This window comes from Durio zibethinus, chromosome 4 (genome assembly GCF_047325235.1).
Source record: "Durio zibethinus cultivar Kanyao isolate XHJ-2024 chromosome 4, ASM4732523v1, whole genome shotgun sequence".
Lineage (NCBI taxonomy): Eukaryota > Viridiplantae > Streptophyta > Magnoliopsida > Malvales > Malvaceae > Durio > Durio zibethinus.
The window spans coordinates 2,030,544-2,144,473 of NC_143165.1; the positions used below are offsets into that span (position 1 = coordinate 2,030,544).

A 113,930-nucleotide genomic window follows, 5' to 3' on the forward strand; every position below is an offset into this window, starting at 1 on the left:
ACTAGCATTTACTTTTTTCAACAAAGAGCTGGTTTGCCTTAAGAACTTTAAATACTTGTTTCAAATGAACTAAATAAGTCTCCAGTCAAAAGAATACACCAATATGTCATAAAAAAAAAAAAACAAAAACAAACTTTCTCGACTAACACTTAAAAAGTGAGTTCATTAATCCATAAAAAGTAAAAAGAGCATTGGTGAGTGCAAAAAGCATTACCAAAAATTCATAATGCCCTTAATGTGTTCTGAAAGCTGTTTTGTGAACATTTCTTTCAAACATCCAAATCCAATGGTATCTAAATCGTAGGTCTAGCTTGGAAAAACAATTAACATGCACCAACTCATCCAACAATTCTTCCACCAAATGAATAAGGAACTTGTCCTTGATGGTGAGCTAATTTAACTACCTATAATCCACACATAACCTCCAAAAACCATCTTTTTTTCACCATTACAATGGGAGATGCAAAAGAGCTGTTACTATTTCTAATAATACCACTATCTAGCATTTCTTTCACCATTCTTTCAATTTTATCCTTTCGAATGGCAGGGTATCTATATAGCCTCATCTTCACAACTTGAGTTTCATACTTCAAGGTAATTCTATGATCATGAAGCCTTTTGGGAGGTAACCCTTAAGGTAGTTCAAAAAGTTTTATATATTCCAATAATAGCTTCTTTAATGCCAATTTGATGGAAGAATTCTCAGTTTCCTCTAAAACTAAAATAGATAACTGAGTTTATAAGCTATTTGTCATCATATAAGCACAAGGATGGTGTCTAGCTTCATTCATCAAAGATGGTAGTATTTTCAAAGAATGTTTCTCCTTCATGATCTAAATTAACCTAGGTTGCAAGCCTAGTATTACATGTCTCTTAGAATTATACAAGAACTGCATAGTTAATTCATGAAAATCCCATATTACTAGCCCCAAGGTTATAAGCCATTGCACCCCCAACACAATGTCATATCTTTTTAGATGTAATACCATGAAATCAATCAAAAAATTGGCTCTCTGCACCAATCATCGGACCCTTTTACAAAGTCTAGTTGTGTATAAGCTACCTCCATTTGCTATAGCAACAGGCAATTTACAACCTTGCTAAACTGATAGGTCTAGCAACTTGACAATAGATGAATCAATAAAATTATGAGTACTACCCAAGTCAATCAATGCAACAAATGGGCATTTATGAATCAAAGCACTCACCCTTATAGTCTGGTAACCATTTATGCCTAACATGGCATGTAAAGAAATCACTATGAAGGGTTCTCAGTTTCATATGATAATAAAAGTTTAATAATGGCAGTATTTTCATTATTCTATGTTAAACTCTAACTCCTCTTCTTCACAACCTTCCAACAACATTTAGTAGAGTTGTGACTTCACACATTTGTGCTCAAGTGAGTACTTATCTCCACACCAAATGCTATATCCCTTTTTCCTCCTACCCTTGATTTCTGCTGGTGAAAGCTTCCTAGTGTTGGGTTTTAAAGGTTTTGGTTGGGTGAAAGTAGTGTGGTGGGGTTTTGGGGCATGGTAAAGAGCTTTAGTGTTCTATGTAGGTATGTTATGATTGGGTGGTATTATAATTGGTAGTAGAGGGGGTATGCTATTGCATTTAAACATAGAGCTGGGTATATTAGTAGATGTGATGTGTTTGAAAGCAATAAAGGGTTTCTTTAGGGTAGGATGTATAATGGATTCAATTTGTTAAGCTAGGTAAAGGGCTTGATTCAACATCTTTGGTTTAAACAGCTTAAAGGTCTGGCCAATTTCAAGTTTCAAGTTACTAATGACAATACTCAAAGCATAGATATCAGATAGTTGCAGTAAATTTAGAACCCCAATAAAATCATCATGAAACTATTCAACACTACCACTTTGTCTTAATTCTACCAACTCTGCCATAGGATCCTCAAATTTACCAGCAATGAACCTATCTTGCATTTCAAAAATGTAAGCATCCCGGTTTAATTTATCAAGACCCCCCTACACCTTAGCATATTGCTGGTGCCATTGTCAGGCTTTCTCCTCAAGGCTCAACATAGCAACTCTTACTTTAGAACCTTTAGGAACCCCCTCACCTTCAAAATACGGCTCGACTTTCATGAGCCAACCTTTAAAATCATCTCCATTGAACTTTGGACACTCAAGTTTAAAGGATCTATAAAAGTTAGGGTAGTGAGTTGTTACCATCGTTGAAGATCCAGCTGGGGAAGATTCCTGACCCCTCAGAGATTGGCTACCCTGCTTGTCAATGGTTGGACTTCCTTCATGAGCAGATATACGATCCAAAAGTTTCCGAAACTCAGCTCTCATTTCATCAAACCTCATGTCCATAGTTTTGTTTACCCGCTCCACCTCTGCCTGTAACTGATTGACCTCCTTTTGGAGTCTAGTGTTGATGCCTTCTGTCATTGAGCCAGAAACGAAGGCTTTGATACCAAATGATGCTGCACAAATCAAGAAAAGAGCAATTCCAAAGAGAAGTGCAAAACAATATTAGAGAAGAAAGAAGAAAAAGAAGAAGACGCAAGAGAGGAAGAGTCACGTCTGTCTTAACCGTTTCATTCATTACCTCTCAACATATATTTCCTCCCCTTAGAATCTCGAAAATTCCCCACCACCTTCTAGAAGGCAAACTGTAAAAGTAAATAACAGAAATTAACAGATTGAAAAATGATAACATTTAATGGGCTGACTCTGATGGCTGACTCTAGCAGACTTGTTCGGCTTCGTGAATCCAAATTAAGCCTGCATCATCTTACAATCTGCAGCATCAATTTCACGCCTCCCTATATTTTCTTGACAAGAAAACAAATCCAACCAGAAAGAAAATACCAAACATTATTACCAATAGATACATAAATAACCTTCTTAAAGCTAAGGTTTTGTTTGGTTGTTATTTTTACTTCCATTTTTAATTCTTCAAAAATGTAGATAACCTTCTTGAATATACATTCATGTGATTTTTGCTTTTTATGAAAACACCGTCTCAGTAAAAATGCAGAAACATAAAGATTCATAATTCAATCGATTACGATTCCAATTTCCTCACAATTTCTCAGTAACAAAACATTAAATCAAAGAGAAAAAAAAAAAAGAAAAGAAATTGGATTATCCAAATGAATAACTTACAGGGGGACTTGTATAAGCTTTGACAGCAAAACCAACAAGAATAACTGCAAGATTAATATCAAAAGGAGGTAGTTCTTCTTCTTTTACTTCCAATGAAACCCTTTCAATCGAAGCATTCGTTTTAGAAAAACAAGAAATTGATAACACTCTGTCTCTTCCTCTAATATTCACATTTCCTCTCGAAGTAGTCAAAACCCTAATTTTTTTCCTCGTCGATAGAGAGTGATTGCTGCAAATTTGAGTATGACTTATTCTTGTTAGCAGAGGAATCGCTGCCTTACACAACTAGAGGAATCAAAGTTTCAGCGAAGATCGAAGAAATTTCTTATTTGCAGCAGAGGAAATCGAAACAGAGGAAAAGTGATTTGATAGTGTTGATGGAAAGTGGTGAGAGTGAGGGAGATTAAGTGTCAATTTGAATTTCCCCGCACATTTGGTAAGGTATGATTAAATTCGTTGTATTATTAATTAAATTTAAATATTAATTTTAATAAAATTTATTTAACATAAATTTTTTATTAAATTTTTTTAATTGTAATTATAATAAATTTTTAATTATAATTATAATAATTTTTTTTTTAATTTTATTGTAATTAATTTTATTATTTATTTAAAAATTTTAAAAATAAAAAATATAAAGTTATCTTAAAACGTTAAGCTATCGTGGCAGTTTCATTAATTTAATAAAATAAAAATAAAAAATTACTTGCACTTTTATGAATTCTCAAAATTTTAGTGTCATTAAAATTAAAAATTTTTGTAATATTTTATTAATTTCATTCTAAAATTTATTTTTATATTCTCAAATTTCATTTATTTAATATAAATGCAAATTATACATTTCAAAACTTTGCAATTTATAAAAGACACTTAAAACACCTTGAAAAAACATATATTTTGATAACATATACAACACTTTTACTCTCAAATAAAGATAATTCTTTAAACAAGATGCTTTACAACGCATGAGGACCATAATGTCGGTGATAATTGAAAACTTATTGTGAACATTCCCTGTAACGGATTGCGAAAATGGTATCTTAAAAAAACAACATGCACGTCCCCTACTTACCATTGGTCAAAGTGAAATTAATAATTAACCCGAAAACTTTTCCATTTCGTAAAGAAAGGTCATATGAACAAATAGAAATCGCAGCCAGTGCAACCCCACTTTGTTTTTACTTTGTAGCACTAAACGACAAGAAGTTGCTATCTTTCATGATTTTCTAGCTTTTTCCAGTACTTTACTGCCTGTTCTGCCAGAGAAACCGCACGCATAAATCAAACAAAGATCAATTGGAAAATAGGTTGATCTGGAAGAATAAAAACTTTTAATGCCTCGTTGAATTTCTTTTTTTAGGTGGAGTTTTGGTAATGAGTCGTACCCAAAATTTTAAATAACACTCAACTTTAAGCTAGTTAAATGCTTTTCATTGGGTCTTAAGTTCAAGTAGTAAAAAGTGTTAAATTGAAAGGCTAAATGTGTAAATTAATTTTAAATTTATGTAACTTTTTATTATTTTTTATGTTTATAAAAAGAAATTCACTACTTAATATCTTAATTTTACTTTGATAAGTATTTTACATAATTTATTAATGATGTTAAATAAAATATTAATTAATAAAAATATATCATGAATTAATTTCTTGTTATGTTAATATATTATTAATGAAATTGATTTCAAAGCCAATGATATGAGAAAATAAAAATCTATGATATAAGTTAAAGATCAAGTTACTTGATAACCCAAATTAAAATCTCTCTTCCTCTTTCAAACAAAAAAGAAAAGTAAATTGCTAATAATAACGCATGTGACTCCGTACGTAAGGCATGGTCCAAACAACTTTAAGGTACAACAAAAATCATTCCCCTGGTAAAAATAAACTGCTACGTCACATCACATGTTTCAAAACCAAAATGTACCAAAAGAAAAATGAAGCATCATCATTATGCCATCCCTTAGGAAATTTTATTTCATAGTCTTGATGACTTAATTAAGTAGTACACTTGATATGTTAACAAACCCTAGGCATTGAAGTGATTAAAATTAAGAACAAGGAGGCATATACGAGGGTGGTGGACGCATGCTTGTTTCGTTGGTGCCTCCATCCTTCACTATGACAACAGTGCTCATTCCCCAAGTCGTGTGTCGCTCGAAATGGCAGTGCATAAACCAAACCCCTGATTCAAAAGTAAAACAAATATGAACATTGGGTAATTTGTGCATAAATAAAATATGTTATGTATGTAATTACGATGTATATGTACCAGGATTATCAGCTTTGAATCTAATAGCAGTCCATCCTTTTCTGGGGACTGCAACGGTGTTGACCTCCGGTGGATCAACCAAATTAAACCTGCCAGGATCAGTGCCATTGTCAAAATCCGCGGAACCTGTTCCGACCAAATAAAAACTGTATCCATGAAGATGCATGGGATGATTCTGTGTGGCTCCGATATTTGTCCCTTGGAATACAATTTCCACTTCGTCACCATAATTAAGTGTTATCACCTGCGTTCCTTCGCTTGTATATGCAGACATGTTGGCCACTGTTGTGTAGTTAAAAGGAGTAGGCGGCTTGTTCGGGAACTCATCAGTAATATGGCTCACATTATAGTTATTGTCATAATATTCTTGTAGCAGAGAGGTTGATGGCATCACAAAGCTGTTGTTGTTTAAGCTTGCTGCCAGCTTGTTGTTGCCATCAACTGTGCAACCTGTAGAATTGGGGCAAGCGAATAGATTGACTGATACTGTCATGAAGATTTGTTTAGTGATGTTTTTGGGGACATTGATTGGGTGAGCTGCATCTGCTAAACTCTTCAACCGAACAACGAAGAGTTGTGCAGATATTGAGTCACTAATATTAGGAAATGTTGGAACAGGAATTGAGGTTGGAGTTGTATAATTTCCACTATATTTGATAAGTGCCCTAGAGGTGGTGTTGTCATAAGAAGAATCGGTATCAAGAAAAGGAGTAAGAACCATGTAGTAGTAACTTGCTGCTTGGTTTGCAGTAACCAAAACGTCCATGGTTTGGCCAGGGGTGATGAACAAATAATCTGTAGAAAAGGGTTTGACATATGCTCCATCCGACCCAACAACGGTCATGTTGTGGTTCGCAATCGCGAAGAACATTTCTTCATTCAGGATTGAGTTGACGATGCGGAGGAGATAAGTCTTGCCAGTCTCAACCAGCAAACTGTACATTGTTTCTGCAACCACATGTGAATCATATTGGCATCAAGTTGAACGTTAGGTAGAGGCTTTATAAACTTGAATTAACTTCTACAAGTCAAAATCTTGATGGGACAAAGCACGTAGTTACAATTATGAATATAGCTTTGACCAAAATTGCTACCCACGACAAAAGTCTTAGAATTAGGTAATTGGAGTCCACATCTCCAGAATTGTGGATTTAAAAAGTATCTTAACCACAACACATAAACCTGTTTACAGTAAGTTGATTTTTCTTTAGTCAAATGCATTAGAGTGTCATTGCCTACGACCCATTGGCTTGGCAATAACCTGCCAGTTGTGGAAGGTACAGTCTACAGAGTTCTAGGATCAAGTATTTTCTTTTTATAAGAGAGACAGAAATAAAAATATATATTACTAGAATCTAAATTTCAGACATATTAGATGTCGCATCTTATTTCAATAAGACTAAACTGAGTTTAAATCTCTGGATTCTACCAAATATCTCTTTGTTTCTCCCGTAATTCACCAGAATAGTTTCATGTTTAAAGTTATACTAATATTGATCGGTGAGGACTCAAAAACATAGATAACCCTGAAAAGAATTTAATCAAATTATGGATATAAGAAAGAAAAATGTATGATTAATTCTCCATCTTTCGATTCTTTTGATTTATATACCATTAGAGCAGTCGTACAAGTCTCCAGGTTCACCGTTGATGGTGTAAGCATCTGAAACGTTTGGATCACCGCCACTTGCGACAGCTTCGTCTAACACATCCATCACATCTGATTTGTACCATGAGGCTGCCACCAAGAAAAAGTTGTTGATTTAACAGTTTTTAAAACACACCAAAGCTGTCAAAAACAGAATTAATAGGGAGAAAACTTTTCATTTGAACTTATCAGCATGCTTTGAATCATTTCACGCTGATAATCAGAGTTCACCTACAGAATACAATTGTTTGGTCTCCATCAGGCTTATCGAAAGGATAACTGGTTCCGTTAGCCGGAAAAACTTTGATGGCACCATGAACCGTAGCACGCGACCAGTCACTATGGGCATGCCACCAGAGTGTTCCTTCCTCCGTAGACAAATTGATCTCCTGTGTGAAATTTCCTCCGGACTTAATTGGGCATTGTGTAATGTACTCCGGACCATCTGACCATGGATTCCTCGGCTGTCTAACTCCATGCCTGCAAGTATCAAAATTTTCTTAATCTGGTATGATTCTTTTTTCTGTTTTTTAATTTTAAAACCATCAGTTTTCCTGGAAAACTAATCTTCAAGAGATTGTTTGAGAGAAAAAATCAATATACCAATGAATAGAGATACCATATGGCCCGTCATTCTGGACAGTGACAAAAACGGTATCACCTTTCTTAGCATGAATCTCCGGCCCTGGAAAACTGCCGTTTACAGTAAGAACAGTGGATGTGGTACACAGCTTCGTAAAATTAGTCTCCTTCACCTGCAAATATTATTCCCCAAAAGATCATTAAACCCAACTTTTTTATTAGTTTCAATGACTTTGCCTCGATCCGAACTTGACAAAAAAATACTTACAATCCAGTAATAGTTATGAACAGCACCGTGAGCGTTGCTGAAAAGCAGAGTACTAAGTAAAATAAACCCTAAAATCCCAGAGATTAAACCCATATTTGTTTTCATTTTTCAAGCACTTCTCTCACTAATACAAATGAAAACTCTCCACCGTAATCACCTACGGTTGTGTTGGTCTCTCTAGCCAACTTGTATGGGCTATTTATAGAATAAGCTTGGGCTGCTTAATGCTTATTATGTTTGTTTAAAGTTTAAATCTTCAAAAAAAAAAAAAAAGAAAACTCGAGGAAAACATGGATATTGTGCGACGTCAAATTCCAATTGTTAATAAAAGCAAAGGTTTTGGTTGTCGGCAAATTTCATTGGGTGTTTCTGCAGTAAATTTAACGTTGGTCATCAATGGTAGGCCATAAGCTCGGCCTGTGGGGGCCTTGGCCCCACCCAAACATTTGAGCAGTCTATATTATATATTACAATTATTTCATTTAAATCAATTAAATTAAATTAAGTTAACTCACGTTGAAATTGTTGAAATTGTTATTTGTAAATTTTATTTTTAATTTTTAACTTAATTTTATGCATTATAATTTTAAAAAAGTTAAATTATATTATAATTTATGTATTTATTATACTTATTATTCACAAACCCTTAAAAATAATAAACTTGTCACAAAAATTAATTCACATTTACTCATATATATTTTAAAAAATAAATTAACCGTTTAATTTTCTGTATAAGCTTTTAAATATTCAACCAAGTACCAAAAGAATATTATTTTTCTTTTTAGCTAAATACTCATTTTCTCATGTCTTTGTAATTGTTTTAATTTTTTTATTTGATAAAATCTGAAATGAACTATTTTAAATTTTTAAAATTTGTATTTTTCTTAAAATATCTGTATTCAACTCGACAAACGTAAATATAAAGGTTGAACGATTCAAATATATTAGAAAACTTAGAAAGAAAAAGTATATTTATATTAAATACATACTCAAATCTAACACTTGTTCCCGAATTCAAGTACATAATAAATAAAAATATATATAATTAACCTCTTCAAAATTAGCCATTAAGATCCGCTACTATTGGTCATTATGAATAGAACCACTAAAGGTCTTACACGGGTTAAATTAGGAATATAATCAATTAAATTTGAATAGATATAATATTAAGTTTAAATTCAAGTTCAATTCTAAATTTAAAATTCAAAATTTGATTCGAATTTAATAAAATTTTATTTTTTTAATTCGAGTTTGACTCAATATATAAATCAAATTATTTGAGTTTGTTCAGTTAGGTTTGATTAACATGTAAAAATAAATTTAATTCTTATATTTAATAAAAAATCAATTATTTATATTCGAACTCAAGCTCAAATTCAAGATATTTTATTAATTAAAATAATTAAAAATTATTAAAATATAAAAACTTAATTAGATTCATGAACTATTCAAACCGAATATAAAAATATTTGAACTTCATTCGATTAATAAATCAAATTACTCGAACTCGAATTAAATTCGATAATAACCAAATCAAATTTAAATTTTATTCGAGTTAAACTTAAATAATTTTTGAGTACTAATATATCATTTATACATTTAAATCCAACAAATATTTATGTATCTTTACTTTATTTATTTTTTACTTAAAAAATTTTGGAATAAATAAATTGTTCACACCGAAACAAAATGTGTGGCATTTACATGAATTTTACTTTATTATAAAATATGAAAACAAAGAAAAAAGTTACATATATTAAATATTAAATATTAAATATATTTTAAAAAATGATTATATAAAATAATTGTATTAAATTCAAATCTTACGAGAATGAAAGTATTTTTCCTTTTTACACTTGAAAAGGCCATGCGAAGTAATCATTGTTTGTTCGATAAACCCTTAATTAACGTGAAGTTAAAGATTTTAAATTCTAAACCATGTTAAAGCATATAATTTTCAGGTGCGAACTTATGCTGGAAACTAGGTAGCTTCGCCTACGACTTGTGCCTGCTACAGATTTTTTCTTTCTATTTTTCGGTGATGCTTTTATGATGTCAACTGCTACAGAACACTTGCTCTTAATACAAGTCAACTTAAACAATTAAATGATTTAAATTCAAGCGCGCTGTTTGTTTGGTTAAAAATAACTTCTAAAAAATAATTTTTAAAAAATATTTATATTTTTTAAATTTAAAAAAATTTTGTTATTTGTATGAGTTAATAAAAAATATTTTATGTTATTTGATTGTTTTCTAAAAAATTTATTTTTTTCAAATAATATTAATATAATTATTAAAATATATTGAAATTATTTATTATTAAAATTGTTAATATTAAAAAATAATTATATTTTAACAATAATTTTTAATTTTAAAATATTATGTTAATATAAAAATACTTAAAATAAAACTATTTTTATTCTTTATATTATTTATTAATAAATTATATTAATAGTATATTATTTAATAATAATACATTATTTATTCATATATTATTATAATATTTATTAATTAAATTAATAATATTTATTAATATAATATTGTTTTAAATATATTCTAATATTATTTCTTACTATTATTCATTAATATATTATATTAATAATATATTATTTATTAATATATTATAACAATATTTATTAATATAAGATTTATTAATATAATATTATTTATTAATATTAACATATTAGTATATATTTATTTTATAATAATATTTATTATTATAATATTTATTAATTAAATTAATAATATTTATTACTTTATTATTTATTAATATAATATTATTTTTAATATATTATAATATTATTTCTTATTATTATTTATTAATAATTATATTAATCGTATGTTATTTATTAATAATTTATTATTTATTAATAGTATATTATTTATTAATATATTATAATAATATTTATTAATATATGATTTATTAATATATTATTATTTATTAATATTAACATATTAGTATTTTTTTTATAATAATATTTATTAATATATTATTTATTTATATATAATAGCATATTTATTAATATAATATTATTTTATGAATATATTATAATATTATTTATTAATATTTTTATTAATCTATTATATTAATAGTATATTATTTATTCATATAATATTATTTATTAATATGTTATAATATAATATAATTTATTTATTAATATAATATTATTTATAAGTAAAATTATGCTCCGAAGTATTAATAAATAGTTATACTTATAAACAACTTTTTTCCAAAATATATCTTCCTCTTTTTAAATCCATATGACAATTTTTAAAACATGACCTCATTTTCCATTGACCAATAAATTATTTTTTGCTTATCAACCAATTTTCTACCAAGCAAATACCTAAATATATGAAAATTATTTTCAGAAAATCATTTTTTGCCAAACAAACAGAGCTTTAGGCTTCGTTTATTTTGCAAAAAATGACTTTCAAAAAATAATTTTTGAAAAATATTTACATTTTTAGAATTGAAAGATATTTTTTCTATTATTTGGATGAGTTACTGAAAAATAGTATTCATTGTTTGGCTATTTTCTAGAAAATCCATTTTTTTCAAATAATATTAATATAACATTTAAAATATAATGAAATTATTTATTATTAAAATTATTAATTTTAAAGAATAATTATATTTTAATAATAATATTTAATATTAAAATATTATGTTAACATAAAAATACTTAAAATAGAACTATTTATTATTCTTTATATTCTTATTATTATATTATAATATTATTTATTAATAATATTTATTAGTATATTATATTAATAGTATGTTATTTATTAATAATATATTATTATAATACTTATTAATTAAATTAATAATATTTATTATTGTGTTATTTGTTAATATAATCTATTATAATATTATTTCTTAATATATACATATATATATTAATAGTATATTATTTATTAATAATATATTATAATATTATTTATTAATATAAATATATTATTATAATATTTTATAATAATATGTATTATAGTATTATTTATTAATATATTATAATATAATTTTATTTATTTATTAATATAATATTATTTGTAAGTAAAATTATTCTCAAAAGTATTGATAAATATTTCTACTCATAGACAACTTTTTTTCAAAAAATATATTTCTTTTTTTAAATCCGTAAGACAATTTTCAAAAATATGATATCATTTTTCATTGATCAGTAAATCATTTTTTGTTGACCAGTCAATTTTTTGCCAAACAAACACCTGAAAATGCGAAAATAATTTTTTGAAAGTTATTTTTCATGAAACAAATGGAGCCTTAGATTCAAATTATATCCTAGTACCATAAAATTGGATATAATTTTTGGCCTAATCCTTTTCAATTATTCGTTTGGAATACAATAGCGAGGCACGATGGAGTCATTCCTGTTATGTCATGTTTCGTTTATTCATTAGAGGAGTGATAGAGTTGGTAATTTAAAGCATAATATGGTGATGTAATGCAAACATGATATAAAAATAAGTTATGAAAGTGACACAGTTTAAAATTTTAGTAATTATTATATATAAGTTTAACAAAACTAAAAATATATATTTTAAATTGTTATGTCGACGTGAATTGTAACACATAATTTTTGTATAAAATATAGTATGAATATAAAATTTTTAATATTTTATATAATATAAATACACGAATCGTCAAATTTAGGGGTGAGTATCTAGTGGAGCATGGATTTTTTTTCTCTTATTTTATTCATAAAACATTCAATTATATGCAATCCACTATGATACATATAATTAAAAATAAATTTAAAAAATTCAAATATTTTTTTACTAAGCACCTATTACCTTTTTAAAAAGTGTAGTACGAAGTTTAAATTTGATCGGACACTCGATTCTTTTACTTAGAAGTATAAATATATTATTTTAATAGAAAATATTGTATCAATATTTATTAAATAAATTTTTATCTAAATAATATATTTTATTTAATTTAAATTTTTAATGATCATTTTATTTTTTATTATACTTTATCTCACCTCTATCATTATGTTTACATTTAATTACATATACTATTATTAATGTTGATATAATTGATACAGCACTTATTCTCACTAATATTATCGTTATAACTCTTTGTAAATAATCTAGAAGCAAAAATATGTTACACATCACTATAGACACCTATTTTATCCAAAAATAATTGTAAATCATCTTTGAATAATTTAATATAGTTAAGTCCAATTTTAGGTTGAATTATTGATTTTAATTTAATTACGTATTTTAATTTGATATTTTGGTTGAGTGTTATGTCAGTTTCCATTGGCCAATCTTCTGAGCATATTTTTCTCTTTTTTTTTTTCATGGATCAAATGTTGACTTGATTCATGATTATAAGCCAGATGACTGGAAGGCCAGAAATAAAATTGAGACCCATGAATAATTTTTGTCATATTTCTCAAATGTTGGAAAAGGTAAAAGTTTTTTATGTAGGAAGTCTAACAATGGAAAGGGAAAAGTCTGAAGCTTAAGCTACCATGGTAGTAGAGTTTTGTCAACCCCAAAAACACCTCTTTCCAAATTGTCTCCTCATTCCCAGCTCTCTGATTTTACCTTCTAATTTTTCCTATTCACTCTATCATCATTTGATCAAAACTCATTAACACAAAGAGTTTCATTATCCTAGGTGTAACAACTTTACCATTTTTCTCCTCCACCTAAAAATTTTTTCAGATTCATTGATACATCTCTGCAAAAACACTCCAAAATTGCAAATACCAAAAGTGAATTTGAAAGTTAAAAAAAAAAAAAGGGATGATTTTCAAAGGCTTGCAAGGACCATAAAAACCAAAGGGTTAATATGTTAAAAAAAAAAAAAAGGCTAATTAAACCCAACCCTTCCCAATTACCAAAGAACTCCCTAACAATCTCCAACAACTCACCAAACTATTTCATTGTCATCAACCACAACTTCATTCGCTTGCACTATAGTTTAGCCACCACGCCCTTAATCACCATAAAGCCAACACCATCATAAAATTCCACACCATTTCCCATACACTCTCACCGCTGATAGCCATATACTATCATGATAAACCTAAAAAAATAACAATAAAAAAATCACCTGGGACCCACAACACCTAAAAAAACAACAAACAATGGCAAAATCAAACTCATTCCTCATAAAAGAAATTGCAACAACAAACCATACACAAATATATTTTATTAGAATAAAAAAGAAAAAGGGTTTTTGGTTTTGGTTTTGGAGAATCCAAAGAGTTTTAGGTTAGATTTCTAGCAAGGAGAAAGGTTTCGACTTGGAGAATAGCATAGTTTGAAAATGGTAGCCATAGGAGCAATAAAGGGAATAGATTTTTTTGTCCAAACTCATGGTTTTCTAATTTAGATTTAGGAGTTTTGAGTGGATTTTTGACAAACCTAGCTAGATAACAAAGAAAAGGGAATCAAAATGAGTTTCTAGGTAAATTTTTGGCTTAAACCAGCACTAATGAGCAATAATTGACAATAAAGACAATGACGGTAAGTGGCAACCAATTGTCAAAATTTGAAAAATGGAAGGTCAATTTTCTAAAATCTAATATAAAGTTTTTTTGTTTATAAAGAATGGGTTAAAATGTTTTGAAAAAAAAATTTAGCTTTTATAAAAAAAAATGTCAAAAACTATGCATTTTAAAGGTTGAAAACTCATCTGCCCGACTTAAAAACCGCATCAGACCAAAGCCAAAATCAATCTAGATCAAACCGCCATTGAATTGATTCAACTCGACTTGAACCAAAAAAGAACTGTTCCAGACTATGAAAAATTGCTTTGGATCACATTGAACCGATTGAATTGCCCCTTAAACCATTAACCAGCATTGATCAGCCTATTTTTGGTAATTTTTACATTTTAGCTTTCAAATTATTTATTTATTTATCTACACATATTTATGTTTTAAAATCCCTGTAATAAATATTTTTTAAGGAAATAAAAAAATTGGTGTTTAAAAAAATTAATAAATTAAAAAAATATATTTAATAAAAATATAAAGAAAAATAATACAAATAAAAATATTTTTGATGATAAAATATTCAGAAAGTTTGAGTAGTGATTCTTTAAAATATCAATGTGAGGATATTTTTCTAAAACATTACCAAAGTAATGAAATATTTAGAAAAATATTCAATACAAAGGATTTTCGTTTACTTATATCCCTAAAAAAAATAAAATAATATAATAAAATAAATAAATAAATAATGATGAAAGAAAAAAATGAGTCCTTTTTAGTAATAAAATTATAATGCATAAATATTATTGGCAGTAATTAAATTTTTTTTATTTTAAAAAAATATAAGAAACGAAAATGAAAATTTTTGAGGATGGGATTATAACAAAATCTGAGTAATGATTCTTAAAAAATTTTTAGGTGAGAGAATTCTTCTAAAACACAACCAAAATATTAGGGTGTTTAGAAAAATTTTCAATAATAAAGATTTTCTTTAGTTTTTTTTTTTTAAAGAAAAAAAATAAAAATAAATAACGAACAAAAAAATTAAGCCAGATGCCATATAAAGTTAAAAAAATAAGTAAGATTATTAAGATAAAAAATATTTGCATGCATGCCACATTTTGTTATCTGCATTTCATACACACTCAGTAACCTTGAAAATAACGTGAATTTTTTAACATGAGATTCTTAAGAAGTTTGAGTAGTGATTCTCAATAAATCTTGAGGTAAAAAAGTTTTTCTAAAATACGACCTAATTATTGGAGTATTTATAATAATTTTTAATATAAAAAATTATCGATTACTTTTCTTTACTAAAAAAATGAAGTTTTATACATTACAATAATATTAATATTACAAATTGATTCATAAGCATCATATTTTACGCATACATGTTTCTAAAATATTGCCAAATAATTGGAATAGTGAAAATAATTTTCAATATAATAATTTCTTGTTTACTTTTCTTTACTAAAAAATGAATTGTTATACAATATAATAATATTATTATTGGAGTATTTAAAATAATTTTCAATATAAAAAATTCTCATTTAGTTTTTTTATTAAAAAATAAATTTGTATACAATACAATAAGATTACAAATCGATTAATGAGCATCATATTTTACGCATACATGTTAATTTCAAAAAATAAAAAAAATTTTATTATAAAATTTTGAAGAAGTCCGAGTAATAATTCTTTAGGAGTCTCTAGGTAATAAGATTTTTCTAAAACATTATCAAAATATTGGGATATTTAGAATAATTCTTAATAAAGTTTTCTCGTTTACTTTTATTTAATAAAAAGATAAGAAATGAATTTTTATAAAAAAAAAAATTATTTGGGTTAAATTTTGAATATCATTTTATTATATATAACATAAATATTGATTTTGAAAATAGATATGAACTGTTGATGATGAAATTCTTGAGAAGTTTAAGTAATGATGTTTATGAGATCTCTAAATGAGAAAGCTCATTTTAAATATTATCAAAGTATTAAAATATTTTTTAAAATTTTATTACACAAAATTCTTATTTATTTTTCAAGTGAAAAATTAGAAGGGATTTTTTTCTGTTATAATAAGAAACATTAAGAAAATTATTTTTTAAATATCAAAAGTAAAACCATTTTTATCAAAGTTAAGAAATAACATAGGATTAGTTGGTATTATTTTTAAAATAGACGTTATAGGATACCAATCCTTCCCCATATATAATAATAATCCCAAACTCCATTTTATTTTTGTAGACCAAAAGTTGTTCTTTTAATAAATTTTAATAAATTTTAAATTTTTATTAAAATGATATTTTTTTAGATAGCCAATTACTTTTAACAAAAAATATTTGTGATGACTATATGTTTTTATTTATTTTAAAATTCGTCTAACAATCTCCAAAATTATTATGACAAACACAAATAGTTAATTCCAATAGGCACTACAAATTAAAGGTTGAACTCATTTTGAAAATATACGATTGTTTTTCTTTTTCCTTAAATTAAGATACACGAATTTATAGTCATAAATGTCGGAACGTATAACCTAGGTTATGGATGGCAACTAGATTCGACCAGTTATCTTTGCTAGGCCTTGAGGGAGAAGACCAATGTTGTAAATTTTAGTATTAGAACATGTTTTAATTTTTTTAAAAAAAATAAATAACCAATATCAATTATTTTGATATATTATTTTAAAATTTTTGGTTTAATTCATAAATATTTATAAATGTACATATATATAATAATAATATTATTAATAACAAGAAAAATAAATATAAAAATTTAATAATGATAATATAAATTTTAAAAAATTACTTTTATACAAAGAAACAATTATTGTTAAAATTGATAATAATATTTATTTACTTAACTATTTATTTAATTTATTATTTATGTGTTTATTTGTTTGTTTATATAGTAAAATACTAAACCATATAATAAAGCCAAAAGAAATTTTTAGTTACTTTTGTATAAATTTATACAATATAAAGGTATTCATATTTATATACGTTTTATTTTAATTTAAACCATTATTTATTTTTTTAATTTAATTTTTCTTCTATTCATTTTTGTATTTTCTTTTAAATAAATTTTATCCTTCAAATAATTAATTATAAAAAAATTGCTAACAGAATCCTATCCCTACGTGCACTAATCTTTTTTCCCACCTATTCACCTTTCATGATTTCATCTAATCCCACCACCACCACCACCACCATCCCATCTTATGTTATCTTTTTTTATTTACGCTAAAACTTTCTTTCCAATAATTAATTGTAAAAAAATTTAGAGCATACCAGTTGAAACCACCGATACTAAAACGAAATTTATGAAGACACAAATTAATTAACATGATTCAATCGTGTGTTTAGGGCCATGAGCAAATAATTATTTTATTATTAAGATATTAAAATAAAATAAAATCTTTTGAATGATTTTTCAAACTATCTTTTTTTTTTATATACCCTTTCTCAATATTCTAATAAGAATAATTAGTCACACTCATTCAGACTAGTTAAAACTCTAAAAAAATATTAGGTAAGTTTTGGAAAAAATCTTCTTTACTATTTAAAAAATAATTAATATTTTTATTATTTTATCAAAAAATGAGTAACAAAAAAAATTAAGAAAGACAACTTATGTCCATCTTCTAAACCCAATTTTTAATCTCAAATTTTAACTACTTTAGTTGAGTATATAAATGACTAAAAATAAATAAGTAGTATTACATTAAGTCTATTATTTTAAATAAAAAAATTTTGGGTTTGAATTTTATTGATGATCATTTATTAGAATTATTTTCAATACACGACTTATAATCATTTGTCTTGAATTATTAGATATAATATATATCTTAAATTAAATTAAAAAATTAAACAATTTATCTATCTCAAAATTTTTTTTTATCAAAAAAAATTATCCCGAATCTCTCAAGTTTGCCTGTCACATCCACTGAATGTAATAATGCAAGAAACAAGAAGGATCGGATAAAGAAAATCATATACCAACAAGTCCTCCAGTCTTGGGTCCATACACAGGCACATGAGAACTGGTAAAATACTGCAAAGCAAACAGAGAGGAACATATAATTGTACCATCCTCCAATATTCATATAAGATAACAGGTTCATTCAATAATATCCAGAGATAATTTTAGTAATTGTCCTTCCGGTTGGCAATTTGGAATGCACCCATATGTGAAAAAGACAATCTAGCTTTACAACTCATAAAATATATATTATTAAAGAAATGTAAAGGAGAATGGCTTGATTAGGGAGCTATCTTACTTAATTAGCATTAATAATTCAAGAGACAAATTAAACTAATCCTTATTTTATTTCAAAGCTAAAAATTAAAAAAATTCATCAATTTAACTCAATTAATTTATATTATTATTTTTAAAATATGATATCAACATATTTGAAATTCAAATTTTAATACATATAAAATTTTTTCATCTCAAAATTGCACTCAAAAAAAAAAAAAAACAATTGTATTCACAAAAGACATCCCAATAACTAAAGTTCAAATTTTAATTTGAAGACTAATTTTATGTTAATTTGAACGTTTAAAAATAAAATAAAATAAAAATATATAAATAAAAAAGTTAGATTCCAGAAATTACTAACAGAGTAGAGAACGAGATGAGAGAATTTCTTCAATCATTGGTAAGAAGACCAAAAAAGAGAAACAAGAAACTAAAAAAGGCAAATTTAATTGGTAGCTCTGAAAGACAAAGCTCATTTGAGACTTCACATGTTTAATTTTTTTTTTTTAATTTTTCTAGGCAAGCTGCTTAATTTCATGAATTTATAGTTAACATTTGCTCTTGCAGTACATAAACTGTCGTACAAACTTTTGTACTGCAAGCACGCTCCTAAACTGTGATTAACGTTTTAGACAGAGCTGATCAGCTTTCAAAAATAATATTCAAATAAACATTATGTTTATGTATATAATCTTCTTGCTTTTTAAATTGAATGTTCACTTTGTTTTTTTTTTTTCTAAATCAAATAAAATTACAATCATATTTGACGATAATTTTTATGATATCATTTGTAATTAAAATTTCAAAAAATAAGATTCAAAAGTTTTGAGTTAATTTAAGATTTTTCAAAAATTTATTTTTTGAAATTTTAATTACAAATAAAATTATAATAAATAATTATCAATGTTGCTTTTGTTTAATAAAGAAAAAAAAGGTGAAAATGGACATTCAATTTGAATAAAAAAAGTTATTATTTTTAGAAATTCTCCTTTGTTATTTTTCTGAGTAAATTGCACTATTAGCTTACGATTTTTCAAAATATTTTATATTAACTTGTAATTTAAAATATTATTTTTTTCTACACTTCATTGTTTATATTTGTCAATATACATTATAGAATATAGATTATAATGAATATGCCTACATTGAAAGAATTTTAAAAAATCACAAATGAAACGTGTCGTTTTAGATTATCATGATAGTAATTACAGACACAAATGAAAAATGATAACATTGTAATTGGAAGGAATCAAATCCCTTAACCATATAGCTGATATTCAAGAAACTGAAAAAAAAAATTATCTCTCTAATTTAAGACCAACTTTAGTAAAGATTCAAGGAAATATCCTACAATTATTGCTTGTAGTTCACTAGGAGCATTACACTTACAATTATTTATGCTACAATCTTATAATTAATTAATCAAAGTAAAAAATTATATAAGGGATTAAAATATGAATTTTAAAATTTTTTAAATGCTGTATAACATTAAATTTTGATTATTTAATTATATTATAATAATTATAAGTGATATAATTCCGTGATTCACCAAGGTATGGGCCAATACGAAAGTATATATAATTAGCAGTGATTTATTCTTATTTTTTCCCAACAATCTGTTTCATCTTGGCAGCCCATGTTACTTTTAATGATCCATTGGGTGATTAAAAAACCTAGAAGTGGTTGGACAGAAACCTTGCATGATTAAAAAGTGAAAATCACGTGGCACCATAGACGTCCAAGTGGATATTTAGTATGTTTTGCTCGGCGTTTGATGTAGACAGCATCTCTACTGAAGATTTGGTTGCCAAATCAGCTCTAAATAAATTAAAAATACTCTGTTTTAATAGATTAGTTTATGTGACATTGATCTGCATTTTTTATCACCTACCTAATCCTGGACTACTATGGATCTAAATCCAAGTTGAAGCACTACATGTAAAATGTGGTGATCCACAATTTTTTTAATAAGTATAATTTTATAAATTTTTTGTGGTGCTTGCTTTTTGAACCAACGACTATTGGACGAGTCGTCAGCAATTCCGTTTCCTTGCCGATTGATATCCTTACCTACTCTACCGTCGGTGTTTATAATATGTAAATATTCGTGCAGTTGGCCCATTTACTGCAAAATATCTAGCCAAATCATCTTCCATTGTACAAACTAAGCTCGTTCGAAAAAGGTTTTTTGACATTCAATGAGTTTTAAATTTTATTTTAATAATAGGTTGCGATATTATTCAATCAGATTTTAATTTATAAAATTGAATTTTTAAAATTTAAAGGTCCAAAAATGTTTTATAATTTATTTATATTATTTTCTTTTTTATTTTTATTTATATTTTGTTATTTGGTAAAAAAAATTAATTTTGATGATTTAAAGATTGTGATTTTTATTTAGTTTTGAAATTAAAAAGTTAAATTTGATTTTAGTAATTTTTAGGATTCAAGTTTTTACAAAAAAAAAAAATTGACAGGATTTGGATAGATTCAATTGACATTAAAATTTTTTAAATTAAAAAGGGATTTAATCCCTTTATAAAGAACTTAATTCCAAGCTGAGAAATATATGAAGAAGTAATACAATTAACAATTATTAAATAACACAAAGTTTTGAGTTATGAACGAGAATTCTCGAGTAGAGGGAGAAGGAAAATCAATAGGTAATTGGAGGCAAAAATCACAAAAACAATCAACTATTTAGTAAGGTAACAACCAAATTGAACAATAAAAAACAATCAAGAAGAATCACAAAGAAAAAAAAAAGAACGATACACGTAATATTAAAGCAAATAGAGGCAAGCGAAATTTTTCTTAGCAAGTAGGATTTATTTCAGGTTGATCCCAACATAATGGTTAGGTATAATTTTTTTTATTTTTATTATGATATTATATTTATGTTTTGTCTAACATGGCTTTGGATAATATTTATTATAATAATTCTTTTATGAAATTAATAAAAGAGAAAAAAAATCTTCTCCCAAGAATTTTTTTTAATAAAGGTATTTATATTTAATATGATAAATAGCCATATTTCATATTCTCTTCACAAAAAGAAAATATTTATTTGTTACCTTTTTTGAGCCTATTAAATTCTTTTTGAAAAAATCCTAATTAATGATTACCTTCCACAGTGGGGGGCAAGTACGAGTGATGATCTATTTGAAAAAATATTGGATCCAATATTAAGGATAAGGAAAGAATGCCTATAATCAAAAGGCAATCTTATAGTAAACAAAGTTCCAAAATTTTGAGCTTAATTTGCCAAAAGTGAAAGCATGCAAGAAAAAAATGAAAAATGAATGAAAATGAACAAAATATTGAAAAAAGAAAAAAATGAAAATGTATGTTATGAGAAATGAAAATGACAAATGTCCTTAAAAAAAGAAAAGATATTTAGTTTAATTACTTTTAAACACATTTTAGGTCAATTTATCTTTTTTTTTTAGAAACTCGAACCCTGGCCTTTAAAAAGTCATTTGATCAAATTTAGATATCTAAATTGAAGAAATTTTCTTTAGGAGAGATCCCTCATTTTTTAATTTTGGATGAATTTTGAATTTTCAAATGTATAATTGAAAAGTCAAAAGAAAAATGAAAAAAAAATGAATCTCGAGGGTGAAAACTTGCAAAGGCAATTTAGAATAAGATTGAAAATTTGAAAACAACTCATGCAATTACATGCAAAGCAAAAAGCAGTAAATGAAAGCATTTTGAAATAACGAATGAACATTAGAAACCTTTAAAAAACCCAAAAAGATCAACCTAGTTTAAAGATTTATTCTAAAATTTTAGCATTTCTTTATTTTCTTGAAATTTTAAATCTATCATAACTAATCTTAATATTTGTTAAAATGTCACATATTAAGAATTTAAGGGAGTCTCAAAATGGATTGTGCTTTAAAACAAATCTAGTTCGAGTTTGATAATAATGACAAATATATTTTAAATAATTTAAGGTAAATTTGAAAATGTTGATCATCCAAATTCGAGTTTAATAATTATGACTAAAATATTTTAAATAATTTATGGTATTTGTCCCCAAATGTTGATCACTAAGGTATTGTTCAATGAGAACAAAATGTACATGATCAAGTTAATAGCCTAATTTAATACATTTTAACCATTATGTGAAATAATTAATTTTGAATGGATACATTTCCTCCTTTTTCTTATTCTATATTAAATAGAATTTATTTTTTTATTTGATGGAATACAATTTACTTTTTATTTTAGTTGCTAATATAATTTACTTTTAGCTAAAGATGAACATAACTTATATCAACTTAATTACTTCTATCCATCAAAAGGAAAAAAAAAAGTTCTTATGACTCATTTGGTTTGCAAAATTTAATATTTCAAAAGGAAAAGTGATTTTCGCTTAAATTACTTTACTTTATAAATTTCATAAAAAATTAGATTTTTTTTTAATAATTAAGATTATCAGAATTTAAACTCTAGTAACTGCAATTAAGAGTTTAGCATTCTATTATTAAATCATGTGGCTGTTGGTGGGGAATGTTAAATTAATGTGTTTAGAATTGTTATATTTAATTAGAGAAATATTATATTAATTAATAATATCTTTTACTATCTTTTATTATATTACCCATAATTATATTTTTATAATAAATTACATTTTTTATCTAAAAAATGTAGAATAAAAATGTAGAATAAAATTTTCTGTTGAAGTATTTTAGTTTTTGTTTCATAATATATTTTTTACAAAAATTATATTTTTAATCTTAAAAATATAATATTTGTTAAATTATAAAATTTTAAAAAATAAGTTCTTTTCATAATATATCAACAAATCTACGTTTTTATTGTTTAATATGAAATAGAACAAGATTTAAGACATGAACAGCAAAAAAACAAAGAAGTGGGGTCGGGTCGGGTCGGGAATATGTCACATTTATGACATGCATGGAAATTGGTATCCTAGGAGCTGATTTGGTCAATTAGATACCTGTACGTGTACGGCATTTGCGCCTATTTCAATGGTTATCTGGCAAGCTACTGTTAGTAAACACAGTCAAGGCGGAAAAAAATTGGCCAGAAGAAATGTAGAAGAGGATTTGTCCTTACCTTTTGAATTTTATCATATGATTGGAGTCTAATTGTCGTTTCTTTAAAGACATTCATCAGTGTAAAAGCTTAGCTAGGGTAGCTATAATAATTTTGTCGAATGCCCCGTTAAGGTCCCTCAGATAAATTGGCACGTTAAACATGGTGATGACTTTGTTAGCGCTGAGTTGTAACCAACTGTGTTTTGTTATCGTACGAACAGGTTGATTGGATCGTTAGCATCCAATTTCTGTTGAATTGCTTAAGTTAAGAGCTGTTTTACATGAGAAACTCATTAATAAGAAGGTGACAAGCTTTTGCCTACTGGGAAAAAAGTCTCGATTGGTGCCGACACATGCAGCAATATTCAACCATGTGCAATGCTGGCTAAACATTAAAATAGTTTTTTTTTTCAAAAGAAAAAAAAAATAAAGCCAACTTAACATGTTAACGTGCATACACATTCACCTGCACATGCTACTCAGACAATAGAAAAATAAACTAACATCAACGTTCATTTTTTTTTTTTTTTAAATTGAAAGTAGATAAATTGTATAATTTTTTAAATTAAAATAAAATATATTATATTTGATAATTTAAAATAAATGATTATAAATTATATATTTAATATGATCTTAATAAATGTTTATCAATAAAATTTAAATTCAAAATTTTTTTATTAAAAAAATAAATTTTAATCAATTAAATTAATCATTTATTGACAATATCAATGTTCATTGATGATTAGTTGAGGGATCTAAGCAACCCATGTGAGGAAATCTAATTAAATAAGTTATACCTAAATGAAAATATATCAGCAAATTATCAACCTGCAGAGAATCTTTTTCCTTTTTTTTTTTTTCTTTAATTTTACCCACCTTGTTCACGTGACTAAGATTGATCTTTACCAATTCGTATTAACAAACAATATTTTTTCTTTTGTTTGTTTCGTGGAAAAATATAAACAACGATAAACAAACAAATAAACAACTACCAAAGCTAACAATGCCAAAACCAGCACTGACACAGCAATTGCTGGAGCCCCAAAATTAAGTGAAAAGAAAATTCGTGTGTTGATCTTTAACCCAGCCAACGAATCAACAAAGAAGAAAGAAAAGAAGCTCTCAGCTACGACGTTCATCACTCTAAACCACCTACCGGCTTGCAAGGAGGAGAAATTGGCCGAGCTGCTTCATGGAAATGGGGAATTTATTGTTGCATAAATTTTGGTTTTATTGGTAGTATATTTTTGTGTGTGTGTGTGTGTGTGTGTGAGCAGTACATTAATTAAAACTACAAACACGTAGTACTGCATGTTTTAGATATATAATATTTTGTCCTTATATTTTAATAAATATTCAAATTGATCCCTATAATTAATCCACAAGAGCGCAACAATCCTCGTTGTTCAATACCTTAAATTGTTAAAATCAAAATTATTCTTTGTATTATGTCAATCTTAAGGATTTAATCTCTCTATCAACATTTAAAAAAAATTAATTATTTTAAAAATGTCGAATTGAAAACTGTTGTTAATAATGTCAATATTAAACTGTAAATTAGATTACTTGATAATATAATTTTGGTCCAGAGGATCTGTTTTACCACCTAACCTCTCCATCTAACTCACATAATTAGTTTAGCATTTATTATAGTAATTATAATAATTTATAATTTAAACAATCATAAAACTACTATGCAGTTATCTAGAAAAAGTTTGAAAAGTGTTCTTCTCTAAAACTTTTAGATGCCCGAATTATGTGGCCAACTGGCCAAAAAAAAGTTCATATTTAGAATTATAATATTTAGAATTAAAAATTCAATTGCAATATAAATTCAGTACTTATAATATTTAGAATTAAAAATTCAATAGTTAGATTTTTTAGTTTATCAAAAAAAAAAAAACAAAATTATATTTTTTGAAATCGTGATAGGAGCTTAAATCTTTAAAATTGGGGTAACACAATAATCAATTTGATTTTTATATAATTGAGTTAAATTGTTAACACGTCAACCATTGATCATCAATTAATGATAGTTTCCGCATGAATACAAGGAGAATATTTTTTTAATTAATTAAATATAAGCATAGAAAAGAAGTACAAAACACATGGTAAACATTACTTGGCCACGTGATAGTTTCAATAAAAAAAAAGAAAAAAAATCAAAACTTGATGTAAACATTTAATTTTATCTTAAATAATTTAACCCCAAAGATCTGGATTATTATTTTTAGACCCATTATATGACCCGTTTTAGAGGTTCATTACATACACCACCAGGTGACCCATTTAGAAATCTAAATAGGGCGTATAAATAGACCCAAATTTAGGCCTAATTACAAGTCAAGAAGCCTAAGTTTGGCCCCAACAATGGTCCATTTAATAACCCACTTAAGAGCTCTTGCAAGGCTCGACATGGGACATAAAGTGGCCTAAACTTTTGGCCCAAGTGAAGTTGGCCCGAAATGAAGAAAGAGAGTCTAAAAAGCCTAATGAGAAGAGGAAAGGAAAAGCCTAAGTGAGTTTTTATTTTTATTTTTTATTTTTAAAAAAAAATTTTTATTTTCTTTGTTTTTTAAAAATGTATTTGGCAAATAAAAATAAAAATTATTTTCCAAAAATATAAAAATAATAAAATAAGTAAAATATTCAATGATACTATTATTAATGGCATCTAATTATAAATATAATATAATTATTAATTAATTAATAACATTAAAAAGTGTTCAAATATGACAACTTACAAAAAATAAAAAAAAAAGTAATGTATATCCCTTTGTTTTCACAATTGAAAATATCTTCTTCTTTTTTTCATATTGCAATCCATTTTCATTTTTGTTTACTAAAAATTTGTTTTCATTTTTAATTATCAAATACGTTTTCACTCATACTTTTCACTTTCCAAGAATATGAAAACAGAAAATAACTTTATTTTTTGGAACCAAACACTATCTTAAAATTTGAAATTTTTCCTAAACTCCTCGATGTTTGAACAAAATTTCAAAAAATATTACTTAACTGAAGAATTCCCATAATAATCCTTAAAATTGAAGGTCATAACCCTTTATAAATAATAATTGTTAAGAATCTTTTTAATATTTAGACAGAGTCTCATGAATTATTTAGATAGGAATATTATCCTATTTGTTTATTTTAAAGGAAAACTTCTTCTTTGAATTATCATTTCATGACTTTTATTTTTTATGAATACATGAAATCAATATGATGCAATATGAAATAAATGAATGATGCCAATAAGAATTAAATGATGCAAATAATCAATTTTATTTCACCATTTTCTTTTATTTTCTTAAAAAGACTTTATCATATTCATTTTTAATAAAGATATTATTTTGAAATAAATGAAAAATAATTGGTGTAAATTTTTTTTTCATATTTCCAACATTTAGGTGGAATTTGGAAAATCTATTCTCACACTTGAAAATTTCTCAAAATAATTTTTTAAAAACGAACATATATTTTTTGGATAAAGAATAATTATTTAAATTCCCTCAAATATTTAGATAAGGTATCTAAAATTATTCTTTATATAAAATTATGATCCTATATTTTTGTCTTTAGAATACCATTTTATTAAAATTACCATTTTAATATTTTTCATTTACTATTAGTAAAATAAAATGCATATATTGCAAAATGAAATACTAAGCAAATAAATAAATGATGAAAAAAAGAAAAAAATCAAATAATGTAAATAATCAATTTTATTTTGCCTTTTTTTGAATATTTTATCATCATTTTTATTATTTTGATCATTTTCTCTTTTTTAAAGGTTTTTTTTTAGTATAAAATGAAAATTTTTGGCGCTAAAGAATATATTTTTCCTTTAATTTTTCAATATTTAGGTAGAATTTAGGGGAAATATTTATTCCTATGAAAAAATCCCAAGCTAATTATTTAAAACAAAGATAATATTTCATAGTAAAACATAATTACTTAACATTTCTCCAATATCTAGGCAATATCTTTAAAATTATATTATATTTAAAAATATTACATTCTTTAGACACTTATTTTTGTTTAGGTTAATTTGAATTTGTTCGATTTTTATGCTTGATTTGGATATTATGTTTCGAACTTATTTAAATATTTTAATTGAATTTAATTAATTGGGTTCGTTTAAATTTTGTTTTGAATTATTTGTTTTTAAACCTTTTAGCATAAAGGCTCAAAGTGTAATTGTGAGCTCAAATTCATTTTTAAAGTTCAATTTCATTTTTATTAACAGATAAGAATTAATTAAAAAAAAAAAGAAAGGAGAGGGTTAGTTGCCGTAGCAGCCTTCCCTTTCTAAAAGCCAAGTCCCTTCCCCCAATGCAAGCCTACTTTCAGTATTTTTTTTCTCATGTTTATCTCTCTCAAACTTTAAGACAATTTATCAAAGACACCAAAGCAAAGACAACTTTCACTCAGATCAAAATATGTTCAACAATCATTGTTGCACTATAGCAACCACCCAAAAACTAAGTCCCCTATAGAGGATTAGAGGCTTTCTTCTATTAAGGGCCTAAAAAAGTCCAAAGGGTTGGAGTTAAGACTTCCCACAACTAGGGGGTTCACAAAGAAAAAACTAGAAAAAATCCTAAGCTCTTACTCCATCACTACCCACATAAAGAGCTAAAAAAATCGGCCCTTCACTGGTCATTAGCTTAGATTCCCACCAACAATAGCCCCTCAAGACAATTACCTTTTTCAAAACTGCACATCATTCTTGCCGACCACCAACGCCTGAAACTCTAAAACATTCCACCCACCAATAACTGAAAGTAAAACTACCCAATCCATTGCCATTTATATTTAGAAAGTAGACCTTCACTAGTAACCAAGAATTAGACCCACTGCCTTCACTAACTCTAAATCACCATAACAGCCCACATTATCACTTCCTTGTTTCCACCGTAACTGACCCAAACGAAGGAAATTATGTATCAACATACAAAATAATAGCAACAGAATTTTTAAAATTTTTAATTTTTTAAAGTCAAGATAAATTCATACAAACAACAACATGTTTATTATATGTGATTTTTTATGAATTTTTGTATTTATGTTTATAGGCAATTGTTGGAGTTTTTTGGAAAAAAAATTATGTTTATATATATTTTTTAGATATGAGTGTTTGAAAATTTTAGTAAAATTTCAGTAAGATTAGGTTTTAAGAATTTTATTATTTTTTACTTTTCCATTTTTATTAAAAGTCACTGAAGGCATTGCGCAAGAATTTGCTTTAAAATTATCCAGAGATCTTTTTAGTAAAAATCAAATATTTTTCATGCGATAGACTAAAGTCATGCCTGATATCATATGGGTTTAATTAATTTATATAGATGCAATCATTTTCAAGAAGAATTAAATTCAAGAATTTAATAAAGTCAGATGAAAGTATCGTTGCACCAGACACAGGAGAAATTGCCTGAAAGAATTTAATAGTGTCAAATATGTTGAATTTAATTTCCTCAAATAGAAAGTAGAAAGTCACATTTAGAATTTTCTGATTAAGACTTTTATTAAAGTCTATCTTCAAGTCTTTCTTTGGCCAAAAAAAAAAAAAGTTTATCTTCAAGTTATATTTATTCCCAACTGCATATACTACGCGGTTTTCAACTGAATGTGTCAAAAATATATATAATCTTATAATTTTTTTTCAAAAAAAGTAATAAATTTTTATTTTTTTTTAATTTTACTAATATTTTACTTTTTGTTCTTATAAAACAACAAATATATTTCAATATTAACAAGTACTAGTAGTTAATTTTTGTTCCTGGAATTATACCCAACCTAGGCCGCCAGTAATTGTTGAATTTTATTTTGCCAAAATATATAGTAAAACAAAAAAGAAATCTACATGAAAGTCGGAGGTTTTATGTTGTAGGCTCATACTTTTACCCTAAAAACAAGAAATCTAGAAATGGTTGAAGATAATAGGAAGCATATCGTCCAAGCAATGGTACTTTCATGGGAACAACCAACCTCCACATGAAAATATTAATATGGGGGACTTTGACTTTGTCTCTGTCTTATGACAAATTTCTCTTTTGGCTTGTCCATGATAAGATAAAATTACTCCCATCACTTTTCTTGCCTAAACTTTTTCAACTTAATTTGATTATTTATATTTTAAATATTAAACTACTTTTTTTTTTTTTATAAAGGTATGTTTGAAAACCTTTTCATTTAAAGTGGTTAGATTTTTTTTTTTTATGTTTTAATTAATAATATATTTAAAATAAAATAAAATCATAATATTTATGAGATAGAGAGACATAAATTAAATGGGATTTTTTTTGAAATTTCTAATACATCCTTAAACTCTCGTATCGTTATATTGACCTAGTTGAAAAGGATATTAAGCGTATAAACTCTTTCATGCTCATACTTTTTAAACATCAGATCTAATATCAAATCAACAAATCCAAAGAGTCGAAAACATTAAATGGGAAATAAATGGACATGTAACAAACATTTTAATCTCACTTATATAACAATAATGCTAAAACCAAATGAGTCCGTAGGTTTTGCCTCATCGATTGTTTTACTATCAATTGAGATTAGTGATTATATGACCTTCATTATTAATTTTAAAAATTTTAAATTAATTTCGATTTGTAATTAAGATCGTACAAAAAGTAAAAGAAACTTCATTTTATTGTGGAAGAATGCTTAAGGGAGTGTTCCCATGGAGCTTTTACCCTTTCTGTATGCCATTTGGAATCCTCTGGAATGTAGATTTTTCAATGACAATTTAGGCCAAATTGTCATCTAATTGGCATAATAAATTGGTTTTTCACGATGGCAGACGTAAATAGCATAAAACTATTTATTTATTTATTTATGACGGTTGAAAAAGTTAAAGAGTCACTAAATTCGATTTCTATTCACATTCTTTTTCTGCGAAAAAGCCAATGGGAAATTTTTTTTTTTTCATTTACCAATTTGATCAGATTATAAAAGTCAGGCAATTTTAGTTTGAGTGCGTCAAATCCCCCAATGCCATCATTGCTTATGATGAAGGTTTTCATGAGGAAGTGATGACATATAGATCAACATGTTATATTGAATGCCATCCCTTTTCCAAACTCATTCCGCGTTTGAAGAAACTTCAATTCCAAATGCATTGTTGCGGCTCAAAGCACCGTTCTGGTTATGTAAATCTATAAATAGGGGAGCTCTTCATAAACTCTGCACAAAACCATCAGTTTCGAAAATCATCACTTTCAAAGATATGAAATCTCTTCACTTTTCAATGTCTTCAACATTTCTTTTTGTTGCTCTCTTCTCATTGTTATGGGCAACTTCAGCTCATGCTTATGAGACTTTTCTTGATTGCCTTTCTCTTCATTCCAACGACTCCTCTTCCATTTCTAAAGTTATCTTCACACAAAATAATTCTTCCTATTCTTCTGTTTTGAACGCCACCGTTCGAAATTTCAGATTCACTACACCATCTACCCCTAAACCTTTGGTCATTGTAACACCGCTCCATGCTTCCCATATTCAAGCAACAATTTATTGTTCAAGAAAACATGGGCTCCAAATTAGAACTCGAAGCGGTGGCCATGATTTTGAAGGTCTTTCTTATGTATCTGAAGTCCCGTTTGTCATCGTTGATATGGTTAATCTACGATCAGTTGACATTGATGTAGAAAACAAAGTTGCATGGGTTCAATCAGGTGCGGTTCTAGGAGAACTGTATTACAACATTGCTAATAAAAGCAACACTCTTGCCTTTCCAGCTGGTCTTTGCCCCACTGTTGGAATTGGAGGGTACTTGAGCGGAGGAGGTTATGGCTTATTATTCCGCAAATACGGTCTTGCAATAGATAATGTAATTGACGCACAACTTATTGATGTTGACGGGAGAGTTCTTGACAGGAAATCCATGGGAGAAGATCTGTTTTGGGCCATTCGAGGTGGTGGTGGGGGTAGCTTTGGAATTGTGGTTGCATGGAAAGTACAGTTGGTTTCGGTTCCATCAATTGTGACTGTATTCACAATCAACAAGACCTTGGAACAAAATGCGACCAAGCTTGTTCATCGTTGGCAATCCGTTGCACCCAAGCTTCCAGATGAATTTTACTCCGGAATTACACTAACAAGGGTGAATTCTAGTGAAGATGGGAAGAGAACAATTCTAGCTTCCTTTCATGCTTCGTTTCTTGGTGGGATTGATGAGCTGGTTCCATTGATGCAAGAGAGATTTCCTGAACTGGGACTAGTGAGGGAAGACTGCATTGAAATGAGTTGGATTGAATCTATTCTCTACATGGGCAACCTTCCAAATGAAACCTTGAATATTTTACTTGATAGGACATACCAAAGTCCTCTTCTTAGCCCTTCCTTCAAATCAAAATCTGATTATGTGAGGAAACCCATTCCTGAAATTGGATTTCAGGGGATGTGGTCAAGACTTTTTGAAGAAGAAGGAGCATCGGCTAGTATAAGTTTTATTGCTTACGGAGGTATAATGGATGAAATTCCATCGGCTGCTACTCCATTCCCACATAGAGCTGGCAACTTGTACAAAATCGTGTACAACGCAGGATGGCAAGAAGAAGAGAATATAATATCTGAAAGGTATATAAGCTGGATTAAGAGACTTTATAGTTATATGGGCTCCTTTGTTTCAAAATCTCCAAGGCAAGCCTATATCAATTATAGGGATCTTGACATCGGAATGAATAATGAAGGAAACACAAGTTTCGCTCAAGCAAGTGTATGGGGTCGTAAGTATTTCTTGAACAACTTTGACAGGTTGGTTCGTGTGAAGACCAATGTTGATCCACAGAATTTTTTCAGGCATGAGCAAAGTATTCCTCCTCTTTTTCATTAATTAAAAAAAATATTAGAATAACCTTTGAGAGTTAAACCTTTTATAAAAATATTTAATTGGAAATTGTGTAAAAAAAATAAAGAATTTATTAGGTTTTTTTTAGGCATTTGGGCATGATTCGTTGTATTACTACTTAAATAAATGTACGGCTAATTACCTTTGTTTTGTAATTAGTTCTAGATCATATATATTTATTGAATTTGTCTTCTCAAATTTGTATGCAAATTAATAATATAAAGTGTAATATAGAAACAAATTTTCTCCTTTTGGTACGTAAGAAGAATTTCATTGGATTTTTTTTTTTATGATAAAAAAAGATCATTGAATTTTAGACTATACAATAAGAGTACGACTTCATTTGAATTTAAATGTTGCCTCGGTACAGTGTGGTTTACACTTTTTTGGTGGAATGGTAACATTTGAAACCGTTTGGACAAATTTGGTGCAGTGCCCAACGGTTCCGAATCAATAGTTTTAGATTAAAGGAACAAAGTTTTATGAGTCACTACACTAGATTAATTTCTACAAAAACACTCCATTGACGCTTCAAAAAGCAGAGGTTGTGCTTGTAATGCTTACAAATCCATTTATCCAGAAAAACAAAAATTCACAAACCCAATACCCTCTTTAATCTCGGATTAAGCTGCCTGCACTAGCTCACTTGCCTATTTTATTGAGAAGTTATGGCTGCCTAAGTGTTAAATCATTTGCAGAGAGATACGTACTGTTCAGCTGAAGGTTCTTATACGATGAAATATTTTGCAGATAAAAGATTATGAGGAATATGAATTTCTAGACCCATTTTCGGTCACTTGAACAAAAGGTTTATGTGCAACTGATACTTATGTTCTAGATTATCAATTCTTTGCGCAGAACAATTCTGGTAAGAGTGTTGTCCCTCCCTGTTAATTAATATATGTAGTTTACTAATAATGACTGCAAGAACATGAAGAAAATGAGGCAAAAGAGAAGATGGATTGGGTTATGGGTTGAAAAGATGAACAACATTTCAGGCAAAGACGAGACTTTGAGTGAACACAGGTGCACAAGCCTGTCTCACCGGCACACGCAAACAAGGTTGTTTGACCAATGACATGCAAAGAGCATGAGACATTTGGTTCCCTTGTGGACAGAATTATAACTATACAACGAGTGATAATTCTCAACAATGTAAAAATTTGGAGGCTTTTAGCAGTAATTCGCCTGCTAGACGACTTCCAATTCCGTTTATCACAAAAATATATGTTATTTTTATAGGGCTAAAAATGGCCAGGAGATGGGTGCAAAAGAATTTAGTAGAATCTGATTCTTTGTTGACAGTGAAAAAAATTTCACAATCACTGCCTCTATCAGATATTAATGGTTGTAAACAACTTCAATTAGCTTACGAGGATACTTCTTCTACTTCCTTATATAAAGGAATCTGTAGCTGATATTTTATTATAAATAGTTATCCTCTCTTTATGAAAAAAAAAAAAAATTGAAGCTAAAATACCTTAACTATTAAGATGAATCGAGAAGTCATTCCCACTCAATAATGTCTCTAAATTCAGTCCTGCGGCATTTATAATCCTAATTTACAGATAAGCAGCATACAAACTGTACCCAGAGTGGTCTACCCTTCACCTTCCTTTTCTGTCTCTTAATATCAGCTGGATACCTTGCAGGAGAATTCCATTCTTTCCCTGCTTCCATATTGGTTGGCTCAGATACAGGTGTGTCAGGGCCCACAATTGAGCTAACTTTGGTAACCAAGGCTCCATTATCTTTGGCTACTTTCTCCTCTCTCGGAATTACAACAGCTGGGTTTTCTTTTGAGTTTGGGGACTTCTGTTTTGTTTCACTATTGGCTTCACCCAGTAGGTTCTTCAGAGTGTGCTGCTTCCCATTCCGGTTAGTTAACTTTGCTATGATCTCTTCATTCTTCTTTCTTCCTGGAGACTCGTATGCCACATGAGTAAGAGAAGGAAACCAACCAGCTTGCAGAGGTGTGGCTATGGGGTCTTGTGCATTCTGTACTTTCTGAATTTCAGAAGCAGCAGCTTTTTCATCACGGCCTCCAGGTTCAACCAATGTCAAGAAAGATGGTGGCTCAAATTCACCTGATTTATCAAAATGTTGTTCTTCAGATGCAACTTTTGAATTCTTTATGTTGGCTTTCTCTGCTTCTGAAACTTCATGTGAACCAGTTGATGGTAAAGTTTCAGTGTCGACCATAGCTGGGTTACTTGATTGGGTTGAAAGAACTGTTACATGCACAAAAACAAGAAATGGACTTAATTCTTGGACCAGAACGCCCCCACTTTTATGCTAAGCAATAAACTAAGGTTTAGGGGGGAAAATGCAATGATACAGTAATTAATCAAAGCAAAACAAGAAACAGAATCTAAGCCATCTAAATCAAGACTATTCCGAGAAATACTAAATACATGATTGTGTATCCTACAATCTAGAGTAGCCTATTTCAGATTGAACTGGTTCTAAACTTTATATAAGTTTGTAAATAGTTAGGAAAGTCAAATTAGAAATTCCTCATCATGCTAAGACAAGTTTATATCACAAAAGGTTCTCACCACAAATTTAATGAGCAAGAAGATGCTAATGTACCTGAAACAGATCTCCAGTGGCCTTCCAAACTATCAGTTTGACTACTTGATTCAATTGAAACATCAACTACAGTTGTATCAAGTGGAGGTTTAACAGAGCCATTATCTGCCTGCCCCAGCAAAATTATAGTGCTAATCCGAGAAGCACCCATTCTGGACTCCCTGGTATGGCTATCGTCAACAGCACCAGAATTTTGAATGGTAGGCTCAGCATATGAAGGTGAATGCATCAATTCTTTCTTCAATTGGTCCACTGAAGTTCTCTCAAACTCATTTCCTCCAGTATTGCCTAACGCAGAAGCCATAAGATCTTCACCAGCAGATTCTCCTTGTACATTGTTATCCCCTTTTTTTTCAGATTCCTTTATGTCATCTTGACTGTTTGGAACTGTATTCAATTGTGGGCCTTCTGTCTCAGGTAAGGTTCTCACATAGTCATTATTCACTTCCTCTAAGACAGCTGGGGGTTGATGATGAGTGCTAATGGATTCAAATATAGAGTTGGTGTTCATTGAAGCACATGCCTCCTCCAGTCCATCTCCACTTTCAACCACATTGATATCATATTTTTCAGTTTTTCTTGTCGCAATATCATCAGAGTTGTCAACTTCATGCAAGTTAAATGCTGGATTAATTTGGGACAAAGAAGAATTATTTGTAGATTCACATGATGCTACAGCATTTTTCACATAATTTTCATCATCAATTCTTCTGGTGTTGTCAACTCCAGCTATATCAATTGCCCCAGATCTAGACCTTTCAGGAAATCCCATACCATCACCGCCAACTTCATTATCTAACCCTCTAGCCTCAATGTCAGCATGAGCAACAGCATGAGCAGTCACAGGATTCACGGCAGGTAAAAGATTTATCATGCTTCCTGAGAAACCTATTGGCTGTAAATCATCAGAAACATAAACAGGCTGCTGTTCATTAAGAGGGCACACTTTCTCATTCTCAGTTGTATCGGCATTAACAGGAGACCCTAATGCATCAGACCCTTTATTGATCTGAAGCACATCAGCTTCCCCCTCAACAACCACTTCTTTAACCATAGCCTCAATAGGCTGCTGTTCTTTAAGAGGACAGACCTTCTCATCCTCAGTTGTATCAGCATTAACAGCAGACCCTTTATTGATCTGAAGCACATCAGCTTCCCCCTCAATAACCACTTCTTTAACCATAGACTCATTATTTCCACCTAGTCTATAGCTATCTTCAGCAGCATGCATATATGAAGAACCTACCTTTATGTCTTCATCCAGCTGATTTGACTGGAAAGCATCAGATTTCTCCTGAGAAACATGGTCACTGACTCCATCTTCCTTATCAATGATTATTTCTTCAGAAGCAAAGGCCTCCAATTGGGGTAATTTCACTCTCTTATGGTCTTTAAAACCATCAAGCTTGATTACAGCATTGTCTGCAACAGGAATATCATCAGGAACTGAGAGCACATAAACACTTTCATTTTCCTTTTCCATTTTGTCATAGACCTCATTTGAATTGACAGAAGTGGCAGTGTCTGTTCCTTGTACTGCATCAGTAGGTATTTGAAAGATATCTGTAGAAGCATCCATATTTTTTGCAGATTCAGCTTTCGGGGACAGATCATCAATGACCATATTGCGGGTGAATTTGTTACTATTCTCCTCTAATTCAACAATTTTGTCAGCCAACCCAGACTCTGAAGTTATATCCTCTGTCTTTTCAGATGGTACACTTGGATGCTTATTGTTTGATGCCACAACATCCAGTAAGTTTCTTTCTAAATTAATTCCTGGGTTTCCCTCTCCGTCAGTCTCTTGCTCACCATTTTCACTCGTGGATATCTTAGAAGCCAACCTGTCACTAAACTCTTCCTTCAGTTGAACCGTATTGTCAGTCAAAACCATATCTAAAGTTATGTTCAGTCCCTTTTTGGACATAGACACTGTTTCAGATATTTCGTCAGCATGTTCGCTAGGCAGAATCAAGCCACCCGATAGGTTTTTGTTTAACTTTCCTTCATTTTTATTGGTATTATTCTCTTGCCTAACAGAGCATTCTGCCACCTTATCACCAGCACTGACTTTCCTACTATCTTCTGAGACATTCACTAGTGCTTCTGTTTTGATGGGGAACACATCACTAGCTGAACCATTTCTACTCTCAGAATCTTTTCTATAGCTCAAGCCAAGATCTTGGTGCGCCGGTGTGCCCATCAACAGCATAGGCATACTTTTCGGAACAGGATTTTCCTTTTGGCTTCTGTCAGCTGAATTCTGAGGCGGTTGAAGGATATCTGCATAGGTAAATGAAACCAAATTGTTAAAATTAGATCAACATTTACACTATAAAATATACCAACTAGCACCTCCATCAATGTTATCCGCCTGAAAAGCACAGTGAATTTAGTGAGAGTTTCATTTCTTTTATTCTAAATTTAAATGACAGAATTGGTAATATACATGTATTTTTAGCTGTGATGTGGTTGAGTAAGTTTAACCTACTATATACACTAGATTTCAGATCGTTGAAGCGCTCAAAGCAGTAAATTCCAACACAAAACTTCATGGGAAGTCGGGTTTAAACTGGTTCAGACAAAACAAAATAAGCTTCTACTTGGTTTGATATGGTTATTTTTATTGTCCAAAACGAAGTTTGTTATTATAGTTGACTTGAATCCTGAAAATCAAACACAAGTCATGACATGACATGTGATGTAAAAGAGAATTATTGCTTTCGTCCTTTGAAACATTTGGATCTTCTGGTTATGCTTTACACTTTGTTTGATAGATCATGAAGAGTTTTAACAAAAACAATGGCTTTCTCATGCAAAAATTCAATCAAATTTTGTATTTATGTCACATCCCATTCAACATGCATGAGTTCCAGGTTTATATTTCACAAATGTAAACTTTGGCTTTTCTTAAATAATATTTTAACTACTCTTAAACAGTGCCTACAAACACCAGTTAACCGGACCCTTTAGATAATAGCTATAAACTAAAGAAATGGAGACAGACTACAGCTAAGGCTTGTATACATGCAAATTAGATACACGGTTAAATTCAAAAACAAATTCTTCTACACGTAATTAAATTTTCTCAGACAAACTATTAATTAGAACATCTAACAGGCATACATGTCCAAACTCAAAATAATCGACATCAATTTATTGTCTGTCTCATAAAAAAAACTTACCGGTGTCTTCAAAATCTTTAACAGAAATAGTGGCAGTTTGATCCTTCTCAGCAATCTTGTCTCCTTTGCTAACATTATCCAAACTGTCCTGCCTTCCCAGACTACTTTCCATAACTTTTGGAACTTGAGCAACTAGATTCACCAAAATTAACACAATTGATAATTAGCTCAACAAAAACTCTTATGCATCCAGACAAGCTCTTTAAAATCCAACAATTAGCCCCGAACTAGTCCATTTATATAGATCAGAACTAGTATAGAAAGAGACCATAATTATGAAAAAAGTGGAGCTCAATACAATTAGGAAATAAGACATGTGTACTCACTTGGGGTTTTGCGACCCTCTTCAGAAAGTGGTTCATCATCAGAAGCAGTTGTATGGGTGATATCCCCAGAGTCAACTGGCTTGTAACCTTCAATGGTTCCACAGATCTTCTTGTGAGCACGCCTGTGTTTTGCACTTGGATGTGGGTTTGGGAAAGGCCAACCACATTTGTGACACAGATGAACTACATGGCTCTCATGCCCTGCAAAATCAAGGAAAACCCATTAACCAGTTTTAAAAATATAAAATGAAGAAATCATTGCAAGCCAGGACAATTTTTTGTTTTTTACATAATGTGAAGAAATGTGAAAATTTAGAAAGTGTAAAACCAGAAGAAAATGAAAAATTGGTTAGTTTAAACAAGAAAAAAAATCCATAAAGGAGGGAAGAAAATAAAATTAAAGACAGAAGAAAGAAAAAAGATAGAGTCTTCAAGAAACAAGAAAACCAAGAAATAGTTTTTTCCTAGTAAAATAAGTAACCAACAAAAAGAAGGAAAATCAAACAACTTCAACCACCCCAAAAAATGATGACAAAACCAAGAACATAAAACCAAATCATACACAAAAAGGGGTGAGAAAAAAAAAGAAAAAGAAAAACCTGAAGAATGACTTTTTCCCTGAACTGGATTATCCATAATTAAAAGGATTAAGGAGAAGCAAAGGTTTAGAGCTCCAGAGAGTGTATAGAGAAAGAAGAAGATAAGACACTTATTAAACCAAAGGCAGCATTTTTCTACAAAAGAAAATTAAAATCAACAAAGGAAGACTGCCTTATATGAATTTAGTATACATAGTAAGTAAAAATGAAAGTGGAAAGGGCCCAAGGATTACAAAGAAAAGAAAAAGAAATGGGTTTTTCTTTATAATATGCATGTGTCACTGTGTCAGCTACAATGGTGGGTCTTAACTCTCAACTCTTGTGACTTAAGAGGAGTGTACGGAAACGTGATGGACTCTAACTCTATGATGATAACGGCATATCCTCGACTCCATGTGCGCTATTATCAACATCCTCTGCTCTTTTTTTTTTTTGGCCACCCTCTGTCCTTTCTTTTAGTAATTACTATTTAATTGTTGTTATCTACTGCCACTTACTGCTCCATGAATGAGAATTATAAGGAGGATGCTTGCAAAGGGTTGTATCCAAGTAGTTCAGGTTGAAAGTCTTTCTCGTATTTTCAAATTACAATTTTTTATATAAAAAATTTCGAAATGTTGCTATCTTTAAGGAAAGTATCGATGGTCACCAATGATTTGGTTTATAGAACAAGTTATGAGTCATTGAGTTCCATGCATAGGCATGCAATTGGGGAATAAATGAATGAGAAAGAGTTAGTATTGCTCATTGTAGGAACTAAACAATAAGCTAACAAAATTAGGGTTTTCAAATTTTATTAACCTACTAAATGAAATGAGTTTATTAATAACTTAGAGGTTAAATCTTTAATATGTTCAAAAACAATTTTTAAAAGAAAGAAATATGTGTACTTGTAGTTGGATTGTAATCTAATTAAGCTGGATTCATTTTTCTTTAATTCAATAATACTTTTGATTCATTTTAATTCAACTGATATGTACTGTCATGCACAAGAATTTTTTATTTAATTTTTTAATAATAATTATATATTTAACATAAGTGGTATATTGTACAAAAATTTGTAGCTATATAAAAATAATAATTGAGTTAATAAAAAGCATATTATCTGAGATTTACTTTATTAATAAATAAAGTTTATCTCATATGCAAAATATATCAAATTAAAATAAAATTTTTTATTTTTAACATTAATATAAAATTAAAACTCTAAAGATAAAATAGAAGATAAAGTATAAATTTATCACTTACTTAGGTCTAAATTTATCATTAATTGTTTTTCTAAAAAGTATAGTGATAAATTTGTACTTTATCACATAAAATTTTTAATAAAATTAAATTTTTTACTTATGAATTTAATAAATCTAATCAATAGTTATAATAAAAATTATTTAAAATATTAATTCAATAAATACAAAAAATTTTCCAACATCCATAATTTCAAAATGGAGTTAGTCTCTATGATGAACAAATTGTACACAGATTCTACCATAGATAAACTACAACTACATGCAGATGATTGTAACTTACATTGCACAAGGAGGACCCACCCATGACTAACATACACCACTGCCAAAAGACAGCATCTTTCAATTTCAAGGAAAGACTATAAATTCACACAACTACCATTAAATCTGACAATTTGATACTAAAAATTATCGTATCATACGTATTGATACATTAAATAAGATTTTATTTTTTATTTTTTACTTTTTACTTTTTAAATTTATATATAATTTTATATTTTTTATCATTTTTTATTTTAAATTATATTCACACTCCGAATTTATCGTCGTCCATCAATTTCCAACGGCGAATGAATACGAAACTCTGACTAAACAGCAAATGTAATAAAACCCCAACAACCTGACAAAAAAGTCATTTGCAACAAGAATGGTTAAAATCGAATCACCTGTCGCTTATTGTTAGATTGATACGTTTCCCAAATACGAGGCAATCCCAATCTTTGCTCCTCTTTACGCTTCTGTTCTTTCCCCTTTTGTGTTTTTCTTTACAAAGTTCCCCTTTCTTTTACAACCTTCAACTGCTTTGACGACCCAATCTAACCAATACGACAGAGATGTGCTTAATATTGTGCTATGTTTTGTCTTTGTAAATTTTGGAAAATCAGAATTATTAATGTTTTCATGCTTGTAATAATAATTTATACATATAGAGTGTTTCCATGCTTATATTGTTAGAGATCAAATGTGTTTAATTGTTTTATGATAGGTTAGAATGCGGATACGTCCATAAAATCTAATTGCAAGTTGTTTCAATTATTAAAATTATTGAAATTATTAAGTTGTGTGAATTTTAATCATTATTTGATACGGGATAATCATTCAAAAAATTATAATGATTTATGCATGATAATTAAGTCATTGTATCTGGTAACTATTTAATGATCTTACATTACCGTGATATTATATCACCAAAAAGTGATTAGATCATCACTTTGTAATGTGATTTAATTCTTATCTAAAAAAATGAAAAATCAAAGAGTGATTAAATTTTTGTTATCTTGAAAGGTAATTTAATTCAAATCTAAAAGGGTAAGAAATTTTTATTATCAAAATGAAATGAAATATAAAATTAATAATAGTCAATATTACCCATTTAATATATGAATTAAAAACTTACTCTTTAAAATTAATTGTTATTATTTTATATTATAATTTTTATATTTTTAAATTAATATTTATTGTAATAAGTTCAAAAATATTTTGTGTGATTTTTTTAATTTTTAAAATTTATTTATAATATAATCTTTTGATTTTAATATATTATTTTTATTTTTTAATTCAAAATATTTACATAATTTATACTATTAAACCTAGCTTACTATGCATAAATATATTTTTAATTTAATAATTTAATTATATTTATTATAAAGTAAATAAACTATTAGTAATATTTTATATACATATTATTATATTTAAATAAGATTAAAATTATTAATTTATATAGCTATTATAATATACATAGTTATTTTGGTACTTTCAAACAAAATAATGTTTTATTTCTAATAATACAAAATACAGTTATCTTTAATTATCAAGAATTAATTATTTTTAACCAAACAACATGATTCTAGATCACGATTCATAAGATCACTTTAGTAATAAGATCACTTTAGTGATTAAATCAACATGATGATTTTAAAAATGATACCAAACGCTACCTAATATTAATTGTCAGTTCAGGAAAGTAAATATGTGTATTGATTTTTTATAACTACAAAGTGAATTTACTTTTTACGTTGAGAGTAAATCGTTAAATCTTATTTGTTCATTTTTTTATCATTTAAAAAAAACTTTAATCTTTATGAAATTTGACTTTTTCACAAAAGTAAAGATAAAATGTAAGAACAAGCTTATAATTTAAGAGATTAAACAATTCTTGATAGAAATAGCATGAGACAAAATAGAGTCAGAGAAAAAAAAGAGAGATAAGCATAAAATTTCTTACCTCTTTTTCCATTTCAAGGCAATGTTAAATATCATAGTGCTAGATAGTATTTGGGCTGTGTTTGTTGAGGGTGGTAATAAGCTATGGAGAGTGGTTCATAGTGGTGTAAGGTGGCTTTTTCAACTAGTTTTTCCTATGTTTTATTTTTTTATGGTTTTTTGTAAAATTTTGGTTAATATATTTAAAATAGGTTTCTAATAAAATAAAATATAAATATAGATATTTTGTAATTTGTAGACACACATATGTGTTCAGGATCAATCAGTGTATTATTATTATGATTATTATTATTATTATTATTATTATGTTTCTTTCCTTTTCTTAATCTGCGTTGAATCAAGCCATGAATTTGCATAATCAAAGATCTTTAATTCATAACCAAATCAGATCAATTAGCCCTGCATAACCTTGCCTAAATCACGTCTGACATAATTCAATCCCAGGATTCAAGCTTAAATTGATTTTATTTGGACAGAATCCAATCCCAAGATTCAAACCTGAATTGGTTCTATTTCAACCCTAAAATTTCTACTAAGGATTGGCTATAAATTAAACACAATATTGCAAGGAAATGGACGAGTTAATTTCTGGGTAAATGAGGAGTGAATTTTTAAAGAAAAGACGAGTTAATTTTTGGGAGGAAATATTTTTTGATTTAGAGTTTCTGATAGTAGATTTTCTGGAGGAATTTCTCAAGGTTTGAATTTCTAGATTTCATTTTCAAGTTTTGGATTTGAAATTTGAAAATCTAGATTTAGGTATAAGTTTATGGGAAATTTATGGAAAAATCTAGGTTTAAATATAAATTTCTGAAAATTTTTTGAAAAATCTAGGTTTAGGTTGAATGTTTGAATTTTTTGGCAAACTTTGAATTTTTCAGTAGGATTCTGGCAATTTTTTTCAAAAACCAGCGAGTTGCCCAATTTTCGATGACTTTTTTTAAGATTTTTTAAAAAGAAGGCAGAGAAAAATTAGATTAGAGAGAGAAAGAGGACCAGAAGCTTCTGAAGAAAAGCTAAGGAACTTGGCTTTTATATGGCCCCATTACGATGTCGTTTCTAAAGACCCAAGACTCATGTGAACCCGAACAGCATTCGCATGTTGCTCGTGGTTCAACCCAACTCAATCATTAGGTTTCTTTTTTCTATTTTACTTTTATTTTCTTATTTTTATTTTTTAAGTTTTTTATTATTTTATTTTCAATTATTTTATTTTATTTTACTGTTTTTTTAAATTGAGCAATTTATTATTTATTAAATATTCATTTTTATTATTTATTTTTTGGAAAACAGTTTAAAAAAATATATAAAAAAATAAAATTTTCTCTTTTCAAATAAATTCATAAATCTTATCAAATTATTGGAGGATTTTTCATATATTTAAATATAGATTCTACCAAACTATTGAGAATTTCATAAATCAATTTTCACAAAAAAAATAATTGTTAACAAAGTATTTTATATTTTATCCTACCAAACTATCATCTTAAGTTAAATCTTATCAAAATATTGAAAGATTTAATGAATTTTCTCAAAATAAAATTTTATAAATATTTTTACAATAAAATCTCATCAAACTATTGGGGGATATACATTAAAGTAAATCCTATCAAACTATTGAAGGATTTTACTAACTATTTTCTTAAGTAAAATATATTAATAAATCTAATGACGGAACCTCTTCAATGTGAGACATTAGTCTCCATGAATACTCTTGAGGTAAGAGAATTATATTAAATTGCTACCAAACAATTGGAGTAATTTTAAAATTAATTTTTAATATTAAATATTTTGATAAATTATAAATATTTTTAAGGTTTGGATAATTTGAAATCAAACTGATACTATCTTTTGATGGTCATTATAAGGGTACTATAACTTTTTTTACACGTAACTGTACTTCTGAACCTAAAATCTAGTTTCATGGATCAGAATCTACTATTTAAAGATATTTAAGTCAATCTTGAGATTCTTCTTTGAATATGACAAATTTAATTAGATGACCAATCACACTTAAATAAAAAATATTGATAGTGACTTTTTTAATCCAATTCTAGCGATAAGTATACGAGTTTATATGTTATGACCCGAGTAGCAAAATTTTAGAAGTTAATTAAGCTAAAAAGCATTCAAACTTACTCAAAATATGAGTCTCTCCAAAACTGGGTTTTTGTGAGAGGAGTTTTAGGAGTCTACGTCTGTTTACTAAGGTTTTGACTCAGTTTGCAAAGAGTTTTCACGAATGGCCATCAGCAAGTTTAGTCTTAATATCAGATAGAAATAGTATCGGGAATAAATAGTATTGGTGATGGGTTCTTAAATGGCTGGTGGTGGGTGTTTAAGTGGCTGTGGAGAGATTTCAAAGTAAATTTATATGACAGAAGATTTGGAAGGCATCTAGAAACATCTTAAACTCACGGAGGAGTAAAAGGACAATATTGATTATGAAGAAGGGAAATGATCGATAGAAGAAGGGGAAGGAAAAATGGGTGATTAGTAAATTATTGATTAAAAGGCCTTTCAACAGCGATGCCATGGTGGGGACATTCAGAGTAATATGGAGATTGGCATGATGAGTATGTTTTCTAAGTAGCATACTTAGAAAACAACCTTTTCTTATTCAAATTTGCTATAAAAAATAAAAAAATTAAAACAAAGAAAAGATTGTTGATGGCAGTCCGTGGTTTTTTGAAAAGCACCTGCTTGTCATGGAAAACTAAAACAGAAATCTTAAAGCAAGTGAGTATGTTTTCAACCACACCATTTTCCAGGTTAGAATCTACGATAAACCTCTGGGCATGATGAACAACATCATGGCAAAAAACTTAGGAAATAAGATTGGTGTGTTTAAAAAAGTGGACGATAAGCAAAATGGTTGGCCAAGGTAGCTACAGGTTAGGGTGGAGGTAAATATCCATAAACCCTTAAGGCACCTGGTTACACTGTCGAGAGGAGGACGCGAAGCAATAAGAAAAAGGATAGGGTATGAAAGATTACCAACATTTTGCTATATCTATGGACGATTAGGGCATGGGAAAACTGAATGTGAATCAAAGGAATTAAAAATAGAGGATCTTGATGGAATAAAACAGTATGGGGACTGGCTGAGGGCATCGCTAATGAAAAAAGGCTTCTAGAATTATAGGTGAAATAAGGACAATATGAATAAACAATTTGGCATGGATGCTGCAGGCATGAAGGAACAGGTTAAGCAATCAGCGGCAATGAGAACTAATGAGGATGCATAAAGGACGGAGCCGGAAGATACCATATTGATTGGAGATAGCAAAAAATCAACAATTAGGATGCTAACTATGGGAAGTTTCCAAGATGTGGAAACATAAAAAGCAAAGGCAATTGCCAAAATGAAGGAGCAAAATCAGGACTAAGTGCCACTGACATGTCAACTAGATTAGACATGATTGAAAGAAAATGTAGGGATTACATCCATAATGATGGGAAGATGAAGGATGAGGTAGATCTACAGATAAAGATCATTATGTACTCTAATGAAAGTAAAGTGCCAAAGAGTGTATGTGCGGCTATGGGAAATAATGTGGCATGTAGAAAACGTCAGAATACAAAAATTATCCAACAACATAATAACTGTAAGACAACCCGAAAAAGAAAGGCAGGGAGTGTTCTTGCTTAAAGCAAGAATTAGAAGACAACAAAGCTATAAAGAGGAAGAACAGGGAAGATGAGGTACAGATTAGTGACATGGAAATTGATGGACCAGGGAAGAGATCAAATGGTGAGGAAGAAAGAAGCTAAGGAATTACAGAATCATTGGCAGAGATTGGGTCCCAGTCCCGCCGACACAATGAGGTGCATTGCTTTGAACTACCATGAGCTTGGGAACCCGCCAGCACTTCGTGTTCTGCGTGAGCTAATAAAAAGATAAGGTCCCCATGTATTGTTTTTTTCAGAAACAAAACTGTATGTGAATAAGGCTTACCAGATTAGGAGGAAGTGTGGAACAGATGCATGTTTCGAAGTTAGCTTAGAGGGGAAAAGTAGAGGGTTGATGATGCTGTGGAAGAAAGATTTGTACTTAAAATGCTGAGCTATTCAAAAAACCATATAGATAGGGAGGTCGTAAAGGGAAGAGAAAAAGATCAAAGGAAAATAACCAGATTTTATGGAGTTCCACAGACCAGCAAAATAAAGGAATCAGGGGAATTGACTAAAAGACTATCGCAACATTCGGCAAAACCATGGATATATTTGGGAGACTTCAATGAAACAATGTAGGGTTATGAAAAAAGTGAGGATCGGCTAAGAGCAACATAACAAATAGAGATGTTCAGGTAGACAACGGATGAATGTTGTCTAATGGATCTAGGGTTTATTGGTAGAGGTACACATGGGAGAGAGGTAAAGAAACTGAAACACTTATTAGGCCAAGGTTGAACAAAGCTTTAGCACGTGAAAGGTGGTGCATGAAATTTCCTTTGTATATGGTGAAACATTTGGCAGGGTCGGTCTCAAATCATTGTCTGGTGTTGGAAGACACAGAGGGAAATAGACCCAAAAGTCGAAGGAGACATAGCAAAAAAAAAAAGAAAAGCAATCATTTAAAGTTTGGTGGACCAAAGAGGAAGATTGTGAACGAGTTATAAAAGACAGTTAAAAAAATGGCTTCCAGGAGGACCTAACGGATAAGATTGCAAAGGTTGGAGTTCTTAGTGAATGGCAAAAAGGAAGACTCCAAAGTAGAAAACAAGAGATAGCTAGTCTATACAAAAAAATGGACACATGCCAAGATGGTGGTCCAACAAATGACAAACTAGAAAATGAAAGGCGGACCAAATAAAGGATTAACAAGTTGCTCGAGGAGGAAGAAACATTCTGGATGCAGAGGTCGAAAGTTAATTGGCTAAGGGAAGAAGACAAAAATACAAGGTATTTCCATGCACAAGCCTCAATATGGAAGAGGTCAAATACTGTAAAGGGGCTGATGGACTCAAATGGGGTTTGGAGGGAAGATGAAGAAGAGATATAAAATATTAAGGTGGAATGTTTTAAACAACTATTCACTTCACAAAGAACTCGCCACTTTGAAGATATTCTTGAAACTGTTGAAACCCAAGTAATAGACGAGATGAACAATCTACTCTCAACAGAATTCAATGCAGAAGAGATTCTAAGAGCTTTAAAGCAAATGTACCTTAGCAAAGCACCAGGACCAGATAGCATGCCTGCTTTTTTCTACCAAAACTACTGGCACATAATAGGACATGATATAATTTCGTTTTGTTTGGCAGTATTGAATGGTATGGAAAATTTAGATAGTATCAATAGCAAAAACGTAGTCTTGCTCCCAAAGGTTAAATCCCCAAAGTTTATATCCCAGTTTCAACCCATAAGTCTTTGTAATGTTGTGTACAAAATCATTGTAAAAACCATTGCAAATAGACTTAAGATAATTTTATCCTTTTGTATTAGTGAGTCACAAAGTGCTTTTGTACTTGGGAGGCTGATCACTGATAATATTCTAGTAGCCTGTAAGTTGCTTTACACTCTCAAATCTAAGAGAAGAGGGAAAAAGGGTTCTTTTGCACAAAAATGGGATATAAGCAAGGTTTAGATAGGGTAGAGTGAAATTTCCTAAAAGCCATGATGACTAAGTTATGGTTTAAGAATAATTAGGTAGGTCTTATTATGAAATGTATCAACTCTATTTCCTACTCAATTGTGGTTAATGGTCATATTATTCATAGATTCTATCTAGAGTGAGGATTGAGACATAAAGACCTATTATCGCCTTATCTTTTCCTTATTTGCTTAAAAGGTTTATCGGCCATGCTAACAAATTGCCAAAGGAACAGGTTGATGATAGGTGACAACGGTGCATGCTAGCCAATATGGACCAAGGATCACTCACTTGTTTTTCGCTGATAATAGTATGCTGTTTGTAAAAGCAAATAGGGACTAAAGTGAAAAGGTGAGGCTCATGCTGTAGAGATACCAAAATGGATTCGGCCAAATGATAAACTTTGAAAAGTCTAATCTATTTTTCAGTAGTAACACAAATCAAGGACAAAGAGAAGTGGTGATAGAGGTGTTTGGCATTCAATTATTATCAAATCCAGATAAGTACTTGGGATTACCAACTATGATAGGTAAAGGGTGGAAAAAAGCCTTTAAGGAAATGAAAAATAGAATCATGAAAAAGATACAAGGAGGAACATCAAAAATGTTGTCTCAGGGTGGCAAAGAAATTTTCGTAAAAGTTATTCTACAAGCCATGCCCACTTACACGATGAATTGCTTCGAGTTGCAAAAAACATTGTGCACAGAAATAGATGGTTTGCTAAGCAAGTATTGGTGGAGCCATAACAAGAACAAACAAGGCATACATTGGTTAAGTTGGGGGAAACTGTGTCTCCAAAGAAGATAGTGGAATGGGCTTCAAAGATATGGGAAAATTTAACCAAGCTTTGTTGGGTAAATAGGGGTGGAGATTGTTGAAGACTTTTTCATTTCTAGCCAAGAGTGTGTTATAGGAAAATACTTAATAGCAATCTTTTAGAGGTGGACCTAGGAAACAACCCATCCTCAACTTGGCATAGTATATGAGGTGTTCTAAAAGTATTGAGACGAGGGATTCGATGAAGAATTGGGATAATGAAACAATACAACTTTGAAGGATGCATGGGTCAACATCAATGGATGTGCAAACCACTACCAAGAAAGGGTGATTTGGGGGACGATAGTTATGTTAATGCCTTTCTAAACTATGAGACAAAAGAATGGGAGGTGGACCTACACAAAGACTATTCAACCCAAAGGAATTGCTACTCTACACGCAACTCTATTTAGTAATAGTAGAAGCCCAGATACAATAATACGGAAGCACACTACTAAGGGAACCTATATGGTTAAAAGTGGATATCATGCACTGTGTAAACAAGGAACTAGTGGGGAGACTAGTGAAACAAGGGAGAACAAAGGAAATATACATAGAGGATATGGAATGCCAATGTGCTCAATAAGATTAAGGCCTTCGCTTGGAGGATGAATGCTAACTAAACAAAACCTAGTATGAAGGAAAATCATTATAGCTGGGGACTATCCAAGATGTGGCACAGAGAAGGAGTCGATCTTACATGTCATACGAGATTGTAATGGGTCAAAAGAAGTGTGGAATAAGTTAGGATTCAACTGGGACGAGGTAGTTACTTCATCGATGTCTATAACAGAATGGGTTGACGAAACAACCGACAAACTCAAGTAAGGAAAATTTGAGATATTTCTAATAGGAGCGTAGGTTCTATGGTCAGGAAGGAATGATGACGTTTATAGGGAAAAAAAGGAAATGCTACCCAAATAGCCAACTTTGTAGGAGCCTATAAGGAGGAGTTCATGCAAGTGCAAGAGAAACAGAAAGGTGGAATACAGAGGGACCAGTGGGATAGAGACCGTCACCAAGGACATTGGTCAAAGTAAACTTTGTTGGAGCCTACAATAAGGAAACCAGAAAAAGAGGTTTGAGGGTTGTTATTAGTGATGTTAAGGGGATGATACTTGGAGCACTTACTGCAAAAATAACAGAAGCAATAGAACCTTGGATGATTGAGGGAAAGATAGCATTGAAAGCATTAAATTGCCAAGGATTTTGGGTTCACAAAAGTTCTGTTGGAAGGTAATGCCTTAAGGGTGGTACAATAGTTAAGAAGCGTAAAGCAAGACTTGTCCTTGATTGAGGTTATAGTAGAAGAGGCTCAAGCACATATGGATCTTTTTCAGATATGTCAAGTTATCCACACTAGAAATGGGGGAACCAAACAACTTACACACTAGCTAAGTATGGTGTAAGCCGAGAGCAAAATATTTATTGGGTAGAAGATTGTCTTGAATTTCTTTTGCCAATTATTTAGACGGATTTTAAACAGATTCTTGATTAATGCAATTCCATTTTACACTAAAAAAAATTCAAACGTTAGTACTTTAGTTAAAGCTCATAATAAAACTCTTAATATTTTTTTCCAAGCTAGTAAAACTCTTGATTGACAAAAATATTCTTTTAATATAAAGAAAAAATTTGATAAATTGTAATACAAAGACCAAATACTTTAAATACAAAGAGTTTGGGGACCAACTACAACTATAACTACTAAAAATGCATTTGAAATCAATAAGATAGACATAACTAGTAAAAAAATATTTGAATTAATTAATATAGTCCATATGTGTGAGTCTTAATCTCAGTTGTATTGTCTTATTTTGTTTCCCATATATATTAAATCCTTGACATTTCTTGATTAATAACATAATAACTAGATTTAAATTCGTGCGATGCACGATAATAATTTTATCTTACAATAATTTTTTGAATATTTTAATTTACAATAATTTTAAATTTGATGAAACTTTTGTAAATTAAAATTTGTAAATTAATATATTAAAATTTTTATTATAAATTAAAATTATCATCCGTAAATCATAGGATCGTCGAGCATATAAACAAAATAAAACAATATAATTAAGATGAAAAACCACACACATAGATTATCTTAATTTTTTGAATATTCTTTTACTGGCCAAACTTATCTTAATAACTTTGAACAACCTTTTAGTAGTCAAAGGCAAAGATTGGTGCTTAAACTCTTTTTAAAAATTTAAAATTTATACTACAATTTATCAAATTTAATCCTTATATTAAGATAATATTTACCAATTAAGATCTATGGAAAAAATATTTAAAATTGTACATACTATAGGTTTTAATTGTAATGCTAAAGTTTGAATACTTTTTAATGTCATCAACATCTAAATTCTTGTTACTTGCCAAATATCTACATTATATTTTTATTTTATTAACAACTTATTTTAAATATATTGACCAAAAATTTTACCAAAATATTCTATATATTTTACATGTTTGAAATTTTACTTCATTAGGTTGAAAGTATGTTGAATTCATTGAAAACCTACCTCTATTAACTACGCGTTAAGGTGCTTATACAATTTATAATTTAGTTTACATTGGTGTCATTTAAAATTACAGATTAATTAGAGACACTAAAGAAGAGATACAATTCTATAAAGTTTGAGCTTTGCAATGAACAAACATGTTTTTATACAACATCGATAGCAGAATGCCATTATAGTCCGTGCCACAATTTTAGTGAGTGAACAAAAAATCTTTTTATCTTGAACCACTAGGAAAAGACTTTGTAATTCAAAATATAAAATGACGATACGATATAAAAACAATGCAAAAAAACAAATACGAATGTGACAGTTTATAATTTTAATAAAAATCATATATGAGGTTGACAAAATCAAAAAATGCATTATATGTTTTTGTGTTGACACAAATTATAACAAATAATTTTTATATAAAACTTGATAAAATAATCAATATTTTATACAACACAAATATATAAATTACTAGGTCAAAGCAAAACTTGAAACTCCGAAGTCGCAGAAACTTCAAGGTATATGATTATGAAGGAATTCCTATTATCAAATTAAAATTTATTTAAAAATGGTGAGAGTTCAAAAGAATTAACTGATTTGACTTCAAAAGCAACTTCAATCCCTACTATCAAACTAAGATATTAGAGATGATTAAGATCAGAGCATCTTGTATAAGTAGTTTTATTTCATGCAAACTTATTTTGTATGGTTTAAATCAGGCAAAGAACCTAATATAATAACCTAAAATTTTTTAGAATGCACCAAATAATATTCAATATTGCTTAACATGGTTTATAAAGAAAAAAAAAAGTTTAACTATTCTCAAGTTAACCACCCTAAATTTTGAACTTAATTATGTTGGTCAAAAAGTCCCTGATCCAATTAAAACAATCAAACCAGTGGAAGTATAAACAAATCATCAATCAACCACACAAAAAAAATAATAATTTAACATGATTCAGCTCAACTGACCCATATCACGAATAAAAAAAAATTATTAGCTATAAAAAATTATAAATAAATATCAAATCAAACACTCAAAATCAATATCTACAGATTCTCTCATCCTTTCTTTTAACTTTTTTTTTCTAATACCTTACATATTTTTTTTATATCTAACTTTATAAAGACTTTACATATTTATAAGAATACTAACTTACTTACGAAAATTTTATTTTCTCTTAAAATTTTTCTTTTGTAAATTTTTTTATCCATTAAACAATATCTAGTTAATTCCATCTCAAATAAATGTTTATCTAAATCTCTTATAAGATTTAAGTCAATCTCAATAAATTTCACTAGAAAATTGTCAAACGTACCCAATTAATACAAACTATTTTGCTTTTTCCGTATAGTTATGAACTTCCATGGAACCACGTTTTTCTACAAAGGGTAAGTTGACTCAATCAATATGTTCCATGTAGTGCAAGATCCATATTATTTTTTTTCAACCCTATTCTTACATAACAATTTTCCAAAACTAAAGCTTGATTCAAAGAGTTTGCATTGTGGAAATATTTGGGGTCAGGTGAAACTAAAAATTCGATGGAGCCACCAAAGAAAAGATGCAATTCTAAAAGTTTGAGTTTTGCAATGAACAAATATATTTTTTTGTGCAACTAGTAGGTTGATCGTGCCTTCACTGTTGGTTTAATATTTTTCTTGTAACTAATAGTGAAAATGGAATTGAAATTGTACAAAGAATAAATATGTAAAAGTTTGTAAATGAAAACATATAAACCCAAATATTCATAGTCCACCAAGTCCCAAAAAGAAAACCAAAACAGGTGTCAAAAAGAAAATGGTGATATTTTTAATATAATAATATAAATATAGATTATTATTATTATTATTATTATTATTATTATTAATTATACATAAAATAGTATTCAATTATTAGATTTAAGTTTAATCGTATAATAAGAAAGAAAATGAAGTGTTGTTGGCAATCTATTAAAAGTAGGGAGTTTTGATATGGGTTTGGACGTGCAAACTTAGCTAAATTAAACATTTTTTCTTTGCCAGTTTTTGACCTTTTCAACCCACCAACCAAAGAACCATTTGATACGATTGTGGTCAAACATAAAACATACCAAAAACCCTCTTGCAATTGTAAAGACTATCCTATACAAGGAAATATTAAAATTTTCATTGTTTGCCTTTAGTATGGGAGTGGTTGACAAAATATTAAATGAGTAATTACTACTAATTTTAATATTTTTGATGTAATTAATTTTAATTTTGTTAATGGTCAACCTTTATTTGTTTTAACTAATTTGAATAAAAAAATATTTTTTAGTATTTATCTTAAATTACTCTCAGTTAAAATTCATATAAAAGATAATAAAACTTTAATTAACATCATTAATAGCAAATTCTTTTGTTACAAATGTAGATTTGTATATTATGAAAAAAATGTTAAAAATAATTTATATCATGAATATTTGATTTTGGTTTTTGATATCTTTTTCGATTACTTCTTAATAATGCCAATTTAGATAATAAAAAGACTTTATCACATAATGTTTTTAAATATAGTGATAAATACAATAATTAACAAAAAAGATATATATAAAATCTTCCATTTCTCTTTTTCTTTTTGATTGCATAAAAATAGGTAGAAAATATTTATACATAAACAACGTATACTTAAAAACGACTAATATGAAGAAAAAAAAAAAAAGAAAGATTAGACATAGATTTGTGCAAATTTTTTAATAAAGAAATTTATGAATTAAAATGTAGCCTTATTGAATTAAACGATGTTATATAAAAGTATTTTACATTGAAATAGCATGTCATTTATAATAATGCTCTTTAACTTAAATAAAAAAAATTACAAAAAATTAAATATTAAATATAAAATTAAATATGCATGTGTATATTTTCAATTTGAAAAAAAAAAAAAACTACCCACTTTAAAAGAAATGCACACTTTTTTAAAGTATCATTCTCTTCAAAAATATAATTTTCTTATATATGAAAAATAATAGATATTATTTATAAACATTTATTCATAAAAAATGTTAAGAAAAGAAGATAATAAAGTTTAAAAATAAAATCATTTACAATAGTACTAATATAAAGATATTAATAATAAAACAAACTTACTAAGTACTAAAATAAGTTAATAAAAAAGTAAGATATGCCAATAGACCTGAAAAAAAATTGTATAATATCCAAAATAATATAAATAATTTAATAACATGATAAATCAAAATAATGTAAAAACTAATAATAAAAAGAATCAATAAAACATAAAATATATAAAACCAAGGAAATATACTATTTAATATATTACAAACCGATAAATTAAGGTAGCACAAAGATTAAATTGTGTTAAAAGAGAACATGAAGGAAAAGTGTTTTAACACCTATTGATTATTTCACAAAAATAAAAAATAAAAGATTAGTCGGTAAAGTTAAAAATCAATGTTTACATTCACTTTCATAGGGGTATTTATAAGCAACATAAACTATTTATGGCAAAGGAAAATCCCTATGATTTTGGGTGAAAAATCAAAATTTTAAATTTTGATTAATTTAATTGTTTCCATAGAGAGAAAAGGAAATAAATGCTAGCCTTCATTGTCAGATTTCTTTTTTAAAAAATTACATATTACCATATACATATTAATATGTATTGTATACTTTAAATTGTCTTAATTTGTAACCAATTGAAAACTTATATAGTATAAAATAAAATTTGTTCTTGTCTATTTAATTTAATTTAATTTAATTAACAATGATTTAATGTATTTAATAGTAATGTATTTATTGAAAGCAAGAATATTAGTTATTAATAAGTGAATAATTGTAATTAATTTTTTCACAAAATTATTTGTTAAATAAAGAATGTATATGTATTAAATACAAGACACATGAAGATTGTCTAAGACTATCCATATGTCAAAAGAATAAACATTACACATTAGACTTTTTTTTTGTTAACCAAAGACTTTAGCTTTTATATATTTATGTAAGATTTAGGATATTTTATTGAAAATAAAAGGTAAGTCAATTGAACATTTAAAAGAAACTAAATATAATTAATGCATTGAAATATTTTAAAATTTTTATGAAATTAAATCAATTCATATCAATTTGAAGATAAATAAATATGAATAAATATATTTAATACAGGACACATGACGATAGATAAAAGTTATTCATATGTCAATATTATAATCCATCCACATTGAATATTTTCTTTTTTTGCCAAAAGTTTTGGCTTTTATATATTTATATAAGATTATATAAGCTGTAATTTAAGAGTTGAATATTATAATTAAAAAAATATATAAAATTATTTTATGATGATGGCAATTAAAGTTTTATTACTTTTAATATAAATTTAATTGAAAGTAATTTAGGATAAATAGTAACAAAAAATAAATATAATTAATTTAATTTTTAAAAATAAATAAAATAAAATATAAGACACATGACGATTTCTAAATCATCCACATGTTAATAATATAGGTCATCCACATTGAAAATTTTTCTTTTTTACCAAAGGCTTTTAACTTTTATATATTTACTAGTTTTAAGCCTTGCGATACATGGATATGCAATTTTATATAATATATATATATATATATATATATATAACTCAATTATATATAACATAACTAATAAATTTTATATGAAAAATAAAAACTCTCAATATAAAATAATGGAAAAATAAAAATATTGTAAATTAAATATATACCTATATAATATAAATAAAAATATATGTACCTATATAATATAAATAAGAATGCTTTGTATCATATATTATTTTAATAGTGATATTTATATAAAATTAAATAATATTTAATTCCAAACAATAAAAATTTATTCCATTTAAAATTAATTTTTTGTAGAAACTTTTGATTGCTGCTGCCCCTTGCTTTGGTGCAAGACATCTAGAACTCATAATAACAACAGCAAACCCTTGGATAGGTAGTATCCATTCTTGCATTGTATTCACTAAGGTCAAAGTAGAAAAGTGAATTTATATTCTTTGGCGAATGGGATTGAAACCATATATTACATATTAAATATGGATAAAAATTGTAAAATAAAAGGTAAATAAGAGAGCAAAAACTTGTGCTAAATTCTAACTCCAAATTTAACTAAAAAATCTTATCTTGTTCATATCTATTATTAATCATGAAAAAAAATCTGACAAATTTCTTAATGACTAAGAACTAAAAAGAGATAAAACTTATAAAATTATTCCATTCAAAAATTAAAAAAAAAACAGCTAATATTGAAAATGAATCGATAAATAGAATATGAACATGCATAAAAAAATGAATAAAAGATAAATAAAATCAATCGACAAGCATTACAAAGAAAAAAGTTTATCAACGTAAAAAGATATGTAACTTAGTGATCAAAATTTTCTTGATCATAATAAAATCAATACATTTGGAGGCTTTTGAAGACTAACCTCCTAGCACCCTTAGGTCATGTTTAATATATAGGATAATGGATATGATAGTATAATAATCATTCTGTATTATATTTAGTTTGTATCTAATTAAAAGAGATAAAATTATAAAAAAGATTATCATCCTTTTGGCATAAAATAATTCAATCCTCCCAAAGTGAAAAATATTATTTTTAGTTTATGGTATTAAACTTAAATTTCATATTATACTCTTAAAAATTATATTAATAATTTAAATTGTATAAACTTTGAAAAAAGATAATTTTGACTAATAAATAAATTATCCTATCTTAAACTTTGTACACATTAAACATAAGATATAATAACATTATTTAATCTAACCTTATTCATAATATCATATTATTATATCTTATCATAATTTGTGTGCCAAACATGACCTTAGCATACAAGATTCTATATTTATAATAAGAATTTGAAAGACTTTTATAAATTGAGAGTAATTTATGAAAAAAATTATAATAGATTATTTATTATTTATATAATATATATTTTATTTTGAAAAGTCTACACAATATTTTAAAAAATTCTTATAAGATAACAATTTATACCAATTGTAATTAATACTTATATAGAAAAAAATATGAAAAAAATGTTTCCAGCTAATTAAGCTTTTTATTTTAGGTTTGAATTTTTAGCATTATATGCCTTATATTCATTTAGGTTAATAAATATATAAATTATTCCTTAATTAATTATTAATATTATGGTTATTAAATAGTCAATGCTTTCAAAACATATTTCTTATTTATAGTATATATTTAAAATTAAGAATTGAATTTGATTGAAAATTATTTAAAATAATTCAATTGTAATACATTTATAAAAGGTAAGAATATTGGATGTTTATAAGAAAGTAAATAATTTAATTTAGTCAAATAAATGTCTTTTAAATTAATAAAATGTATATAAAATCAAATCAAAATAATTAAATGTAAAACACGTGATAATTGTTTAAAACAACCTACATGTCAAAAAAAATAAATTATCCTCATTGAATTTTTTCTCTTTTATCAGAAGTTTTAATTTTTATATATTTATAAGATTTTCTTTTTTTTTTTCTTAAAAAAAGTGCAATTTCCTTTGAGTGAATAGAAAGTGTTTGGAGCAATTTATGGAATAACTTATTTAAATGTAAAAGTAAAATTCAAATGTATAGTTCTCAAAATTTTACAAATTTTAATTTATGCAAGAAGTAGATTTTAATTTAGTTGAAAATCAAAATTTCTTCAAAAAATATTAATTTTAATAACAAATTTTTAATGAAAATTTTTATATTCTCAATTTACTCTACAATAATTCACAAAATTATGAGAATTATATTATTTCATATATTTTTTATTTTTTCAATTTTTTCAATTAAATTCATTTTATTTTTTTATTATTTTTAACCTAAAAATGTGTGATTTAATTTAATAAAGATAACTATTTATTTACTTATTAAAAATAAAAAAAAATAAAAACTAAAATAATTTTTTTAACGTTTTGCAGCATTTCCATATCCAGTTTGTCAAATCCTAATTTACAGCACATTTAAAATAACTCTACCCACTGTTTATAGAAGCTCAGGCGCAAACAGGACTTAACTAGTTCAAGTGCTAACAAACCCCAAAACCTCACTCTTTTACTCCAGTCCTTGCGTAAAATTTTCCCGAGAAAATGAACTCTACTAGCAACTCGAAAAACCCTAAAGTTTTCTCTCTGTCCAAACAACCCCCTTCTCTCCTAAACCTCCAGCAAGCCTTCTCTAATCTCCAAACCCACTGCTTTTCTCTCTTCCAACAAACTCACCATCAGTTGAAGGACGCTTTTAACTCCACTTTTTCTCACTTTAATCCGCCTTCTTTTTCTCCAAAAGGCCCAGTTTTTGCTCGAGTTGCTGATTCTAGCAAGACCCAGATTGATTTCAGTAAAAAATCAGGGGCCGCCTTGTCGGCTGAGGCAATAGAAGAGAGATTGGCTGGGGTTCCAGTTTATGCTTTGAGTAATTCGGAGGAGGAATTCATGTTGGTGTCGGGTGTTTCGACTAAAAAATCGCTTGGATTGTTGTGTTTCAAGAAGGAGGACGCTGAGGCTCTTTTGGAACAGATGAAGAGTATGTATCCTCGCATGAGAAAAGGAGGTTCTAAAGTAGTTGCTGTTGCTCTCTGCAAGGTCATTTCTTTCTTTCTTTTTTTCCCTGTTTCTTTTCTTTTTCAAATGCTTTTGTTAGTTTGAATTTTTGTACAAAATGTACAAAAATGTCTGTTTCATTGTTGTGTTTGATACTTGCTTTTTCCTTCCTTCCAGAAGCAAAAAGAAAAGTGCCTTTATATACAAAAGCAAAAGTAACATCTTTGAGTAATTAAAAGTTAAAATTTCGTGAATAACATGCATAATTTTACTTTTTTATGGAAGAATTTGAAAGTTTGTTGAATCTCAGCTGTTTTTCATTTTTAGAGAGAGATGATTATTTTTTACTTTTTACTATTTCTTTTTAGCAACATTTTGAGGAAGCAAAAAGTAAGAAAAAAAAAGCCCGTTATTAGACTGTTAACTTTCTGTGTTTTTTTAATTTGAATTAGTTAGTTTATTGTGTAATGAATTGTTTGTTTGCATTATATGAGTGAGATAAACATTGTAGGAATCAAACTTGGACATGGGTTTTGCAGGTTTTCCAGCTTAAGGTTGATAGTGTGACGTTTAGACTGATACCAGATTCAACTCAGATCAAGAATGCACTTAGAGTGAGTAGTTACTTATAGAATGAGCAGATTTTTCAGTGATTCTCTTTTCGTGGTATGTGGATAAAATGAGTTTAATGCTCTCTATTTTGGGTTCTTATAAGTTTCAAGATCGATGGGACTACATGGTGGAGACTATATGTCTTGTTTTAACTTTTAAAGCTTGGCATCATTTTCAAGCTTAAATAGATGAATCCTATATTCCCTCTTCTTTCTTTCATGTAATAGATGTGATATGTTTTAAAAAACCTTCACAAAGGCAAATGCCTGACATGAGGACTTGAGCCACTGATGATCGTAAACCTTTGCCCACTAGCCCAGAGGTTTGGCTGGTATAACGAAAAGGGATTATCTTATGAATTCTTTTAGTATGAAACTAGTCTACATGTTCTATTGTCCTGGGTGGAGAAACATCATATGTGGAGCCTGATTTGCTTCGGTGTTTGAGTGCAAAGTTCGCTTTCAAGATACTTGTTCTCCTGTGAACCTTTGTAATCGTTGGCTGTGATATCTCTGTTAAATCTTAATTGGTCTTTAATTAATTTTTTTTATGAAAAATTACTTACCTCTTTAGCTTTCGATTTCAAACTGAATGAAGCCCTTATAAGTAGCCAAAGTGTCAGATGTTGACTGCATCAGTAGTTTCTTTTTTTTTTTTTTTTAAATTAAGAAGTGTGCTAGAAAAAGGCTGGTGCATTGCTTAAAAGTAAAATTCTTTACCTATGTGATTCTTAGAAAACCTATTAAGTTTCTACGGATTGAGAGTATTTATATCAAATTATCAACTAAGAAATATAGAGTGAACTTGAAATTTTGGAGGACCCATATTTTGGTTCAAATGTATGTTGAAAGAAATCAAAATAATGCCTTTTTTTTTTTAGATTTTGAACAGTACCAGCTATGGTCATAACATTTATGAGGTCACTTTTTCTTCTCTCTGCATCGAAGGCTGATTATTTTTATTGTTCTTCATTCAATATAGTTTTCTTCCTCTTTTTTTTTTTTCTTGCATGTTTGTGCACATACAGGCAGCAATGCACGTTCCGTGCATGTACTTGTAGAGATTTTTTATCGTTTATGTTTACCTATTTAATTATTGTTTGTAAATTACATATAAAGTGCGTCCGCAAGAAAATTATTGTTTTTTTTTCCTTTGAATAGGAAAGGGAAAGGGCTGGTTTCTCTGATGATGGCTTCGCCGGTGTTCCAGTTTTCCAGGTCCTTTCTAATCATGTGCAGCATGTGTGTGTGTGTGCAATAAGGAATAATCAAATAGCTTACTAAATTATGTGGAAGCTAAAAGTAGTTATGATACATTGTCTAGTAAGAAAACAAATTCTGAAGCAATCTCAGTGTACATGAATTCATGTGCATGTTATGTTTTATTAGTGAGATCTGGCATGCTCTTAATTCTGCATTGTTTCTACTTGCATGTGTATTTTTGTTTATGTCTTTTATTTTATGGGTACATTTCAAAATACATAATCATTACTAGTTGCTGATCACTGTGATTTGAGGATAAAGTGGGAAAAATCAATCTTAATGGATTGTCTCTGATCCTAAACTGAAGTAAAAGTTCTAGAATGACATCCAAAGATGCAGGAGTAAAAATCATTTTTCTTTTTATATAAAAGAGGATAATAGCTATGTTGTAACAAGTGTTGTAGCATGTATTGTTCATGCAACTGTTTGGAAAGTTTTATTTCAAGGGATTTCTATTTTCTTTTAAGTTAATTTTTGTGGTTGAGGTTAAACCTTTTTTATTTTTTATTTTTTTGAGAACGAAGTTAGACTTATTTAACGACTAGGACTTAATCTTAATAGGGTTTTTTGCTATAAGATGTACTTTTATTGATGTAAATGGAACAGTTGAGTTATAATATGCAATAACATTCAAGAATGAGCTGTTTCTTTATTCCCTGGCCTTAGAACCCTCTGCCCCCCACACTCCCCCTCGTTTTCCATTCCTTCCAAGGAGGTCTCATTTGCAGGGTGTCCTAACATGAGGGAATCTCATCCAGGCTGCTAAGTTGATATGTTGTCCGAAAGTGTGATGGCTTAAATTGCTTTGGTCACCTTTTGCCATGTTCTCTAGGTTGAGAGTTGACATTCATTGTCTCCTTATATTTTAGAAATTTACTCTGCAATAACTAGTAATGCCATTGGAATGGAATATGTGATTTATAAAATTCATTAAGCATTTGTGCTGGCTATATATCTTGCTCTACAATTTTCTTCTGTGTCCTGCTCTTTCTTCGCTCTTTCTTAGAATTTGAACCCTTTGCATCGCTGGGCCGTGGAACCTGGTATGTTACTGTTTAGCTGCATTTGCTTTAAACATCATTGCTTGGGAGAACATGGCTGTCCTGCAGTTTTATTTTTTACATTTGTGCGCAAGCACCACTTTGACTTGTTAATTTTAACATTTGGAATTGTTGAAATATTTGGCTTTCAGTCAAAGAGCTTGGTATTAAGAAGTCAAAATAAGAGCTATCGACCATTTTTCTTTAGAAAGGTTGGTAAGTAGATAGCCTTCTTATATATGCAGTATTCATGGATGGTCTTCATCTTATTACTTCCTTCTTATGTTTTGAAATTATTTTTTAGGAGGATTTAGAGAAATCACTTCTGAGAGCTTCCCACCAACAGAATCAACTGAATCCTGCTTTTAGACCAGGAGATATTCAGGTATGTTGCTATTTTCTTGAAAAGAATGCTTAGAACTGTACTTTTTCCCGTTCGCTTAATAAAATTGAATTTGTTCACACACACAAATAATATATTTAGTTGAATCTGGAGTTTAGCTCAGTTGATTCATGCAACCACTTATAAGAGATGGCATTTAACAGGTTTGAGGTTCAAATCTTGGCTTCTATAACACCTTCCCCTTTTCCCAGGCTGTGGCCTCTTTTGCACCAAAAAAGAAAAATAAATATAGTTAGTATAGTATGCTTATTTTTTGAAGATTTAACATTCCATACACTTAACAAATTTATATTAAAACATTTACAGGTTGCTGTTTTTGAGGAAATAATCAAGGGGATGAAAGTAAGTTGCTGCTTTAATAATTTCCATTCAACAGCTTGCTTCTAGTATAGAAAATGGAGCTTTAGGGAGAAGAAACATTTGTTGTTTGATCTGTAAATCTATAACGATAATCAAAATTTGCAGGATAGTTCTACGTCAACATGGGATGATGTTGTTTTCATTCCTCCTGGTTTCGATGTTTCAACTGATCCCACCCAACAACAATAGCCAACTGCATGAGTAGGTGATGACATCTTTGGCTAGACTAACTTTCTATGCTTGCTTCCTGTTTTTATTGATATTCTAGGATGAACTCGTGTCATGCAATATTCGTTCATGTTAAAACTATGCAGATGGTATGGCCGGATTACCGATTATGCTGGTCTTCTTCGCAAGCTTGGGGTGCTTGATGCTCTTCCCTTGATTAGTTCTGATCTGGTCATGTTTGCCAGATAAGGAAGATATAATATTTGTGTATCTTCCATATCATTTGGTTTGTGGATTGTAGTTTGGATCTGATACTTGAAAGAAAAAGGGAAAGAAGAAAAATTAGGCCCATTAATCATAGTTTTGAGTAGAGAGAAATGATTAAAGGTGTTGCAATTTGACTTTCAGAGACCTGGTAATCCCAACTCCTAAGGTGAGGACACGATCAATTGAGCTAATGCTTAAGGTCCATTACTGGTGTTTTTAAGCTCTAAAAGGAGATTTAAATGCTTTTTTTTTTGGGGGGGGTGGGGGGGGGGGGGGGGATTAAGGTGAGGACATGATCAATTAAGCCATGCTGGTTCAAGGTCCATTAGTGTTTTTTTTTAAATCTAGAAAGAGATTTAAAAGCTTGTAAATTATTTTTTTACAAATGAAATGGTAACTTAGAAATAAGGGAAGAGATAATTTTGGGAAAAGGGATAAATTTGTAGATATTAAGACCATGAATGTGATATTGTTGAGTGAAGGATTAGCGAAGGAGAAAAAAATATTAAAATACTAAAAATGTTTCGAAATTAGTCCACTTTATTAAATATATTTAATAAATGTGAATAAATTTTATTATATTGGAATCTGATCATTAAATAAAAAAAAAAAAAAAACCACCTAACTTGTTCAAAGGAAAATATATTCCCCTCCAAACAGCTATCCTATCAATGGAGCTGGACAACTTATAATGATGATCATTTGTTAACCAGTACAACATTGTAGGGGAAGGGTGCTGTCACTTTTGAGACAATTATTTATTGTAATTTGGCTGCTCTATTGCTAAAGTATGTCCACTTTATGTCATGGGAGGGACCTTTGCCTCTGCCCATCATCTGCTTAATTGATTAACAATGTCGTTTTCTGATATTCTTGTTGCTGAAGATTAGGCATTACATTTTTATTATACTACTATTTGACATAGTAAAATCATGGAGCAGTTCTTCTGTTTGATTTTGATATATCAGTTTTTTTTTTTTATTATCAGTATTTAACAGCCATTACTGTTAAATGAGGTCTGATCAAAGTTAGCGGTAGTCTTCAACATGAGACCTTCAATTTTTAAGTCGATTCTTATATCATTAAACTAATAATTCATTGGTTTAATAATATAATTTTACATATAAACTCTTCAACGAAAACATTCATACTTGTTGAGAAGAAAATTTAAGATTTTTTCTACATTTTCTCTTTGATGAGTTCATTTCAATGCTGAGAATAAGATGAAATTTGATTATGAAAAAGTAATAATTTATTAATCTCAAACTATATTACATAGCTTTTTCCACAAAGGATGAGAGCGAACAAAATTGTACTAGCTATTTGTTGAATATTATATAGTTTAATTGAAAATTTGTTTTGATAAAAAAATTCAGAATAAATAAATAGATTGTTTAATTTTTTAAATCAGAATAAAATATATTATATTTAATAGTTTAAGATAAATAATTATAAATTATACATTTAAAATGATCTTAATAAATTTAAAATATTTTTATCAAAAAAAAAACGAATATTAATCTTTACTAATTAAAATCTTATTTCATAGAACTGATAAAAGGGTTAATATAAAAAATATATATAGTTTCTTTTCATATCGAGAAAAAAAAGATTTGTCAAATACAATCATTCATCTCAAATCTCACATCTTTCTTGAACTGGCATTTTGACCCAATGATTCATGTCCACAACCAAAAGCTGTTGCCCTTAGTCCGAGGTTCCACACCTAAATAATCCACTAGCAAATACTAAAAAAATAGCAGATTAAGAATATAGTTTGAGTTTCAGATAAATATTATCTTTTAAAAATAATTTTATAAATTAATTAAATTAAAATTTAAATTTTAAACATTTTTATTTTAATTATCTTTTAATATATCTTAATTATCTCCTTTAATATTTCCTATTCAAAAATTCAAACTCAAATATTTTAAACTAAAATTTTAAACTTTAAGGTCTCATTGGTTGATGTAATCCAATGTAATGGGAATTCATTCTCATCCTACCTCAATTTCATTCGTGGTTAAAACAACATTTGATAACTATTAATAATATTTTGACAGATCAAAACAAAATTCCATATAATAAAAATGAATTCTCCTCGCATTAGATTATGTGGCTTAGAGAATCCTAATTGTCTGATGTTCCATTGAAGATATATCGGCAAACTAACAGTTGAAGTAATTTTCATTTAGCAAGGATAAAAACAGTTTTTGTGAGTGTTGATGAAGGAAACTCAAATTCCAAGAAAATGTTGGTCATTCCCGTTTAACAGGGGCATTCACATACAATGATGATGATAATGATGATGTTTTTGTTGCCATTGCTATTTCATATTCAAAAGCAAAGGAATCAATCCCGCGTCCAATGTGACAGTCCAATTACAATTGGATTCTTTGAAAATTGCAATCATAAAGGGCCCCCACTGTCAATCTCACCGCCGCGCTTGCTTCTTAGGTTGGTGAATTACATATATTCAGCTATCACCTATTATCAACCAACATTCATAAAATCATGTGCATGCACACACACTTCTCTCACGCATTTTTTCAACCACTTAATATACACACCATCCTCCCTTACATACCCCATGAGATTTTCCATCTTCATATATATATATATATATATATATATATGTATGTATGTATGTATGTATGTATGTATGTATATATATTCAAAACTTGGATAGGATTTCTTACATAAATTATTAAAAATTGAAATGAATTTCATAAATTTTGTAAACGAAATTTATTTCGAACATAGAATCACAAAATTAATATTTGAAATATAAAATCATTTACCTGGTCATGTTTTACTTTAATTAAACTAAAGAACAAATTTGAACATGCGAAAAAAAAAGAACATGGTGTCAAATGTCAGCTACTTAAATATACGAAGCTACATAGTTGTTTGACATTGTTCTCATTTTTTTTTTCTTTTAAATGTAGATTAAAGCTTGAATCTTAAATTTTTCTTAAATCTCCTTAGAACAAATCAAATGTACTTGTATTAGAAATTCGAAATCAATAATTAAGTTATTGTAGGTTTTTTTAAAGGAAGCCGCATTTTTAAGAAAAAAAAAAGATTATAGGTGTTTAAATTTAAATTTAAGAGCTGATGGATACCACCTCTTAAAACCTAATTTAGCATTATAGTTGAAAGTAGCTTTTGCATTCAAAAGTTATTTTTGATTCAAAAACTCAATGTTTAACAACAAAAAAAGAAAATGGCTTTTCAATTTAAATATCAACTTTGCCAACCCAAATAAAAAAAAAAAAAAAAACTCCTTAATTGGTGTTTTTACAATGAAAAAATGTGCTTGAGATAGGAAATTATTATATTATCTCTAAATTTCTAATATTTTATTATTTTATGTGTATTTTTTAAGGCATTTTAATTACTCATAATATTTTTTCACAACAATTACAAGCACTTTTCTAATGACATTTTTTAAATGCATTTTTTAATCTAATTTTTTTAACCACAATGTTAATGCTAAACTAACACTAAAAATAATTATATGAATCAACTGAATTAAGCTTCGAGTTCAATTTTTATACTTTTTGATCCCTTTAATTTTAATTAATTAATTAATTATTAGTGTTTCTTAATCCCAATGCAGAGAATAAAGTGTGAATTACAGCTGATGTTCCCCATCATTTATTGAAAGGAAGATATTACAGATTCAAAATATCAAAAAAAAAAAAAAGATAAGTTTTATACTATTACAATTAATTAATGTCATTAAACTCTTTTTCATCTGTAGCTGCATACAAGTAGAGAAGCATTGAACATTTCCTTCATTTTTCTTGGATGTGCATGGCTGGACTCTTTACCCATTACCCACCTACTTATTACTTTCTGTCACCATGAATATTTCATAATTATAAGTTCTTCAGTTTTTTTTTTTTTAAATCTAGTTAAGGATCATGCCTATTCCATTTTTTTTAAATCTTTTAAAATTTTGTTTATCAATTCGATTCCTATATATAGCTAGCTCATGGTTTTATTGTGTTTACCAATAATTTGGTGCAAAACAATGGCTTTGGAGAAAGGGGATCTCAATCTTTAATGTAAATGTCTATATGCATTAATGTTGGTGATGGTCGTTGCTCTTGTTAAATATTCCACCACACCCATTTGTTTAATTGTTTTTATTTTTTATATTATGGTGAATGGGCCATCTAGGGGAAAGAAACCAACAAAGTGAGAAAGAGACAGAGTGATCATGGAGTTTGGGGAATAATCATGTACCTTTGTTATATTTTCTAACAATTTTAATTTATTAATTATTTGTGAAGAAGAATAATTACAAGGGTATAATAATATATCTTTCATATCTAATGTGAATATAATTATGCAACACTAATTGCATTCCAGCAGTAAAGCATATTCGATCCTACCTATATAATTTTAGATCTCATCATTTATTGTAAACCATTGCTATATAAATATAAATATAAATATTATAATATATAAAATTTATCCATTTATTTTAAAATTTGAATTCGAAACTTTTAAAATGAAACTTTAAACTCTGGTTGTTCAGATATGTTAATGTTTTCATTGTTCAGAAAGAAAAAATTTTTTGAAACTAAAACGGGAAATTAATGTTAGTATACCATATTATTCACAAATGGAATGGAGATAATAAATAATAATTTACTAAATATTTATTTCTTGTGAATAGTAAAATTGTCAAAAGATAGTCGGATTTGTTCAACACTTGGAATTTTTCTAGTAGAATATGATGTTTTAACTACTAGCTAGGTGATCACATTGAAAATCAAGAGAATAATTTTTATGACAGAAGATATATATATATATATATATATATATATATGTTAGAATTTTTTTTTCATGGGAAAGGAATCCAAGATTTAAAGGTATTATTTAGATATGATAATTTTATATTTTTATTATGTTTGTTTAATATTAAAAATATGTAAAATATAAAAATTATCGTATTATAATTCGTGTTAACTCGTAAAATATGAAATATATTTTTAAATTTTTGTTAAATTTTAATAGTTTTATTAAAATTTTAAATCGTATTATTTTCGTACTATATTATCGTATCACGTCTAAAATTATTAGGTATAATATTACCTAATCAGGTTTATATTTTCCAGTAAATTGTCTCAAACAAATACATTTTACAAATGCTGATTTTTCCTTTTCTCAGCCGAGTAAACTGATGAGCACCATTGCTTTGCTATGAAAGCAATGTGACGATAAAGCAATGTGATGATAGAATTAAACATGGGTTTCCTCCTATTGCTTTCTAATGATAGTAACCATTTTCTCACTTTTCGAAGATAAGTCACCAAAGAACTGTTTCTCTCTTTTTTATAACAATCAACATTTTCCCAAAGTAAAAAAGCAGATAGGTGCATTGCCTCTTAAAGATTGTTTTACAACTGTTAGTTCACCTCATCTGCGTTGAGAATCGAACCCATGAGTGATTTCACACCTCACCTAAATTGGTTCCATTATTAAGAGCTTGTAAAAAAGTTGATGATAAAGAAGAGGTCTTCAAATTTTAAAAGTTTTAGATTTCAAGTTTTAAGCTTTTTTACATCTGTATTTAATCTAATTTTATGTTAGTTTATTAATTTATTTTTGTGATTTATTTATTTTCATATCATATATGTTAAAAATTATTTGATCATGACTATAATTTTTAAACGGACATATGATTTCATAATTTAAAAAAAAAAATTTTATTTAGCTTTGTAGAGTTGGCCATTTGATTTTATCCACAATGCTAACATTCGTTCACATCACATGATCATCACACTTTCAAAAAAATTCTATAAAATTTGAGAAAAAAAAAAGTTGCCAAATTCAAATTCTATGTGCTTTTTGTGCATACAAGTACAAGTCATGCAAAGCCTGCCATGCACCTAAAAATTGAAGATTTTCCATGCCTAGAAATTATGACGTTGGAAACATGGAAGAACAATCTCCATAATTCTAGCAAAATTGTGTAGCCTAAGATATTTTATTTTGAAGTTGTGTTAATATCAAAAGTGGTTTTAATTGCTTTGAGCGATAAAAAATAATAAATTATTTATCTAAGAGTTTGAAATGTGACACATTTCAAAACAAAAACCATAGGCAACGGTCAAAAACAACGGTACATTTCATATTAAAAACAAAACTTTAGGTTTCTCGTGACTCTCATAATTATTCAAAGATTATTCCCAATTTGAAAGAAAACCCATTAAAACCAATGACATGTCTAAATCAAAATGAAATTAGAGAAGAATTACCAAGTTAGATTATAACTCAAGATATTATTTTTGTAATAAAACAGTTATAATTTGAGAACAAAAAATTTTCTAATATTAAGATTTAAATACCTAATTTATTAAAAAAAATTTATAATTATATAAATCAATTAAATTATATCTTTAACTAAGATATGGATTTAGACACACGCCAAATGTTGAACGGCTAAAATCACATAATCGGTGGTCCCTTTTACTAAAACACTTATGCTTCCATACAAGATCGAGTTGTAATCCACCACCTGTTTTTTAGCAATCATAGTGAAGGACACTTAACTCATTTCCTTGGGGACAAAATCATTGTACATGGTTTATCTCACAAAAAACCAAACCAAAACCCATGTTTTAATTTTAGTTTTGTTTATTTATGTGAAGTTTTAATTTCCCTTTGCTAAAAACCAAGAAAAGTTTCAAAATCACCCACCTAGAGGCTCAAACGAAAGCTTCCGAGGTTCCAGCTTTGATCGTATGCTAAGTTGGCACCAGCTTTCGACCAGGCTCTCCTCCAGTTATTCCCTCACGCGTTACCCCACCACCACACCCTTCCCTTTCCCTCTTTCTTTCCAAATCTCTTCTGCTAATTAGCACTTCTTTTCCTATATAAATAGCCCTCTTTGAAAACTCAAACCCCACTCAAGATATTCACAAAACAACTCTCCCCTTCTCTCTTTTTCTCCATCTGTCTTTAGTTTTGAGATTTTCCATAGGTAAGAAGAAATGGGTTCTTCTTGGAATGGTGTTTCCATGTTTGTGCTGGTTGGTTTGGTGGTAAACTCTTTGGTAGTTGTTGCCTTTGCTGGTGACTTGTACCAGGATTTCGACTTAACCTGGGGTGGCAACAGGGGTAAGATTTTCAATGGTGGGAAGCTTCTGTCTTTGTCTTTGGACAGGGATTCAGGTTCAGGTTTTCAGTCCAAAAATGAGTATTTGTTTGGGAGAATTGATATGCAGCTCAAGCTTGTTGCTGGCAACTCTGCTGGCACAGTAACTGCTTATTATGTATGTTAAAAAACAGTACTAATTTCTTCGTTCTTTTACCTTTATTTTAGCCTTTCAACTTCATAATAAAATGCCTTTAGGTTTGATTGGCTTGTAGAATGATTAGTCCTGGCCTACTCGAAAACACCTTTAAGAATTATTAGTGGGTAAACAGAAGTGAAAGTTGAAGGGCACCTATCAACTTTCAAGACCATGGATTTTATATGAAAAAAGAAATTATTCATTCACAAGAATGAACTTATTATTGTCTGCCACATTAAAAAAGTCACAAAAATATGGTATGGTCATACTATTTTTCTTTGAACCATCCTATCTTGTGACCTTTTCTAACAAGGCAAGAAACATTAGATTAGATACCCTACTCCACTTTTAATTTTTACATGTTTTTCCAGTGTTTTTAATTATTTTCCTTTTTATAATATATAAAATATAAAAATTATCATATTAAAATTTATGTAGACACATTAAATATTAAGCATTTTTTATTTTGACTAAACTTACATAATTTTTATCAAAATTTTAACCTATCACTTTTATTTCATTCTTGTCTTGTCTAAAATTGCAAGTTTACCTTTTCAACTCTATTTATCATTTTCATGTTCAAACATCAAATTTTCTTTTCTCCTAAAATGACAAGTACCATGCGGGGTCAAAAAAGTTTGTCCTGCCTATTGAAGTTCCAAGCCATTTTTTTCTCGTAAAATATAGTAGCATGTCATCAAACATGTATTACATACATGTTAAAAGTGATTCTTCATGAAGACTTGACAAGTTTTTCTCTTACGTTTGCAAGTAATTTAACTATTTTTTTCTTCTTTTTGCAGCTGTCTTCTCAAGGGCCAACTCATGATGAGATCGACTTCGAGTTCTTGGGGAATCTTAGTGGTGACCCCTACGTTTTGCACACCAATGTCTACACTCAAGGCAAAGGGAACAGAGAGCAGCAATTTTATCTCTGGTTCGACCCCACAAGAAACTTCCACACCTATTCTATTATTTGGAAGCCCCAACACATAATGTGAGAGCAACCCACCAATGTCTTTTTAATGTCTGTTGTCATAAAATAGTTCTAACATTCTATATTTTTTGGTTTTGTCTTGTCAGTTTCTTGGTGGATAACATTCCCATTAGAGTATTCAAGAATGCTGAATCAATTGGTGTGCCCTTCCCCAAGAACCAGCCCATGAGGATTTACTCTAGCCTGTGGAATGCTGATGACTGGGCAACAAGGGGTGGATTGGTGAAAACCGATTGGACAAAGGCACCCTTTACAGCATATTACAGGAACTTCAAAGCCAATGCTTGTACTTGGTCTGGAACCGCTTCATCTTGTGCTTCCACAAGCTCAAACTTGGATGGAGCATGGGAAACCAATGAGCTCGAAGCCCCTGGCAGAAGAAGATTGAGATGGGTTCAAAAATACTTCATGATCTACAATTATTGCACTGATTTAAAACGTTTCCCTCAAGGTGTCCCTCCTGAGTGTAAGCGTCCAAGGTTCTGAAAGATGGAAAGAAATGATCTGTTGGCTTAAATCTGAGGGTTTCTGTAATATAGTTAATGGTTGTGTATTCTTTCAGTACGTCCTCCATGCATTCAAGTTTCACTCAACCGGATGCTTAGGGGTCGAATAAGTTATATTTTTTGTTTCTGCCTTTTTTTTTGTTGGTTTTGAATTTTAATAATCTTTTGAGGTTTGAAGATGGCTGTAAATTCGGTTGCAGATAATAAAATTTCCCGTTTCGATAATCAACATAGCTCTGCAAAGATTCATTGTTTTGTTTTTGTTGGATGTTAGGGGACAGAATAATCCTCTTGACTGGAAATTCTATACAAAAGCAGAGATATCTATAGAATTTATTTCTAGGTTCTTGAAATTTAAACGATTTGTAGCTTTTCTTATGCTGCCTATGATTTCAATCTTAAGAACATGACCAACAATTGTCATAAGTAATTCCCCTCAGCACAGTTACTTAATCTCCCGTGACCATCAAAATAGAATTTTAAACTCTAATAGCAGGAATGTAGACGATGTCTCATTGCATAAATTAAAATTTACCAAGTTTTGGCTCATTAAAAAGAAATTTTGTATATTGAAATATATTTATTTTGTGTAAAACACAAATTATTGTCATATTTATCAAAACAAAACACATTTTTTAATTTTTATCAAATTTATATATAACTTTTACTAAAATTTTAAACCATAATTTTTTTTTTATCGTTTTCGAACTTTGTCACTGTCTTTAACATGTAACATTAACAGATGTATTGAGAATAAAAGGCAAAAAAAAAAAAAGGAACTCAAAGCCAAGTGTCCTAGGTAGGCCGAACACATTATGGGCAAACTTATGGAACTGAAGAACTGTCAGAATAAATTATAGTCCTATAGAAGAAAGGATAAGGCTCTCCTGAGAGGATGTATCAACTTTCAGCAGCTTTACATGGCCGAAATGAGCAAGCTGCCTCTATAATCTAAACATTATCTTGAAATAACCATCAGACACGTGAAAAGGGTGTGGTTTGAGTATGACCGATCATGTCAACTTAAATTTGATCCAAAAATGCTTTCATAAGTGTGCTTCTGGTTTCTATAAAATCAAACCAATTGTCTATAATTTGTTAATTTTTGTTTGTTATATCCAATCCCAAAAGAGAAATAGAATTATACAAAAACTTTAAGCATTTATATTTTTGAAGGTCAATCATTGTCCATAAGACAATTGGATATGCAATACAAGACAAACATTCGTTTACTCAGTATTTTCCTCTTACTTTGAAACTATTTGTTTGATGAGTTGGCTATTGGAATGACTTGTTCTTCAACATAATTAGCAAATCTCACAGTTGGCCGCCGTCCACATTACATGAACAAAAAGAAACAAGATCGTTGCACAAGCATTAATTAAAATGCTTGAAATATAATTGAGAATCTGTAGCAATTCAGCAGGAGGGGTTTTTCGGAATAGGGCAAGGGGGGGGGGGGGGGATGGTTTCGGAGATGCCCTTGTACGGAGTGCAAAGTGCAAGCTATACTTACTGGGGTTCTGCAGTGAATGTCTAGATCATAGTTCATTTGGCTGAGATGGGTTTTGGCGAGTTCTTCAGCATCAGAGGCTTTCTTGCAAGCTTCTTTAGCCTGAATTGACCATATCACGGATTTAGCACGAATTTCTATAGTAATGTTAATCTATGGAGGATATGGATAGTACTGAAATGAAATCAAAATAGTAAGAATATTAAAGATGCTGGAAAGCAGGATTCAACATATGCACTATTACCGGATAAGCTAATATGGTAAAGAAGTCAACAAGATTATTAATGCAATAGCAGCAAGTGCAACATAGCTAAATATCTCAAACATACAGCCATTTTGGTTATTTATAGTAGTTGCACGTGGTTTTGATTGATTTCTAGAAACCAGGCATTATAAACTAGTTCAAATGTAAGTATGCGACATTCATGATTATCAACAAAGCTCTGCTGCTTTTCCTCTGGATAGCTATAGGATGACCATTCCAAAATGAGCGGATGGACCTTCCCCCATTAGCTTCAAATGTCAAGTCTAGCACTTATGTCGACGTGCAGCATGATAAGTAGGCCTCTGAGTTATAGTAATTTTAATCTAGTGGAACCACAAATACAGGAAGCATTCCATTATTATCAGGCAAGAGTTATCACCACTTGATGCAATGATTTTATTTTAAAATTTTCTTAAGTGGTTCCAAACCATTGAAACTTTCTTTGTCATACTAAGTATGCTTTAGAGCCTATTAATGAAGTGAAGTATCCAAAACTTTTAAGCTAGTAATAAGCTGTCACTGGAAGAACCAAGTTATTATAATTTTCCACAAGATTTTGTATAATTCTAGCCAAGTCATGTGGGACAAACAGGAGAACAAAAAGGTGTTGAAATTGGAAACATGTTTGATCCTTATAGATTACATTTTCCCTGCCCTCCTTTTCACCATGCTTACAAAACGTTGGCTAAACCTACGAAATGGGTAGCCTGAATCAAGATAGCATGCAGTATGGTCAAGCAAATGTATAAATTACCAACCATTAAGCATTTCTTAAAGGGAGATCAAAATTACCATGTTAGCTCACTATATTTGAACAAAGTATGAAGGATAAGAGTTCATGTCATATTCATCTGATTGATGCAAATACTAGGCTGATCTTTAGCACCAAAAGCAGATTTTTCCAACATATTCCGTAGGCATGACAATTCTTTAATCAAATCTAAAGCCACTTCTTCAGCATCTTGCATCTGATTTCTTGAGAATTCAAATGACCTCTCTGCATGAAGCCGAAAAGAACAGTTCAGACAAGTACAAATACCTCTGCATCCATGTGGATTTCTTTTAAGGATTCCCTTTTTGAGACCAGCAGCAGGAATTCCAGGAGGAATAGAGGCTTCAACAAAGCTATCAGCTTCAATTTGCTTTTCACTGTTCGCACATTCCTCAGCAGACTTTATGCAGTGCTCTTCAGTTTCGAGAAGTAACTGACAAGACCCTGATTTAGCATGTTCTTCTCCTGGCAATAGTCTAGAATTGGTAAGAGAGGCCGATGACATGGCTGGTGGCTCAACTACATTTTCCAGGCTAGTTTCTAACTTCTGATTTGTATCCATAGCAGCAGGTTTAACAAGGTAGCCCTTTTCCTGTTGTGCATCCATTATCATTGGGGAATCAGCTACTTGTTTAGGAGGAGATCGTGTCAGTTTATGGTTGGATGAACATCTCCTAGCAGTTTCTGCAGACACAGGCAGCATAATATCATCACCAGTATAATGCTCCACAGAACAACTTTGACCATTGAAAGTTTCCATGCATGTGTCTCTTCCAGAAGTAAAGAAGGGTGAAAGCAACTTTTCTTAGGAACTCTTCTCAACTTTCAGTGACCGATCATTTCCAGAAGCACCTAGTAAAGCATCCAGGAAAAATATTACAAATACTTAAGCTCCAAACTAATTCTAAAACAATAGAATTATGTGAAGGGGAGATGCGGGTGAAGAGTGGAAGAGATAACCTAGGAAATAAAGCAGGACTCACAGGAGTAATCATTTGTTATGTCTTTCCAAAACGGAAGCAATCTTCTATAACTGAATGAGCCAGGAATGTTAGATAACTTCAGATGCAACCGTGGGTTTGGAACCTATTTAACATCACAATCCCAATTACATTAGCATGTATGTTTTTGAAGTTTCATCATTAATTAGTGCAAATGCTAATGTACCTATAGATTTGGCAAAGTACACACTGTGCAAATGAGCTAACATAACTGAAAATACTGGAAGGTTGATAGCATTTTACCAACTTGTTCTTAGGACTTGAGTCTAGGCTTTTATCACTATCTTTACCATTGTTTCTGTGAAAGGTTTCATTTGTTAACTTTTCAATAGTGTGACCAATGCCTTGTGAAAGACAATCCCCTCTGTTTCCTCTGTTATCATCAGTCTCAGATCTAATACACATGTCAGAATCTGTTGGTGTCATCGACATACGTTCTCCATTCAAGTCTTCAACTTGTTCCACGACTTCAGCATCATTGTCAACTCTTTGCTGTAAACTGCATTTTCTATTTCCTTCCACTTCAGACAAAGCAGGATTCACAGACTTCAGTTGTTGAGCTTCAAAACAATGACAAATAGTGGCTTTTGGCATCCCTTCAACCTCCAACTTCTTTGGATCATTGTTAGAATTTAGTGTAACTTCGTCATAATCACAAGACTCACACTTATCGCTAACTGTGGACAAAATCTGATCCAAAACTACTATATTTTGAGCATTGCAAGGAGATGCAACATTACTTTTTGCAACCTCACCATCATCCATCAACATTTTATCACTAGAAACCACACCAGCTAAATTTTCCTTGTCGAAATGAGAATCCTCTATACTTGAACATGAATCATGTTTCAAACAATTCAAATTCTGGTCTTCACAAGTAACTTTTAACTCAAGTTTCTGAATCTCTTCATCAACATGTGGCATTGAGGAAGACTCATTGACCCGTGAGGTGAGGGAATCAACTGACACCATGTTCAACTCCTTACCAGAATCACTGTTATGACCGTCCAAGGAGCAGCCAGTTGTGTTAGATTTATCTGGCAAAGTTTCTTGACTATTTGAAGCCAACAATTGCTTCTGTTCCAAACCCTTCTCAGTTATTTGACAATGACCCATTATTGGGAACCTGTAAAGATCATATACAAGAATGTTTTAGTGTCATAGTTTTAAATATCGTTTCCATTTTGTCACCATGTGCAACCAAAGTTTGAAAAGAGAACAGAAGCAAAGAGAAAATGAGCAAAGGAATTACGAGAATAATCCTTTTCTATACCCATCAAATAAGGAAGCAATCTTCTGTAACTGAATGAGCCTGGCCTTTTGAAAAGCTTCACTCGAGAACATTGTTTAAGAACCTACTCCAAAACAGATAGGCAACCAGCATTACTAAAAATCACTAATAAGTGTATAGGCATTACATAAAATTATAACACATTATGCTTGAATAGAAAATTCATTTATTCAAATTATGCAACAATTTGAACATAATTTTAACATATAGAGTCGCATAAAGGAAAATATATGCTGAAAATTTAAAGATTGGCTATCTTCTTTTTTTTTTTTTTCTACTTTTTTTCATTAATAACGAACAAATGACTAAAATGCAACATCAGTTCTAACATAAATGTTTTATATAAATTAAAATGATCCATTGTTTCTCTCAAGAAAATATTACTAATTTATTTCGCATTTAAGCTCGATTTTTTTCCCCAAATGTCAGTATCAAAAACATACAATTTGAATAAGAAATTTGTTCATTTGATCCATGTAGTGGAGATGGTATCGAACAGGTCACGGATTGAAATCCTAGTACTTTCCTTATTCTTATACTACGGTCCCTTTGTAAAAAAAATATACATTTTGAGAAGCCAAGTCCAGAAAGAAAATAAAAGCCAATAGCAAAAGTAACAATCAAATGTTAAATGATAGTCATTTAAATAAAAATTCGATAGTGAAAATCTTACTGTTTTGATTGAATAATTCATGCCATTTCTCTCCTCGTGAGAGCCCTTTTCCGTGCATCCCTCAAGTTTCTGTAAGTTTTCACTTGGCTTCTTTTCTAAAAATTCATCTGAAAAGTCATTTCCATTTCTTCCCATTACTTGTTTGGCTCCAAATATCTCAGCATCCGGTGGCGTTGACTGCACAAAATCCTCATTCGACATATCCAACTTTTTAAAATCCCCATTTTCACACGCTTCTTGATTTCCATCAAAACAATTCCGAGCAACCTCACTCTTTCCCAGATCCTTAGTGTCATCCGAACAGTTGGGAATTACCCCATTAGTGGAAGAGGGAGAGAAGACCCGTCTTAACTGGAGATCTTTGACGGAAACGGAAGATAAATCATAGCCCACCGATGAATCTTCAGATGGAGAGCTATTTTTTCGTTTTTTGATACAGAGTTTCGGATCTCGGTGGTGTCCGCCGCGGCTGAAGTTGGGTCCGGATTTGCCTGACCGGTTGCGATGAAGATGGATCTGGAACTTGCTACGAGTGAAGATTCCTGTTAAGGAATGGGTCGTCGGAAGGGATAGTTGCTTCCGCTTCTTGGATATTTCCTTTAACTCTGCCATTGGTAAACCCTCAGCGAGAAATAGTGAGACCGAGAGTGGAACGGAGATGAAAGGGGCTTGGCGGGAAATGTGAGACGATGAGCATATGTAGGGCGGGGAAGCATATCTGAGCTTGGCGGGAAATAATATGGGTTTGGGCCGTATGTTTTATGAGCTGGCTTCAAGCACAAGCAGGGTTTTAGTAAGAAAACACAATAATTTTTATATAAATTTTATATTTTAAATGTATTTTGTATTTTCATTATCAATTAGTTTAGCTGCCAAACATAATTCATATTATATAATTTAATATATATAGAGAATGATCAATTTATATTAATATAAAACTAAAAAATTTTATATTTTTTTAATAGTGATATCAACGGATCCGACGATGAAATTAAATAATTTTTTCCCTTTTTTTATTTATTTCTCTAATCTTTTGGACATATTAAAATTAATGACAAAAAATATGTAAATATTTTTAATTTTATATTAGTTTAAGTTAATTTCAAATTTTATATATAAAAAAGAGACCACTTATATTAAGAATTACATTTTTTTTATTGTTGGATAAAATGACTAATAATTAATTCGAATGGACGGTAAGATTAATTTTGATAAGATTAAAAATAACAGTGATAATGAGATTAGTTATTGATTAAAATCAATAGTGAAATATGTATTTAGATATAAATGAAGTGATAGTATTGAGATGGAATATGATAAGAAAAGAAAATATATTTGTTTATTATTTATTTATATTAAATTTAAAGTTTTTAAAGGTCCTTTTAAAAAACATTAATTATTTAAGATATATTTAAAAATAATAATAATAATATGATGAAATGGAATGTTATTTTCTAAATTCACTAAAAGATTTTAGTCTTAAATTTCCAAGTATATGGGTAAAATTGTAATAAAAGAATACGAGTAAGAATTAAAAAAGTTTGAACTTGGTGTGGTGAGTCACCACATTTCTTCCCACCAAGGGAACAATGGTCTCCCACCGATGCCACATAGACAAAATCGTGTCGTGACTTTGTTATTCAAATAGCAACTCACGGTGGAATTGCACTAAAAGGATGCTTAAATACGTCAAAATGTAGCAACGTTTCATTCCATATTAGATAAGTGTTAAATGTAAGTGTTATAAATTTAATTTTGATTTAAAAATTAAAAAATATGTAATTCTTAAATTAATATAAGTAAATCCTTTATATATATATATATATATATATATATATATCTCTTAAAAAGCATTACTTATTTTCTTTTATATTTTTTTGTTGAAAGTATTAATGAGGATTTTTTTGAAATTTCTAATTTAACCTTACATTTATTATCTTATTATTTGTTTGATTGAAAATGATATTACATAAATAAACCTTTTTTAATTTGCAACTTTCAAATGTCATGATCTTATAATTAAGTCACAATCCTATATCGACTGTGTACTAAAATTGATAATGGGATAAAAAAGTTCACATCATCACCTTCTTGTGAGGTACTTTTTTTAGGATAAAATCGTGAGACCAATATGATCGAAGTAGATAATATATCACGATGATATAAAACTATAACAGTTAGGTTGATTTGGAACGTCAAACGAGTTTATACCCAAGTTTTGGAGCCACATAAGCTTAATAGTTAAGTCTCGACCTATGATAAGTGATATTAGAACTAGCTTTAAAAGTACTAAAGATGTGCCGTTGAGAACAGTGGGCTCTCATTAAAGTGAGAGAGGATGTCATAGTCTTAGAAAAGAGCCATGAATCCTCACATCAGCTATGTATTAGAGTTAGTAATGAGATAAAAAGGTTCACACCATTATTTTTTTGTAATGCGCCATTTGTGGGATAAACCATGAAATAAATGAGGTCGAAGCGGATAATATCTCACAATGATATAAACCCTAACAATTAGGTTAATATAAAATACCGAATAAAGAAATTATGTTTAAGTAAATAAATATGTCATGGTTACAGGAGTCTATACATCGCATATAGGCTTAGGCTTTAAGTTAAGGGCATTAAGGTATAACTATCGAGGTAAGGTAAAGCAAAACCTAAGGAAATTGAATGTATATAGACAAGCAAATCCCTAATGACACTCCTTTAATTTAAGAGGATTCATCATTCGATGTGAAGTAGACTACTCAAGTATTTCACATTTCATTTATGTTCTAATTTCAAATTGAATAAAGAATTAAGAAATTTACACCACTACCCTATTGTGAGGCACATTTTATAGAATAAAATTAAAAGGCAAAGGGGGTCGATATCTCACAAAAGTGTAAATTATAATAATTAGACTAATCTGAGATGTGGAATGAGTCCATGCTTAGATTCTAGAACAGTACGAGTTTAAAGATTGAGTCTCAACTCATGATACAAGCGTTAGCTTATTCAATAATCAATTGAATATTAACGAGCACTTTAATTCTCTTAATTTTATAAACTAATTATATATATGATTTTTTTTAGAAATTATAATTGTAATCAAGTATTAAATTTATACATAAAAAATTATTGAATAATTAACTAATAAATTATAATATAACTAAATAATTTCAAGATAAAATTAAATCAAACCTATACACAATAAAACTTGAATTTCAAACCTCATAATTTTAGGACCTCCTATTTACCAATAAACTAAGACCTCATATATATATATATATATATATGATTTTTTTTATGGAATTATTTTGAAAAAAGAATGTTGGTTTTTTACTTTCTAAAGAAAAATGTAAAAAATATTTTGATTAACAGAGTTGGGTAGTCCCAAGGTAGCCCATAAAGGCCATAAATGGGCTTAATTCCATTGTCCCAGTGTACTTTGTGTTGGCATTTGCTCCAGCCTCCATGCCTGTCATGTTTTTCAACCTATTTTTTAATTTTTTTAGTCAATCAAATAACAAAAATATTTTTATAATTTTTAGAAAAAAAATGCTTTTCTCATAAAATCTTAAAGTTAAAAAAAATCATTTGAACAAAATAAACGAGTTTTTTGTCAAGAAAGTAATAAATAATAAATATCAGTATTTAAAAAAAAATCAAAGTAAAGCTTCAATTATCATCTAATATATGTACCAATTTAATTTAGTTGGAGAAAATGACTACGACAAAAAATTATATATTAGAATTAAGTCAATCAATTCGTACAATCTATTATTTTTATATATTATAACTAAAAATTTAACATTATATATAATTATATTTAAAAAATAATATCTAATAATTTTAAATTTAATTTTCAAAACTTATAATTTTTTAATTTACAGACTATGAAATCTTTTATATATAAAAATTTTATATAAAAAAATCAAGTACAACAAATCTTATTAGCATCGAAAACAACGATAGGCTTTGTGGACCGATAAATATAATGAATCGACCGAGACTTTCTTTTTCTCAGCTTGAAATGCTCATCTTCTTCGATATTAATCATGGCAGAAGCTGCACCAAATTCACCATCTTGAACCCTTCTTCGCTTCCCCGTGAAACCAACACTGCCATCAATGTTATCGTCGTGCCCACATAGTTTAATCAGTTGCCGAGCCACATCTATCTCTGATTCTGAAAAACCCAACGTTCCTTCATATTCACATGCAAATGAAAGCTTCGCCATGACCGATATATAATTTACAAGACGAGAGAAACAAACAAGGGTTTTTTATACATAGACGAGGCGTGTAATAAGAGCGAAATTTCGTGGTTATGGGAAGGAAAAAGCTGATCAAAGACGCGTAGGGTTGCATCATCTGGTATTTAATAAAATATATATATAAATAACAAAATATTTTCATGCTTACACACGACGAAGCTTTGATTTATTCTTTGTTCCTTGTTTGGGATGTCTGTGATTCTTTGCTCGTTGATCAGCTTGTTCATATTATGTTCTCATTCTCAATGGCTTTTAGATTGGACAGGCTTTAAAAAAAGTCATACACGTTTTGGATATGGCCTGAATTGTACTTTTTAATTTGATTCGTCGAGACAAATACTACAATTCCCCTCGTTTTTGCATAAAAACACTTTTAAAAATTAATATATGTATTTTTATGAACAAGGCCATTTATTCGGTTCATGAGTACAATTTTACTTAAGTTCAACCTTAAGCAAGATTTTTTAAATTGGTGCCTAATTTGATTAAACCCAAAAATTATTTTATTTAATAAAAAAATATTTTATTTATTTTTAATTAAAAATTTTTTAAAATATTAATACTAAAAATCTTTTAATATTTTAATTTTAAATATTTTTATAATTCTTCTTAAGTCAAATTTAGACATAATTTTAAAATATTTTAATATTCAATAATAAGTAGAATTTTAATAATAAACAATAAATATTAATATAAAGTGTTCTTTTAACAATATGAATATTTTAAATAAATTATTAATATTTTTAAATATAAAAATATTTTATCTTATTTTTTATTGACAAAAATATTTATTACTATTTTAATAGTATAAATATTTTTAGTATTTCAATAATAAATATTGCTGTTTTTAATATTAATAGAAAAAATATTTTAACAGCAATAAAACACTTTTGTTTTAAGTGTTTAATATTAATAAAATTTTTATTGAAATATAATTATTTTTGAATATTAATAATATATTAAAATATCTTTAATATTTTAACAATTATGTCAATATTATTTAAAAAAAATAGATTTTTCAAAAATTAACTAAATAATATAAAATATTTTCACTAATTTATCCAAATAATAAAATTTTTTTATTTTTTCAAAAAATATAAAAAATTTTCAAAAAAAAAATTTCTAAATTTCAATTTTCACAAACAAATAAGGCCTACATATTTGTAGTCCTCGTAAAAATTGTACATTTGAGATTAGCTCCAACAAAAAATCATTATAGAATTCAAATTTACAATCATTTACATCAAGACAAACAAACTCAATTGAACCAATTCTTGATTGATTAAATACAATATTATTTATTTTTTGCAATTAATTCCCAATTTCACTACCAAAAGAAGAGCAATGCCAAAGGAGAGAAAGTTTGTTAATGAAATTGTTTTCCATTAGACATGAAATATATATATATATATATAATTAAATTCTAATAAAACAAAGTTTTTATATATTTTTTTTAAATAATTTCATGCAGCATTAATACTTTTACAAATCTAACTGTTAATAATAGTCTTGCATTTTTTTTATATCCATTTCTTCAAACTATATTTGATAAAATTAACAATGGTTCACTTTTCTTAAATATAATAAAATTCAATAAACAATAGAAACTTTCTCAAAAGAAATGAGAACTGGATATCTGCTAGAACAAGATACGTTGAATCTAACAAGTGATATCCAGAGATTTTCTTTAGGTTGGGATCTTACCTTGTTCATTTCCTGCAAATTCATTGTATTGGTTTTCAAAAACAGAAAACAGCAACAACTCTTCAGTCATCTTTCTTACCATTGTTGTCAACCCATATTTCAACAGCTCCATTGTTGCTGAAAACAATCTTGGATTTTCCAGAAATGAGCTCTGCCGATACTCAATAATCCACGTATTAGGATCCAATTGAATGACAGAAGCACCCCATTTCCTTTGCACCCATGAAGCATTTGCTATTCTAGTTACAAATCCAATCCTTCCATTGGACCACTACAAAACCCAAAAGATGAAAGGAAAAACAAATACTAATCAAGAATACATTATTATAGCCTTCTGAGGTTCAATCTACTTGTTTCTGCTGCTAACTTTTTGTTTCTTCAAAAATTATTAGAAGGTACAAAATTCTACTTACTAAAATATAAAGCACATTTAAACAAAGTTAAATCATGAATTTTGCTATTCTCAAAAAGGAAATTGAAGCTAAATAAGTTCTTTGTATTCATCAAAAGGAAAATAAAAGTGCATAGCTTAGCATTTACCTCTGTTACTCTGCCAGATAAGATGGTAAATGATCTGGAGGAAAATCTAGTTGTAAGCAATCCTGCCGTTTGCAGAGGCCATCCCCAAATCCTGACCTCTTCCATTGCCGATTTGTACAATATACAATGCGAATTCAGGAGCAAATTACCCTGTAATTAATTCATAACACACATTAGTTTTAGCATATATAAATTCAATTGTCAGAACCAATTCCTAGTAAAAAGTTGAAAAAAAAATCTTTAAACCTGATCAATTTCCCATATGGAATCCGTATTGCTGCAATTTGAAACCTTCCCATTAGCAAATCCCTCCAGCTCATTTTGCAAGAACCTCAATTTTCCATTCAAATCTTGCACAACCAAAGCTTTCTCGCCAATACTTCTAACAATATCCCTTGTCAACGTTGGCTTTAGAAACCCACCAAAAACCCATAAAAGCCCAGTCTCCATTCCAAAAACCAAGCTCAAACCCAAAAGAAACTTCCAAAATACACCCTGAAAACTACCTTTTTTTCCCTTCTTCTCCTTCTTCTCTCTGTAAATTAATCTGGCAGTTGATTTCAGAGCCGGAGACTCCACGAGGCAGCAAGAACTCGATCTGGGTGTTGACATAATCGAAGGATCGAAAGAGATTGGGGTTTGATCTACAACATTAGGCTTCGAAGATGAGAGCTTAGTGAAGGAGCTCTTTTGGATGCTAGCAGGCATGAGATCAAGAGTAGCGCTGATGCTGGCCAAACAAATTTCACAGTTGCAATTGGCGTCTTTTCTGCATCCAGGGTAATAGCAGCTGTCTCGAGTTTCACTACAGATATCATCTTCCATAGTGGTGGTGGTCGATTTCACTGAAGATGATAATGCACTTAGCGGGGGTTTCATCGCTTCTTGTCTCTGGTTTACCGTTTTGCTTTTCTCTTTGGAAAAAGGTAGCGTTAAACGAGATTTAACGGGATAGGCTGATAGGGTTTTCAAATTTGAACCTTTAACGGTCATGTGATGTGGGATTTCTTTTTTCCACGTTGGATGAGGTTAGTAAATGACTAAAATAACCCTGCATTATTTATTTATTTATTATTTTGGCCACATCATTCTTTTTGTTTCGTTTACCAACTTGAGATTTAGATTTAGAATTAAAATTTTAATTAAATAAAAAATGTTAGATTCAGACTAGGGTCTTAAACTTTAAACAATGGGCTCTACATGGGGTAAGCGGGCTTAATTGGGCCCTTCAAAAATTTGGCCCACAACTCTGCTTAAGTTGTTTTTTACCAGATTTCCATTCAATTTGTCCATGAAAGTCCGTTTATTTTAAATTTAATATCAAACTATAAAAATATTTTAAAAATAATTAAAATTAAAATTAAATTAAACTAAAATATTTTTATGTGTTGAATCTGAACTTGAAAAATCTTACTTTAATACCCGAATAAATTGGAGCAACCATAACTTCTTGTTGACACTATTAAGAATATTAGTCTATTTGCAAGATAAGTAAATATATATATATATATATCTATCTCCCTTCTGACTTGAAATTTGAAATGACTTCTTTATTCGTAATTTTTTATCCATTTGTGAAATTAATGGTAATTTGTCAATAACTGCATGGTTTATGGGTAGAGTATTATATTTTTATTTCAGTGATAAAGGTTCATATCATGCTAGTCCCGAGTACAAAAAAAAAAATTTAATGGTAATTTTATGGATGACATAGTGTTTCCATTTCCATATTTCAAGTTACAAAATCATTTTGAAGTCATGAAAATTTTTATATAGTGTTATCTCACATATGTTAAATTTTAAATTTTTGTAATTTAATATTTAATTTAGTCTCTTTTATTATTATTAATTAATTTTAGATTAGATGCATAATATAATACTAAAACTTAGATTTTATTTTATTATTGATATCTTTTTTTTTTAAAATTTGTCACATGATAAATTATTATATTTTCATCCTACATATGATGAAAGTTTATTAATTAGTATCATTTCACATACGTTAAATCTTAATATTTGACAAGCCGCTTGCTTGATCAGTGAGCTTGGATGAATTCGAACTAGATATTTGACCAGGGTTTTTACAAGATTAGGTCGGACTTGTCTTGGACGATAAAATAATTTTAATATACTCAAGCATAAATGAGCAGGCTTACTCGGGTTAAATTTGGGTATGATTTATACGTGTTATCGATTGAATTTGATATAATTTATGAATATTTTTAACTTTTTAATGCATCAAAATTTTAAATTCTATAAACTAAGGTTAGAGTAATGCAATGTATTTTTTTTATTTATCATATTAATTCAAAAAATTTTTTGTTTATCATATTAATTTATTAATTATTTTATATATATATATCCAAATAGAATGTGTGATAACTATGCTGATAGTGTTTAAAAACTTCATCAATGTAAGAGAAAATATTGCATATTTTATTTTTTAAGAAATTATTTTATTTATTGTCAATGAAAATTTTAAACTCCACAAAATTCATAAAGTGATATATAATATTAGAAAAATTGAAATGCTAATTAAAAATAAGTAAATTCATCTAGGTCTTTAAGTTTTAAGTATAATTTATTTTAAATTTATTAATTTTAAAAATAGATATTTTATTCAAAAATTTCAATTAATAAGACAATGAAGTTCTTCTGTCAATTATCTCTTAATTATTTGATTAAGAGTCTCATTAAAAGATAATTTTATTCTTGAAAATTAACGGTCTTAAATACTTACATAAAATAACAACTTATAATAATATATTTATTTTGTTATATATATATATATATATATTTACATATTAGCATATTTATAATTATAAATTTTGTTTTATATGTTTTATTTAAAAAATCTTTTTTATATTATTAATATGTTTTATGTATTTTGAGAAAAACAAAAACAAATTATTATTTTAAAATATTATGTTATATAAATATTTTAGTATATTAATATTTTAATGAGTAAAATAGCCATTTAATGAGAATTTTAATGAAATAATTAAAAGATAACTAGAAAGACTTCTTTATTCTATTAATTAAAATTTTTTTTTGAGTTGGTCATTTGGAGATATTTTTTTATTTTTTTAACTAACTAAAAAAATTTCTTTTATAGGAAAACAAATCAAAAGCTAATTATGTTTAATTTATTTATTTATAATGTGTTTGACAGCTAAATAAAAGAGATTCTCATCACATTGTGATGTCTTGAACCCTAAATCCCTACCACCGTGATATTAATTATGAATAAATAGGTAACTTCAAATATTAATTCAATAATTATTATTTTATATAAAAATAGATTCACACAACAGAGTCTTAACAATCAAAACTAACAATCTCGCAAGTTACTTGAAACTTAATGTTTTTTTTTCCCTAAATTTTAATATACATTCTCATTTAATTTAAAGATAATACAAATCTATTTTTTTAAAAAATAATACAAATCTTGATGCAAAACACAAGTAAGCCAAATCATGGCACCAATTAAAAACAGGCTGCGAAATTAGGTTGAGTGCCGGCCAAACAAGCTCCAAGCATTCAAGAGATTAAATCAACTTGGGATTTTATCCGTCGCTGAATATCCAAAAAGGGTTGAAAAGAAAATTAATCAGCTAGATGACCTTCATCTTCTTAACAGTCTGAGTAATATTCAAAGGTTTGGTCGAGCTGTAGATGAAATCAATCGACTTAAACCGCCTCTTTGTTGGCTGGAGATGGTCATCTTCTTCGTCCTCCAGTGGCCGATCTATCTTCAAGCTTTCCCTGGGATTGCTTTCATCAATTTCTTCTTCTTCTTCTTCATCTTCTTTCCTTTTCTCTGACCCTTTGTCGCCAATATTATTGTCGCTGTATTTTTTACAGAGCAGCATCAGCTGGCGAGCCACGTCCATCTCTATTTCTGAGAAACTCCAGATTTTTTTGCTTTTACGTGCGGATGATGATTTTGCCATTGTTCTTAAAGGAGAAGGAAAAAGGCGAAGCTGCCTTTTTTATAGACTTCAACTTAAACCGACTTAATTCCCAATAGTCGACATAGCTTACGCGTACAGCAGCTATTGGATAAAATTTAACCAGATAACTTTCTGGTCAAGATATTGATTGATGATGTTATGTGGGTTAAAATTTTCCAGACAATATATTTTTTTTAACCAATTTTTGTATCGCCACAACAAATATTAGAGTAAAATTTTTTTACTAATATTAAAGATAATATAATAATAAAAAGTTATTTGATTATTTTCTTTTCTATTAAATTAAGATTCAATTTTTGTGAAAAAAATTTTAAGAAAAAGTTTTAAATATATTAAATTGATATAGAGACTGAATCTTTAATATCGTTAAAAAAAATTATGCTCATGCAAAACTTAGGATATTCATGATCATATTATCAAAAATAAAATTTTTTCATGAATAGTGGCGAATCCACCTGGTGTTCATGAACATTCTCAAAATTGAAAAAAAATAAAATTTAAAAAACACTCCCAAAAAAGAAAAAAAAGAAAAAATAAAAAAAATCTCTAAATATTATAAAATTAATAAATCTATTAATAATTATATATATTATAAGTGTATATATTCAAAAAAATTTCTGACTCTTATCACTATTCATAAATGGAATGGACCGTAACAAATAAAAATGTTACGAATCTTTTTTTTTAATAGTCAGATGATCGAACAATTGAATATTTCGATACTTCTCTATGACAGTGGATAAGACTTTGAGAAAAAAAATTTCATGATATGTATCCAATCTATTGAGTTTCCTTTTTTTTTTTTTTTTTTTTCTGTTCTTCACTTTGATAAAGCACTTCCAATTTCCAAACCTATTGTTAGGACTTAAAAAATGAAATACATAGAGCTGCTGGTTAACACTAGACCTTAATTTGGTGCTTGATCTTTAATCATGCCACATGTACACATTATCAGCCGAGCCCTCCTATCAAGAACCAAAGCCCAAAAGTATTTGGAGACTGAACTATTTCGTAGGCTTGTGTTTAGGTGAGCTTGAACACCAAATTTATTGTGTTAATTGGGTTTTGAACACAAAATCAATTAGGCTGAAATACGACCATGCATGGACAGGTGCAGCCCACACCATTGGGTCGAATCTGAGTCGACTGATACCTGAACTCAGACACCCACTCCTCACGATCCATACACAAAAGATGAAGCCATTGTTTTGATGATTAGCATGAATAATTCTTCTCAATTAATGACTTTGTGGAGGATACAAATAATAAAAATGGTGATGATATCAAAGGGATCAATCAAACAATGAGTGGTCCATGTTGAGTTCGGGCAGCCATGGCCAGCTCGAATTGCCTTAAAGAAATTGAAGGGAAAGCAATAATATCAGGCCGCTTGAAATCTTTCCAACCCTTTACAGGGTTGGTTGTGGTTGTACCATCCAATCCTATGTGTGTAACATGCTTCACATCTGTTGGGAACCCAATTTCCATCTCTGCTGTTTCTTCCTCCATTTCTTTGTAAACTGAAATACCACAAGGCTGCATGCATTAGTAAATTCAAGGAAAATATATACTTTCAAAACACTACATCCAAAAGCCATGTGTATCAGTGTATGTTTGAAAATTAATTTTTCAGACCATTGTTTTACACCACCTAACTAAAATTAAACTAAGATAAAAATATTTGCATGATTTGTTGATAAAATATTATACTTTTAATTTCAATGATTTAAATTCAAATTTTAACAAATTCAAGTACCAAAAATACTAAGATCAAGGTCATATTTTTGAAGAAATGATTATACACTCTATTTCTACGTATATCATTTTCATATAAATCGTATAACAAAATTGAATTTTTCAAAAAAATTAATTATTTATTGCATAGCATAGGTTATAATTCAATAAACTCATTAATGATTATTATATAAAATAGTTGCTTTTTTGTTTAAACATGATTATATCACATGATTTGAATGGAAGTAACATATACTCATATAAAGTAACCATATTATATAATCCTTTCTCTTTATTTACTTGCCTTAGTCAAAGCATGCGTGAAAAAAATTAGGCTCACCTGTGTAATACATGTACAACCAAATAATTTGGCAGAGAAAAGTAATCGGTTTAAGTAATTATCAAACTTACCAAATAACTGAGAGAAACTTTTTAGAGTAGTCCTGATCGATCTGTATATCCCACTGGATATGTTGGGCTTTGGCAGAGGCAACCAACCAAATGAGTTCTTTGTTCTTCCCTTGGATGAACATTCTTCTCCTACTTGTTTACCTTAATTACAAAGAGTATCAGACAAAACCTAATTAGACATTGACAGCCACCTAAGAAAAGATCAGAGAGAAATTACAAACTGAGAGAGATCATGATCATACTTGTTGGAGTTGCTTCTGATTTTGGTTTCCTGGGGGGACTTTTGCCAACAGCAACACTTGCCTGAGAAGAACAGCCATTGGAGAAAGGAAGAACTATAAACCTTTCCATTCTGTCTTTCATTCCTTCATTGATGATGAAAACCAAATGGCAATGGAAATGGAACTATTGGGTGAGTTATAATCGTTGGATCTTGGCTTGATGAACAAGCTAGAATGATTTTGGGTTGGAAATGGAAAGAACCACTTATCGGCTTTAAAATGGTGAGGCATCGAGAGAGTCTGATGATGGAGTGGGTTGGGTTTGTTAGTTGGTTAAACTGTGCAACTCAACCTAATTTTTGCTGATTAAAGCCTACTACAACTCTTTGTTTATCATTCTCTAATTATTGGTGGTGGGCTCGCTCTGGTTGTCCTCTCTTGCATTTCAAGCCACCATTAATGATCACGTCATTAATTCAATCCCTGATCACTTTCTCTTTTCTTTCAGATATTTCTTCATGATCGACCTGGAATTGGCATAATGGCATCAATCATAGAGTGAATCAGAAGTGACTTCACCATCAAATTCAACGACAGGCTCAAGCATTCCTTAGTTGTGAAAAAAGTAGGACAGCATGATGCATATGTCTAGTAAGGGAGAAGTGCGCCAGACTCGTGAGTCTTGGTTCAATTAAAGTCGAGATATAAGATAGAATTTTAAAATTCAGATCCAACCCATAAACATTTCTAAAATCGAGTTAGTCTTTTAAATGTTTTAGGATACAATTTTTTGTCTTTTCCCCGATTGTATTTTATCTTCTAAATTGTTATCATTATCTTGATAATAATTTAAAAATCGATACAGCAATACAATATAAAAATAATAAAAAAAAATAAAATGATATAATTTAAAATTTTTAATAAAAACAATATATGGGTTTTGATAAAATCTAAAAATAAATAATTCAAAATTTAATTCAATTTATTCATATAATCATTCTTAAAAAAATGACATCCAATAAATCGATGTTCAAATTATTAGCATAGTCACATAATTAACCCTACTCAATTTCAAAAACCTTAACATAGTATAGGTGTTTCAAAAACCTTAATTTAGTATAAGTGTCTTACTAAATTTGTGTAACTTAGATATATTGACTCCATTAAAATTAATAAAATTTAAAAAGAAGATAAAAAAATTCTTGAAATGTCTTATATTTATATTATATTATTTTTTTACATGGCTATAAATTTTTACACAATTTAACTACTAAAAATAATATTCTAAGGTGAAATATGGTATATTTAAAATATATTATCACATACATTAATCTTTAAATTTTAGTTATTTGAAAATATTATTTACTTGTTAATAGAAAGGAAGCCTTCATACCTTTAAATCTTTAGATTCAAGTTTCACCAAGTACGAGTTTTGTCTAAAATTATATATTAATTATTTGGTTGTTAACTTGATTTGCTTATTGGTTTTTCTTTGAGTTAAATGAAAAATTATTTAATTATGATGGTAATTTCTTCAAGTACATATAATTTCATAAAAAAATATTGTTTATTTTTATATCCAAACAAATCATTTGTCTTTTTTTTAAAGAAAAAATAATAACAAAATAAAAATGAAATGAAACCAACTTAACTTATAAAATTAAAAAATAATAAAATTATAGATTAAAAATAATATCTCATTATCATTGTATTAATTTTTTTTAATGAAGTAACGAAATAATATATTCTATAATTTTATAGGCTTAAAACTTTCTAATTTAACATAATTTTTTTGTCAATAATATAATACATATAATATTATTTTTATACAATAGAAGTTGAAATATTACCCCCAACTGAATTTTTTTGGCTATGCCCTGATTTAAATCTTAGCACCATAGTCTCTTTTATATCAAAAAAATTTTCATTTTTAGCGTATCGATGTGAGTTTAAAACGATAATTTTTATATTTTATTTATATTTAATAAAAATAAATATAATATAAATATATGAATTATAAAATCTAATTACGTGCACTATTTTAATAAAACCGCTCTCATATTCCCCCGTTTTGCCTTTTCCATATTTCTTTTTAAGGTTTTTTTTTGTATTTTTTATTTTATTTTTATTTGCATAATTTGTTTTGTCAAGTTCAACTAACAGGCAAGCACAACTACAGTTTCAATTCAAGGAATTGGGTTTGGACATGTAAATTAGATATATTTGAACCAGTCCAGCCCATCACCTTTTGGACATCAATACAAAAATTGGAAATTAAGCCTTATCATTTATCTATTATCTCTCCACAACATTGAGACTATAAGTGAGTGTGAGTTAATATATAATCCACTAGTGATTAATGGGCGTCTATCAAAAAATTAGAACAAAAGGATAATATATAATTGACTGATTGTAACATTTTAATTATAGTTTGATGACCAATATATATATAAAATAAAACTTAAGTGATAATTAATTCACTACGTGGTTTACTCTAATTTAAAATTATTCTTGGGTATCATTGAAAACCCTTTCCTCACTCACCAATTTTTGTGTGGTTGTGCCCTCAAAATTAAAGAAAAAAAGACAAAAAAAGGGAAAAGAATGTTCAGAAAGGGAAAGATTGTATAAAAAGGTTTTGTTTCCATAAGCCTTGTAGTGGTTCTCAACAAATTCATTTGATTCATAGCATCTTTTTCCAAATATGTAATTAATATCCATGCATAGTTCTTTTAGGAGATTCAAACCCATCACTTAAAAAAACATCCACTAATTATTAAGATTTTATTTGAATAGACAGTGAAATTGATTACAATAAAATTAAAAAAAATAATAAAAATTACTATAGTTATGATTGAAAAAAAAATTATTGTAATTATGATTTAAAAAAACTTAATGAAAATTTTTTGTTGATTTCAATTCACTAAAATTGACATTTGAATTTAACTAAAAATGCGATAAATTTAATTGTACCACACCAAAAATATGATAAAATCTATACAGAGACTAAATTAAATTGTAAGTGTTTATGTACGGAACTAAGCTTGTTGGCACTTTCAAGGTTATATCTATAGACTCGAAATTATTAAGTTAAATAGGATTAAATTTATTTGAGTTTTTTTTAATAATATTATATATTATAAATATTTAATATTAATTCGAATTTGATTTGATTTTTTTAAAAAATTGATCTGTTTTTAATTAAATTTTATTAGTTGTTTTTTATATTTAATTTTTATTTTATTATATTATTTTAATATAAATTCTAATATATTTAAATAGATCTAGATAAAAATAATTATTTTTATTTTATAAACATTTAAATATATATAAACTAATAAAAATTATGATTAATATTTTCAGTTCTTTTATTTTTTGATGTGGAATTAATAAAATTATATAATAATTAAATTTAAACTGAATCAAATAAAAAATATATAAAAATTACTACGATATTGAATTGATTTTCAGCGTTCACACTTGGGATTTATTACATTAATCAAAGGTGAGTAGAAGTTAATACACCAATCTTTCTTACTTTACATCTATTGACTCCAAGTCTTAGGTAATAATTTTCTATAGTTTCACACTTCTTTCTGCACAAAGAAGGAAAAATCTTATCAATATACAATATTTTACCAAATAGTTCCATGTATCAAACGCAAATTTTTGTGAGAAAGGAAAAAGTTGTAAGAAAGATATAGTCAAAATGTTATTGGAAGTCCATTCATTGTACCAAGACTTTCTTTCTTCTGTAAATTTGTATTATATTGCTACAATAGCAATGGGAACAAGAAATTGACCCGTTATTCTTCCAATCAGACGAGAAAAACCATTGAAACCAGTGAAAGAGTACGTTTTTTCACCATGAAATACGCAATAGTTGAAGACTTTTGAATTGATCTCAGGGGAGACTCACGGATTGTAGCCATCTGTCTCTTCCATTATCTATTGAAAAGTGAATTTTACTTGTATCAATAAATGATCACTTCATCAGTGCTCATTTTCTCTGTTTTACTGAAAAAGTATTATGGGTTTCCCTTTGGATCTCTCCATTTCAATAAGATTACTCTTTTTACTCTTCCTGTTTTTTCATGTTTCTTCAGTACAGCCATTGTGCCATCCTGATGAACTCTCAGCATTGTTGCAGTTCAAGCAAAGCTTTGTCATCATTAACTCTAGTTCTCATGATTATCCCAAAACTGAATCCTGGAAAGTTGATGAGAAAAGTGGCGACTGCTGTTCTTGGAAGGGGGTGGAATGTGACAATAGCACTGGTCATGTAATCGGCCTTGACCTTAGTAGCAGTTATCTCTTTGGTTCAATCAATTCCAGCAGCAGCCTCTTCCGTCTTTCTCACCTTCAATGGCTTAATCTCTCAGACAATGTCTTCAATAATTCTAAAATTCCTTCAGAGATCAAGAACCTCTCAAGACTAACATTCCTTGACCTCTCTTACTCCAACTTTTCCGGTCAGGTACCGTCAGAAATCTTAGAGCTGTCAGAATTAGAGCTCCTTGATCTGTCAGGGAACTCATTGAAGCTTCGAAAGCCAGGGTTGAGGCCTCTGCTTGAGAAGTTATCCAACCTTAACGTACTCGATCTTAGTGATGTGAGAGTATCTTCTTCCATACCTAATAATATCTCACCAAAGTTTTCTTCATTGTCAGCTTTAATTTTATCAAATTGTGACTTGCGTGGTGAGTCTCCCATCGGAATTTTTGAGTTACCCTCGCTTCGGTTGCTCAATCTGCAGTCCAATCCGCAACTTACTGGATATTTACCTGATATTCAAGCCAACCACCCTCTTTTGAAATTATCCCTTGCAAACACAAGTTTTTTTGGGCAGTTGCCAGAATCAATCGGAAACTTGAAGTCCTTGGAATATTTGGACATCAAATACTGCAAATTTTCAGGGAAGGTACCATACTCACTTGGTAACCTTACTCAACTCAGATTTCTTGATCTGTCCTCTAACAACTTTTTGGGACCTATTCCTTTCTCTGTTGGAAGACTAAACCAGCTTTTGGGTCTGGACTTCTCTTATAACAAATTTTCCGAAGAGATCCCTTCTTCCTTGGCCAATCTTACCCGGCTTGTTTATCTATCTCTTGCCACCAACAATTTCAACCGTGGAACCTTGTCTTGGCTCGGTACGCAAACCAATCTAGCTTACTTGGACCTGACAAACACCAGTTTATCAGGTAACATCACATCTTCTCTAAAAAATTTGACCCAAATTACTTGTTTAGTTATCTTACGTACAATATCCATTAGTGATTGGAAGCTAAATTGCGTTCTTAACCTTTCAAATAATTCACTGACAGGAGAAATTTCACCAATGATATGCAATCTGTCTTGTCTTGCTCTCTTGCGTTTGTCCGATAACAATTTGAGAGGATTGCTTCCTCCATGTTTTGGAGACCTCAGCAAAAGTCTGAATGTACTCAATCTTCAAAATAATCACTTTACAGGTGCAATTCCTCAAGCAAACAAAATGGGATGTAAGTTGAAGGTGATAGACTTGAGTCAAAATCAGTTTCAAGGAAAGATACCAAGGTCACTGGTCAATTGTACCATGCTAGAGGCTGTTCACCTTGAATACAATCAAATAAATGATAGCTTCCCCTCTTGGTTGGGTACACTTCCAGAACTCAAGATTCTACTTTTGAGATCTAATGGATTCCATGGTGTGATTGGGAAACCTCAAACCAAATTTCATTTCCCTAAGTTGCAAATCATTGACCTTTCTAACAATTGTTTAATGGGTAATTTACCATTTGGGTACTTCAATACATGGAATTCCATGAAAGTAGCCACAGCAAGAAGCTTGTCATACATGGAAGTAATCCTAAATTTCGACTTTTATTTTGTTTTACCCGACCAAGTCCATGAGTTTCACTTCCGTTGCTCAGTCAAATTGACAAATAAAGGCCAGGAACTTGAATACCGGCATATTCCAGGATCCTTGACGGCCATCGATCTTTCGAACAACATGTTCAGTGGTGAAATCCCGGAAGCCATTGGGAATTTGAAGGCTCTTAAGGTACTTAACCTTTCCATTAACGCTTTTATTGGTCATATCCCATCATGCTTGGGGAATCTAATACAACTAGAATCTTTGGACCTTTCTCAAAATAATCTTTCCGGAGAAATCCCTCAACAATTGGCACAACTTACATTCCTGGCATTCTTCAATGTTTCTCATAACAACCTCCAAGGGCCCATACCTCAAGGAACACAGTTTAGTACATTTGCTACTAATTGCTTTGACGCAAATTCCGGATTATGTGGAAGCCCTTTATCAATAAAATGTGGAATTCCTGAAGCCTCATCGCCACCTTTAAACTCTGGAGAAGGTCAAGGCATTGGTAGTGTGTTTGACTTTGGCTGGAAAGTAGTAGCCATAGGATATGGAGCTGGACTAATAATAGGATTGGTTGTTGGCTCCAACTTTATCTTTAGGCCGCTAGTGAACATGAATGTTTTCGGAATAGTCTTTAGAAAGAGGCACCCTAGAAGAGAATAGGAGGCATGGGTTTTGAATCTTGTTAGGTAAAAATGGTCTTGGAGTTTTGAAGTTCTTGTTTATTTATCTTAGACAGTGGATTACGCCAGCAAGGTTAATAGATAATAATTCTTATTTCTTTCTAAAGAAGATTGTAGTAGGGAGATAGAATAAAGGTTGTAAATTTGTCATCATATGTCAATTTCTAATAGTTATTAAATGGATCACTTTTTAAAAGTTTAAGTCTTAAATTTTATTCTAAAAGTATCTTTTGAATTGTTGAATTTAGGTTATGAAGCCTGAATCACGGCTTTATGCTGATTAATTTAATGATATTAAAATTTTTCATTGCTTGTTCATCAATCTTGACTAATACATAGCTAAAAACAATTCTAAGTGTCATCATTTTTATTATGTTGTATGACTTTTAATCTCCCTTATTTTATCTAGAACTCATTTGTAGTGAAAAACGATGAAAATTTTGCTGGCTTCTTCTCTTGCAAGTTCAAAATTGAAATTATTGTTTGATATTTGATTAGTCTTTTCATTTTTTACAATGTATTTTTTATTTTATTTTTGTTATTTTTTATGTTTATTTTGTAATTTGCTTTAATATTCAAATACTTCCCAATTTCCCATGACATTTATTGCAAAAATTGAATTATGGATATAGAATTGAATAAATTTCTGAATACTTTTTTATTATTAATCATTATTTAAAAATATATCTATTTTGTCTTTCAATTGGGGGTGATAATTAACCAATTCAAGGTGGGTTTGGTTGAGCTATTTTGGATAAAAGGAAATTTGGGTTACTTTTAAATTTGAATTTTTTTTAATTTAACGCTTAAGTTATTTAGGTTTAAGTCTTGAAATTCAATTCATTCAAAACCCAAATTATTGAGTTATAAAATCAAATCAATTTAAATTAATTTTTCAAATCATCCAAATTCAAGTTCATAACTTTTTTAATCAAATTGAGTAAAGTCAAGCTCTAATTCCATGGATTGAGCAGATTTTTCAAATAACCATTATAATTTAAAGACATCAATAGTTTTCTCTTTCAAAAGTAAGATCCAAAGCGTAAGTAACTTTATAAAAAACAAATCAAAGAAACAAGGTAACATAATAATGTAATAAAGATATCTATAATTTCATCTTGCATGTAACAAGTATGGGCCTAGCTTCTAATCTTTTTTTGTTGACCAAAATCACTAATAAGTTATAGATAAATTTTTCAGGCACATAAAAATGATAACAGAGTGGATATCTGTAATTTTTGAGATATTCATATCTAAATTCTTTTAATTATCTATTTAAATTTAGTATTATCATATAAATTTGTATCCAATTAAATAAACATTATTTGGTAAATATTGAAATTGATTAAAATATCTGTTTACTTGAGTTTTAAATTTAAGTTCACTTTTAATACTTAATAAATAAAAGTTGTTGTTAAGCTTCGAATTTTTTCATAAATATAAAATTTTGTGTATTTTTTATATGTAACTAGATAATAGATTTGAATATTTGATATTATTCATTAAAAAATTTAAACAAATTTAGATATTAAATAATTAAAAGATTCTATCCGAAATCCATATGAATCTCTCAAAAATAATAAATCTACCGTCTAAATCCATTAATTACCTATTTAAAAATATCTAAATATAATATAATCATAAAATATTCATTTATTTACTATCTATTGCTATTCTTAAGCTCACAAATGAATAACACCTTTATGGACCCAGGTCAGTCCAAATTTTGCTTTTTAAGGCCTATAAGCCCATGTAATTTCCTAAAATTTTTACATGATGTGAAATTTATAAAACAATCCAAACATATACTTGAGAATTTCTTTTTATATTCTCTTTAACCTAATTTACTATAAATTTTTAATTTTAATTGAAGAAAATGATCCAATATTTTTCATTCTAATTTCTTTACCAAATTTGGATATTTAAAATTTATTTATGAGGGATATATAAAATTGAGCCAATTAATTCAAATCCATTAGTTATACTAGTACTTTTTATATAGTATGTATAATTAAGTGTATGGGCCAATTTAAAATTTAAAATTAATTTTTTATATTTGCAATTGTCAAAAATTGAATCTTAATCATTAAAATAAAGAATTCAGTATTCTACAAATAATGTTGTTCAATGGGTTTGTTTAGTATTTAAAAATTTTTTTGTTATATTGTAGTTTTCTATGAGCATGCAATTGTATGGTATTAACTGAATTTATTTGATTTTATTAATTCTAAATATATTAAGCACTAAATGTCCAAATAGTTTACCACAATAAAAAGAAGAATCCAAGTGTTAAATTTATGTGAAATCAATTGAGAAATTACCACTCATATACCGAATTCATTCATAGAATAACCAAGGTACTTTTATATGTCATAGACTTTAAAAAAAAAAAGAGCCAGATAAGAAGTTGTTATTTTTTTTTATAATACCATACGCCAATTCCTTATTAATGTTAAGCTCAAATTTTAAAAAATAGTTATATCCAAATAAAATGTTTAGTCACCACAAACATAAAATTAAGACATGATAGAACTAATTAATTATCTAAAAATATTGAAATGGGATTTAATTCAAAGGTTTACTCACCTAGTAAATTCTAATAAGATTGGAGTTCAATTTTAAACATTTGAAAATTTTTCTTCCTTATTTCTCCTTAGATCCCTTCTTTATTAAAAAAAAAAAAAAACCCTATCTAAAAAAAAGGTCACTACAATTTCAAAGAATTTTCATTCAACAAATTTTGAAAAGAATGATCATCCATACCATAATTATGACTATAAAATATTGTTGTTAAGCCGAACATATAAGGGTACATAATATGTTTAATCTCTCAATTATAGAAAATTTTTTATTTTGATCATTTACTTGTGAAAAGTTATAATTTGTCATGAACATTTATAAGATTATTTTTTATCATTCAATCGTGAAGATTAATAAGATATTGACGTGACATTAACTTACGTTTAAAATGTTACATGAAACTATAAATTTAACAAAAAAAGATAAATTTTTAAAATAAAAGAAACAAATTATATTTTTTGATCATTTAATTTTTTGAAAGTTTCTATTTGGTCACTCAACTTTGATAATTTCATAATTTGGTTATTAATGTTTGTGAAATTATTAATAATTTGGTTTTCATTATTAACATCTTACTATCAACATGGTTTATATCGATTTAATCACCAACATTTATAAAATTGAATTTAATAAATGATTTTACTATTTTTGTTACCATACTTTTAATATTTTATTACATAGAATTTAAGATTATAAATTTTCATTGTAATTAAAACCGTTATGAAATATTTCATATTTCTTTTAAATTTTCTAAGCTGACTGGTATAATTTATGTTGGTTCCAAGATCATATTCTTGTTGATAAAAATGCCTTCATACGATGGTTGAAGTTGACCTCAAAACAGAGAATTGATTGCAATATTCTTCAATTAATTAACTTCAAGACGTGTTTATGAAAATAACTTTTTTAGACTTATTTTGTCCTCACAAGACTTTGGGATCCAAAAAGGATAATCGAAATAGTCTATAAGATAAAATGAAACCTTTGTTTGAACTCACTTTGCATTAATGAAGTTTAAACCACTAAACACCCTTAAAGAAAACGAAAATACTAGTTTAAGGCTTGTATTTTCTGCAACAAACGAAAATGCTACGGCAAATTTTGCAGTTTCTTACCTGGAGGAATTCAGAAAAGGATAGGAACAAGTGGACCAGCAGAGAGCAGAAAACCTGAGATGGAAACCACCGCCAACCATATTGCCAAAGTGAACTTCAATGGAGCGTTGAAACCTGCAGAAGCTATTGGAGGCATTAGGGTGGTCGTGACAAACTACAAGGGGAAAGTTTTGGGCTCTTTGTCAAAGCATGTAGATGGGGTTAGGGATGCCATGGTGATCGAAGCCTATACTGCAGCAGAAGGAATATATTAAAATTTTTTTATAAATTAAAGTTTCATAATTTTTAATATTACAAAATAAAATATTCATAAAAGTAATTTTAAAATATAAAAAATAATAATTTTAGATGTTAAAAAAAAAAAAAAAGGTATAATTTTGAAACATCCAAAAAGAAAAAGAGGGACAAAGAAAATATGACAGAGGGAATATTATTTATCAATTATCTCTTCGCAAGATTGAAAGCAATACTCTCGTATATCGACTTATTTTTTATAGTTGATATATCATTAAAAATGTACTACGAGTTTATTCGTATAATGTTTTTTTTTAATTAAAATAAATATTAAAATAAAAAGAATTTTAAAATAAATTAAATTAAAAAAAAAAACTCCCTCATTAATCCTCTAGAGCATAAGTGTGAGTCAATTATTTATTAGTGATTAATGGGCCGATATCCAAAATATTAGAACAAAGAGATATATAAGTCACTCATTGTAACATTTTAATCATAGTTTGATGACCAAAATATATATAAAAACCAAACATAAGTGATCATTAGTTCACAACGTCGTTTACTCTAATTTGAAATTATTCTTGGGTACTTTTGAAAGCCCTCTCCTCATTCACCATTTCTTGTGTGGTTGTGCCCTCACAATTAAGGAAAAAAAAAGACAAAAAAGGGGAAGAATGTTCAGAAAAGGAAAGATTATATAAAAGGGATTTGTTTACATAAGCCTTTTAGTTCACAAGATAGCTAGAATCAATATACCCCCCGTAAGTCAAACAAATTCATTTGATTCATAGCATCTCTTTCTAAATATATAATTAATATCTAGAGAAATTATTTAAGACATTATCAATGGAGTTTTTTTAACTTTATAACTAGGTTAACATGATAATATATGTCTCATTTTTTTTTTGAAATTAATTTTTTTTTATTTTTTAAGTATATCCTAAAAGCATTTGTCACTCTATTAAGAAATTACAAAATATATTAACAATTATTTGATAATGTTTTCTAAAATCTTTGCACATTTCTTTTATATCAAAGGAAGGAGATTCAAACCCATCACTAAAAAACATACATCAATCATTAAAAGGCCTATTTAGATAAATGGTGAGATGAATTTCGATAAAATTAAAAATAGTTATAAAAATGAGATTAATTACTATAAAAGTAAGATTAAATATTGTAATGGTGATATTAAAATTAATGATAGAATATGTGATACCTTAATTCTATGTCAGGAGATTTTTAAAATCTGATATAACATATAAGTAGAGACTTAGATCCAAATTTATGAGATATTTTTTTATGGGATAAAATCGTGAGACTTTCGAATCAAAGCAAAAAATACTTTACAGGTTACGTGCGAATCTACACAAATGATATCGTAACTGTTACTAGTTGGACGGAAGCTAAGTACTATATAATGAGAGCTACTTCTAGAATCTTCACGTATGGGGTGATCCTAATTTTGTAGTTTTGTGTGTGTGTATTAGAAGATTTTAAGAATCCATTATAATATATAAGTAAAAGTTTAAATCTAAACTTATGTAATGCCTTTTGTGAGATAAAATTATAAAATTTTCAGTTTAAAACAGATAATATTTCACAAGTTAAGTTCGAATCTCCACAAAATATGTATTTGGATGTAAATATAGCGATAACGATGAGATTAAATACTATGAGATGATAAAATGATCATTAAGAATTTAAATTAAAATTTATATGTAATAAAAATTTTAAATTATTTAACATTTTTAAAATAAATAAAAATATTTTAAAAATATTTTTATATCATTAATAATAACAAAATAGTTAACAAGAATAAATAATTTGAAAATACTTAAAGTAAAAAATAATTTAATAAATTAATAAATAAACAATAAACAATATAAATTTATTTATCACTTAATTAATTAATAATTAATAATTAAGAACGCTACAAAAAAAAAGAAAAAAGAAGAAGATGAGGGGGCAAAAATGGAATAAAAAAACAATAAAAAATCTAGAAGCCCCACTGGTGTTCAAAATTTTATCTCCAGTGGCGTTCAAAAGCATAGAGAAAAATCTATTCAAAGGTGAGAAAAATGTACTCAAAATGCAGTATATGATTTTATTTAATTTTATTTATTTAATTTGGTTTAAGTTTGAATATTAAATATTTTTATTAAATAAAATTAAAAAATTAAAAAAATAAAATATTATATTCAAATTAAATCATATATTTTTATTATTATTTATAAATTTTAAATTTTTATAAAATAAAAATAATTATTTTATATTTAAATATATTTAAATATATTAAAATAATATTAAAAAATTAAAAATAATCTATTCAAATTTAAATAGATTTTGAACATCTACAATATTACATGTTATAAAAAAAATCAAATCAAATTTGATTTAATCGATCCGACAACCTTGACCAAGACTATATGGGGTCAGTAGTTGCAGCCTAGAAAGTGCCAGCGGTCTTACTCACACCTTGACCAAGGCTGCAACTACTGACTCAAAATAGTCTTGGTCAAGGTTGTCCGATCAATTAAATCAAATTTGATTTAATTTTTTTTGTAATATGTAATATTATAGATATTCAAAATCTATTTAAATTTGAATAGATTATTTTTAATTTTTTTTATCAAATTTTATAAGTTTGATTTTTTGATGATTTTTTATATTTATATTTTATATTATTTTAATAAATTTAAATATAAAATAATTATTTTTATTTAATAAATATTTAAAATATTTAAAATATTAATAAAATTATATAATTTAATTCAAATATAATATTTTTAATTTTTGATTTTTGATTTTAAATTAATAAAAATATTTAATATTCAAACTTAATCAAATTAAATAAAAAAATTTAAATCAAATCATATACTACGAATAGATTTTTCTCACCTCTACTGTTCATACTTAATATTTATTACATTAAGTGAGATAAATGATCTCAATAACGTTGTGTCACCCTGAAATACGCAATAGTTGAAGACTTTTAAAATGATCTCGGGGAGACTCACGGATTATAGCCATCTGTCTTTTCCTTCATCTATTGAAATGTGAATTTACTTGTATCAATAAATGATCGCTTCATCAGTGCTCATTCTCTCTGTTTTATTGAGAAAGTATTATGGGTTTCCCTTTGGATCTCTCCATTTCAATACGATTGCATTTTTTACTCTACGTGTTTTTACTTGGTTCTTCAGTACAGCCATTGTGCCATCCTGATGAACTCTCAGCATTGTTGCAGTTCAAGGAAAGCTTTGTCATCATTAACTCTAGTTCTCATGCTTATCCCAAAACTGAATCCTGGAAAGTTGAGGAGAAAAATGGCGACTGCTGTTCTTGGAAGGGGGTGGAGTGTGACAATAGCACTGGTCATGTAATCGGCCTTGACCTTAGTAGCAGTTATCTCTTTGGTTCAATCAATTCCAGCAGCAGCCTCTTCCGTCTTTTTCACCTTCAATTGCTTAACCTCTCACACAATTTCTTCAATAATTCTAAAATTCCTTCAGAGATCAGGAACCTCTCAAGACTAACATTCCTTGATCTCTCTTACTCCAACTTCTCTGGTCAGGTACCGTCAGAAATCTTAGAGCTGTCAGAATTAGAGCTCCTTGATCTGTCAAGGAACTCATTGAATCTTCGAAAGCCAGGGTTGAGGCCTCTGCTTGAGAAGTTAACCAACCTTAAAGTACTCGATCTTGGTGATGTGAAAATATCTTCTTCCATACCTAATAATATCTCACCAAAGTTTTCTTCATTGTCAGCTTTAATTTTATCAAATTGTGACTTGCGTGGTGAGTTTCCTATCGGAATTTTTGAGTTACCCTCGCTTCGGTTGCTCAATCTGCAGTCCAATCCGGAACTTACTGGATATTTACCTGTTATTCAAGCCAACCACCCTCTTTTGAAATTATCCCTTGCAAACACAAGTTTTTTTGGACAGTTGCCAGAATCAATTGGAAACTTGAAGTCCTTGGAATATTTGGACATCAAACACTGCAAATTTTCAGGGAAGGTACCATACTCACTTGGTAACCTTACTCAACTCAGATATCTTGATCTGTCTTTCAACAACTTTTTGGGACCTATTCCTTTCTCTGTTGGAAGACTAAACCAGCTTTTCGGCCTGGACTTCTCTTATAACAAATTTTCCGGAGAGATCCCTTCTTCCTTGGCCAATCTTACCCGACTTGTTTATCTATCTCTTGCCACCAACAATTTCAACCGAGGAACCTTGTCTTGGCTCGGTACGCAAACCAATCTAGCTTACTTGGACCTGGCAAAAACCAGTTTATCAGGTAACATCACATCTTCTCTCAAAAATTTGACCCAAATTACTTGTTTAGTTATCTTACGTACAATATCCATTAGTGAGTTGAAGCTAAATTGCGTTCTTAACCTTTCAAATAATTCACTGACAGGAGAAATGTCGCCAATGATATGCAATCTGTCTTGTCTTGCTTTCTTGCGTTTATCCAATAACAATTTGAGCGGATTGCTTCCTCCATGTTTTGGAGACCTCAGCAAATGTCTGATTATACTCAATCTTCAAAACAATCACTTTATAGGTGCAATTCCTCGAGCAAATAAAATGGGATGTAAGTTGAAGGCGATAGACTTACGTCAAAATCAGTTTCAAGGAAAGATACCAAGGTCACTGGTCAATTGTGCCATGCTAGAGGCTGTTCACCTCGAATACAATCAAATAAATGATAGCTTCCCCTCTTGGTTGGGTACCCTTCCCGAACTCAAGATTCTAAATTTGAGATCTAATAGACTCCATGGTGTGATTGGGAAACCTCAAACCAAATTGCATTTCCCCAAGTTGCAAATCATTGACCTCTCTAACAATTGTTTAGCAGGTAATTTACCATTTGGGTACTTCAATACTTGGAATTCAATGAAAGTAGTCACAGCAAGCAGCTTGTCATACATGGGAGTAATCCTAACTTTGGACTTTTATTTTGTTTTACCCAACCAAGTCCATGATTTTCACTTACGTTGCTCAGTCAAATTGACAAATAAGGGCCTGGAACTTGAATACCGGCATATTCCAGAATCCAAGACAGCCATCGATCTTTCGAACAATATGTTCAGTGGTGAAATTCCAGAAGCCATTGGGAATTTGAAGGCTCTTAAGGTACTTAACCTTTCCATTAACGCTTTTATTGGTCATATCCCATCATGTTTGGGGAATCTAATACAACTAGAATCTTTGGACCTTTCTCAAAATAATCTCTCCGGAGAAATCCCTCAACAATTGGCACAACTTACATTCCTGGCATTCTTCAATGTTTCTCAAAACAACCTCCAAGGGCCCATACCTCAAGGAACACAGTTTAGTACATTTGCTACTAATTGCTTTGATGCAAATTCAGGATTATGTGGAAGCCCTTTATCAATAAAATGTGGAATTCCTGAAGCCTCATCTCCACCTTTAAACTCTGGAGAAGGTCAAGGCATTGGTAGTGTGTTTGACTTTGGCTGGAAAGTAGTAGCCATAGGATATGGAGCTGGACTAATAATAGGATTGGTTGTTGGCTCCAACTTTATCTTTGGGCCGCTAGTGAACTTGAATGTTTTCGGAATAGTCTTTAGAAAGAGGCACCCTAGAAGAGAATAGGAGGCATAGGTTTTGAATCTTGTTAGGTAAAAATCATCTTTGAGTTTTGAAGTTCTTGTTTATTTATCTTAGACAGTGGATTCCGCCAGCAAAGTTAATAGATAATAATTCTTATTTCTTTTTAAAGAAGATTGTAGTAGGGGGATACAATAAAGGTTGTAAATTTGTCATCATATGTCACTTTCTAATAGTTATTAAATGGATCACTTTCTAAAAGTTTAAGTCTTAAATTTTATTCTAAAAGTATCTTTTGAATTGTTGAATTTAGGTTTTGAAGCCTGAATCACTGCTTTATGTTGATTAATTTAATGATATTAAAATTTTTCATTGCTTGCTCATCAATCTTGACCAATACATAGCTAAAAACAATTCTAAGCGCCATCATTTTTATTATTTTGTATGACTCTTAATCTCCCTTATTTTATCTATAAATCATTTGTAGTGAAAGACGATGAAAATTTTGCTGGCTTCTTCTCTTGCAAGTTCAAAATTGAAATTATTGTTTGATATTTGATTAGTCTTTTCATTTTTTACAATGTATTTTTTATTTTGTTTTTGTTACTTTTTATGTTTATTTTGTAATTTGCTTTAATATTCAAATACTTCCCAATTTCCCATGACATTTATTGCAAAAATTGAATTATGGATATTGTAGACACCGAATTTTGTGAGGGTCTATCATTTACAATCTTTGGTTTAATAATAATAATAATATTGATTTAATTAATATAAAAAAATAAATAATAAAAATAAATAAAAATATAAATGATAACTGATAACAAAAAAAAAGAAAAAATCATAATGGTAGTGATGCCTTACATGTCACCATTGCCACCCACCACTATCACCCATCATGTCACTATCATCCCCAATCCCATCAGAGCCCCTGCACCTCACTTGCCTCAATTACTCAAAATCATTGACCTTACCCTGCCATCACACCCATACCTCGCTAGAGGTATGTTTTATTGGCTACCATCATTTTCAGCCTTCTAAAGCCCTCAATGTTTCCCCTTTTATCCTCTTTTGGACCCCTAGAACACACCAGAAACCCCAACTCTCCATCTCCTAAAAGCCAATTCCATCATACTCGCCCACCAGTACCGATCTCTTTTACCCACACAAACGCCCAAAACAAAAAAACAAAAGCAACGACAAACAGTCCTCCCCGTAGGGAGGAACCTCAGTGCTGAAGCTTCCTGTAAGAACAAAAAAAATCAGATCAATCTTCGATTTACAAAAAAAAAAAAGAAAAAAAGAGGAGAAACAAAAATTTTCAAACCCCGATCTACGTCGATCGGGGCAGTTTCTAACAAAAGGAAGGCTGGATCAAAGCTCAGGAGAATACAAGAGTTTTTTTGGACCTTTTTTGACTTTTTGATCACCGACGACCGGCGACTGGTGATCGACAATCAAGGACGGTAGCCAAAGCGACGGACGGTCACCATCTGGTAGCTTAGAGAGAAGGGCTTTGAAGAAAGAAAAGCTAGAGAGAGAGAGGAGAGGAAAATGAAGCAAAAAATTTTTTTTTTTGCTTTTATAGAACACTAAAATTCAAAATGACGTCATTTAGAGGAACGCCCAAAACGACGCCGCTTTAGCCAATGAGATCTGCGCGTCAACTCAGACTCGACTCGAGGTACGCGTAACTGAATCGGTGTAACCGAACCGTTCCCCAGATCGGATCGAACCGCTCCTTAACTGGCTCAACCGAACCATGCGTCGAACTGACCTCTTTTCTGTCCAACCGAATCGTCGATTCAGGTAAAAAATTTTTTTTTTTAATTTTTTTAATTTTTTTATATATTATTATTTTTGTTATTTTAAGTATCTTTTTTATATTTATGCATGATAAGTTCTTAAATTTGTTAGGATAAATTTTTAATTATTTTAATAATAATAAAAATGAAAGCAAGTAAGATAATAAATAGATATAAATTAAAAATGCTCAAAAAGAATAATAATAATAATAATATTTTTTCTTGTTTTCCCTGTTAAGATGTCGGAGGGAATAAAAATATATTCCTAAAAATAATTTCTCTTAAATGTTAGGGAGTTATTATTAATAAGTTTTCATAAAAAAAAAGAAATATATGAGAAAATTTCGATTGATTATCAAAAATCGCTAAAATCGAACTTGCTCCTAAAATTCACCTAGATGTTGGAGATTTTTAGAGATGCTCGTATTTTCTTAAAAACAAAACCTTAAATACTAATTCATAAAATCCAGAATCCTAAATTCCAAACCCGTAAAATCCAAAATCCCTCAAACCAAAACCTTAAAATCTAAATCTTCAAAATCTTGAAACCCTAACGTTTAAAACCTCTACTCAAGCCCTTACTCAAAACATTCTGAAAATCCTAAGGACACGTGTGAGAATCTCATTTGAAATGATTTGTTCTTGAATGCTGCCTAGATGATAGGGTATTTAGGAAACTTTATTTCATTAAGTTTTTTTTATACGAGTTCTTAATTCGCATTAATAATAACTTTAATAAATAAAAAGTATAATAATAATGGGATCTTAAATATAAACAGTCGTACTTAAGCTCTGCCTAGATGTTGGAGAGTCGAGGTGGGCTCATTATACTTAAGAATCTAACTTTTAAATTGCATTTTATTTTACATGACATTCATTAGCATACATACGTTAGCGTGTTATCATCGATAATTATCTGCATTATTCTCTCTTTAATTTTTATTTACTATTTGATGATAAATATATTTTTTGATATTATAAAATAAAATAAAAATAACATTTCGAAGAAAACAATTCTTGGTACTCTGCTAGATGTTGGAGAGTCACTAACAATTATCTTTTATAAAGATTGTTATTTCATTTTAAGGATTATCGTGTTAAATCTTGAATGAAAATAGTTATTTTAAATTTTGCCTAGATATTAGAGAATTTTAAAATAATTCTTTAACTGTGAGATTTTTTCAATATTCCTAAATAAAAAGTTTTAGCAAAATTTTATTTTTCCAAATGAAGGAAATTAGTGTTAAATTTCAAATTGAAACCATTTTTATCCAACACCAAAAATAGCGTGTTATTAAATGGTATCAATTTATGGGCGTTGTGGGAGTGCTAATCCTTCCCCACACGTAACCGACTCCCGGACCCAACCTAATTTTTCGTAAATCAAAATATGTCTTTTTGATAAACTTTAAACTCGTTTTTATAGTTTTATTAAAAACATAAACTTTTGGGTGGTCAATCACATCCTAAAAAAGATTAGTGACGACTCCCTCATTTACTTCGATTTTAAAACTCCTTTACGTTTAGCGGTCTCAAAACCATTATGACAGCTTGGCGACTCAACTGGGAAATATGATTTTCGAGAGTAAAGCCAAAACTTTTAATTATGCGTTATTAAGAATTGTTGGATTTAATTGGTTTTATTTGACATTTCATTTAATCTCCTTTATTTTGATTTTTCAAAAATATATATGTTAATGAATAAGATAAATTGTATGTTAACTGTTGTTTTATTTTAATTTTGTGTTTATGGTAATTCGATTAATACATTATTTTGCACACACTTTGCATATTCATGCATGAGCTCTAGACCCGGGCTCTATCCCTTTTAGGAGGAAGTGAAGTAGCTACGCTCTCGTGAGGTAATAACCTTCGCATTTGCTAGCGAAACATTTTTACTCAGATTGAACCCATTTCGTTAGTAGCCTGTAATGGGTGAGGATCGATGAGCCTTACTAGTTTATAACAGACGATGATGTGAGGAATAGTCTGGGAACCTTTAGACACGTAAATCTTAACCCGACATATAGAAGCCGTAAGGTCCAACCTTAGGATAGAGCCATACTGTCCATTTTACGAGAAAATTACCTAAACTAGGACACTATGTATATTCTGTTATGACGTATATTATACTTGTTCATTCATTTACTTATTCTTTATTTATTTTTTTTATTTACATTATTAATTTGTTTAATTATTTTGTTGTCTTCAATTTTGTTGCATGCATCATATATGTACCGTAATTCTTAGAGGGTATTGTTTTGGATCAATCTTCAGTAAGAAAAACTTTTAGACAGCCTAAAGGATGTCGTCCATGTGTAAGAGCTACTTAGAGGTCAAGAGCTAATCAGAAAGTACTTAAGAGAAAGAAAGAGATTGCTTAGTAGATTGTCACATATCGGTGCTGCCACAGTCAGTGCATATGGATCTCAGTCAGAATGATATATCAGAATTGAAAGCTATTTGAAAACGATTGGGAACAGAGAGAAAAGAATCTTTTTCTAAGAAATACGAGGATGTGGCACTGCTTATGTCAGTGAAAGTCGATGAACAGCTGATGAGAGTCGTAATATAATTCTGAGATCCATCTTATCGATACTTTGTATTCATCTAAGAAGATTTGGCCCCCACGATTGAGGATTATTCTTTTTTACTCCAGATAGAGTCTACCAATCAAGATAAGATCTATTGACAGGAGCATAAGACTACCGGATATAGAAAGAAGTTAGCTAAGATCATACAAGTAGGGGTTGAAGAGATAGATAAGCACAAAAAGGAAAAGAATGGGGTTGAGACCATTCTATTAACTTTTTTGCTTGAGTACATAAATAAGTATATTGATACTGATCACGGGTTAGATGTATTTACTTTAGCTGTGTATGGATTGATGATATTCCCTAAGGTGTTAGGACATATAGAAGCATCGGTGGTTGATTTTTTTGAGTAATTAGATAAAGGTATAAACCTTTTGCCAACTATTTTGACAGAGATTATTAGATCACTTAATTTTTATCGAAGAAAGGGTAAAAGATGATTTATAAGGTGTGCTCAATTACTTTTTGTTTGGCTCAGAAGCCATTTTTAGGGAAAAAAAGACATCATTTCGGCCATTTTTCATTTATTTCATCCCTATCAAGGAGTTTGTTGCTAAAAAATAGAGGAAAAATTGGACAAAAGGTCAGTGGTTGGCATTCTTTTTGAAGCTCACTAGCGAGGATGTAACATGAAAGGTATCATTGATGCTTCCGATAGCCATCTTGTATAGTGTGGAGATGAGTCATAGGTACTTTTGTTAGAAATATGAGAGGCAGTGAGTTATGCACCTCTTATGGTTCAAAGATAATAGAATTCATAACAGTTCATCCTTATGACTCATAGGCTCAGTTCACTCGAGTTTGATTATGGAACACTCGATCATGTGAAAAGAGTTTGTGAAATCATCAAAGCATGAAAGCATGTCAACCGAATGAGCCCAGCTAGATTTACAGATAGTGTTATAGAAGGTTACCTTGCGTGGATGATGAAAAGGGTTAAAGAAATTAAACCTCTACTAGCCAATATCTTGGAAAAGTTACCAGTTTTTATTTTAGTACCGGTATTATCAACTTTTGAGATCATCTAACGAGAGTTTGAGATTGAAAAAAAAGGTTAGAGAAAGAAAAGATGGCTATGATGGATTAGGTTAACCAACTGAGATATAATTTGATGATGAAAGATGATGCAATACAAAAGTTGACTAAAGAACGAAAAGTATTGAAAAAAGATCTGTAAAATCTGCATAAAGAAAATAAGAAATTGAGGTTGGACAATAGACTTTTGAAAGGATCCAAAAAGGATGTAAAAGAATTACGAGATATGGTGAATATTGAAAGAATAGAGCTCGAGAGAACAAAGAAATAATCTCTACACTCATCGAAGAACAGCATGAATGGAAAGAAAAACTTTTAGGAGTTTCTAAAAAGGTAATAAGGTACCAAAAAGAAAGTGAGAAGCTAAAAGCTAAACTAAAGAAGGAACAAAATAAGAACTCTAATTTGCAAAGTGAGAAAAAAAACTCTAAAGCATGAATTAATCAATTTAGAGCTTCAACTGACAAGCAATCAGACTCACATAGATAAGATTTTGGTTGAATGGTAAGAGAGAAAGGATTATTGGGCTCGTACTTGCAATATAGAGGTAGATGCTCAAGAAATATGGAAAGTAAAAAGTTTAAGGAGGTAATAATACATCAAACATTTGGCTGCTCAAATCTACAAGGCTGTTCAAAAAACAAGCAACATGATTGAAAAGATGAAAGCACTAAAACGAAATACTGTACCAACCTAAGGCCACAGTCAAAGATTATTGAACTTTTTGTATAAAGCTATGGAGCAATATGCTTAAATCAAATATTTTTATGGTTTTAATACAAGAATGATCGAATGATGTATAAAGACTCCCATGGTTAATGAAAGTTTCTTTTTGTTTCGATCGATCCAAGATAGTACCCCAATTTACATATCATTCATTTCATACATACATGTAAATACTAACAACAATATCAATGATATTATATCATGCTATCTAATTCATGGTTAATAAACTAAGGTTCAATGATAGCAAAGCTGAGGAATCAAAATCAATCAATTTTACATAGATATAATACTCATTCTTAGACTCGAGCTATGAAAGAAGATAATACAACTAGATTTGAAAAGGTCAAAAAGGCATAAAAAGAGATACGAGAAAGAGTGATAGAAATACAATAAAGCATCGAAGCACAAATGGTTGAATTAAGACAACTATTGTCTAGTTCAATGAAAGGAAAATGAGTCACTGGTGCATCAAGGACAATGGATGAGGTTAATATGAAAGAGCCATTATACCCTCCGGGATTCACTCCACCTCAGGCTCAAGTTCAAGTTTCTCGAGGTATACACATACAGCCACCAAGTGCACAGCCATATCCCTATGTCAATCATTCTGTAAGTCAACAATCGACCCATTTGAATACTAACTCGGGTTCTATCCCAATTGATCCCATCATGGTGTCAAATCTTGATGACCCTGTTGAACAAGAGAAGTCTCATAAAATGTCAGAACCTGTTATAAATTTAAAAATTTGAAACAAGTATAACCAACTTAAGGAGAGGCTTAAAGCGGTTGAAGGTAATGACATTAATGAGGTTGTTGACGCCAATGAGCTGAGCCTAGTTCCTGACTTGGTTATCCCACTAAAATTTAAGGCCCCGGGTTTTAAAAAATACGATGGAACAAAGTATCATTCTGCTCATATTATAATGTTCTGTAAAAAGATGATGGGTCATACCCATAATGACAAATTATTGATACATTATTTTTAAAATAGTTTGACTGATTTACAGTAAAATGATACGTGCAGTTAGATCAGAGCAAGATCCATTCGTGAAAAGACTTGGCCAAAATTTTTCTTGCTTAATATAAATATGTCTTGGATACAGCCTCTGATAGGCTGTCATTACAAAATATGAAAAAGAAATTAACGAAAACCTTCAAGGAATTTACACATTAGT

The 113,930-nt window shown here is 29.1% G+C and overlaps 10 protein-coding genes and 1 pseudogene across 19 annotated transcripts; 5 read left to right on the plus strand and 6 right to left on the minus strand.

The window, feature by feature from the left end:
- Window positions 1-1,091: 1,091 nt before the first annotated feature.
- LOC111288325 (uncharacterized) lies at window positions 1,092-3,515 on the minus strand. The gene is made up of 3 exons (XM_022879162.2): window positions 3,141-3,515; window positions 2,581-2,806; window positions 1,092-2,455 (listed from the first exon to the last, which is right to left on the minus strand). The coding sequence occupies exons 2-3, from the start codon at window positions 2,588-2,590 to the stop codon at window positions 2,022-2,024; spliced, it is 444 nt and encodes a 147-aa protein (XP_022734897.1). The 5' UTR covers window positions 2,591-2,806; window positions 3,141-3,515; the 3' UTR covers window positions 1,092-2,021.
- A 1,488-nt stretch (window positions 3,516-5,003) lies between these two features.
- On the minus strand, window positions 5,004-8,077 carry LOC111288481 (laccase-14-like). Its single transcript, XM_022879388.2, has 6 exons — window positions 7,908-8,077; window positions 7,661-7,812; window positions 7,293-7,537; window positions 7,022-7,147; window positions 5,410-6,357; window positions 5,004-5,322 (listed from the first exon to the last, which is right to left on the minus strand). The coding sequence occupies exons 1-6, from the start codon at window positions 8,010-8,012 to the stop codon at window positions 5,189-5,191; spliced, it is 1,710 nt and encodes a 569-aa protein (XP_022735123.1). The 5' UTR covers window positions 8,013-8,077; the 3' UTR covers window positions 5,004-5,188.
- A 22,841-nt stretch (window positions 8,078-30,918) lies between these two features.
- LOC111287280 (tetrahydroberberine oxidase-like) lies at window positions 30,919-32,797 on the plus strand. 2 transcript variants are annotated; one of them, XM_089759018.1, is made up of 2 exons: window positions 30,935-31,102; window positions 31,168-32,796. In XM_089759018.1, exons 1-2 carry the CDS (start codon window positions 31,038-31,040, stop codon window positions 32,564-32,566), a joined length of 1,464 nt encoding a protein of 487 aa, XP_089615144.1. In that variant the 5' UTR covers window positions 30,935-31,037; the 3' UTR covers window positions 32,567-32,796. The 2 variants fall into 2 exon arrangements, with proteins under 2 accessions (XP_022733430.2, XP_089615144.1); XM_022877695.2 differs by having other exon boundaries at window positions 30,919-32,797.
- A 1,249-nt stretch (window positions 32,798-34,046) lies between these two features.
- On the minus strand, window positions 34,047-39,422 carry LOC111287279 (uncharacterized). The gene is made up of 5 exons (XM_022877693.2): window positions 39,284-39,422; window positions 38,685-38,885; window positions 38,359-38,490; window positions 35,174-37,456; window positions 34,047-34,812 (listed from the first exon to the last, which is right to left on the minus strand). Exons 1-5 carry the CDS (start codon window positions 39,318-39,320, stop codon window positions 34,139-34,141), a joined length of 3,327 nt encoding a protein of 1,108 aa, XP_022733428.2. The 5' UTR covers window positions 39,321-39,422; the 3' UTR covers window positions 34,047-34,138.
- Window positions 39,423-58,695: 19,273 nt separating this feature from the next.
- On the plus strand, window positions 58,696-63,561 carry TIC22-III (Tic22-like family protein). Of its 5 annotated transcripts, none has more exons than XR_016341351.1 (8): window positions 58,696-59,287; window positions 59,785-59,859; window positions 61,018-61,074; window positions 62,312-62,375; window positions 62,464-62,544; window positions 62,869-62,904; window positions 63,028-63,127; window positions 63,237-63,561. XR_016341351.1 is itself a non-coding variant. In XM_022879458.2 (8 exons), the coding sequence occupies exons 1-7, from the start codon at window positions 58,793-58,795 to the stop codon at window positions 63,109-63,111; spliced, it is 888 nt and encodes a 295-aa protein (XP_022735193.1). In that variant the 5' UTR covers window positions 58,699-58,792; the 3' UTR covers window positions 63,112-63,127; window positions 63,237-63,561. The 5 variants fall into 5 exon arrangements, 3 of the variants coding, with proteins under 3 accessions (XP_089615145.1, XP_022735193.1, XP_022735194.1); XR_002690111.2 differs by having other exon boundaries at window positions 63,028-63,123; XM_022879458.2 differs by having other exon boundaries at window positions 58,699-59,287; window positions 62,312-62,371.
- Window positions 63,562-70,281: 6,720 nt separating this feature from the next.
- On the plus strand, window positions 70,282-72,398 carry LOC111287953 (xyloglucan endotransglucosylase/hydrolase 2-like). The gene is made up of 3 exons (XM_022878647.2): window positions 70,282-70,649; window positions 71,474-71,667; window positions 71,754-72,398. Exons 1-3 carry the CDS (start codon window positions 70,368-70,370, stop codon window positions 72,151-72,153), a joined length of 876 nt encoding a protein of 291 aa, XP_022734382.1. The 5' UTR covers window positions 70,282-70,367; the 3' UTR covers window positions 72,154-72,398.
- Window positions 72,399-73,335: 937 nt separating this feature from the next.
- On the minus strand, window positions 73,336-78,351 carry LOC149519023 (uncharacterized; annotated as a pseudogene). Its single transcript, XR_016341352.1, has 7 exons — window positions 77,689-78,351; window positions 76,971-77,079; window positions 75,968-76,845; window positions 75,707-75,809; window positions 74,801-75,575; window positions 73,691-73,786; window positions 73,336-73,513 (listed from the first exon to the last, which is right to left on the minus strand). The product of XR_016341352.1 is annotated as an uncharacterized LOC149519023 (transcript).
- A 3,163-nt stretch (window positions 78,352-81,514) lies between these two features.
- LOC111287757 (uncharacterized) lies at window positions 81,515-85,139 on the minus strand. 2 transcript variants are annotated; one of them, XM_089759020.1, is made up of 4 exons: window positions 84,439-85,110; window positions 84,193-84,342; window positions 83,653-83,923; window positions 81,515-81,860 (listed from the first exon to the last, which is right to left on the minus strand). In XM_089759020.1, the coding sequence occupies exons 1-4, from the start codon at window positions 85,069-85,071 to the stop codon at window positions 81,607-81,609; spliced, it is 1,308 nt and encodes a 435-aa protein (XP_089615146.1). In that variant the 5' UTR covers window positions 85,072-85,110; the 3' UTR covers window positions 81,515-81,606. The 2 variants fall into 2 exon arrangements, with proteins under 2 accessions (XP_089615146.1, XP_022734173.2); XM_022878438.2 differs by lacking the exon at window positions 81,515-81,860 and having other exon boundaries at window positions 83,445-83,923; window positions 84,439-85,139.
- Window positions 85,140-88,949: 3,810 nt separating this feature from the next.
- LOC111288703 (CRIB domain-containing protein RIC4-like) lies at window positions 88,950-90,861 on the minus strand. 2 transcript variants are annotated; one of them, XM_089760293.1, is made up of 3 exons: window positions 90,554-90,861; window positions 90,312-90,440; window positions 88,950-89,686 (listed from the first exon to the last, which is right to left on the minus strand). In XM_089760293.1, exons 1-3 carry the CDS (start codon window positions 90,672-90,674, stop codon window positions 89,463-89,465), a joined length of 474 nt encoding a protein of 157 aa, XP_089616419.1. In that variant the 5' UTR covers window positions 90,675-90,861; the 3' UTR covers window positions 88,950-89,462. The 2 variants fall into 2 exon arrangements, with proteins under 2 accessions (XP_089616419.1, XP_022735437.1); XM_022879702.2 differs by having other exon boundaries at window positions 88,953-89,686; window positions 90,312-90,452; window positions 90,554-90,857.
- Window positions 90,862-94,432: 3,571 nt separating this feature from the next.
- Window positions 94,433-97,271, plus strand: LOC111287680 (uncharacterized). Its single transcript, XM_089760294.1, has 2 exons — window positions 94,433-95,736; window positions 95,860-97,271. The coding sequence occupies exons 1-2, from the start codon at window positions 94,563-94,565 to the stop codon at window positions 97,059-97,061; spliced, it is 2,376 nt and encodes a 791-aa protein (XP_089616420.1). The 5' UTR covers window positions 94,433-94,562; the 3' UTR covers window positions 97,062-97,271.
- A 6,780-nt stretch (window positions 97,272-104,051) lies between these two features.
- LOC111287908 (uncharacterized) lies at window positions 104,052-107,009 on the plus strand. 2 transcript variants are annotated; one of them, XM_089760295.1, is made up of 2 exons: window positions 104,052-105,878; window positions 105,999-107,009. In XM_089760295.1, the coding sequence occupies exons 1-2, from the start codon at window positions 104,141-104,143 to the stop codon at window positions 106,637-106,639; spliced, it is 2,379 nt and encodes a 792-aa protein (XP_089616421.1). In that variant the 5' UTR covers window positions 104,052-104,140; the 3' UTR covers window positions 106,640-107,009. The 2 variants fall into 2 exon arrangements, with proteins under 2 accessions (XP_089616421.1, XP_089616422.1); XM_089760296.1 differs by having other exon boundaries at window positions 104,052-105,314; window positions 105,585-107,008.
- The last annotated feature ends 6,921 nt before the right edge of the window (window positions 107,010-113,930 follow it).

Bases quoted from the DNA above. Each gene is read 5' to 3' on its own strand.
- LOC111287757 (XM_089759020.1), bottom strand. From the start codon at position 85,071: ATGAAACCCCCGCTAAGTGCATTATCATCTTCAGTGAAATCGACCACC. The intron at 84,343-84,438 runs GTTTAAAGATTT...AATTAATTACAG, and splicing joins CCATATGGGAAATTGATCAG to GGTAATTTGCTCCTGAATTC. The intron at 81,861-83,652 runs GTAAGATCCCAA...TGGGTTTTTCAG, and splicing joins ATTTGCAGGAAATGAACAAG to AATCAGAGATAGATGTGGCT.
- LOC111287680 (XM_089760294.1), top strand. From the start codon at position 94,563: ATGGGTTTCCCTTTGGATCTCTCCATTTCAATAAGATTACTCTTTTTA. The intron at 95,737-95,859 runs GTAACATCACAT...ATTCACTGACAG, and splicing joins GACAAACACCAGTTTATCAG to GAGAAATTTCACCAATGATA.
- LOC111287280 (XM_022877695.2), top strand. From the start codon at position 30,959: ATGAAATCTCTTCACTTTTCAATGTCTTCAACATTTCTTTTTGTTGCT.
- LOC111288481 (XM_022879388.2), bottom strand. From the start codon at position 8,012: ATGAAAACAAATATGGGTTTAATCTCTGGGATTTTAGGGTTTATTTTA. The intron at 7,813-7,907 runs GTAAGTATTTTT...TAATATTTGCAG, and splicing joins TTCATAACTATTACTGGATT to GTGAAGGAGACTAATTTTAC. The intron at 7,538-7,660 runs GTATATTGATTT...TGATACTTGCAG, and splicing joins TATGGTATCTCTATTCATTG to GCATGGAGTTAGACAGCCGA.
- LOC111287953 (XM_022878647.2), top strand. From the start codon at position 70,368: ATGGGTTCTTCTTGGAATGGTGTTTCCATGTTTGTGCTGGTTGGTTTG. The intron at 70,650-71,473 runs GTATGTTAAAAA...TTCTTTTTGCAG, and splicing joins GCACAGTAACTGCTTATTAT to CTGTCTTCTCAAGGGCCAAC. The intron at 71,668-71,753 runs GTGAGAGCAACC...TTGTCTTGTCAG, and splicing joins TGGAAGCCCCAACACATAAT to TTTCTTGGTGGATAACATTC.
- TIC22-III (XM_022879458.2), top strand. From the start codon at position 58,793: ATGAACTCTACTAGCAACTCGAAAAACCCTAAAGTTTTCTCTCTGTCC. The intron at 59,860-61,017 runs GTGAGTAGTTAC...TCCTTTGAATAG, and splicing joins AGATCAAGAATGCACTTAGA to GAAAGGGAAAGGGCTGGTTT. The intron at 61,075-62,311 runs GTCCTTTCTAAT...TTTGGCTTTCAG, and splicing joins CCGGTGTTCCAGTTTTCCAG to TCAAAGAGCTTGGTATTAAG.
- LOC111288703 (XM_022879702.2), bottom strand. From the start codon at position 90,674: ATGAAAGACAGAATGGAAAGGTTTATAGTTCTTCCTTTCTCCAATGGC. The intron at 90,453-90,553 runs GTATGATCATGA...TTTGTAATTAAG, and splicing joins ATCAGAAGCAACTCCAACAA to GTAAACAAGTAGGAGAAGAA. The intron at 89,687-90,311 runs GTAAGTTTGATA...GTGGTATTTCAG, and splicing joins AAGTTTCTCTCAGTTATTTG to TTTACAAAGAAATGGAGGAA.
- LOC111287908 (XM_089760295.1), top strand. From the start codon at position 104,141: ATGGGTTTCCCTTTGGATCTCTCCATTTCAATACGATTGCATTTTTTA. The intron at 105,879-105,998 runs GTAATTTACCAT...TACCCAACCAAG, and splicing joins CTCTAACAATTGTTTAGCAG to TCCATGATTTTCACTTACGT.
- LOC111287279 (XM_022877693.2), bottom strand. From the start codon at position 39,320: ATGGATAATCCAGTTCAGGGAAAAAGTCATTCTTCAG. The intron at 38,886-39,283 runs GTTTTTCTTTTT...TTGATTTTGCAG, and splicing joins GGGAAAAAGTCATTCTTCAG to GGCATGAGAGCCATGTAGTT. The intron at 37,457-38,358 runs GTAAGTTTTTTT...TTACCTATGCAG, and splicing joins TAAAGATTTTGAAGACACCG to ATATCCTTCAACCGCCTCAG.